The 141,669-nt window shown below is 41.4% G+C and overlaps 12 protein-coding genes across 19 annotated transcripts; 6 read left to right on the plus strand and 6 right to left on the minus strand.

Annotated features, from left to right (window-relative positions):
• Window positions 1-1,160: 1,160 nt before the first annotated feature.
• On the minus strand, window positions 1,161-8,702 carry ist1 (IST1 factor associated with ESCRT-III). The gene is made up of 10 exons (XM_076286801.1): window positions 8,618-8,702; window positions 7,573-7,683; window positions 7,301-7,481; window positions 7,097-7,184; window positions 6,886-6,969; window positions 6,674-6,784; window positions 6,106-6,303; window positions 5,890-6,000; window positions 5,224-5,269; window positions 1,161-3,432 (listed from the first exon to the last, which is right to left on the minus strand). Exons 2-10 carry the CDS (start codon window positions 7,658-7,660, stop codon window positions 3,266-3,268), a joined length of 1,074 nt encoding a protein of 357 aa, XP_076142916.1. The 5' UTR covers window positions 7,661-7,683; window positions 8,618-8,702; the 3' UTR covers window positions 1,161-3,265.
• A 6,315-nt stretch (window positions 8,703-15,017) lies between these two features.
• Window positions 15,018-19,527, plus strand: kcng4b (potassium voltage-gated channel, subfamily G, member 4b). Its single transcript, XM_076288045.1, has 3 exons — window positions 15,018-15,308; window positions 16,544-17,395; window positions 17,710-19,527. The coding sequence occupies exons 2-3, from the start codon at window positions 16,640-16,642 to the stop codon at window positions 18,607-18,609; spliced, it is 1,656 nt and encodes a 551-aa protein (XP_076144160.1). The 5' UTR covers window positions 15,018-15,308; window positions 16,544-16,639; the 3' UTR covers window positions 18,610-19,527.
• A 22,156-nt stretch (window positions 19,528-41,683) lies between these two features.
• Window positions 41,684-48,873, plus strand: nqo1 (NAD(P)H dehydrogenase, quinone 1). The gene is made up of 6 exons (XM_076286802.1): window positions 41,684-41,918; window positions 42,724-42,891; window positions 43,002-43,132; window positions 43,248-43,361; window positions 43,550-43,651; window positions 45,134-48,873. The coding sequence occupies exons 1-6, from the start codon at window positions 41,792-41,794 to the stop codon at window positions 45,470-45,472; spliced, it is 981 nt and encodes a 326-aa protein (XP_076142917.1). The 5' UTR covers window positions 41,684-41,791; the 3' UTR covers window positions 45,473-48,873.
• Window positions 48,874-49,157: 284 nt separating this feature from the next.
• Window positions 49,158-51,358, plus strand: LOC143125394 (gamma-aminobutyric acid receptor-associated protein-like 2). The gene is made up of 4 exons (XM_076286803.1): window positions 49,158-49,354; window positions 50,458-50,513; window positions 50,609-50,781; window positions 50,883-51,358. The coding sequence occupies exons 1-4, from the start codon at window positions 49,321-49,323 to the stop codon at window positions 50,971-50,973; spliced, it is 354 nt and encodes a 117-aa protein (XP_076142918.1). The 5' UTR covers window positions 49,158-49,320; the 3' UTR covers window positions 50,974-51,358.
• A 1,532-nt stretch (window positions 51,359-52,890) lies between these two features.
• kiaa0895l lies at window positions 52,891-59,099 on the plus strand. 2 transcript variants are annotated; one of them, XM_076286805.1, is made up of 7 exons: window positions 52,891-53,212; window positions 54,068-54,866; window positions 55,010-55,153; window positions 55,244-55,376; window positions 56,397-56,702; window positions 56,898-56,995; window positions 57,082-59,099. In XM_076286805.1, exons 2-7 carry the CDS (start codon window positions 54,105-54,107, stop codon window positions 57,241-57,243), a joined length of 1,605 nt encoding a protein of 534 aa, XP_076142920.1. In that variant the 5' UTR covers window positions 52,891-53,212; window positions 54,068-54,104; the 3' UTR covers window positions 57,244-59,099. The 2 variants fall into 2 exon arrangements, with proteins under 2 accessions (XP_076142920.1, XP_076142921.1); XM_076286806.1 differs by lacking the exon at window positions 55,010-55,153.
• A 755-nt stretch (window positions 59,100-59,854) lies between these two features.
• csnk2a2a (casein kinase 2, alpha prime polypeptide a) lies at window positions 59,855-68,837 on the minus strand. Its single transcript, XM_076286807.1, has 12 exons — window positions 67,622-68,837; window positions 66,398-66,509; window positions 66,173-66,274; window positions 65,919-65,969; window positions 65,766-65,825; window positions 65,517-65,600; window positions 64,928-65,038; window positions 64,679-64,780; window positions 64,460-64,560; window positions 60,961-61,109; window positions 60,673-60,753; window positions 59,855-60,555 (listed from the first exon to the last, which is right to left on the minus strand). The coding sequence occupies exons 1-11, from the start codon at window positions 67,723-67,725 to the stop codon at window positions 60,680-60,682; spliced, it is 1,050 nt and encodes a 349-aa protein (XP_076142922.1). The 5' UTR covers window positions 67,726-68,837; the 3' UTR covers window positions 59,855-60,555; window positions 60,673-60,679.
• Window positions 68,838-69,939: 1,102 nt separating this feature from the next.
• On the minus strand, window positions 69,940-74,733 carry znf319a (zinc finger protein 319a). The gene is made up of 3 exons (XM_076286804.1): window positions 74,655-74,733; window positions 74,409-74,553; window positions 69,940-73,648 (listed from the first exon to the last, which is right to left on the minus strand). Exon 3 carries the CDS (start codon window positions 73,455-73,457, stop codon window positions 71,667-71,669), a length of 1,791 nt encoding a protein of 596 aa, XP_076142919.1. The 5' UTR covers window positions 73,458-73,648; window positions 74,409-74,553; window positions 74,655-74,733; the 3' UTR covers window positions 69,940-71,666.
• Window positions 74,734-75,289: 556 nt separating this feature from the next.
• Window positions 75,290-82,023, minus strand: jph3a (junctophilin 3a). 5 transcript variants are annotated; one of them, XM_076288050.1, is made up of 7 exons: window positions 81,428-82,023; window positions 79,073-79,838; window positions 78,783-78,907; window positions 78,058-78,463; window positions 77,740-77,793; window positions 77,133-77,547; window positions 75,290-76,876 (listed from the first exon to the last, which is right to left on the minus strand). In XM_076288050.1, exons 1-7 carry the CDS (start codon window positions 81,807-81,809, stop codon window positions 76,796-76,798), a joined length of 2,229 nt encoding a protein of 742 aa, XP_076144165.1. In that variant the 5' UTR covers window positions 81,810-82,023; the 3' UTR covers window positions 75,290-76,795. The 5 variants fall into 5 exon arrangements, with proteins under 5 accessions (XP_076144165.1, XP_076144164.1, XP_076144163.1 ...); XM_076288049.1 differs by lacking the exon at window positions 77,740-77,793 and having other exon boundaries at window positions 77,983-78,463; XM_076288048.1 differs by having other exon boundaries at window positions 77,133-77,334; window positions 77,404-78,463.
• A 1,870-nt stretch (window positions 82,024-83,893) lies between these two features.
• LOC143125399 (26S proteasome non-ATPase regulatory subunit 13-like) lies at window positions 83,894-93,229 on the minus strand. The gene is made up of 13 exons (XM_076286809.1): window positions 92,904-93,229; window positions 92,334-92,412; window positions 92,188-92,222; window positions 92,034-92,089; window positions 91,902-91,945; window positions 91,354-91,440; window positions 91,097-91,268; window positions 90,794-90,873; window positions 90,567-90,692; window positions 86,936-86,998; window positions 86,771-86,851; window positions 86,560-86,676; window positions 83,894-84,220 (listed from the first exon to the last, which is right to left on the minus strand). The coding sequence occupies exons 1-13, from the start codon at window positions 93,002-93,004 to the stop codon at window positions 84,125-84,127; spliced, it is 1,137 nt and encodes a 378-aa protein (XP_076142924.1). The 5' UTR covers window positions 93,005-93,229; the 3' UTR covers window positions 83,894-84,124.
• Window positions 93,230-93,517: 288 nt separating this feature from the next.
• On the plus strand, window positions 93,518-98,593 carry sirt3 (sirtuin 3). Of its 3 annotated transcripts, XM_076286810.1 has the most exons (9): window positions 93,518-93,579; window positions 93,679-93,776; window positions 93,971-94,070; window positions 94,152-94,322; window positions 94,486-94,718; window positions 94,898-94,998; window positions 95,091-95,252; window positions 95,843-96,055; window positions 97,726-98,593. In XM_076286810.1, exons 2-8 carry the CDS (start codon window positions 93,698-93,700, stop codon window positions 96,053-96,055), a joined length of 1,059 nt encoding a protein of 352 aa, XP_076142925.1. In that variant the 5' UTR covers window positions 93,518-93,579; window positions 93,679-93,697; the 3' UTR covers window positions 97,726-98,593. The 3 variants fall into 3 exon arrangements, with proteins under 3 accessions (XP_076142925.1, XP_076142926.1, XP_076142927.1); XM_076286811.1 differs by lacking the exon at window positions 95,843-96,055 and having other exon boundaries at window positions 93,530-93,776; XM_076286812.1 differs by lacking the exons at window positions 93,518-93,579; window positions 93,679-93,776; window positions 93,971-94,070 and having other exon boundaries at window positions 94,234-94,322; window positions 94,470-94,718.
• Window positions 98,594-99,788: 1,195 nt separating this feature from the next.
• Window positions 99,789-107,100, minus strand: drd4b (dopamine receptor D4b). Its single transcript, XM_076288051.1, has 4 exons — window positions 106,357-107,100; window positions 105,734-105,846; window positions 104,955-105,616; window positions 99,789-101,660 (listed from the first exon to the last, which is right to left on the minus strand). Exons 1-4 carry the CDS (start codon window positions 106,597-106,599, stop codon window positions 101,458-101,460), a joined length of 1,221 nt encoding a protein of 406 aa, XP_076144166.1. The 5' UTR covers window positions 106,600-107,100; the 3' UTR covers window positions 99,789-101,457.
• Window positions 107,101-130,665: 23,565 nt separating this feature from the next.
• cdhr5a (cadherin-related family member 5a) lies at window positions 130,666-136,697 on the plus strand. The gene is given in 15 exon segments (XM_076287986.1): window positions 130,666-130,779; window positions 131,837-131,942; window positions 132,389-132,564; window positions 132,956-133,018; window positions 133,112-133,201; window positions 133,329-133,408; window positions 133,457-133,607; window positions 133,685-133,870; window positions 133,980-134,070; window positions 134,156-134,253; window positions 134,454-134,660; window positions 134,834-134,947; window positions 135,091-135,157; window positions 135,534-135,691; window positions 136,092-136,697. Coding segments are annotated over 15 exon segments (2,307 nt in total).
• Window positions 136,698-141,669: the final 4,972 nt, after the last annotated feature.

Here is a 141,669-nt window from a genome sequence, read left to right on the forward strand (position 1 = left end):
TCCCTTGTGATTATGTAGGCTACAAATGTAGACTGAAGGGTAAAGCATAGCCTACTGAAAAAAACTAAGCTGGAGATTTGGAGTTGTCAAAGGATGTTTTGCAATTATTTCACTGGTCCGGCCCACTTGAGATCAGATGGGCTGTATGTGGCCCCTGAACCAAAATGAGTTTGACACCCCTGGACTAAACCGCCGCTTCGCTGCGCGGCGGTCATAATTATTGGAATACTTTCCACCATATAAAAATTTAATTAGTGTTAAAAGATTAAAAGCACAGAATCAAACAAAGCTCAAGTTAATTCATTTGCGATGGTATAGCTGTGTCCGAATATCAAAGGGATCCTGAAAACGCTCTGGTAGCACGTGACACTTTGAGAATAAGGTTGAAGCTTAATTTCCCTGTGAAGCCCAAGCTCGTCACCACTTCTCTGCTAGATGGAAACGGGAAGCTGAAAGAACAGTAATTCACCTGGGCATTCTAGAATTATGGGTGGTCTGACCTGACATCACAGAAAGTGTCGTGGCTGTACAGAATCCCTCCTGACAGACTGATTAAAGAGAATATTTTATTCTGTGGGGTTGGTAAAGGATATCGCTACGGCTGTAATTCGGCCGTAGGTACAGGTTCATTGTACTCCTTCACTTCATGGAGTTGTGTGCCACTTGTAGCCATGAAACAAATGCAAGCCTGCCATCTACTGGCCATATTCAGATGGTGCCTACACCTCTTCACAAAAACAGGTATATCCAAGGCACTCATGTTTTTTTAATTAAAACGCTTTATTAATTCGGCTAGTTCATTAAACACCGCCAACATGTTTCGGCCAAACATGACCTCTCTCTCTTCTGCCCTGAAGGCCATATTTGGCCGAAACATGTTGGCGGTGTTTTTATCGGTTCAATAATGAACTAGCCTAATTAATAAAGCTGTATATTTAAAAAAATTTAAGAGTACTTCAAGTGATAAGTGAGTTTGCCCTTTTGAGGAACGTCGCAGCCCTCCTGCCCTGTGTCTTTAAGCGGTAGGCTACCTAAAGATAATTTTAAAACTCAAAACTGTATTTGACTCATTCTCACTTTCTTGCATCACATCAGTACATTCAAATGTTACATATTCAAATAGATTTTGTACCATTAACAGTGAGGAAAATCAGGCATCATCTTGGAAATGGGTCTTTATTAAACCATTGTTTTGGTTACAGGAGAGCTTTCTTAAAATGAGAGATTATGAATGAAGACAAAAAATAATAGCCATTCCTACATTTTCTAAGACTTCATAAAATTATTCCCGACAAAACTGACAGGAATTTTCTGTACAATAGTGTTTAATATAATCGTGTAGGAACATGGTAGTTAACATTGCAAAAGGGTCGATTTTCCTAAATGATCTTCAATAGGCTATACGATACAAAGCAGTGAAACCGGAAGTTGTAACTGCACTTTTTCTGACGTTACCCAGTCTCTCACACAAACAAAAAATGGAGTGCTGTGAAAAAAGAAAGTGTTTCAGTAGTCTTGATGCGTTATGGTGTAGCTTTTTAATCGTACCACCAGATGAGACAGTAATTTGTCACTACAGGTTGAACAGAAACAGCAAGGCCACTGTATACGTATAAGTATAAAGGATGCAAACTAAGGCAAAGTCTTGGCCTGGGTGAATATCCATAATGCACCATCTCAGAGTAGGATTGCAAAATCAGAGATTGGTTCGACCGGTTTTAGGCCACAAACTCAACCCAGACCTGCGGTCTCAGTCTGTTTTGACTGCTTAATGAATAAAATCTTGATAAAAGTCACAAGCACGGTGCCTCACATCTACTGACTGAGGAAAATGGACATGCTTGCCGACAAGATGAACACAGCTCATACACACAGAGAAGTCAGCTTAAACACCGGCTGGGAGGAGCCTTTAGTTAAAACACTAACAAAGGAGAAACACTCAACAAAAAACGTCCAACTCTGTGTCCTAAGAAATTAATTATCTGGTAAGTGTCACTTAAAACCATCATCTAACTCACTACATCGTGGGTGAAACATGGCACAAACACAAAACAGTGATGCAAAATTTTCTGTTACTTTGGATATTCTGAGAACTGTGCCAGACAATGTCTAAACGGAGGGTTAAAATCAATTATTACACAGCACCATCTTGTCCATCTGACTCTTTATAGGATATAACAATCAACATTCACCATCACCATTGTGCAACAAACAATGTTCTGTAATGCACTGGAAGTGCAAAACATGGAGTATATTAAATAGGCTATATGACAGGAAAGCTTGGTTTCCTTAAAAAAAAAACAAAAAAAAACATGGATAGCAAACCAATAAGAACACATTAGAAAATAAAACAAGACCTCAGTGATGTAACTTTTTGTATTAATTATACATTTCCATGATGCCGATTCCCTCTGCTCTCTGACACCTATGATTGCCCTTTGCCCCTCATTTTTAGTGACTGCTTTATTTCAGCTTGTAACCACTTGGCAAGAGAGAGAATTCTGCCAACAGACTACTGGGTCTGTGCACCGCTGCTGACAGAGATCAGGCAGTACTGGGCACAAGTTCAACAAATGCCACCAATCAGATCCTGTCAGACAGGTTCTTCTTGTCTGATATTTTTACGTAACCTTTTGGGCGTGGCGTCCAAATGCGCTGATCTACTAGGCATTCAAGAATGCAAATTTGGACCATTAAGCAGAATGCTTGAAGCATTGCATTTCTGGACACTATTCAGATTGTTAACTGGAGGAAAACATTCACCATTTCCTTAGAGGGGATGGAATGGCAACATGGGAATATCCATGCATGCTGCATTATCTAAATTACAGATGCAGAACATTTATGTCAAAAAGGCCATACTGTATGTTCAAAGTGCTTCTGTAAAAACAGTTTATATATGCAGACTTAGAAACGGCTTGGTTAAGTATAAAGTGTAGCTGTAGATATACAATTTACTTCCTGACAGTCTAAATTCACAGATACCCTTGGTCAGTCAAATCCTTCAATTTGCATTTCGAAAGAGAAAAGATATATGAACCTTCACCAGAAATACACGGGAACGACGCCAAAGAGTGCTTGGATGAGGTATGTCTACACCCAGACCTGTGGATAGAGGACAGTGAGGAACATTGGGATCCGCAGATGAAGGTTTTCAGAAGGGGAACTGACCAGTTTTTTGTTTGTTAAATTGTGATTTGTGTTGTCTTGATGGCTGCGGTAACTCTGATTCGAGTGGAGTCACAGGGACACAAGGGTCTGGCGTTTAGGTCTTCTTCTTAAGCTCCTCAAAGCGGCGGGTCAGGTCATCAAAGTCGATGTCGTCTGAGGCGGCAGTGTTCCCGCCGAACGAGGTGGCTGGGAGTGTGTCAGGGACAGAGGGCAGCTCTGGGAGGGCGTTGTTGTCGTAGATCTGAGTTGAGGGGCTTGGCCCTACAGAGAAACAAAGACAATGAGAAATGAGTAAATGATGACTGACCAGTTACAAAACCTTGTAGCCTACAATGCTCAAAATTTAGAAAACAATTAGTCAAAGAGCCATACTAAAAATAAAAATAATATAAATAAACAAAAGAAATATATTTTGAGGCTTTGCTTTTATTCAGATAGGGCAGTGAAGAGTAGGACTGAAAGTTTAATCGAAATGTAATCAATATCCCGATTTGAACTAATGCAATTAGCAAATCGCAAAGGCTGTAATTATTTGACTGTGTCCCAATGGTCAATTATGTAATTTAATTTCATGTGATCCTTGACAGAAAGTTGTGCTCATCAATCAGAGGTAGCCTGCTCAACACGCTAAGTAATCAGGTATAACCTAGCCTGGGTGAACCCAGATGAAGCTTTCCCTCTGGAAAGGATCTCATTGACGCACGTTTTATGACTTCCAGGGGCATAACCACCAGTGAGATTAAAATTGTTCATTGAACTGGGGCAAACACATTTTTCTTGTAAAGGTTTTAAATGCAGTTGTTGACTCAATTCAAAAGAAAATACACATTCTTGAGTTTTTGGTGATTCTGAAACAGATGTCAATGGACTCCTTTCCAGATTGATCTGCAGAGCAAATTCAGCTTTGCTAACAGGTTCGTCTAGGTTCACCCAGGCAAGGTGTAGCCCACTATGCCAAATTCGTTTGTATCCAACGCATGGATCCGCTAGCGACTCCAAACTTGTTTTTGCGCCAGAGCCGTATAGGACGATTATGGAGGGTATGTTGCGGAACCATCTGAAAAGAGATGATGTACAAGCCCATGTTCCCTTCACTGATTCATTGTGCTCATTTCACATGACGATGGCCATGCGCTGCTTTTCAAGAAGGAAAACATTTAGCCTACATTTATTCATTTGACGACTACAGTGAATGGCAATGGATTAATAGCCTATGCAACTTAATTCAAAGACACTGTATACAGTTATTATATACTGTAAATGTGTATGTGTACACATCCCTCTTGATCATAAGAAGCACTGTGTAATGTTATAATGTCCATCACATGAGGTAGGCTATTTTGTTTGTTTGTTTGCTTATTCCTGTAAGTAGCGTGAGAGCTGTCCATTACACCCAGGCAGTAAACTTGGCAAACATTACACAATTAGATATTTTCCCCAAATCAGACGGCTGGGGTGGGATCAGGAAATGACCTCAGTGCACGGGTCATGAAACGGGTCAGACTCGAACCCGGGCCCCCTGGGCACTTGGGCCCAAATGACATGCGGACGCTGCAGCTGCTTGCACCACAGCTCCCCCGAAAATCAACACACAATATTCATATGCAAGATTAGATGTGTACTAAGCTTATTGCAAAGGTTAAATCAACACACAATATTCATATGCAAGATTAGATGTGTACTAAGCCATTTTTTACAGTCTATGGTACTAAGCTTATTGCAAAGGTTAAATCAACACACAATATTCATATGCAAGATTAGATGTGTACTAAGCCATTTTTTACAGTCTATGGTACTAAGCTTACTGCAAAGGTTAAATCAACATACGATATTCATATGCAAGATTAGATGTGTACTAAGCTTATTGCAAAGGATACACAATTTCACATCTGCTTTTGAGATTGAGTGAACAAACTTACTTACGATGGAACAAATGTTATCACAGCTCACATATTGTGATTACATTGAATAATGGTACCTACAACAACCTGTGGTTTGAACCACCCTTCCTACAGTCAATAACAAAACCAGAAAGAGTTGAAAGACACTGACCTGTAGCCTGGGGAAGATCAGAGGGTTTGATAGACAATTCATCAATCTTCACAGGGACACACAGGAAAGAGCATAAAGTTGTATTAGTGTTTGCTCAAATCTTCCTAATCTCATACCCTAAGTCCCCATATGATAAACACACAGATGACTGAGGAGTTAGTGAGTTATAGACGGTGTGCATTTGTTGGTTGATTAGCTCAGTGCAATGCAGAGCAGCCTGCTTGCATCTGGAGAAAAGGTGAAAATGGGTGTTCTTCTCAAAGGCTCAACTAAGGCTTGCAGTGGTGTGTCAAGGCCAATGAAAAGAGTGGTTAGTGATTAGTGTTCTTGTTAACAGAGAGACTTTAAAAAAAAAAGTTATTAGCAACACTACCATCCTGCCATGTTCTTACTGTAGTTACCCACTATGCCTACAGGATTCACTCTTAAGTTGTACATCCTGCATCTAAGCCATCAATTATCGCATGCCCATAACCCAAGTGCTTCTTTCACTTCTTTCAAAAATACAATTTTCACAGGCATTCCCTGAGGTGAGGTGTAGGATCAGATAGCCCAAAGCAAGAAATCAAGCTAAGGGGGTATATAAACAGCTCTTCCCTGAGAGTTGAGATGGTGGACTCCATCTGGCAGGTGGAATGGGGAGGGGTGGGGAACTCGTTCACTTACAGACTCGTAGGTGGGGGGGCAGCTGGGCAGCTGTGGGGGCTGCCCTCCAATTCCTGGAGCCTGGAAGTTACTAAAGCCATCATAGGTACCAACAGGACCATTAAAGGGCTCCTATGGGAGAGGGTGGAGAGATATAAGAACTCCCAAACACAACAAATGGTGTTTGTGTACATGGTATCAACAGCGTATTATCACAAAGAAATAGGCTGGTCTTACAGCTCCTTTGGGAGGTGGGTAGCTGAACGCAGAGGGCATGGGCATGGGCATTGGCATGTGCATAGCACCAGGGGGCACTGTGTATCCGCCGCCACCACCACCACCTCCTCCTCCACTGCCGCCACCTCCGAAGCCACCCTTCTTGAAGTCGCTGTCAACGTCAATAAGGTCAGCCTCCTCGCCCGGCGTCACCTCGGGCTACACGCAAATGGGTAAGAGAAAAGGTGGCGTAAGAAACTTATTATGCTTTGGGGCATTAGAAGGATAGTTGCTAAGGAGCTGGGCTAGCTAGCATGCAGTAGCCTGAAAATTTGTGGGTTCGATTAAAGAGGGTTCAACAGGAGGCTTCCACCGCTGTGCCCTTGAGCAAGGCACTTAACACCGAGTTGCTCTGGGGACAATGGTCCTTGTAATATAATTGACATTATGTACATCGCTTTAGATAAAATAATCTGCTAAATGAATAAATATAATGTAAATGTTTCAACATTTAAAGCAAGTGTGGCATTTTAACTGTGCCACTGTAGAACAGAGTAGCTGAGTAGAGTAGGGAGTAGCTGGTCCTCACCCTGACCATGGCATCAGGTTCATATGGGACATTGTAGTTCTTGGCGATCTCTATGAGGTAGCGCTCCACAAGGATCTTTGGTGGGGCCTCTACACTCAGTTTATGCATGAGCTTTAATGGAAAAGGGAGGAAGGATACAGAGTGATCATTTAACAACAGCAGACATATAAAACAAAAACAAAAAACTAGCATCTATAGCCTACTTTTCTTACCCGGTCATTGACTGTCCCAATCTGGTTTGTTCTGCAGAGCTTACCATACTCTTTGCTGTATTTTGCACAAAGCTGGTCAGACACCTGGTGTTAAAAAGACCACACAATTTGAACAGAACCATTAACAGAGCCACAAACATATGTTGTTAAGCCAATAGAAATAAAACACTTCTACTGTATTTATTATAACTAAACTGTTATCTGTACTCACAATTTTGAGCTCTGAGACTTCTGACTGCAGCCGAGGAGCAGCCCAGATGAGAGTGGACACAGCCTCCTGCAGGCCAGGGTCCAGCTCTCTGAGGTGGGAGAGATGGACATGATCAGTCCCTGATGACCAACCAAATGACTATACAGTATACACAGGTCAAAAAATATTCATGGATTAGTTGAATATCGATGTAAGTCAACTTACTTCATTGACTGAATGAGGCCAAAGCGGGCTAACAGTAGGTCACAGTATAGCTCCAAGATCTCCATGGCTTCCACCAGGTAGTCCTCTCTGATGATGTGCTCGACGCGGATTCGGGCTCGCTCATCTTTGCCTGCTGACAAGTAGTCTGCAATCTCCTTCCTAGCTTTCTGCGCCAATTCGGCTGTAGAAGGAGATGTTATGTTAGGTGGTATACAAATCAAATGGATACGGGTTTACTGCATTAATCATGACAGTGACAGTGTAACACCCACTTTTCTTTTTCTCCAGTAGTTTAAGGCGGTTGATGACGAGTCGGAGATTTACTCGAAGTCTCTCCGCTTTGAATCCACCACCAAGCATGATGGCTTGTGTGTTGACTTTGTCTAAAGATAAACATCGGAAACAAAGTCAAAGTGGCATAAAGGACACTGCTTAAAGGTAACGATAACGTCATGCGCTAAACGTTTCCTAGTGACTCAGAAAAAGTAAACACGCCCAAACGGGACATCGAAATGTCGCTTCACATCAAAACATTCTGCTGTGTCTTGCTAGCCACCCAACTTCTAAATCGTCAATTTTAAGTATTAGAAATGACAGTCAACTGTCAGTCTGATATAAAGTCAACAAGTGAACCATTCGGTCACTTCCGTGTTCAGCATGGGGATCCCCTACCTAGTTATAGACTGGCTAAGGAACTAGCTGGACTCGAGTGCGGCGCATTGAAAACAATCACCTACCTACCGATACCTATCCAACACAACAGCTAACCAAGTTACCAGAATAGTTACCAATTTCATACTTCCCACCACCTCCATTATATTTATATATATATATATATATATAAACACTGAAACGTTATAGTATGATTGTATTTATGTTTTAATTGTGAACTTCAATTTACCAAAACCATAGGCAAAACACAGCCTGTTACGTTACAATTTGAACGCTGTTTCCCTGCTAGTTTTGCTTGAGCTATTCTTGAGCTACAATTACCTAATAATGTTCAAACTGATCAGCAAATGTAACAATAGAACAAACTAACGTTAACATCCTACAGGTTGGATAACAAGCCATGACCTTCCCTATAATAACAGAAACGAGACGACGTGAATGATTTGCTTAATCATACCAAGCTATCAAATGTTAGCTACCCGTAAAAATAGCCACGCTAAGAAGCTTTTAACCAGAGGTAGTCTACACCTTTAAATCCTAGACACACAAACTACCACCATCACCAAATCATACTGTGATTAAAAACACGAAAATAAACAATTAAAACAACTGCCACCTGTCCATATTGCTTGGAAAGTTGGTTACCTTTGTGTTTCGGTTTAAAAGCAGGCAAACACAGCTTCCTGACAAGCTAAAATGATAACAACTGTAGAACTTCCGCGAAACGCAACGGTTTTACGTATTACGTTTTGCGTGACGCATAAGTTCCATAGAGTATCAGTACACCAAGTACATCTCTCTGGTAGGCTACGTACGGGCGTACCACAAACATAATAAGATACATTTTAATAGCCTAGGGGACGGGCTCTGGTAGGCATTGAGGGGAATAATCCTCAATAAATAAAATTATTCTAACGATTTATATTTTAACATGAATCACATCCATTCCCAGACTAGAAACATCATAGAAAATGTAGGCCTATGAGTTTTCGTAGCCTATAGCTCCGGGGTGTCAAACATACGGCCCGCGGGCCGGATGCGGCCCGCTAGATGGTTTAATCCGGCCCAGACTTGTAGAGAATACATTTCTGACGATGTCAAAAAAAAAATCTCTAGCCCATTCCTGTGAGGAGTTATGAATTTTCAAAAAAATAACCGAAATGCTCAATTCAGCCGCTAGGCGCAGCCAAAAAACAAAAAAAAAGTTCGGAGTTGACTGGTCCTGTGCTGTCAGTTTGGCTACATTGTCGGGAGAAAAGCAGGCGTTGCGACAAAATTCAGAGACAAAGTGCAGCCTGCAAACGGAGGACAAGATGTTTGGGCATTTTATTGTATTTTGCACCAGGAAGTGTTGTGTTGTAAAACACTAAACTTGGATCATGTTAAAGTGTGGTTGTGCAAACTGTAAATTTAATCAGGTCGCGAGGTCTGACTCACCGTCAGTTTGACTGTTTTCTTAGTGATAATGGCATTCTGTCTGGCTTACCATACCACGCTGTAGTAGGGTGGTTAAGCCGAGGTGCCGTACTCAAGGGTTTCTTTGAACTACGAGAGGAAATTGGACAGTTCTTGGAGAAAAAAGGCAGACCAGTAGCAATTTAAATGCCCGGAATGGGTGCAGGATCTGGCCTTTATGGTGGATAGCCTATTACACAGCACCGCCACCTAGCCTACAAAATTATTTGATCTGATGTAACCTAATCGTATCAGTTGATATTGCTCATGCACTGCTAACTTATGTTTGTTAAATTTATTTTATTTTTCATACATTTGCACATTTACATTTTTAAGGCAGGATGTTAACTTTCTTCATAGCTCCCACTTGAGTTTAGTGTGGTGAGTTGGTTCAGGTGCAGATGTAAAAATGTAGGCCTATCCACTCAACTATAAAAATAAACCAGTTGTTTATGAGTGAAATGCATTTTATTTCAATTTCATTGGCCTCTCTGAATAAATGTGTAATAATCTAATATATCCCTTGTGATTATGTAGGCTACAAATGTAGACTGAAGGGTAAAGCATAGCCTACTGAAAAAAACTAAGCTGGAGATTTGGAGTTGTCAAAGGATGTTTTGCAATTATTTCACTGGTCCGGCCCACTTGAGATCAGATGGGCTTTATGTGGCCCCTGAACCAAAATGAGTTTGACACCCCTGCTATAGCTGAATCAAAACAACTTGCTGGGCTTGTGGCACTGACCATGAAATTAGAGGATGCGGTAAGCCAACTAATGGGCCATGGACTTGCATAAAATTAGCCTGCCATTGTCCATTGAATCACATAACCTAGAATGTATGTGGCTTATGCAAGTCATTAAATAATAATGGGATTTCTCTCAAAACACAAATTGTGATTAGCCTACAATCTTCAAACTTCAAGCTAATGAAACTGCTGATTGCTCTCTGGTAAGGCCTAGGCTATTTGTTAGTGGAACCAGTATTAATTTATGCAATGGTTATTGTTTTTTTCCATGTTGTTTCATGGGAATTAGTGACATATTGTTTCATGGGAATTAGTTTTAGCATCAAATACATAGGCTACCACTTCAACTGCAAACGTGACGATGACCATATCCTATACCCTGATTGGCCACACTGATGATTGAAAGAAGTCTACAGGAAACCATAGCCTGGTTCACAAGTCTCACTATACATAGTTTAATTTCTTGAAGAGAGTCTGGGAAGTGGGTACTCACAATTGGGAAATGTTTCTAACCCTAACATCATAATTACGGACATAGACTTTGAATTAACTGAGCCTAACCAATCGCATTGATCAGGGATTCCTACTTTACTTATACCTCGCCTAACTTTTTCAAACTGATAATAATTTCCTGACTTTCAACCAAGGTTTATACTTTGATTTTGCAAATGTTCTTCGGGTATGAGGTTATTGAGATGGGGCTGTGGGAATGCATTTGTCTTCATTCTTCTTTATGATTAAAGTATGATCTGATTCTGATTCATTGGACTATTGGGCACTGCGTTTAGTACACATGTGTAATACAAATTTAATGTATGCATTTTCCCATTATCTAACTGCATTTGTTTTGTTGTTTGCAGATGTTGCACTACTGTTCACCACATCAAAACTATCTTCATCTCCCTCGTCACTGATTGGGCCTCTATTCCGGTGGCTGAGGGAAACTTAAACACATTGATAGGAGCCAGACTTGTCTCTCAGTGAAATAAAAATGAGCGAAGGTAGGCGGGTGGGGCCAGGCTAGGGAAATTAACCTTTTGTCATCACAATAAATGATTCTAATAGGTTGAAAGTAACCTTCAGGCTGATACAGTCTGTCAATTGGGCTGAAACTGTGTGCTGATACATGCTGACGGCTTGTGACAACTCTTAACTTCCTTGTCGTAAGAACTCGTCATGAACTGGGCGTCCTTTGACAAGATCGCTTCTCGTCAGACGAGTTTAGGGGGCGTGCCATTGCATCATTTTGTGTGACTTTTTTTTTCCTGACGATTTACTACTAATAAGACAATCACATTGGACAAATGGATCACACCATCAGAGGTGGTGCAAAGTTTAGCTGAATGACATGCAGACCCCATTTCCACCAACAGATGGAGACAAAGTCCTCATTGGAGAAAGCACATTTAAGGCCAGCTACAGTGCCTAATGTATTCACCCCCTTGGATATTTCCACTTTTACTGCTTTTATAAATCGAATCTTGATCCGTTTAATTTGACCTTTTTTAAACTCCCCTCTTTAATCCCCCTCCCCGTTGTCAACGTGAAAGCAGATTTCTACAAAGTAATGTTAATTAATTAATAAAAAATGTATAATGCAAAATAAGCGATTGTATAAATATTCATCCCCTTCAAGTCAGCATTTAGTAAATGCACCTTTGGCTGCGATCAAAGCATCGAGCCTGGGTGGATAGGTCTCAGTTAGGCTTGCACATCTTGCCATTTTACTCCATTTTCTTTGCAAAAGTGCCCAAGCTCTGTCAGGTTGGAAGGGTATCGGGTGTGAACAGCCCTTTTTAAGTCCTGCCACAGATTTTCTATAGGATTGATGTCTGGGCTTGACTCGGCCACTCCAGAACATTCACCTTGTTGTCTACCATTTCTGTAGTTTTCGATGTAGGCTTCGGCTCATTGTCTTGCTGGAAAGTAAATCTTGTCCCAAGTTGTAGTTCTCTTGCTGGATGAATCAGATTGTCCTCAGGATATCCACATTTGCTGAATTCATTTTACTTTTACCTTTACAAGCCCTCTGCGGCCTGTGGACATTTTATCTTCAGATTTTTCATGAAGCATATCGTTGACACTATCTCTGATCTCTCCAGACTTATAGTGCTGTAACTAGGATAGCTGCTGTATAGAACAAGGGTTGGCTCATTTAAATGTATGTGAATTTACATGCACAATGAAGAAATTGAAGAAAGCCTATTTTGGCTATTTTAAAGCCTATCTAGCTTAAAGGTGCTCTAAGCGATGCTGGGTAACATCACTTCTGTTGACTTTTAAACAAAACAGAGAGCTAGCTCGCTACTTCCTCCCCCTCCCTCCCGTGCTGCTCCCGTGCAATTGAAACTCTCCTAAACGCACATCTCGTCTGTGATTTGCTGGAATAGTTTGTTATGTTTTTATGAGCTAGGTTTGCCCAGGTTGTTTTTGTTGCAGATTTTGGAGCCTGGGCTGTCCACAGAGATTGTGTTTTTTTACAGTGTATTCAGGACACAGACAGCTAGTGGTTGGTTAGGTGATGTTTGCAGTAAGTGACATAAAATGTTTTAGCCTAAAAAACGTGTGGCATCGCTTATAGCACCTTTAAGTAACTTTAAAGAAAAACATGTCAACTTTCAGAGCATGGCCCTTTAAAGAAAAGTAAAATGGAGAAAAATTCAAATAAAACACACCTCAACCCTGCAGTGTTTTTTCCAGACCCCCTTCCTGTACATTCACAGCCAGGGTATAGGATTACTTTAAGATTTGTTTTCATTGTTACTTCCTTATATAATGACGGTTTAAATACATTTATATTTTTTCGCATAATAGATCCTGGACCACATACAGAAACTGGATTTGTTTTCTTGAATAAGACTGATAGAATATACATTTACCAAATGATGTTTTCTATATTGATTTTCAAACCAATCCAATTAACTTCTTTTGCAAACAAGACATCTATAATCAATCCAATTGCTTACAGAATGGGCAAGTAATGTACACTGACAATGTTATCCAAAAATACTTTCCTGAATACATGCAGTAGGCTTCTCACTCAGCTCATATTTTAAATAGACTAAACATTCATTGTTATCACTTCTTTTTTTGACATTACAATTTGTTAATGTTATTGATTTAAAAAGCTATTACTTGTTCTTTAGCATTTTCAATTTGTAGTTGTTGGTGGTGGGGAAGGTGTGGAGGGAGGTCGCAGCCCGATACATCTTCGTTTCTCTGTCAATGATGCAATTGAACCAATACAAATGTTTATTATTATTCTCTCTCTCTCTCTCTCTCTTTCTCTTTCTTTCTGATGGGCATGCTCTCCAACTCACTACCGTAGGAGAGTGAGCACATGTGATCTGTTGGGTTCATACAATATTAACAGAACAGAAAACCCAGTTAAAGCAGTCCTTGATTATAGTTTGACATTGATTTAAGACTAACAGAACCCTCGACACCTTGGATGTCAATAGTGATAGATTCAATTACAACTCTAAGCAGACAGGGCACATAGACAATCATTATTGTTATCCAATGAGTGTTCACATATTTGTCAAAGGAAGGGAAATGTAGGCTATTTAATACTATTTTATTTTCTTATTATTGTTTTCACAGATGGGGTTTTTTCTAAGGACAGGTAGTACACACAGCTCATCTACTCTTACATACAATGATGGCGGACTGATTATTGTTGATTTGTTCTGAGACTGAGATTAATCATGTAACAATTCTTCTCAGAATGATATATCTCCTCCTTTCACCTTTCCTGCCAGTAGGGGAATGGATAGTCAGATGGATAGATACTTTATTGATCCCCAAGGGGAAATTCAAGAAGTCGGTTTTGTATATTTAGTTGATGGGGTGTAACTAGACTCTTAGCTAGCCTGTGGCTTTGCTCTTGAAACCAGAGAGCACTCCGAGTTGGGGAGGGCTGGGGGGCAGAAGAAAGGCTAGATGAGATGTGTAAGCAGACCCTCATAGCACTTTAGCTGAGAACCTTCTCAGGTTTTCTAATACGTGACTGCCACATCCCATTACCGGTAACCCAAGTTGGAGGAAGAGGCCAGAGGATGTAAAGGAGGTTTGAACATGAAAAACAGCCATTAAAAAGTGATGGACTCCTGTCCCCATTCAATATTCAAGTGTATTTTTGCTTCACTGAACAAAAGTTTTACATGTTTTCTGAAATGATCTTTGCCTACGTACAGTATGTCTATACCACCACACATACCTTTTAATATGACAAGTAGAGGAAACCTACCCATCATCACCTACAGCAAAGTGAATGCATACATGCACACAGATCACTGTCAGATGAACGTCATGGATGGTATTTTAAGCAATACAGAGTCCATCCAGCAATGGCAACTTAAAAGACTGGTTGCTTCCCAGGAGCAAGCTGTTCAGATATTGTCATCTGTCTGGGAGATTACTTGTAATCCCTGGCTGATATGCATCAGGGATCAGGAGTCAAGTGATTACCATTCAGCTATTACAAAACGTAGTATACATCTGTTGCCAACACTTCACATGTGATACATGTAAATGCATAGTCAAAAAGATAGTTACTACTACAGTTTTCTTCTCTGAAATAATGTTTTATTACTGAAAGTCTAAGCTAAGCAAGGTGATTTGAATTTGTTGTCTTCATGTTTTGATTTTGTTGCCCCCCCCCCCCCCCCAAAAAAAAAAAACAAAAAAACATCTGTTATTTAACTACATGCTGAAATTATATTAAATTAAAAAAAGACAGCAATGTGTATCTGGATCACATGGCATCCTGTCCTACTGCTGCGCTCTCTCTCTCTCTCTCTCTCTCTCTCTCTCTCTCACACACACACACACACACACACACACACAATTCTCCAGATGACACATGCGGTAGTGGGTTTTTGGAGGACACGGGTGTTGGATAATCGGGTTTTTTTTTTTATTATCCCTGACCGTTTGGAATGCGCGATATGTCACTCTCTCTGACCCCGGGCAGGCAGAACCAATAACTTGGGGGATAGCCTACTGATGAAACAGGCAGATTAGTTTGCTTTGATCACCATGTAGTCTACGGACGGTGTAAACTGTCACACAAAACGATACGTGCGTTAACCTGCCCATCTCTGGAGGAGTGTTGTAGCCTTAACGCATTCGGGTAAGTTACTCATCTCTTTGCACCTTTTTCCTTTCTACTACTTTTAAATGTTGCTCATATTCGTCTGACCTTATTGTGTCATAGGAATCCCGAAAGTGTGAGACATTGTACATTGTTCATTGTTCTTTCCGGACATGCAAAGTAAACAGGCACATAATAGGTTCTCCTGAACGATCGACCACGTCTAAGCAGTGATTAAATAGTTTAAATATGTCATTTTTCACCTGGAGTGAACTGAGAGATATGTTGAGGGAATATCCCGTTAATTAACCCCATGCATTTTCAGGACAAAAGTTAAGCTACTATTCATCAAGGTCACGATGATTCGTTTGTGAAGTGGTGCCCCTAATTTGTTTAAAAAATGCAAGAACTTAAAATTTACACAATTCTGTTTCCCCAAAGAGACACGTGACGTGAGAAGGATGATTAAGCAAATATTTTCAAGGACAGCGCATAAAGTTTCTTTATGAACTTAAAACTAGCCTGCCAAAAAGCAACAGGGTTGGTATGCAGAAACCTTACCAACTGCTGAAATTCGGCCATTTGCTATAGGCGACATCCCACTTATTTTGAAAACATCTATCAGAAAGGATCAGACAGTAACAGATGTCATCCGAGATTCTGAATGATCAGGGATATTGCTTTACCATGCCATCAGAGAAGGCTGCCTTGTGTAAAACCATTATTGTTGAAAGCAAAATTTGAATATTGTACCTTGAATTGAAGACCATAGCGTTTTATAATTATCTAAGTGACATAAGTACTGCAATTGCATGATATGCATAACAGCTGAGGAAGCAAGGGATGGAGGCTTAGCTCTGGGGGATTGTAGCCCAGTTGTTTTTGTCTGTACCTAATAGGATGCTTTTGTTGTTGTTGTTTTGCTGCAATGATTTGGAAATGTTAGATGTTAGTTGTTGGAGAAACCATGTCTTGGGGCATGTGTTAAAACGGTCCTTGGCCCAGAACCCTTAGTTTGGATGCTGCTGCTGAAATAACCTGCTAAGAGAATTTCAAGTCCGCTATTGTATCTTTAAAGACATTCAGTAATGCTTTCCTGGTGTGTATTTGCCTTCATTTTATGGCAAAACATGTGTCAGTATTTTTGATTAAGAATTATTTTGGGTCTTAACATGTTTGAATCTCCAAGATCAATATGATTTCCCTTTATTGAGCTTTCACTTATCCTTCTGGTTGGTAAGAAGGATCTGTAATGTTTTTTTTCCATACTTCAGTGTTGTCTGCAAGGGCACGATCCTGTCTTGGTTTCCTAGTCCAGAGCACAGATCTAGATCTCATCTGACTGAGGAGACAATCCCTCCACCAGCACCATGCCCATTATCAGCAATGCCAACCGGGACTTCAGCAACCTCTCTGTCAGCACAGACGACAGCAGCCTCGACCGCTTCTTCACCGAGATCCCAGAGACCGAGAGTGTCAAAGGGGTCTACTACAAGCGGGCCCAGTTCCTCCGGGAGCCCGAGGCCCTTGGCAAAGTGGACCACGAGCAGCTGGCCCTGATCAACGTGGGGGGTGACCGCTACGCTTTCCCCTGGAGCACGCTGGACGAGTTCCCGCTGACGCGGCTGGGCCAGCTGCGCTTCTGCCGCAGCCTCAGCGACATCTGCCGCCTGTGCGACGACTACGACGAGGCGCGGCGCGAGTACTTCTTCGACCGCAGCTCGCCGGCGTTCCGCATCATCCTCAACTTCCTGGCGGCGGGGCGCCTGCGACTGCTCCGCGAGGCGTGCGTCATGTCGCTCTGGGACGAGCTCAACTACTGGGGAGTGGACCCGTGCAACATGGAACGCTGCTGCCGCCGCCGCATGATGACCCACGTCGAGGAGACGGCCGAGCGCAGGCGCCGCGACGAGGAACTGCGGCAGCGCCGACTGGCCCTGCTGCAGCGCCCCCTAGAGGAAAAGGGCTGCCGCAGGGTGATGACCATGCTGCGGGACATGGTGGAGAACCCAGAGTCGGGCTGGCTGGGCAAGGCCTTCGCCGTCTTCTCCGTGGTGATGATCACTGTGACCGTCATCAGCCTGTGCATCAGCACCATGCCTGACCTCAGAGAGGAGGAGAGGAGGGTGAGAGAAGCAGCTGTTTAGTTAGCACACTGCTGCTCACACACCATAATATGTGTCAGTGATTTTTGACTTTTTAAGCTTTTGCATCTCTGAGCCATGCCCACATCAAGTAACTATTAATAACACTAATGGAAAAGAGAAGCCTTGTTATATATATAATATTTGTCTATCAAGTTTGAATTAAAATACAAGAGCGGCCATCTAGTTGATGTCAAATAGCATTGATTAAAATGTTATTAATAGCAGGTTGTACTTCATGCTGTTCATGGCCTTGATGTTTTTAATGCCACCCTGTTTTTTTCTGTCTTGCATAGGGTGAGTGTTCTCAGAAATGTCAGCACATGTTTATAATAGAGACCATCTGTGTGGTCTGGTTCTCGCTCGAGTTTGTGCTCCGCTTCGTCCAAGCACGCAGCAAGCTGGCCTTTGCCCGCGGGCCGCTCAACATCATCGACGTTGTGGCCATCCTCCCGTACTACATCTCTCTGATTGTGGACGAGAGGGACAAGGCGGAGGACGAGGTGGTCAGCGGCGGGGGCGGCCATGGCTACCTGGACAAGCTGAGCTTCATCCTGCGCGTGCTGCGGGCGCTGCGCATCCTCTACGTGATGCGGCTGGCGCGCCACTCGCTGGGCCTGCAGACGCTGGGCCTGACCATGCAGCGGAGCACGCGGGAGTTCGGCCTGCTGCTGTGCTTCCTGTGCGTGGGCGTGGCACTCTTCTCGCCGCTCGTGCACCTGGCCGAGAGCGAGCTGGGCTCGGCGCCAACCACCTCCACGGCGGGCATGGGCGCCCAGAGCTTCACCAGCATCCCCGCCACCTACTGGTGGGCCATCATCTCCATGACGACGGTGGGCTACGGCGACATGGTGCCCAACAGCATCCCTGGCCAGCTAGTGGCGTTCAGCAGCATCGTCAGCGGCATCCTCATCATGGCCTTCCCCGCCACTTCCATCTTCCACCGTTTCTCCCGCTCCTACCAGGAGCTCAAGCATGAGCACGAGCTCATGTACAAGGCCGAGCTGAAGGAGGAGCGCATCGCCAACCTGGCGGCCCTAGCCTCCGAAGACACGCTGAGAGCGGGCGAGAGGCCTCTTCCGTTCCCGGAGCGGGTGTGTGAAGACCATGCTGTGGAGCACTGGGACAATGGGAAGGCCCCACATGAGTATCAGCCACTTACACCAAGCTCCGGAAATTGTTATTCTTACTTTTAATATACTCTGCCGTGTCTGTCACATTTTAGCATGTGATTTTATACATGTATGGCTTTGATGGAGATGTAGTTTGATGGACATTTGTTGATCAACAAATGAGAATACCAAGCTGACCTTTATCTGGATATTGATCTGACCCGTTTCACCCTTAAGGTCTTGTGTTTGAGTGCAGAAATACTGTATTAACATCGACAGCATGCATACTCGTACTTTAGTATTGTTTGGTATTTGCAGTATGCAAATTGTCCATTCTTACTTCCAATACTTCCATTATTGCTCTCCAACACTGATTGGTGGAAAGTAGTTTAAAATTGGTCCGTTTTTTGTTTTTATTGCTATTTCAGAATAATACACTTTGCATGTTTTTATTGCTTGTGTGTTTAAGAATATATTTTCTGAATACAATGTAATATAATATTCTGAATATAATGATTTCATATTATATAAAATTCAATTAACTGTGGAGGTGCGATGAGCACAATCAAAACAGGTAAAAAGCTTGAGGGTATTTTTTAGCTTGTGGACATTTCTTCCCTAGTTAAGTAAGCACAGTGTTTTCAGAGATTACATCATCACTGATTTAAACTGTTGCATAAAGACAACTGTGCTATTTTGAACATTTTAGCGCTGAATGAAAAATTGTGGTTATGAAAAAACAATTTAACCTTCAGACAATTTTAGAGTAGTGTGGAAAAGCTGAAATGTATTATATTGATACAGGTCTCTCTCCACTTCACATGTCAGACTGTGTCATAGCAACATGGAAAGATGCAGAGCCTTTAAGGTGCTTTTCCTCTCAAGGGCCTGCTCTATGGTAACTGAACGTGAAGCAGAGAAGGCCTCAGGTGTATCTGCACAGGAGCTTGTTTTTGAATTTTTGTTTTCTAAATAAATGTTTAGTGGGACACTTCTGTGAAACATAGCTTCTGTGTGTGTTCTTAATGTTTTGGATGATAATGTATCAGGGAACTCCAAAACAGTCTTTGATCAATATATTTGTAAAGAATATTTCTTCTGAGAGATGGGGTGGGATCGGGAAGTGACTGCGGGTCGGATTCAAATCTAGGTCATGGGTTGTACTGATTGCTGAGTGCTTACACCAAAGCACCCCCATGTAAACACAATGTTTTGTTTATGGAAAGTGTCGGTTTCAGTATCACAAGAGGTTGTTGGTATCTGTTTGAGCTCAACAGCCAATCAAACCACTTCCCTCCCTTCTGTGCTCTTGAAGCACTGTGTTGATTTGTCAGGATTGTGTATGGTCTGACAGAGCCAGGACAGGACACAGGAAGTGTATAAGAGGATGGGATGTCACCAAGGGCATAATAATATTTATATTTTACTTACAGATCAAAACTAAGGTGAGATGAAAAAGTAGTTTCATATCTGAGCTTGTTATAATAAATTGTAATTCTACCCTCTTATCTGGTGAGGCTTACCCTGTCTGTGCCTGCATTGGCATTTTAGGGTTGGGCTTTGAGTTCTCAATGATATCAGCATTAGGCCAATTGAAATGGCCAAGCATATCAAAGCTGTGCACATAGAGTCTGTTTACCTGTGTTTGCACATTAAACAATCCATCCATGTCAACCAGCAGGTAGGTGAAGTGCATATGGGCTGCAGAAAGGCCCTACCGCACAGAGGCCAGGCCCCCCAGTAAGTGAACTAAACTGACACAGGAATGAGAATTTAGAAGCTGCAGACAAAATACGGATGGATGAGAAAAGCAGAATAAAAAGAGTGAAACTGCCAAAATAGGATGCATTGACTTTATTGGAAATCATGGTTACATTGTCAGTAGTCCTTTGCTTTAATCATGTGCATTGGCACATTCACACTCCTGATCAGGAAAGGACCTTGAACTCCAACCACATTGTGTATAAAGATATACTCCCCTCTTGTTTTAGTAAATTGCGCATTTAATGGTAGAATGTTATGTAAAAGTATAAAGCCTAAATTCTTGTCCTTTTCCAGTTGCCTCAAGTAAAAAGAGTGAAAACAGTTAACAGGAGGACGTTTTAAACTGACTTTGAGACACATTTGTAAAAACAAAATTCTAGGGCATCATTGTTGAAATACAAAAAATTATTTCAGCCAAATTGTATGTTCTTCAAAATAATACAGGTAATGCTAGTATATAGCCATGGTTATGGTTATGGGATTTTGCAGACGCATTTGTCCAAAGCGAAACACAAATACAAAAACAACATAATATTTAAAAATTTAACAGGGAACAGATTAGAATGTTGGTCAAACTATAATAAGGAGAATAGCAATAATAATTAGCTATAATAAGCTATACTCTTAATATAATATATATAATAAACTATACTCTTCCAAAATTGATGCTACTTTGTCATATATGATGTGACATGCATTATATTGCACTGCATTTCATGGTAAATGTGAGGTAATGCTGACATATTTTAGTGTTCCAGGTATTTCCAAATGTGGAACATATCATATCGGTTTGTTCTTTCACATCACTGACTTCAGCATGTTAGAGGTATTTGCTTGACTCTAAAATACTATTGTGTGATTTGGATTTCAGATTATAAACGGATGCTACTTCTAAATCCATGGAAATGAATGGATTAGTCTTTCAAAATCATTGTTAGGGTTGTGTTTGTGGCTGTGACAACCCGATTGCTATCAAAATAAATGTGTTTGGCCAGTACAGCAGGTGGAGTCATTGAGTAAAGTTGGCTTGGCTTATCATAATGGCCACATTTAACTCACAGTATAGCTCATTTGCATTAAACTTTCCAGGCAATAATTGCTTGGAAAGTACAATGCAAATGAGATATGATGTACAGTAATAATGTAATGCACAGAACTACTTTTAAAAATCTATAAAAATAACAAACAAATAAATAAACAAACAAATAAAAAATAAAACAAATACATAGCACTGTTACTATACTCTGAATTTGCATAAAATGCAAACAACAAAAAATTGGTGTCTTGACTGCAACACAATAATGTGAAATCAAAATAAAAAAATACATTCAATACTGACTGAATCTCTGTCACAGAATATGTCCTAAGTTTACAAGGTACATTATAGCATATTATAACTAGTTGAATACAAGCCCAGAGACAGATGAAAGAATGCCATTCATCAAAAGTCATAAAGCCTAACTCAGCAGTTGGGGAACAACACAAGTGCATGCCACAGGAACAGGAAGAAAGCTTACTTCAAAATAGTATTGCCTCCGCTTGAAGGGACAACGTTTTCTTTTTAATACCATCTGAAATCGGTACACTGCGACAGAGTTGAGGCTTTTGTCCTCCAGTCCATCAATGATGCACCCCTTATACTTGCATTTAGCAAAATATATAATAGATGGAAACCTGTCTTGGTCTTTATCTTCTCTGAAAAAAAATATCAGGAAATTAATGCATTTTGATCCAGCTTACACACCAGGAAATCATCTATTATTAGCCCCAGGTGTAATTCTTACCTGTACAGCCAGGGGGAGATGGAGCGGTTGGCGTAGTCAGGGTAAGAGGGTACCAAATTTGGAGGGGCTGTCCCATGAAGCCAACCTTTCATCAAGTTATCCGCTCTTCTTGAAGTTATACATTTAATCTTTGAACTGGATGTCTTCACCCAATGCAGTAGAGCAAGAAGCACCAACAACTAGATGTAAAAAAGTCCAAGTGTGTAAATGTTTTCAGAATAAAGATTCAGTCAATATAAATATCAAAATGAGGTTATAAGTATAACTGTAAGTACAATTTTTCATGTATCACTACAAAGGCTCATCTCAAAACAAACAAAATCTCCAACCCACCCTTTTCATCTCAGGTGTTTGAATGGTGTGACGTAGCAACCCCCTGAGGATGGAGACCTAGCGGTACAGTGGTGTGGTGATTCTTATTGATGATTGTCTGTCCCATCTTGTCCTCCTTCCTTTACATTTATAGTGGCACAACCACCCTGGGGAAATCCAAGGAAACACTTCTGTCAAGGAAGCGGAAATCTCATTGGTCACCAAAAAAAAAAAAATCAGGTGAGCTCATCGAAAGCTGAGGCCAGGCTGAAATATTACAGCACCACCCTGACAGACAGACATGCAAATGACATGCAGGGGTGCAGCCAGAGAATCAGTGCACAAATAACACTGCAACTAAATATGAGAAACATCATTGTGAATTAATGATTTGTTTGATTTAATGTCTTATAGTTTATGCAATGCAAAATTTTCAGAAACACCTCCAACCTAGTCATATGCACTCTTTAATAATAAAGTAAGCAGGATTACTCAATGGAAGATTTTGTTTTATCTAATCTGTAAAACATTACAGATAACATTAAGGCCTTCAACACATTCACAAATTTCACTAACTGGTATCATATATTTGTTATTGTAAACATGTATTAAACTAACCTTTAAACTTCCTTACAGGACCTGTTTACTATTCATAAGGTGAGCATGATTCTCCACCCACCTGTTATGACGTATATATAGTTGGAGACTTAACTTAGAAATTCCCTCAGCATGAAGTCATTTGCTGAACAAGGGGAACTAGATAAACCAGCACTCGAGTAGTAAAAGTGTAGGACAAGCAATTAAGTGTAACAATAGCCCTTGTTTATCTTTAGGTACACTGAATAAAAAGGCAAACAATAGTGAAAAAAGCAAACAATAAAATGACGTTCAAAGTAAAGCAAATAGAATGCTTCAAGATAAATGTGATGCGAGTAAAACAGTCATTATTAGAGATAAAATCACAATGATTTGGTAGCACATGCATAACCTATCGGGGAATATATGTGCACTCTAGGATAACTGCAGAGAGGGACAAAATCAAACCACACATGTGCATACATTTCTCTTATTTGAGGTTCCAATCCAAGGTTAACTGAAGAAATTCAATAAAGCATAGATGAGAAATGGATGAACTTACTAACACACATTCAATGTACTTTTCTGCAACCACTTGCATTGTGAATGCATCATGTTAACGTCAATGAAAAGCAGAATGCAAACAAGAAGGGATTTTGTGTGATTGAGTGTGCATGTTTCATTTTGAGCAATGTCCCTAGTAACTGATTACACGGAGGTAGAAAAAAAGTAAAAAAAAAGAGCCTGAGTCCAAGCTCCACCCAAGGCCATCTGTGGGTAAGATAAAAGGCAGCAAGAGTTATTTTAAAACCAGACTGGCAGCAGAGAGTCTGGGATGCAGGGGCAGTACCTGAGTAAACTACAAACATTGACTGCAATGTGCATTCCCTCACATTGTTGACATAGAATGTTCTGTGAGGTATGCACTCTGTGACTTTTTGATAGAATTCTGAGAAATACAATTAGTGTGTTTTTATAAGGGGCCTTCCTGAACACATCTGATAAGAAAAGGAAGTACAGTTCACGTTTATCCAAGAGCATGTTTCTTGTATTTTGACACTTGGGTGAGAGGAAATGGGCATCCCCCTGCATCTGTGATATGCTTCTTTCTAACATTAGAGTGTTATTGTTAACATAAAGCAATGGGGACAAGCTGACTTTTTGGAGGCCTGCCTTTTAATGCACAGTCAGATGAACCCACTGATAACACTTGTTTACGAGACAATCAGACCTGGGAGGAAGGGATTCTGGTTTTGTACTGACAGGTGGTAAGGTGATGGAAACTGCTGTGCCACACCCCTCTCTTATCTACATGTTTTACTGTTTGGTCTTATAGGCCAGGGGTTCCCAAACTTTTCCACGACAAGGCCCCCTAAATACCACTAGGTTCTGGCCAAGGACCCCCTTGATGTGTTATTAAACCCATCGACAATACTACGCTAAATGTAAAAATACATTCAGTTAATCCTAATAATTATTTTAGCCACAAGCACTTCGCAATGGAGTATACAGTGTGTAAAAATTGCATTTGGGACTTTCTGCTATATGAGAGCTATCACTCTACAATTATTCCCAGTCATTATCATGGAAAATATAATATGCGACAAATGATTATAATGGCATTGTATAACAACCCTCATAGTAATAGGTATTTTACATTTTTCAAATGTATTTGTTTTTTTGCTTTTATTTTTCCTTCCAACTTGCTGTGGCCCTCCTGGCACCCCCCTGCGGCTCCAGCCCCCACTTTGAAAACCACTGTTATAGGCAACGCTGAACACTGCAGGCATTAGGACCTGTAGGGTCCTGTTTACCCTCAAACATTATTCTGCAATGTAGGAAGTAATGATGACATGAGGTGTGTTTCCTGCTTGCTCCTGATATGTTGCTGAGCTCACACACCTGCGACACACCCACTACTTTAGACACGCCACCTGAGGATGAGAAGGTTCTCGACTCTGAGAAGGTGAGAGGTTTACTTAAACAATGTAGGATGCACTTTTGCTCACTGCAGTGGAGTACACATTACTGTTGTCAAGATGGAAACAGTAAAGCTGAATAATTACAGTAACATTTTAAAATAAAATAAAAATCCACACAAATCAAGTTGTTACTCACACAAAATGCAACATATCTCCTGCAAAATAATACACAACATTCAAAATATTGTAAACACATCTTAAAAGCAAGCATTTGTCTCACATTGTAAACACTTTTGTCATAATGGATACATAATGTATACACTGTTGCTCAAAACCTAAAGCTCTTCTGTCTTTCATGAGCTTCTATATATATTTCAAGAGTGAACGTCAACTGCAGAGAGACTTTGAAATAAACACATTAAACATGTAAGCAATATTGATACCAAAAATCTTGATTTTTCCCAAATAATTTGCTGTTGTGAATACAGTCTTTTACAGCACACAAAAACAAAGCAAACTACAACAACCACCACATGTAGTTGGACAAAAACCAAACACACTTTTGAAAAGGCTGATTTTTCCAAAGACATTACTTTATTTGTGTGTGTGTGTGTGTGTGTGTTAGTGTGTGTCGGTAGAGGGGACAGTTGGGCGTGTATTCATAGACCTAGACCATTTCAACTGCAGAAACAAACGTGTGTTCCTAAGGCATTTCCAGCGGCACAGTAGCCTGGATACCAGACTCTCTGACTTTGCAGTACTTCGGAGTACTGTAGGGAAAAGAAATCGAGCAGAAGCGACATTCTAAAAGCTTAACGTGAAAAAGCTTAACATGGCTTAAGGTCGGAAAACAACGATCAATCATCACCAAATTTCTCATGGCCATTGTCCTCTCCAGAATAAGTCCCGCCGCCGTAACTTCCATATCCATCCAACTTCCGGGCGTCGATTGTCTATGGGAAATAACATGGCATTTCGAAATATCATACCGGTAAAACATCTGTAGGTAGCGAAGTTGAAAAAGCTGGTGGGCAGATTGACCTACACACTTCTGCCATCTAGTTTCCACTGGATTTTTTGATTGTCGGTGCCGTTTAAGTAGTATACTATAGACTATACTACTTAAACGGCACCGAAAATAAAAAAATCCAGTGGAAACTAGATGGCAGAAGTGTGTAGGCCAATCTGCCCAGCAGCTTTTTCTACTTTGTCACCTACAGAGTTTGACAGGTACGATCTTTCAAAACGCCATGTTATTTCCCATAGACAATCCACGCCCGGAAGTTGGATGGATACGGAAGTTAGGAGGCGGGACTTATTCTGGAGAGGTCTATATCTCAGACATCCCAAGTCTCCCGGAAGTTCTGGGAGTCTCCCGCATAAGCCTTCCACGAGCTACACGAGCTGAAACACGCCCTCATGACGTCAGTTCAAAGACGTGATAGGGCCATTTGGGAGGAATGTCCTCGTGACGATTTTGACGGGAGTGTCATGCTGCTTCCTTATGTTGGAATATGCGAAAATAAACAGAAATCAAAGGGATACCTTCTTATACGTGATTTCTGCAACAATGGTAGGCTAGCCTACTGAAAACGTTTGGATATTCTGTTATTTTCTGCTGTTGGTTAAATAGATAGACACACATATAGAGAAAACACTTGATATTGAATTTATGTGCTACAAAGCAGGCCTGTTAACTGTATGCCAACAGTGCTTTATTTAAACTACATCATAAGAATTTATTTCGTCAGTCATCATGCTCATTTTAATGAGTAAGAATGAAAGTTCTGCTGTGTTTATTAAAAACAAAATTCCGCGATATCTCCCGCGAGTCACGTCAGGCAGACTGTAGCCTGTCTGTCCGGGATGAGCTGCCCTCTGTTGTAGCTCCTCCCGGCTAGCCTCTGAAGATCACGTTTACGTAGAAAGCCAGACCAAGTCAGATCTGCCTCAAGTCGAACACGCCTACTATCTGTCTGCAGGCTAAGACTCCCGATATTTTAAGGTCATGTGACATGGTGTCACGGTGGTAAGTCCCTCCCGGGCTGACAGAATTTCTAACCAGCAAGCATTGCGTCCATCCCAGTATGCATTGTGTTCAACCCAGCATGCATCACATCAAGTCAGATCTGCACAGATCTGCCTCAAGTCGAACACGCCTATTGATAGCGGCTCCCTGACGCCCGCAAATTAGATAAAATCTCCCGGAATCTAGAGCGAGCGAGACGCGCACGCGAGAATTGCTCGTGCATCTGTGTAGCGCGCACACGACAGAGGGAGAGAGAGGGGTGGTGCGTGTGTGCCTGAGCGCATCCAAGAGAGAGAGCATCCTGATTGGCCTGTTTCACTAAATCAACCAATCAGTTTTCAGTGTAGGCGGGCTTTATATCTCTTAACTTAATCATTTCAGTGTATCCAGGAACAGGAGCGTCATGGCAGAGTTTTAAAAAAAGGAACATGCAAGACCCATTTCAAAGTGTACCCTTGTCTCATAATCATAAGAGTAACAAATAATGATAGGCCTAGTCTTGCACGCTGCACTGTTTGTAATAGTGACTTTAGCATTGCCCATGGCAGGTTAAATGATTGCAAAAAACATGTTGAGGTGAGTTTAACTAGTGTCAATTCATGTGCATATTATTCAGGCCTATACTAGATGGCTAGTTGACAAGGCTACATGAAAAGACCAAACTACCAAAATCTACATATTATTTTCACAATTTCTATCTATAAGCCTTCCTTATTTGGTGTAGACTACTGACTAGACATTATTGAACAAACATGTTTTAATATCAGATTAAAATCTGTATCTCAGCAGTATCTAAGTAGGCTAAAGTTTTGATTATTATTATTATTATTATTATTATTATTATTATGTATTTATTTATTTATTTTGGGGGGGCTTCGTGATATCTCCCTGAAATGACTTTTTGCAGGTTGGGATGTCTGATATCTTGTCATGAACACTTAAGCCTGTCGAACAACTAAACCGAAATCCAACGATTATAGAAGATATCTCACATTCATGTTTTCTTCTTCACTGGCGCCTATGGAGAGAAAAAGTCTACATTTTGTAGAGCATTACACTAAAGTCTGATTAATTTTAATTTCAACGTTTCTGCATTTGAAAGTTTCAACTGGAAATCCTCTAGGAACAGACTGAAAGGGTTTAGGCCTATACTTAGGCAATGATTGGATGGTGTTCAGTAAAGTAATGAGTGTTTGCACATGTGAGTAGTGAGTGTGAAGAAGTGTTGAATAAGTGTGGCATTTTGATAAGTTGTGTTTAAAAAACAAAATCAAGTAACTTCCTGATTTTTGTTTGTTAGGTAGAGTTGTGTGCATGTGTTGTGTTGTGTGGTGTTTTGCAAAAAGTGTTGTAAACATACCATTTAGAATCACTGAAAGTAGATCTGACATAATGACATAAGGGATAGACCACACTAAACGGATGTTTAAAGTAACAATAATTTATTAACAAAGTATTTCAATGAATCAGTAGGTGGGAAGTCAACCAAAAGTGTAGTGCATATCAGTATGTGTAAGTGTAGGGCAAAAAGGTAAGTGGGAACGGAGCGAGGGCTGCAGCTAGACTTTCAGCGTCAGGCCGGAGCAGCAGAATGAGAGAGTGAGTGGACTGGAAGGTGGTGATTTAAACCCCCTGCAATCAGCCCACCAATTAGCCTGGCACGGCCCACCACGACAATAATAATAATAATAATAATAATAATAACTAGATGTACCGCAGAGCGGTACAAAATATGACCGCCGCCCAGTCCAGCACATTTTTTCCACAAAAATAAATCACGCTGAAAGGCCTATATGATTCTAACTGTCTCACTAAATTGCATTATCCACACTCAATTCTCACTGGTATCTGCTAGACAACAAGTACAAAAACATGATTAGTGCATAGATTTCACATGTAAAATTCATTTTATACAACCCCACCTCCATCTTGCATGTTCATAATTCTGAGAAATTCTTGAATTGTGTGCATGTGTGTATGTGCATGTTTATGTTATGTGTACAGATCAAAACGAAAAACGACGGTTCCATGCTATCCATGTGGGGTTACATGTCCACCAAGTTTTGTGTACCCCGGTCTTTCAGTGTCCCGGGAATCCCTGTTGGTGTACGTCACTAAATGTACACATAAATTATTTTATTGTAAGGCCCCCCATGAACGAAAGTACACAAAACTTGGCATGCATTCGGAGGGTGTCATAATGATCCTACACTTTTATTTTCGTGCAGTTTTGACCTTGTCAGCCAGAGATATTGTGATGAAAACACCTGATTTTTTGCTTTTTAATTTTTAACTAGGTGGCGCTATACATGAAATAAGTGGTAATGGGATGGGTTGACATGCCCCCTTAAGACCAACATACATAAAAAAGGTGGACCTCCTAAACCCTATGGTTCTCGAGATATTCACAGAAAACTGTGGTTCCATGCTATCCATGTGGGGTTACATGCCCACCAAGTTTCGTGTACCCCGGTCTTTCAGTGTCCCGGGAATCATTGACGGAAATTTGGGCATGCGAAAAAGAAAAAAAAAGAAAAAAATTCTGACTAAACCTATATGACTGCCGCTTCGCTGCGCGGCGGTCATAATAATAAACTTTATTTGTATAGCACCTTTCATACACAGAATGCAGCTCAAAGTGCTTTACATTTGAAGCATGTAACACAATAGTCAGTCAGTCATTATCAACACAAAACTAGCCTGGAAAATCCAGACCCTGGTAATCTAGAAAGATTAAGGGTCTGGCCACGAACAATGTAATGGCCCAACTCGAGGGGCGGCACCAAGCATGCATTTGAAAATCTCACTGCACGCAACTGGATAACACTAGACCAATGTTTACTCTGAATGATTCCGGACTTTGACGCAATTGGACAACACTACGACCAATGTTTACTGACCTCCAAAGTTGCAGCGCTGTCGTCATCAGTTTAGCATGCCTCTGGCCCGCCTATATCAGATACGCCGATTTGATTGGTTCCCCGGGATGCAAGGGGTAAAAGTAACGTGCATCATTGCTCATTGCCAGAGTGTCTCGCAGAGACAATTCCATTGTGCTCTTGCGAGAACTCTGGATTTTCCAGGGTAAAACAAAACAGCATCAGTGGACAATACCAGCACGATCATCACCCACTCAGGGCCAAGCCAGGGAGAGATACACACTCAGCACAGCAAAGCCGGACGTGACAATATGAAATGATAGGACAATGCAGGAACCTGCAATCAAAGAAGGAAGCTTTATACAGTGCCCTCCACATTGGCACCCCTATAAAGTTGAGTAAAAAGAGGTGTATAAAACAAACATCTTTGGGCAATTTATCTTGATTTTGTGATTTTGTGTTGTTTTGATCTGGACATGTGATTTGGATCACTGACCTGCTGAATTATTCAATCATGACCCACTTTTAATGTCTTGACAATATCACAGAGCCTCCACCATAATTATCATTAGGCAATGGGTTCTTTTCAGTATAGTCATTCTTTTATGTTATGGTTATGGATTTGACAGATGCCTTTGTCCATAGCGACTTACAAATAAAAACAATACAATAGATCAAATTAACAGTAAACAGTTTTAACATGTTGCTAAGACTACATTAGAGCAATAATAAACAATAATGTCAATGCAATCAATAGCCTAATAAAAATAAACTAAATTAAAATATGTGTACATTTAGTGACTGTACTCTACGCATGCACACACACACGCAGTCATTAACACATGCAAACACACACATAAAGATACATGCACACACATACAGGCACACACACATACACACAAACACGTAAACACACACATAAAGATACAACATGCTGCATACTATATACAGCTGTTTCAAAAAAATAAAATAACAAATCAGTCCATTGTTAAAGTATTGTCTTTTCTCTGTTTCAATTATGACATTATTTTAACCTTTGCTAAATAAACAATTTGGTGACAAAAACAAACGTTCACTTAAACTAGGGAAAGAGGGTGGACTACCTAATTTCCCTCATTTCCTCATTACCTCATTTCTAAACCCTGGGGATTATTTTGCCCCAACATAGTGGGGTTATCTACATAGTCAGGTTCACTATATATTTTTGTGGGAATTTTGGGGGGATTTGATAAACTATACATTTTTGGAAAGGTTATTTTTCCTTTAATTTGTAATATCTCAGCTACTGAATGAGCTGGAATGTTGGAATTGTATAGTACTTGCTAAACCCACATTGTCAGGGTCAGGGAATCCAATGGTGCTAGTTGCAAAGCTACAAGACCTTATTAATCCATAGATGCAATAGCAATATCATTGTAATGAAAAGTTCTTAAAGGAATACGCCACCCCTAGGTGAAATTGGGTCTCTCCCCGCAGTCCCTAGAGTTGGATGAGTGAGCCAAAGCGTTTTTATAGCCGACCCAGCCATTGTCCTAATCTAGAAACGGCCCGGTTAGCTTTAGCTTAGCGTAGTCGCTGTAATCCGGCGCTGCCAGATAGCATGTCGTTGCAAAAGTGAATCAAATAACTCAAGATTTTTTATAATTATTTCTCGTAACCTGTACATTCACATCGAGTACAAATATCAATGCAAATTAACACGAAGGGATTTACTAGACCAATTTAGATTTGGAACTATTTTCGGGCATAGCACCGGCAAAGCACCGCTGCCAGGCGCAAAGACATCACGCAGCATCTGTAAACCCTCAACTTCCGGCAATACACCAGCGTGAGTACCAAGTTCTCTGCTACTAGGCTGGCTGACACTGACAGGTGGGCTTTCTCTAAGACTTCTAATGGCGATGAATATGGAAGATTACACGATAGACGAAGATGATGACTTCGACTACCAAGATCCAAGACCCTACCTTTTCGAACCTGAGTTCACTGAAGAGGAGTTGCGAGCTTTGGATCTGGGAAGAGAGGACGTTGCGACTGGTCAAGGCGAATCGGATGAGCGAACGAGAGCAAACACGAACTGGTGGTGTGAGTGTGGAGTGTGCCAACCCATGCCGACTGACAGGTAACGGTAAAAGGTAAAGTCGTCATATTGTCAATAGGGTGAAACGGCAGCCTAATGAAGTTATACAATAAAACTGGAAGCGACAATGTGAGTCGGACTAACGTTTCAGTTATAACGTTAGCAACGTATAACCTAAGGAAGGATATAAATTATACTTACAGGCATGGATGATGAACACTGTTTTGCCTCTGTATTGAAAATGGATGGGACGGCCGTATCCTTCAGATGTAACAGCATTTTTCACGTAGCATAGGCCTACTGCATTTTCTCTTCGTAGTCCTCCGGTTTGAAATGCTCCTCGCAAACACGATACTGATTGATTTTATCTACTGGAGTTGTTGCAGGAATGCCGAGGGCAGCAAGCCAAAGATTTCTTCGTTCCACTGGGTTTGGAATTCTGTGAAACATTATGTTCGTGTCCTCTGCTTGTTACCGCAGCCCTTCACACAGCAAGTAGCCATTTTTCCCCAGTAGATGTGAAACCAAAGTCCTTCGGTGAAACTAACTTCAAAATACTAACGCTGGTGTATTGCGTGAAGTTGAGGGTTTTCAGATGCTGCGTGATGTCTTTGCGCCTGGCAGCGGTGCTTTGCCGGTGCTATGCCCGAAAATAGTTCCAAATCTAAATTGGTCTAGTAAATCCCTTCGTGTTAATTTGCATTGATATTTGTACTCGATGTGAATGTACAGGTTACGAGAAATAATTATAAAAAATCTTGAGTTATTTGATTCACTTTTGCAACGACATGCTAGCTGGCAGCGCCGGATTACAGCGACTATGCTAAGCTAAAGCTAACCGGGCCGTTTCTAGATTAGGACAATGGCTGGGTCGGCTATAAAACGCTTTGGCTCACTCACCCAATTTCACCTAGGGGTGGCGTATTCCTTTAACATTTAATTAGTCAATGTTCCCAAAAAACATGTTTTTTATCATCCCATTGAAATACATCCACAATATGGGTAAAAAACACTGACAATAAAAAGTCAGTGGTGCCAAACATACTAGAAGGTCCACATAGGTAATTTGGTATGGGGTGATGTAAAATGTCAACCAAATTTCTGGCATATTTTCATACCACTGATACAAAAAAAAATCCCACTGTGCTCTATAAAAAGAACAGAAGAGTCATTTGTCAAGACTGCATGTGCACAACAGCTGACTGTCATACTTTAACACAAGGCTGAGGGACATTCAAATCAGTTGACGTCATATTCAAATGTATTACACATATACACACCATGGCGGTTGATGCTCTTTGGAAGAGAGGAAGCTCTGATAAAAATGGTAAATTATTAAATTAATATTATTAAGGTGTTATATTGTTGTTTGAAGGCAAATTTTATCCCAAAACCCAGATTAGACCAAACAGTAGAGTTCTGAGACATTGCAGCTGGCTTGGCTACATTTTACCAGTTCACTTTGTAGGAAGTTTAAAAAGGCTATTTCTCTGTGACTATTCTGTATGTTCATCTGCCTTGCTGTTTTATTTTGAATCTCCCCTGGTAGGGAAGACTATCAAATTGCTTTTAAAATTCAAATAAACATTAGCATAGCCAGGCTACTTTGTGTGTGGATCACTCTCAGCACCCATTCAATGGTAGACCATTGTCAGTCAATAGTGAAAGTAATTAACTGTGTATAACTGTTTTGTCATTGACTAAAACCAAGGAGAAGTTAGTTTGTAAGTAAGTATAAGTATATATATTATTTTGATCCCGTGAGGGAAATTTGGTCTGCATTTATCCCAATCCGTGAATTAGTGAAACACACTCAGCACACAGTGAACACACAGTGAGGTGAAGCACACACTAATCCCGGCGCAGTTAGCTGCCTGCAACAACAGCGGTGCTCGGGGAGCAGTGAGGGGTTAGGTGCCTTGCTCAAGGGCACTTCAGCTGTGCATACTGGTCGGGGTTCGAACCGGCAACCCTCCGGAGTCCGAAGCTCTAACCAGTAGGCTAGGAAGGAAGGGGGCCCACCAGGTCCACATCCACGTCGTCATGGTCGAATCTCCGCTCCCGCACCGGGAAATGCACCAAGGGTGCTTTGGTGTGGCAGTGAATTTTGGAACGCTGACACTCCACACAAGAGTCTGCCCAGTCCCGCACACCTTTCTTAACTTGTGCAATATGTGCAAATTTCCCTCACGGGATCAAAAGAGTATATATACTTATACAATTACAGGAGAACTTCATGGGTAGCCTACTGGGGGATAGAGGATACCTATGCCTTCCGACACTCATCACCTGTGGCTTACCCTGATTCCGATGCTGGAGCGCAAACAAGGTTTAACTTGGCCCACAGCAGAACCCGCAAAATAGAAATGACATTTGGGATTCTCAAGGAGTCTATGACCCACTCAATCTGTGACAAGGTAGGCTAGTTTAAGAAAAGATCATTCAAAGCAGTCAATATGTAATGTCTACTGAATTATTTCATATATTGTGCTTTTGACATTACAGTAATAGGCTATCCTAAACGCACGCATTTACACGGTAAAGGTCTCGTTCCTTGGCAGACGCTCAAGTATCGCTCTTTTTTGTTATTACAGCTCTCTCTTCCTCGTAAGCCTTGAGGAGAACCTGCTACTCCACCTTTGAAACGGTTTCACTCATGGTTTCGACTAATAGATGATGATGTCAAGTTCGCCATGAACGCGCACAACTCTAGGTTAACTAACACGGGGCTGATTGAACTAATTGGAAACCGGTGTTTTGGAACTGACAGCTCAGGTTTAGTGGCCACGGGTTCATACAACCTAGACGTTATGTTTTATCTCAGTGTTTGTTAAACCTCCTTTCTGGAATACCCCCCTGCACAGGCTGTTTAGCCTGTTTTAATTTCTAAGCATCTGTTGTGATTATCTAATCAAATGACACCCATGTTAACTTGAAACAGAGAAAGAAGATAGGAATGAAATGTGATTGATGAGAACGAATTTCACAAGACAAATTAGAACAAATTCTTCCGGTACAATATACTGTATTCTTCCCATGCTTAAATGTTGCATTTTTGACTGTAGATAGTTGTATGGTACAGCGGGGGAAAGTATTGAACATGTATACTTCCAATGAGACTATCTGCATGAAACTTTCACCAGACATTAGTATTAACTTAGGTAATCCACACATACAGTTATGAGTAAAAAAAATGGAATGACACAGGGGAAAAAGTATTAAACACGCTAAGAAAAAGTAGTAGAGTAATTATCCCTCCTATCTGCAAATTAATGTAAGCTGGGTTAGTACATATGGGCTACAAAAAGGTTTTTCGTTACCAAGGTGTCACACAAGAAACATTTCATGATGGGTAAAAGCAAAGAGCTCTCCCAAGACCTTTGCAACCTTATTGTTGCAAAACATATCAATGGAACTGGTTACAGATACATTTCAAAACTTCAGAATCATCCAGTAAGCAGTATTGGAGCCATAATCTCTAGTGGAAGGAACATCACTGCATCATCAACTGGCCATGGACAGGATCTCCTCGCAAGACTTCAGACCAGGAAGTCAGAAAGATAGTCAGAAGAGTAGTCCAAGAGCCAATGACCAGAGAAAGCTCCAAAAAGACTTGGAGGCAGCAGGTACAATTGTTACAGAGAAAATCATAGGTAAAGTACTCCACTGCCATGGCCTCTATGCACACTCACCCCGCATGACTCTATTACTGAAGAAAAACATGTCGAAGCTCGTTGAAAGTTTGCTACACAACATTTGGACAAATCTATGAAATACTGAGAGAATGTATTCTGGTCTGGCGAGAGTAAAATTTAACTCTTTGGATGTCATATTACACACCATATTGGGAGGAGAAAAGGCACTGTGCATCACCCTAAAATACCATACCAACAGTGAGGTTTGGAGATGTAGGCATCATGGTGTGGAGCTGTTTTTCATCTCTGGCAGACTTTATACAGTTGAAGGAATGATGAATGGAGTCATTTTGTTCCAGGAGAATCTTGCCACCCACCAGGATAATGAGGATGAGACATGGCTAGACCTTCCAGCAGGACAATGATCTAAAGCATTCAGCAAAGGAAACTCTCAATTGGTTTCAGAGAAAGAAAATCAAGGCCCTGACTTAAATCCAATTGAACAGTTTTGGAAGTTAACTAAAGATCAGGATTCACAAGAGGAACCCCTGGAGTATTTAAGAAATTTCAGTATAGGCGTGTTCAATACTTTTTTCCTGTGTCATTATACTTTATTACACATAACTCTACTTATGGACTTTAATGTTTAGTTTTTTTTATATGGGTGGATTATCTGAGTTAATACTAGTGATGTAGGACTCGAGACCGATTCCTGCTTTCTCTGACTCGTCTCGGACTCGTTCCTTCAAAGACTCGGTCTTGACTCGGTCTCGGACCACAGTGGGAGGAGAAGGACTCGTAATTTCAGACCGAGTCCTCGAGACCAACGCATTTTTTTTTGTAGGCTACATATAAAAAAAAACACACAACACATAATAACAATAATAATAAAATGCAATGTTGAAGCCAAGGGCATTATTTGAAAATGACATCCCATGGTACAATGCAAAGATACTGCCGTCAGAGCCGTTTATTTATCTCTATGGCTCTGCTGCCGGTGAGTGTCTGTAGGTCAGCATAGTCCATATTAAGACGTTAAGACTGCTCCTTTAAACAATTCCCAATCTAGTAGGCCTAACTGTTGATTATTAACTGGGGTGATATTAAATCATGAATATGAAAACTGATATGTTTTTATGGGCTTGGTCTCGCCTCGGTCCCGACTCCTAAAGGACTCGGTCTCGACTCGGACTTGCTCGGACTCGACTGTATTTGTAAACCAACAGACATGGTCTCGACCCTTCAAAGACTCGGTCTTGACTCGGACTCGGCATAGGCAGTCTCGTCCCCATCACTAGTTAATACTAATATCTGGTGAAAAGTTCATGCAAATAGACTCATTGGAAGTATACTTACTGAAAAAAAAGTTGACGTGTTCAATACTTATTTCACTCGCTGTATGTATTTGGCCTATGTTTCCGTATAGTATGCTACACCATAGGCTTTCTTGAAAATAAAACACCAACAATCCTTGATTACTTCCGCTTCAAGGTGCCATGTGTAATGTCCGGCAAAAAATCTATTCATACTCCACATTCCATAAAAGATGGGGGCAGTAGGCCTATATCTCAAGAAAGTGAGTTGGTCTACCCCATAGATATATACACTAGATGTCGCCTTCTGCTTCTCAGCATGCGTCAACACCGCCGCCATCTTTGTACAGGGATCTGAATCGCTAAACTAGTTCTCCTGTATGTCAGCGTTACCTATTTAGCGACGTTTGGCCATCCCCAGCGATAGAAAACCTTTTTAGCGATTAGCGACAAATTTGGGAACTTCTCACAATGATGGCAGATCGGCTTCTTTGTTGTTGAAACGTAAGAAAATCACCTTTCTCATGGCTTTGTCATTTATGAATTCAGCTACATCTCGTTTGCCCATGGCACTGACCCATGATTATAAAAGTAACGACTGGCGTAGCCTATGTAGTAGCAGAGGTAAATGTTCTACAGATCTACAGCAACTTCTGGTGAGATTACAACTTACATGAGTAAACGAGACGAGGGGTATGTGGCCTCAACCAGAGCCTGTCTACGAAGAGCCTGTTTACTTTCATTGTATCGAACCTGGTTGCAGTTTACTCATTGTTCCTCTAGGGGCCGCCGCTAGCTAGTGCAGAATGAATGGGAGTCTATGGGGCTAGACGGGTAAAATGTATCTTTATTATCGTCTTAAGCTTAGTTTTCTCTAGACTCAACCATAAAAACATGCCTGTCAGTTGGAACAACCCAAAAAACTAGATAATTGCTTGAGATTTTGACGATTTATGGTGATTTTATTTTCGCTAGATCTTTGCCCAGATTGACGCTAATGCATTATAGAGGAGTGGATCACTGAAGCAAGATGGCGTCTCGATTGACGCATTCGTTCCAATGAACAGCAGTAGTCAAGGCGACATCTAGTGTATATATCTATGGGTCTACCCTAGAGTAACAACCGAGAAACGTGTATTGCAGTTTGGCTGGCGGTTATGTTGCCCGCATACCGCCTCCCATGGCCGAAACTGGTATTATGACACCTGTCGGGCTGTGGCTAGTAATTTAGCATGCTAATTCAGGTTGATATCTCTGCAGCACTATACCTTGTAATTTTTTTAATGACATCATCGCCCTTATTTATTCTCATTGTTTTGATGCGTGTAGCTCATTTTTTTGATATTTTTACCTCAATTCTTACACATGGCACCTTTCAACCCTTTCTGAAAACACTTCACAGCCACTAACCATCACCATCCTCCGCAACCATGAGGATCTAATGGAAAACAATCTTTCGTCACCTTTTTGCTTCTTATTGTTTCCCAAGTGGCCGGCATCTCTCTGTCAATATTTGATTAATTCTGAAGCTATGTGTAGCTATTGTAACTGTGTAGCCTATGCAACACGACTGTTAGGCTAGCCTACACATACAGTACCACTCTGCCTTGCCTAGCCCAGTGTTTTTCAACCACTGTGTGCACACACTATTGTGCCGTGAGAGATCATCAGGTGTGCCGCAGAAAATTACCCAAATGTCACTCACTCAGGGGCGTAGATTTGCGTGGAGACCGAAGGACGTGTCCACACCAATGTCAGATTACGACTGAAATGTCCCCACCAATATTCAGGCTGAAGTGTGGGGGGGGGGGGGGTTGGGGGAAGCGCTCACATGCGCTACAAAGAGTTAAATACTTTCTCACTTTGCTGCGGATCATCTCGTACAGATCGTGTAATGTGCAGTAGCCTATAAGGGTAAATCGCGCTGATTTGAAGTTACCTATAATAACTACCAGTGAGCCGCAGGAGACGCTGCGCTTCAGCTTCACTTCATTACAAGGCATATGAAGTGCGTCCAAATTCATCCATTCTTCTCTGTTGAACTCCTCGAGTAGGCTACTCATCACACATGTGTCACATGAAAGAGCCTTTTCTCAGCTTTTAAACGGAGCTATAGCCACTATTTGCTGTGATAAACAGTTCGCGAGAAAAATTTACTTCAAGAGATTTAATAATTATTCTCTGTGCCCATCTCCACATCCATTCGTCTCGGTGGAATATCTTAGGCCTACACACTCTTCACGCAACACATGACAACCCATATATCAGAATAAACAGCAGACCTTACCGAACACAAAGGTGTAAAGCATTCCCGTGTATAGTTAGCTGTTCCAGAGTAATCCTAAATTGTAGAAAAATTCAACATGTTCTTTCGGCTTTAAGCATTTCTTAAAACTGAGCTGTGCTTACATCGCCTAGATATCTGTAAATAGGCCTATTAGAGAATATACAGGCAGCTTATGGTTAAGAGTTGTCAATGTAGCCTTAATGATTCTTTTCACAAAATGCTAAGCATGCATGTATTTAAGTTTCTTAAAACTGAGCTGTGCTTAAATGGGTCAATGCATGATTTCATAACAGACCAAATAGAAAATAAATGTTAAATATAGCCTACATATGTATACATATAAAATCAGATTATGTGCTACACAGTATAGATCGATCAAGTTGGACAGTAGCACATTTTAATCATGGGTAGTTGGACAGTAGCACATTTTAATCATTTTATATCTATAGTGGCTGGTGAAAGAGTTGAGTGGCTTTTCCTTTTTTTTTTCCGGGGGAATTAGTGGGTAGTGTCCCCACCAAAGCTCAGACCAAACCTACGCCCTTGCACTCACTGGTCCAGAAAAGCAACTGTTGCATCAAAGAATTTAGAACCACATGCTCTCATTGATTGTATGATTGCACTATTTGTGGTATGCAGGCATTGTACAACGGGGGCCCCATAGAATTCACAGAATCATCACATATCCAGTTCAAAACAACAATTAAATTAGATATAGTCACCTACAAATGACAGAGGGCGCTTGTTTTATTGAGCAGGTCTTGCATAGAAGCCATAATAAGGCCATCTGTGTATTATTTGAAATTTTAGGCTATGGTATGTTTATTTTTTCTTCACACAGGATGTTAGTGTGCCGTGGGACATTTTAAGTGACAAAAGTGTGCCGTGGCACAAAAAAGGTTGAAAAACACTGGCCTAGCCTACCACTCTGCCTACCACCCCAGTTGTAAACAAACGGTGACGTGACATTGTGACATAGATGCAAAGGCTACTGCTTGCTGGTGCTCCCACTTTTTTAGTAGCCTACATTAATTTCCACCCTCTGTTTCCAATTTAATATACACCATTTTGCTGGTTTTACTAATAGGTAGGCTAATGTGCAAATTGGATTATCGCTTGATGGAAAACAGAACGACTTCGAAGTATATGGCTCGACACCCAAACTTAAATCAGGTCGGAAGCAGGCCTAGTCATGTAATTTCTCTTTGAACTGTTTGATCTTACTCCACTCTCTTCCATTCAGTAGGCCTAGCCTAAGTGATTACTAAAAAATAGCTTTAGATTAACAAAATAACAGCCTGGTTGGATGTAATATGGTATTTAAAACGGGTCTGTAAAGCTACAGCCATGTTTTCGAGAACTGAATTGCTTGGAAGAGCAGAAGAAATGCTACATTATTCTTTGAAAAAGTATTAAGATCAGATGCACAACAATATTGAGATTGTACTAACTATAATATTGTCTGAGGCACTCCATTTAAATGTATTGCTCAACACTGCTATTGGTTTGGCTTTAACCAAATATTGTATTATAACCTTGACTCTGCCCACTTCTTGCATCTGACTCACTCTGCCACTCCCACTTGGGGCCTAAATGTAAAATGGTAATGGCGCCACCTGCTGGTATCAAATATACAAACCAGAAGACATTCTTATACAGAAAACTTGTGAGCTCTTATCCTCAGCACTTACAAAGTTCAAGAAAAGGTACACTGGACAGAGTGATTGGATGCCTCTCCTTTCAGGAAGAAAATCACCTATATTAAACCTATGAACAATTACACCACAGTCAATAGGCAGTTTTTGCTGCAAACTTTAGAGCTAGTCTATATTAAAACAAAAATTGGAACAGGCATTCACAAAAAGTTTTAAAAGTTTTTTTTGTTTTAACAATATAAAATAACTGATTATCTTGTTGGTAGACTGAATTTAATGACATGTCTGTCTTATATTGCGGCTGAGTTAGCAATTATTGTAGTATTGCAGTTTGTAGTAGTGCATTTAATTTAATTTCAATGCATTTTATTTTAACAGATTAAATAAAAGTCAAAAAAAGACCATTGAAGATTAATTAATTTATCCATAATATTATTTATTTGCAATTATTTTGAATTATAGAAATGTCTGGTTAAAATAATTGTAAAATTACATAGATATATAGTGCTTTGCACATCAGTTCTGAAAAACTGTTTTGCTGGGCAAAGGACCAATAGGGAAGTGTACATTAAATATTGTTCTCCTGCCTGTCCCGGTCCCGCCTGGCCCAGCGTGACAGAACTGTACCGATGACATTCCTCCTTATCAGTCTCAGTCTAAGCTTGCTCAGGCAAAGCCTTTGTGTGGAATGAACCATTGCAGGTACAGCAGGTGTCTAGGTCACGTCTATGGGTCAGGGCAATAACACCTTCCCTATAGAAATGCATTTGTCAAGTCGTACCAACACACTTTTGCAGACTAGATTTGGTTTGTACTTCACACACAATCTAGTAATCTAGTAATGTGCTGATCACTAGGGAATATTTTTTTTTTCAGTTAAACCCAAACCCCCAATTAGAAAAGTGGAATGTCCAATGTGTGGAACATTTGGAACGTGTAGTTAGACCTGTCCTGTGGCTCTCCTGTTACTCTCCTGTGCATTATCAAGTGAACCGGCATCAACCATATCTATATCAGACTTCCTTTCACAATGCTTCTCACGCAAGTCGGTACCAGGGGCTGTATAAGAGCTGTTACCACAGCACTCAGGCATTCCCTCAGAGTGGCCAGTCGAGATTGCAGGATTACTGTAGCCTGTTCCGGAAAACACACAATGGGTGAGTCTGCCTTAAGTACAACAGGGACTTCCTGTGTTTTTTTGTTGTTAAGTACCAGGTTATAAATGCATTTCAAATGTTTTCTTTTTTACTTTAATTCTATTCTATAATTAACTATTCATGCATTATTCATTGATAATGCATTAACCGGGTTTAATCCAATCCAAATCACTGCTTGAATTTGTGCACGGTGCTATGTCTTAATAGCTCATGCCAATTTCACTTTTTTCCTCCTCTTACTGTTTTTTTATACTAGTTTACTGCTGGTAAAGTGATTTATACAATAGTTCACAAGTTAGGATTGTCTGTAGGGTTGTCTTTCTCTTAAGTGTACACTTCATTACTGTTTCTCTTAAGTGTACACTTCATTACTGTTCTAAGGAAAGATAGTTTCTTCAAAAGCAGCATCAGATATCTTCCAAAAAATCACATAATCTCACATCAGTGTTCCGTGACTGCGCTCTTCTCTGAGGATAATGTTGATGTACCTCTAACTGCTTTGGATACTCTGGAGGGGAATCCTATGCACAGATGTTTCCCATGCACTACTGCTGTTATATCCATGATATAAATCATGAACATTTTCTACTTCATATTGTTATTACACCTATAACAAGATGTCTTTAGCTGCATATCTATTTAAATCATGCTAATCATGTCTATCAAAACTGCAAAAATAGTGGCATTGTTACATGTGCACTAGAATTTATCCATAGAATGGACAAGTTCTTGTTTTTTTTTTTTTTTTGTCCCCCCCCCCTTTCTTTTGCCTTACTCACACTGTTCCTATGTGTGTGTATTACAGCTGCCAAGACTGTCTTGATAGTTTATGCACATCAGAGCCCCACTTCGTTCAACTCCGCTGCTCGTAAAGTCGCTGAAGAAGCACTAAAGGAGCAGGGCTGCAAAGTCCTTGTCTCAGACCTGTATGCCATGGACTTCCAGGCCTCTGCAACCAGAAAGGATATCTCAGGTAGACACCATTCTAATTCATTATTGGCTAGATATGTAGGTAGCACACTATACTGAGATTACATAATTTGAATCTCTTGTTAAGATGTATGCTATCTGATACTGAGCCAGGTGATCTGAAGGAACCAGAGAACTTCAAGTATGGAGATGAAGCGATGGCTGCTTGGCAGGAGGGTCGACTCTCTAAAGACATTACAGAAGAGCAACGCAAGGTGGAAGAGGCAGAGTTGATCATCTTTCAGGTTTGCTCTCTCTCTCTTGCTTTTTCAGGTGCATATATTGGTATCTACACTAAAAGGACAACACTATATAGCAGTAGTTATTTGACCTGTCTACTGATTCCATGTGTCTTCACAGTTTCCTCTCTATTGGTTCAGTGTCCCTGCCATCATGAAAGGTTGGATGGACAGAGTTTTGTCACAAGGATTTGCCTTTTCACTCCAAAACATGTACGACAATGGCATTTTTAAGGTACTTGTTGTGAAAGTTTTTAGATATTTCAGGTATTTTAGCCCCTAGGTTGATGAGGTCTGTTTGGGCAAGTGAAGTGATACTATCTTTAAAAACTTGATTGCTTGACTGTTTGTCTTATGAAAGGGTGTTCTTGATTTGCAAATGATAAAGATCTAACCTGTTGGTGCGATAACATGTTTTTCAAGGACAAGAAGGCTGTGTTGTCTATTACCACCGGGGCCATGGAATCTATGTTTTTCTCTGATGGCATTAGTGGGGACATAAATGTAACACTGTGGCCATTGCAGGTCAGTATTTATTCAAGTTCCATATTGCTGCAGAAATTCCCCTTTAAACATGATTTACAGTTTCATTAGATCTCTGTAACCAAACGGAAATAAGTTTAAACACATCAGTGGATATCGCCTTAGACTGTGTACTTTAAGTCACCGTGGTCTTAGGACAAAATATGGTAAGACAAAAAAGTCGATAAGGCAACAAAGATAATCTGTAAATGTCATGAAGACACTGAAGCTTTTGCCATAAGTGTTGACAGCACAGTTGTGATTGAGGACAATATCTGAAACAATAATATGACAAATTATGGCAGTATATCCACGATATTCTATAATATAATATAATTTTTTGATCCCGTGAGGGAAATTTGGTCTCTGCATTTATCCCAATCTGTGAATTAGTGAAACACACTTAGCACACAGTGAACACACAGTGAGGTGAAACACACACTAATCCCGGCGCAGTGAGCTGCCTGCAACAACAGCGGCGTTCGGGGACTAGTGAGGGGTTAGGTGCCTTGCTCAAGGGCACTTCAGACTACTGGTCGGGGTTTGAACCGGCAACCCTCCGGTTACAAGTCCGAAGCGCTAACCAGTAGGCCACGGTTGCCCCTTAGGCCAATAGGTGTCACCATGACACCTCAGTATTCAGAGATACGTTTTTCTATTACATTATGTGCTTACATGATTGCAAAAGGGTTCTCCAATGTTTTCTCAGTTAGCCTTTTAAAATTATATCAGACTAGTAAACAAAATGGTTGCTGATAATGGACAATGATAATGGACAATGGTTGCTGATAATGGACAATGTAGATATTGCATTAAAGATCAGCCATTTCTTTCTACAGCAGTCAAGAACCCTTTTGCAATTATGTAAGCACATATTGTAATCTGAAAACTGCTGCCCTGATTAAAAAACAATGCAACTGATCTCAGCTGGTATTCTTTCTATAATGGAGTGGAATGGAAATTTCTAAGTAACCCCAAACTTTTGACCGGTAGTGTACTGTATTCTAAGTCATGTAAAAGCAAACTTTAAAATTTTTCTGTCAGTCATAGAATATCCATATAGAGTGCAGAATTGTCAATATTTCGAAATACGGTAAACATAAGTTGACGCATATAATTAGCCTGCTGAGACTACACTAAGTTATAATGTGTATAAACAGGAAGATGAAAACCAGATGGATTTCCGGTTTAAGGAATAAGGTGGATAGTCTACACTGCAATATTATACTGTTTATACTGCACCACCTGTCCATACTGTAGATCACATTGCACTTTTTTCTTATTTTTTTGCATTTCTGGTTAGACGCAAACTGCATTTCGTTGTCTCTGTATTTGTACTCTGCACAATGACAATAAAGTTGAATCTAATTTAATCTGAATCTATATGACAGTATGACCTAGAAAGTTGCATGATATGTGTGTCGTAGGCCTACCTGCCAGATAACCATAGGCTGTCATGTCTTTGTCTCTATTATATGCTTCCAGAATGGAGTCCTTCACTTCTGTGGATTTCAAGTTCTTCAACCGCAGATCTTCTGGAGCATTGCACATACACCCCCCAACATAAGGACAGTCTTGTTGGATGCTTGGAGAGCAAGACTGAAGGGGATATGGGAAGAGAAGCCGCTGTCCTTCGCATCCTGTGCTCTCTTCGATCTTAGCTTTCAAGGAGGGTTTCGCCTGACCTCTGAGGCTAAGGAAAAACTTAGCGTTGCACCTTATGGCATCACAACAGGGCAACACATGGGCAAACCGCTTCCTCCTAATAACCAGACCAAATCAGAGAATGAGGCTGCAAAAAAAATATCCGATATTCTGACATAATATGACAATTAGACAGAGCATATTTGTAAGCCTAAATAATAACATGAATACAACAAACTATTGATGATTCTCTCACATACACCTATGTGTGTGTGTGTGTGTGTGTGTGTGGGCTGTAACGATATGTGTATCGAAACCAAAATCACGACACTCACATCCACGACCCTGTGTCGCGGTGTGAGAAGGCAGTATTGCGACACACCCCTCCAGTGTTTCCGGTAGCACTTGGCCGCCTGAACAACACACGTCTCCGGTACGTTGTCCAAAAAAAAAAAATCAGAATTTCATAGCTCTAGTAGCTTTCACTGAAGAGCTATGCGTGCAACCTTACCATATAGAAGTACCTTAAACCCCCTCTCCTTGCCCCACTCTCCCCACTCTCTCTCTCTCTCTCTCTCTCTCTCTCAATGGATACACCCAGTGGCGATTCTAGACATTTTTAACAAGGGTGGTACTAGTGAGGCACTGATTAATTCAAGGGTGGCATGAGGCAAAACATCCAGATAAACAGAAACAGGCTCAAGATGTGAAATTAGCACAAATACATTAGGGAAACCAGATGCAAACACCATACTCATAAATTGAAGGACAAAAAAACACAAATACCTTACTCTCACATAAAATGTCTTTGTATTTAAATAAAATGTAATACAAACATATTAAAGTTAATTATCTCTAAGTTGTCTTTCACTGGGCTATGCTGTTCTAAAACAAATTCCATCATGGGGACATTAAAATATAATAAATTTTATTATATTACTGTAAATGAAGATACAAAATATACTCATCCAAGACATTTCCCCCACTCTATGGCCATCTATTTTTGTAGCTGTTACAATAATTTGACCTGCTTTTTTGTCTATTTGTTTATTTTCTCAAGAAACTTGAGGTTGGTATGAAGGAGTGTATTGTGTATGTGAGCAATTTCATCTTCCTGAATCTCAATATTATGATCACAACAAGTCTGGGCAAATTATTAATAACATTTTCACGTGGGGTAACTTGTTGCAGGGCAACCATAACCGGTTCCATGTCTTCCAATTAGATGATTAATCATCAGATTAATCATCAGATCATCAGATTAATCATCACTTTAAAGGGACACCAGGCAAGCCTGATGCTTTTTCTCTACGAAACTCGAAAATCTCGCTCGGTCTGAAGCTCTTTTTTTTTCTTTGCATCTTCCGTCAAGGGTTTTCGCTGCTTCTTCGCCGGCTCTGCCATTATACACACGTTTGCAACAATCGCTAGCGTTTCGTTAGCCTCCCTCTGTGCTGTGGATGCAGGATGGAAACTGAAACTGCTTCGGTCGCCGGGTACGATACACTGAACTTGCAAGCGGGATATTCTAACTACAGGCAGTAGGGGCGGGCGAGAGAGTCTTCATTCGCCCTGTAATGAGTCATTTAACCATATACCGACTTACGAAGATGAGTAATTAACACGAAAACGTTGCCTGGTGTCCCTTTAAAGTTCTCAAGAAACTTGAGGTTGGTATGAAGGAGTGTATTGTGGATGTGAGACATTGTGCACGTTGCACATGGTGCAACTTCTTGCAGGGCAACCACATAACCGGTACCATGTGTTTGAATTGGATGACTTCCATGTGTTTGAATTGGATGACTTAAGTTCTCAAGAAACTTATCTGCCTGAATCTCAATATGCTGATCACAAGAACTCTGGGCAAATTACAAGTCAGCACCAGTTCTGCATTCATTGTTTTGCAATTTTATAATCACATCACCAAAAGTAGGTTATTGGTTTTACCAAAAGAATTTGGCGCTATTTTTAAACTACAAACCTATAAAGTATTTTGATACAAAATATGATGCCATTTTTTTTCCAACTAAATAAAATAAAAATGACAACCTACTATTTTGTATTTTACATACATGTATCAGACATACTGCCTATCCCTGGCTGTTGGCTGCAGCAACTCAAGCTAGGTAGTACTGATTGTTTTGTGTTTGTTTTGTGTTTATGTTAGTTTTGATCCAATTTGACAGCTTTGCTATGTTGCCCACCCAAAATTTCTACCAGCCCACCCAAATATAGTAGCCTAGCCTAGGTTAGAACCAGCCCTGCCCTGCATGGAGACATATTTTACGATAATAATGGAAAAACAATTAGCAAAACTTTAGGTTTTTGTTAATGGAATCTCCCGACCCTCATTCATCTATTTGCGCAACAGCCCACATTCTGCCTTCAATCCAGCGAGACAAGTGAAATGTCATCGTCATAGGCACCATATTTAGGCTACCTCTGTTAAGCCTACACAAAGTTGCGTATTAAGGAGTATTTCCTGATCGGGGAAACCTTGCGTTCCGCAGTTCAATTGTGCCGCAGGCCAATAAAGGCAAGCGTGTTTGCCACTTACATTTCTGACGTCTGACACTTCACGCTGCTGCAAGTGCATCAAGAAAGGTCCCGCCTTACACCATGTTAATGGCCAATCATAGACTAGGATTTGGGGTGGCACCTGGGGTGGCCAATCGAATCTCAAGGGTGGCCTGTGCCACCTGGAGCCACCCATCTGGCTCCGCCCCTGGACACACCCCTCAGCATGCACATTTAATCCAATTAAAACATTCACAATCGTGAAAGCTTTCGCATAGAAGACAACTAGCTAAATTGTTATTAGATCCGCTAAGCATCATTAGCACGCAGGGGCGTAGCACAATCCTGATGGGCCCCCATGTCTCCCCCTCATGCATATATTCCAGACTTTTCAAGGGCCCTCTCCCCCTTGGGGCCCTGGTAATCAGTCCCACTTTTACCCCCAGTTCAACGCCACTGTTAGCACAAATTTGTTTAAAACTTTTGCATTCAAGTTGACTGATCATCTTAATACCAATGTATTCCAAGACTCAAAAGGGCCTGTCCCAAGGAGAACAAGTATTACCTTTTCCAGTCCAACCAGTAGACCATGATAAGCTAGCCAACTAGGCTAGGCCTACTTTATTTACAATATTTCCAGGCTTCAACCAGAGCTGCTGACAGTTGAAGCTGTAATAATAGTACCTAGGCTATAATCTGCATAATGTGCGCTGTCATGAATATCAGAAATTCAGTATTTTCTAAGTTTATATCAGTTGTTTATATATCAATATAATTCATATTATATAATATAAGGCTATGTATATTTAGTGTTCAAATCAGTCCAATTTATACATGTTTTGAAACATTGTAATCCTCTAGTGTTCCAAATTATTGAAATGTTATTTAATATTGTTACAGCCCTATGTGTGTGTGTGTGTGTGTGTGTGTGTGTGTGTGTGTGTGTGTGTGTGTGCGCGTGTCTTTTTAAAATATCACTAAAGTTTATATTGTGTCCCTTTACTATCTAACATTGCATGCAATACCTCTGGTTAAATGAGTAATAAAGGATGAGCAGCATTTGATATTCATTTGTCACTGAACACCTATTTATTCAAATATTGTCATATAACATGGTTAGCCTGTACTCACTGCAATTGGTTAGGTGGTGATTGCTGACCACTTGTCGACGATGTTGACTCATTTTGCATAAATGACTGTTTTGGTGAACAGTAATAAATAAAGAGTGGTTTTAGACTACATTTATTGCTTAGATTTAATCCTTAACCACGTAGTTTTAAGGTTTACATAATGCGTCTGAAGAAACGCCCTCCTACTTTGGGAGAATGGTATGCTCCTATTATGACGTATCATTCTGGGTTGAACTGTATCAAGGAGGCCTGTTTTGCTACCTTGTTTATGTCGACGTTCTTACTTTGTATCGAGTGAAGTAATACTAGCTCTTATTTAGGCCTACGGGAATTTACTTTTTTTTTATCTGAATATCGCGTCATAGAGGGAAAGCAGCAAAAATGAAATGGATGTTTAAAGAGGATCATTCTCTTGGTGAGCTCTGCACTAAATTATATTATGATTGTTCATATAGGCTACATTTCTGAAATATACGATTTGGGCTGCAGCCTATATAGCCAACATGTTAACAAATCAATCAGAATTTGGAATTGGCAAGCAGTTTACGAGTGGGTTTCTAGACCTTGACAGAACATCTGACTGTTCCTCCGTGAACTCTGGCTAACTGTAGCCTAATAGCATTCGGCCAGATAGATAGTTGGGGTTACATTATAATGTTACATAGCGTGTTATTAGCGCCGTGCGCAAATTGAGTTTTTTTGAGTCAGATGCCTATAACAAATGTAAGATTATAAGTGCGAGTCTGGTGTTGACAAAACACACGCGTGACGCGAAAGGAACATAACCTTTCAACTCTGATAGCCTAAACGAATGTTGTTTTGCTTGTAAGAGCACTCAGTTTTGCAGCCCTTATATAGGCTGTCATATCAGTGTGAAGTGTAATAGCATAGGCCTAATTTAAAATGTCAGTCGACTCCAGTTTTCTACTTCGAGTTCATTCAGAGGTTGAAATAAAAATGAAAACGATAGCAGCACTGTGTTTAAACTAGGTTACTTTCAATTTGATAATGTCACCATGTTTTGACTGCACGTAATCTTCTATATTTTGGAGGTCATTCCTCAAGTAGGCACAGGCCTTCAACTAACGCTTAAGTCTTATGATCATCCCATCCCATAAACAGTTTCTCAACTTTTAAAACGCTAAGTCATCATGTTGGCAACAACTTGCTACAGGCCTATCACATTGCCCTACAACAACAAACCTCAGTTTGGTTTGTCAGGCTAATCAGGCTTGTCAGTAGTATGCCTTAGAGCTGCAGAGGAAGAGTGGTGTTTAGTTTTAAGACAAGTTTTGTTATTTTAGAACCAGTTAATCAAACTTAAGACAACCTCTATCAGTTGTATTAGCTTTGGCCATATTCATACTGTCAATTCTGATCAAATACACAAGACCCTACTCAGACCTGGAGTCGTTGTGATACAATAACAAGTCAGCACTACTTTTAGTTCAGATGTGCGTTTTCCCACAGGACCAGGTCTCTTATAACCTGCTGCCATTACTCTCTGTCTTTCCATAGAACATCGATGTGTAGAGTCAGCCAAAATTCGCAACAAATACCCAGACAGGGTTCCAGTGAGTATAAGGCCTACCCATTCTGGTACAAATAATTTTTTCTTGTATCTCCTCCACCATTTTGTGTGTTAAATGTCCCGTACCCTGTTTTTCAGGTAATAGTCGAAAAAGTATCAGGATCACAAATAGTGGATATTGATAAACGGAAGTACCTGGTTCCCTCGGACATCACCGTGGCTCAATTCATGTGGATCATTCGAAAACGAATCCAGCTGCCATCAGAAAAAGCCATTTTCTTGTTTGTTGACAAGACGGTGCCTCAGTCCAGGTCAGACCTCAGTCTACACCAAAATAGCTAAAATAAAAGTTTGTTTGAAATTGTTGATAAGTATGAAATCATTTGACAATCTATGTTGTGTTTTCTTTCAGCATAACAATGGGACAGCTGTACGAGAAGGAGAAAGACGAGGATGGTTTTTTATACGTGGCTTATAGCGGCGAGAACACTTTTGGCTTTTAAAACACCTTGACTACCCCTACAGACTCCCCCATCACCCCTTCCTCCAACTCAATAATGATAAGCAAATGTGTTATGCGAAAAGGATGACACAATGGTGACCATAAAGATAGAGAATGTGGATGCACCAGTTATTGCTGCCTCGTTTGTGTGTTTTGAATTTGTGCACATTGACATTCTGTTATGTAGAGGTTTGAAAGAAGAGTGTTTTGTTTGTGTGTGTAAATAATTTGTATTTTTGGTTGGAAGTGCTTTTTATGTCTCATCAATGATGTAAAAATATTTTGTTTGATATTTTGTGGTCTTCATTTACTATAATATTTAACAACAAAATATTTTATCTATAATGAATATATATATATCCAACCAATAAAGATCTGTCAGATTATGTTCATCTATTGCTGTGGTCAGACTTCTGAACTGGAAATAACTACTCTTAGCAGCCCCGGTAAACATAAAGGTGCATTTAAAAATTTAGAATATCATGGAAAAGTGAAAAAAAAAACTTTCATAATCTAGATCCATTACACATAAAGTGAAATATTTCAAGCCTTTTTTGATTTAATTTTGATCATAATTGATAATTTGATCTTAATTATGGTTTACAGCTCATGGAAATCAAAAATTCAGTATCTCGGAATATTAGAATAACGTATTTAAAACAGAGATGTCGACCTGAGAAGAGCTCTAATCAGCTAATTGTGTCAAAACAATTTCTTAAGCCTTTAATCTCTCAGTCTGGGCAGGACAATTGACTTTTCCCATGATATTCAAATTGTTTGAGATGCACCTGTAAGAGAACAGTTCCCTTCAAAGTGCAGAGTATCTGTTGTGTTGTTCTGGGTAGCCCTTCTTTAAAATGTAGCCTACACCTAATGTGAACTAGAATCTTTATCCATCAAACACAGGGAGAAGGATTTTTTCTTGGTGTAGCTAAAAAAACGAGGTGCAGTATAGGCCTAGTTATTAAAAGATCAAATAAAGAATAAATACATAAAATTGACTTTGAAATTGAACACAAGCAGACAACAGGTAAGTGCATGCTAATGCAACAATTAAGATCAAGATAAATCACTCATAGGCCTATAGGTTGCAGCAACAACTAACTGTGCAGAAATTAAAAATATACGTCTACTTAAATATGTTTAAGTAATAATCAGGGTTCCCACTCTAAATTAAATGTAAAATTCCATGACTGAATTTCCATGACTTACTATATAATGAATGGTACAATATACCGACCAATGATTGCAGAGCAACCGCATATAGCGTTCAAGAATCATGAATGAATGGGCATTGAATAAACAAGTTGGGCTACTGAAGCAAGCAGTAAAGCTAATGACCAGATATACACCAATTTTGTGTGGAAATATATTTGTATTAATATATTTTGGCAAGTCAGCTTTAAACTTCCAAAATTCCCTGATATTACATGACTTTGCACCAGAAAAATTCCCTGACTTTCCATGTCTGGAATAGACCTTCCAAAATTCCATGATATTCCAAAAAATGCCATGACCCGTAGGAACCCTGAATAATATAAAAGTGCAAAAGACAGGTCTGAGTGATGAATGTTAATTTAAGGTGTTCCTGATCCTGACCCTTGTGGCCTGAGGGAAAAAAACTCCTTCTCAGTCTCAGTCCTGTTTCCTGAAGAAAGGAAAGGAGAAGTGGATTTCAAAGATTTTCCTGATTGATGGCCATCTCAACAGACTCATTTCTGTCACATGTATCTGTGACGAAAAATAGAATCATGTGATGTTGTCAGAATCAGACTTCATGATCTGATTCACAGTGCAAGTACTTGAAATATGATAGGCTTTTCAAGCAGGCTACTCTGTTAACGGACAGATACGTGGCTTTGTGAGGTAGACTATTAAAGTAGGCTAGTCTTTGAATGAAACGGGGCCGCCGGCAAATATATTTTAAAACATGAATTAGGCCTTTAAGGTCTGTGTGTCGGTGAAATTGAGCGTGCATACGCAGCAAACGTTTCTGCGCAATAGGTCATTTTGCTGCGCCGGGCCGCACTACGCGTCACTTTCCAACAACGTATTCCCGTATTCGGATGCCTACCGCCTACCATAGACGCCTATCGTAAATGTACCGTTAGCTGCCAAATATTCAGCGGATCCATCCACCGGAAGTCTAACCACCATTTGTACAGAAGACCAGGCAATAGTAATGGGACACTATGAATGAACACACACATCGAGTCGCTCATTTTCGAGAACGCTGCATAGTAAGTAATTGCTTTCTTCTACATGGGCGTTATAAACATTGATTCCAACCTATTTTGGTTAGTTTTACAACCTGATACTCACGTCATATACGAGAGCATTGGCTACTTCAATTGTTGCTTAGACAGGAGCCTTCATTCGAGGAGACGTTCCTCATTGTTCACCTAAATCTCCAACTAATTGAATTAATCCTGTATTTAATGGAATTTGGAACTTGTTACATAGGGACAAAATCATATAAATGCAGTGTCGGCCTACACAGGCAGCGTTGTCAAAGGGCTATAGCCTACTCTTTGATGTTGCTGGCTAGCTGTTTGGTAATTTGAAATTCTACATTGCTTACCTCGCCCTTTTCACATCAACCGCGTGGGTCATACACATCATGACATAGATTGTTGCTTGTTTAGGCTCATATGTATGCATAATGAAAACAATGTTGCTTGTAGTGTAAATGCAACAGTTTGTATTCGGTTGCATGCAGTTATAAACTCTGATACAAATGTAGCCAACGGAGTCGACAAGTGTCACGTTGACATGGATACAGGCAAACTGTATGCTGACCAAATACACCTTGAATACACGCACGGTTTGAAAATATAAAGCCTCATTTCGGTAGTTCTGGATTTAGAAACAGTTCAATATAACTATAGGCTAACTACAAGGTGTAGCCTACAGCACACAGTAAAATGTTTAGATATTTTTTGTAGATAGATATTTAGATTAGGATTTCTTAATGTGCTAAACAGACTGGCTTGTTGTCATGTCAATGTTTTACATTTACTTCAGATACAAATAATGGCCGACTTTTGCTGTTTTAAGAGACAATCCGATGGACTAATACAACTCCCCCTTTTCAGGTGTGCAGCATCCACTACATGAGCTGTTGATGTTGCAATGGTGCTGGACCTGGGTGATAATTGCATGGAGCAGACAGAGGGCATGGGTGCAGTCAGGAACAGCACCGATGGGATAGGTCCTGAGGCCCAGCCTGACAGAGCCAAACCCGTCAGGACCCGAGCTAGAACCAGCAGCATCGGCCAGAGGGACCGTCTCTCCCACAATGGGCTGCAGCCCAAGGCTTGCTCCGGTGCGGGCATCTCCACAGACACAGACCACAAGGCCGCTGCCGGGGAAACTGTGGTTCGTCGGGGCACAGGGGAAGTCGCGCAGGCAACGGGTCGGAGAGCTAGTGGGCGGAGGCCCCTGAGTCTGGAAGTCACCCCACAACGGCTGAGGACCAGCCAGACCACGGAGAGGAAGATCCTGCAGCCACCATGGCGGAGTGGAGCCCCCTCTCCGCCCATGCGCAGCCTAACAAGCCCCAGCCTGGGGCCAGAGGGGGGCTGGATGCGCCGCAGCGAAAGCACCTGCACCATGAATGCCAGCGTGACCCCGAGGCCCAGCAAGGGGCGCATTCGCTCAGCCACCTCCCTGCCCCATATTGCCAAGCTAGGCAGCCTCAAACCAATGCCCCCAGCCCCCTCACCCAGGGTGCCCTGTCTGCTGGTGGCCCTGCGGCCGATCAATCTGGAGCAGGAGCGCCAGACTTTTTTTGAGTCAGACTACCAGTACGAGCCTCAGTTTGAGTATGTTTCACCAGAACCAGTGAGCGTCCTGGAAAAGTACAAGGAAGGTTCTGGTCTTTTCCTTTCCCAGGTGCGTTGCATCGAATATCAACATGATAATTAACTAAAGGGCTAAACAGGAGAAGAGAACAAAAAAAAATGTAGTGCATGTGTCCTTGTTTGAGAAAAAATGCTATCAGGTGATTTTTATAATTAACTGTCCTTCTATTACAGGCTATAGGCATCATGGATTGTGTTCTGAGGAAGTTTGGCACATATGAGAACTTTGAAGAAATCACAGGGGGAAGTGTGCTTCCTAAAAGCCGCGTGTGGGCATCGGCACGCAAATACTTGCAAAAGGAGGGCTGTGTGGGAGAGGTGGATGTTTGTTTTTGTTTGTATTTTTGCGTTTAGATGTTTCTTTTTGTAGTTTTCTCCTGTGACCTTAGGTGTTCTGTGTCCCTCTAGGTGGTGGTGTGCCTCTCTGATGAGCTGCTGTCCCAAGCAGTGATGATGGTGGAGCGCTGTCGACCAACACTGACCATCAACCTGCAGGGAGCTCGTCAGCATTGGCTAGAGGGAATGCTCAGGCATGAGATTGGTATGCTACGGCCTATGATCAAAAATCACTTTATGTCAGTAATAACAGTGTAATTATTCAACTATTTCATTGTTGGCCATCGCCATGCCACCAGAACCTGGTCAGAGGCCCTTTCCGAAACTAGTTATTTCGCCCACTCTCTAGCCCCTTGCACTCCGTTTGCGCATTCAGGAGGAGGATCTGGCTTATTATTAAGGGCTATCCAAAACTAATTACTGTTAAGTGGTAGAATGTTATAAACCCTCCAATGCCGAGCGAACACCAATAGTGACTTGTCGAGGGTGTGTGTCAATTAATGTGGCACGTCACGGAGGATGTTTTATACCCCGAGTACCCCTGTAAACAAATCCACGGTTCCGTCAAAACCTGTTTATGCTAGGGAGAGTGAAGTTCGTCCCAAAACTGAGTGCGGTATTATACCCTACGAGCTAATCAAGGGAGCTTGATTTAGCTGTGAGGGTGATTCCCACCCTAGTGCACTCCGTAAGGGGGAGTGGGTAGGTACTAGTTTCGGAAAGGCCCATACTCTTGCAATATAGAATACATACAGTATATATCCTCATAGAGAATATTGCAAGAAGACCATGTCAAATGTATTATTGTAGTTTTCATTGGTAAACCAATATAATTCACCCAATCTTAAGGCAAAGAAAGAAATATGGTGACAAGGCATTATTTGAAAGGGATCATCAATTGCAGTTGCTCAGATTCATTAAGGGGGAAATGTAGTGAAGTTCTATACTGTTACATAGTAATACCCAGTGTGAATTTCTCCAAATATGGATCTCAGTCCCTGTGAATGCTTACTAGTAGACGGGATATGTTTGAGCTTTATCCCCCTTAATCTGCTTAAGCCATCCTTTAATTCCAGAAAAGTTATTGCAGTAAATTAGTGCAAGTGTGGTATATATCCCCGGGTCTTTGTGCCATTCAGAGTATTAATGGTCTGTTGGAGGTGTTAAGATGGGTTCACTTCTAGGTCTTATTTATGCTTGGTACAATACGGATTATCTTTGTTAGGCACTCACTACTTGCGAGGTGTGAACAACAATCTCCAGCCTTGGAGTAGTGCCGCGGGCAGGAAGAAGTTTGGCCTGAAGCCTGCCAACCCCACCGAGGAGGGCCTTGCCAGTTTACACAGCGTGTTGCTAAGGAAACAGCCCTACCTGTGGCGTGCCGCTCTGCTCTACTACACGGTGCACCACGCTGCCAACATGAGCTTCAGTCAGCTCTTCAGCCACATAGCCCGCTTCGTCCAGGACCCCGCAGTGCGCTGGGAGTACTGCATCCGTGCCAAGAGGGGACAAACTGATACCTCCAAACCAGGTCTGTGAACATGCCGTATGTTAGGTTAGCATCCAGTTCATTTGCAAAAAGGCAACATTTGATTTAGTGAATATACCATTAGTGATTACAGGAATTGAAGCCATACCTTGTTTAAATGAACTGAGCCATTTAAAAAATAGTTTACCCAGATGAAAGGTCAATTTAAGTCTTAACATGTGTTTTTGGTTTGTACAGGCTGCTTCAGTAAGGATCAGGTATATCTTGATGGAATCCTCAGGATTTTGCGACACAGGAGAAACATTGACTTCAAGATGTTGACCTCTCTTGGCAAGGTCAGGTCCTCTGTGAATTACGGTATCCTGACGGTACTATGCTGGCCTTGATCTGATTGCTGATGCTTTTTTAAATGTCTTCACAGGTATCTTATGAGGACGTGGAGAGGCTCCGACATATGGCAGTCCTCCACAGGACCAGAATTCCTCACTTTATGCAGGATGAGGTGCGGTACCTTCAACACCTCGACTATATTGTTGAAGTCAACGAGCTGGATGATGCAGAGCTCCAAAATCTCGTACCTTAGGTCTTTTTCCAAGGCCTCAGAACCATGGACTGTTGGTGATGACAGGGGCCAAGGTTTTTACAGAGGACCAGGATGCCTGGAACGGGGCCATTGACAAATATCTACATCTTCACTATACACATACTATGATATCATAGATGTCATCAGAAGTAGCCTATTGGTTTCTGACTTACAGAGACCTACATGGCATAATCATATACCACTATATCATCATGTTTACCAACACCGTTGCAAGAAAAAGTTTCTAAAACCTTCACAATTACCTATCCTACTGTATTCTTAATCAGACTGTTTATTACTGCATTTTAAATGAAAGATATATCATGGATAAAATCCTGGTGTGTCCAAAGGGTCCAGAAACTTTTTCTTACAATGATAATCTTAAACTCTCTTTAGGGTCATATCATTATCATATTACAGAGATAGTATTCCATAGCCAATCCATTTACTATAATTATGAGGGAACTATGATTAGCCTTACTTAAGATAAATGCACAACCTACTGGGCAAAGCCATCAGCAGTTTTTATAATTGTCCATTTCTTAGATATTCCATATATCTAAATGGCACATAATAACAATGGAGTAAATTTAAGAACAAGTGTAGAGAACACAATGCAACTTATGTCCTCTATGAATTATTCAATTTGATTTTAAATGAGAATTCTTGAGGCCCATAACTAAAAAGGAGTTAGAATCATATCACTACCGTTAAGTCACATATCAACTGGTGGCCTTGTATTTGGGTCAGTATACATCTTGTGTTGTATGAAAGCATGCCAATGTTGAACTAACATTAGTAATCATTCATCTGTCAGATGGACCTTGTGCATATCTAAAGCAAGTTGGTATAAAAAAAAAAAGTGACTGAGCACACCCTTCGCTGAACTCCTTTTCATGTACTCTCAAAGGCACTGCATTTAATGTATCTCCTAAAATGCCTGTCACGATATTGCTACTGCTTTGTCAACATTTCAAGATACTCATGTTCTACATATTTATGCAACTATTTATTTTATATTTATTTTCCGTGTGTACTTTGAAAACGAATGTTACTGGTATTAGCTTTATATCTCCATTTTGAAGGAGTACATTGTTTCAAGCCTTAGTATTGTGAACAGCACTAAAGGGCACCAAGGATGACTCTTCATGACTAAAATTTAAATTTATTTTGCCACATATAAAAGACGTGGCAGATGTTATCAAGATTGTCTCAAACACCAACAAGTGCCATTGACTTGTGTCTCCTCGTGATATTTACAGTATACTGTAGCAGCAGCTGTACAGGGCAGCCTTTTATATGTATTGTACACTGAGTACAGTGTTCTGACCTCTTTCAAGGCATTAGATTTTACTTGATTCTGACTGTGCCGTGCACACCTATCTAGTATGCTGAAAGATAATCGAGAAAGAAAAAAAAAACGGGACCGTTTACTTCTCAAGAGCAACCTTGGTGGACTTTAACATTGGCATATACATGTACGTAGGTTGACTGTGACTCATCCAAGCAAGCCTGTTACTGCTGCAGCTAGGTGCAAAAACAGCTAAAAAAGCAAGTGCTTTCCATAGCTCCCTCATGGCTGTGATTTTGTTTTAGCTTATTTGTTTTTTGTAGTACCTGTTTGTAAATTGAAGCGTACTGGGCTCAGGGGTAGAGAGCAAAATATCGTGTCGTGTGCCTTAGGAAGGCGCAGGGCTTATTATGTAGTGGCCACATTTGTTTAAGTGCACACAGACTTGTAAACACTTCTCTGTACCATCATGTTACACACTGCACGAATATTGCACATTTTGTGTTTGATGTGATTAAACTGGAAATTCCAGTGTATTTATTAAAATACTACAACCAATTTGTCACCACCAGCCCAGAGTCCCCTCATTCAAAGATGTAACTAGAGTACACTTTCATACACTAGATATTTTGTTTTGGAGACCCAGTAGATTTCAGCCATCACATGTAAACACAATGGAATCTTTCTGGAATTTACTGAAACGGTGCATGGTATGTTCTGTCATTTCACCAGACTCTCATTACACATGTATTTGGTATTGAACAACTTTTTTTCCCCAGATTTTATTAGAGCACAATTTCAATTACTAGACCGACGAACTAAAATGAATGCAACTTGTTTACGTTTGCTGCAACACTCCCACTGGATACCAAACCAATCCGAAACAGCAAGTCAACAAAATAAGAGAATGTGCATGTTCACCTTGCAGTATTTTGCTTTTGTTAAGCTAGTATGTTTTAACAATACAGAAAAACGAGATATTTGACACTAAAAAGAGATAGGTCACATTCTCAGACTTTTAGGCAAAGGTAGAAATTGTTAATGCACACTTGCAAGACAAAATGAAACCACTGCAAGGTAGACATGTTTTTGGAGCCAAAAACAAGGTTTTACAAGGTTTCTTTCCCCTGGTAACATGATTACCATATAAATACATAGTTATAGACATTTCATCAATAGTGTGACAAACATTACATAATGCACTTTAATATACTTCTTAAACATCATATATATGCAATGTCATTTTGGAGGCTTCTGTTGCTGTATAAATAATGGCATCCCTGCACTATAGTAATGTAATGAGGACATACATACAACAAATAAAATAAAATTTATTTATTCTCATTGATAGTAATTCTCAATCCAACCATAGCAGAAAAAAAAAATTCTCCATGCCACTCAACACTACAGCTTCGGATTCTGACCTCATATCAGCAGGTGAGAACCTCGTCCAGCAAAAACCCCATTGGCACTGCTAGGACCGATCCCTCTTGAGATACGCAGACCCAATGCAAGGGGGGAAAGAGCAGGCATTCTTTCCTCCGGTGTCTGCCAAGCTTATTTTAAAACTGGGAGGGAGGGGGGAGGAAACAAAAAGAGGGGAGCGCAGGTGGGATGGGGTTCAGTGTGTTCTTTTACAAAACGTTTTTTTTTTTCTCTTCTTCTCTAACTAAAAATAAAAGGAGTGGTTGGAGAAGGAGGGGGAACTACTGTTGGTTGTACTGTTCCTGTTGGGGGTCTAGAGCAGCGGGTAAACAGTGTGGGTTTGTTTGTCTGTGTGTGTGTGTGTGCGTGTGTGTGTGTGTGTATAGAAGAGACGATTTGCCAGTGTATGCACATGTATTTTTGTGTGTCTTTGTTCGTTCTGTACATGTCCGTGTGCTGGATGACATTTTTGTTTTTTTTGTTCCAGTAAAACTGTCCTCCTGAGGGGCAGAGAACTCTGCCACCAAAAAAGTTTCAAGAGTTGAGGTAAAAACAAAAAAAGACGAAAAAAGAATCATAATAAACTGGGGTGTTTCCTGGGAAGAGAAAAGAAAGAGATACGCCAAACCATCTGGTGAGTATTGAAAACGAATACACAGCAAGAGAAAATAGAGAAAGACAGAAACCTGATGAAGCAACAGAAATGGTGATACCTGCTCATCATGTTGCGTTGGAGCCGCTTATTGCAAGAGTGCTGTCTGTGTTGGAGAGAGACTGTCCCTTCAGCACAGGATCTGTTGGGAGAGACCAGAGGTCACAAAGGCTCACACTGCACTACACTGAGGTAATGTGGTAAATACACAGATCATCCACCCATCGATGGATTAATCAATCCATCTCTCTCTCATATATATAGATATATATATATATATATATGAGAAACGCAGACAGGGAACAAAGGACAGACAGGGTTACTATTAGATAGGATGACCGAGTCTTACAGAAGTAAGGGTGCTCCATGGCTTCGGCAGCGGTCAGCCTCTGCTGATGGTCATAGCGCAGAAGCTTGTCCAAAAGGTCGAGGGCCTCTGGGCTCACCAGGTGCTGGTTCTCCGGCTGAACAAACTGCTCCCAGCGCTTACGTGTCTGCCTGCACAAGAGCCACCAAAACGCAACAGAGCAGCGACCCGTTAAGCTTCACCAACCAAACCATCTCATGGGGAAAATACTCAACCACATCAAAGTGAATGTGTGAAATGATGCTTAAGGCTCCGAAGAATGTCCTTATACACTAATATTAAATATATAATATATATATATATATATATATATATATATATATTTATATTAGGGCTGTCAAAATAACTGATTCATTTTGATTAATTAATTTGAGAAAAAAATAACTGATTAAAAAAATTAGTGCAGATTAATCGATTCCGTATGACCTTTGACCCCGAGCAGTTCTAGTCAGTAAAAATTAGACTGTAAAATGAAGGAGAGAGAAGAAAACGTGCTGCCTGGATCATTGATTGGAACATTTACTTTTAAAAAACGGCCTGATGGTGTTGATAAAAAATAAAGTGTTGAAAATAAAGTCCCCTGCAATGTCTGCAGAAAGGAATTTGCATATCACCGGAGTTAATCAACTCTATAGTCACACATCAATGCAAAGAAATAAGTGTTGACATTACGGGGAGTGTTTATTTTCATTGTATCCCCTAGGTTATATCTGTGGCCTGAAATGCCTTGTATGTGAAAAAAAAACTTCTTCCCGAAGCACTTTTGAATATTATTTCCTCAGCATATTAGGTCATATCATAGATTATTATGGCAATTATTTGAACAGTGAAAATAACTAGATGTACCGCCGAGCGGTACAAAATATGACCGCCGCCAAGTCCAGCACATTTTTTCCACAAAAATAAATCACGCTGAAAGGCCTATATGATTCTAACTGTCTCACTAAATTGCATTATCCACACTCAATTCTCACTGGTATCTGCTAGACAACAAGTACCAAAACATGATTAGTTCATAGATTTCACATGTAAAATTCATTTTATACAACCCCACCCCCATCTTGCCTGTTCATAATTCTGAGAAATTCTTGAATTGTGTGCATGTGTGCGTGTACATGTTTATGTTTATGTGCGTGGGTGTGTGTGTATGTGTGTGTGTGTGTGTGCGTGCTTGTGTGTTTACCTGCGTATGTGTGTTTGTGCATGTGCATGCATGCGTACATATGTCTACTGTGTGAGTATGTGTCATACGTATGATTACTGTGAATGTATGTGTGTGCGTGTGTATCTGTTTATGCACATGTGTGCACATGGAATGGGTTAACGTGACCCCTGGAGGCAAACATACGGAAAATATTGGTCATCCTAGGCCCTACGGTTCTCAAGATATTCACAGAAAACTGTGTCTGCCCTACCCTCCTTTCGGGGGGTCCAGTACAGCGGGGGGGCTACAGATCAAAACGAAAAACGATGGTTCCATGCTATCCATGTGGGGTTACATGCCCACCAAGTTTCGTGTACCCCGGTCTTTCAGTGTCCCGGGAATCCTTGTTGGTGTACGGTCACTAAATGTACACATATATTATTTTATTGTAAGGCCTCCCATGAACGAAAGTTCACAAAACTTGGCATGCATTCAGAGGATGTCATAATGATCCTACACTTTCAATTTCGTGCAGTTTTGACCATGTCAGCCAGAGATATTGTGATGAAAACACCTCATTTTTTGCTTTTTAATTTTTAACTAGGTGGCGCTATACATGAAATAAGTGGTAATGGGATGGGTTGACATGCCCCCTTAAGACCAACATACAAAAAAAAGGTGGACCTCCTAGGCCCTACGGTTCTCGAGATATTCACAGAAAACTGTCTCCGGCCACCTACAGGCCAGTTGGTGTATAGTAACAAATTTATTTATTGTGTGGCCCCCCATGAACGGATTTCCACGAAACTTGGCGTGCATTCAGAGGGTGTCATAATGATCCTACACTTCCAATTTCGTGCAGTTTTGACTATATTAGGTCACAGATACCTGCGATTACAACACCTCATTTTTACTTTTTTGTGTTTAACTAGGTGGCGCTATACATGAAATGAGTGGTTATGGAATGGGTTGACATGGCCCCTTGAGATCAACATAAAAAAAAAAAATGGTCCTCCTAAACCTTACGGTTCTCGAGATATTCACAGAAAACTGTGTCTGCCCTACCCTCCTTTCGGGGGGTGCAGTCCAGCGGGGGGGCTACAGATCAAAACGAAAAACGATGGTTCCATGCTATCCATGTGGGGTTACATGCCCACCAAGTTTCGTGTACCCCGGTCTTTCAGTGTCCCGGGAATCCTTGTTGGTGTACGGTCACTAAATGTACACATATATTATTTTATTGTAAGGCCCCCCATGAACGAAAGTTCACAAAACTTGGCATGCATTCAGAGGATGTCATAATGATCCTACACTTTCAATTTCGTGCAGTTTTGACCATGTCAGCCAGAGATATTGTGATGAAAACACCTCATTTTTTGCTTTTTAATTTTTAACTAGGTGGCGCTATACATGAAATAAGTGGTAATGGGGTGGGTTGACATGCCCCCTTAAGACCAACATACAAAAAAAAGGTGGACCTCCTAGGCCCTACGGTTCTCGAGATATTCACAGAAAACTGTCTCCGGCCACCTACAGGCCAGTTGGTGTATAGTAACAAATTAATTTATTGTGTGGCCCCCCATGAACGGATTTCCACGAAACTTGGCGTGCATTCAGAGGGTGTCATAATGATCTTACACTTCCAATTTCGTGCAGTTTTGACTATGTTAGGTCACAGATACCTGCGATTACAACACCTCATTTTTACTTTTTTGTGTTTAACTAGGTGGCGCTATACATGAAATGAGTGGTTATGGAATGGGTTGACATGGCCCCTTGAGATCAACATTAAAAAAAAAATGGTCCTCCTAAACCTTACGGTTCTCGAGATATTCACAGAAAACTGTGTCTGGCCTACCCTCCTTTCGGGGGGTGCAGTCCAGTGGGGGGGCTACAGATCAAAACGAAAAACGATGGTTCCATGCTATCCATGTGGGGTTACATGCCCATTAAGTTTCATCTACCCCGGTCTTTCAGTGTCCCTGGAATCCTTGACGGAAATTTGGACATGCGAAAAAAAAAAAAAAGAAAAAAAAAAAAATGACTAAACCTATATGACCGCCGCTTCGCTACGCGGCGGTCATCATTATAAAAGAGTCTTTGAACTTTAATGTCACTAATGCTGATTATTCAATGATTAATTTGAATTTAAATATTTAAAATACTTTCACAGCAAAAATTATATATGCGATTAATTTAGATTAATTAATCACAGAGTATGTAATTAATTAGATTCATTTTTTTTAATCGATTGACAGCCCTAATATATATATATATATATATATATATTTATACTCATGAGGCTCTTCCCAACAATTCAGCCCAAAGGATACTCACTGGCCCAGTAGGTCCTTGAAACGGGTGTCCAGTTCAATGTGGTACTTTTGCAGGTAGTCATAGAGCTCCTCTGTTCCCAGGACCTTGGCTATACGGACAAGCTGCAAGAACAATGGCCCAGTGAAGCTAAACATGACACATTCCTCACATAACACAAGCCTCTGGGTGTGGAGGCTAAATGCCTCCCCTCAGCTCGTCGGAGATAGCAAAGACAAATACCTGGTCATAGTTATCTTGTCCGTGGAAAAAGGGCTCCTTCTGGAATATCATACTGGCCAGCATGCAGCCCAGGCTCCACATGTCCAGACTGTAGTCGTACATCTGTAAAGAGGAAAGCCAGATAACACTGGAGTAAGACAACACTGTCAGACAAACAATGCACTTATAATCAAATGGACACAACGACTACATGAATCTAAATGGATCAGCAATTGGCTGGAAGAGAGACACAGATAGAGGCTAGTTCACCTGATAGTCCACCAGCAGCTCTGGTCCCTTGTACGACCTGGATGCCACTCTGACATTGTACTCCTGAGCAGGGTGGTAGAACTCTGCCAGCCCCCAGTCAATGAGACGCAACTGTTGCCAACACACACACACACACACACACACACACGCACACACACACACACACACACACAGAATAAGATGACAGCAAGATGAACATATTGCCACACTAAGCCAGAGCAATAACAATAGGGAACACAGTGAATGTGGCGCCCTGACCATCTGGTATGTCAGGGCATTTTTATGCTTTCTGAGGTTTTCTGAGGAAAAACAATAGTTATGAATAGAATAAAATATAATACATTTGCTAAATAATACAACACAAGAATGAATGAACATGAGAGTGAGGTCATTTCTTGTTTCAGTGGCACTGTTACTGTTTGTAAGTGTTTAAACTGTAAACGGTTTAAGCAGATCAAATACCCAACACAGAGATCTGATACTACATGGGGACAATTGCAATACCAAGGTGTCTCTTCACAGTGGAAATGGGGATATTCTCTTATACGAATTAGCAGACACTAATGATTTTAGAGAAAACACTAGGTACCTTTCTCATTTGGTGGTCTATCATCACATTGTGTGGCTTGACATCCCTATGCATGATCCCCATGCTGTGACAGTAGTCCAGAGCCTGTCAGAAACACACACACACACACACACACACACACACACACACACACACACACACACGCATACGCACACGCACACACACACACGCACACACACGCTGTGGTCACAATGTGCTGGATTGGATGTAAAAACAAGTGTAGCATTTGAAGTCTTGCAGTCTAATCACCTTGAGCAGCTCATACAGGTAGAAACGTATATCAAAATCTGTTAGCCTCTGGTACAGGTCCTACAAAGACAAAAGGCAATTATTAACCATTAAGAACACTGACTTCTCTGGATTGATTCGATAGATTCGGTCGTCCATTAAAAAAGCCTTTACCTTAAAATCTGTGTTATTAATGCACTCAAAGACAAGTGCTGGTGTCCTCGACTGTAGAAAGAAGACATACATTTACAAGGGTTGTCATAGATCGCAACTTTTCATACTGCAGTCTTAGTGGTGGCCTCAAATGAGTTAAAACGAATGGAATTGCACAAACAGCTGACTCCACTTACAATGCATTGTGAAATATAACCATTTGCTACTTATTTCAGCTAGGAAGCTTAGGACAGACAATGTGTAAGAGTGCATACCACTGGATCCTTCACTGTGTCCACCAGACGAATTATGTTGGTGCCTCCTTTCAGATTTTCTAGGATTTTGATCTCACGTTTGATCTTCTTCTTCTTCACAGGCTGAGGGTGTTTAAATAGTCAGTTATACACAGGAGGTAATGAGGTAAATGCAGCAGACAGTCAAGAACATGGTCACCCATGTTAATAAGCAGTGATTGCTGCAAACAGTCATTAGGGCTTTACCTTGAGGATTTTGACAACCACCCTTTCATTGCTGTTGACGTTGATGGCTTCAAAAACTTCGCTGTACTTCCCTCTGCCCAGTTTACGTACAAGCTGATAGTCATCCTGGTTGCTGAATGTCACAAGAACAATAAATACATCATATTAACGTCAACAGCATCATCTCACCAGGCAACACCCTGAGGAAAAAAAGGCACCTCAATCACATCCAATGGCCTAAATATCAGTATAGGTATATTGGTCCAACAATAAAGCGGTACCAAAACCTATTCTACATCATTAGCTGTGAAAAACAAATCAAGCTACAAGCCAACTCATCCAGTTAGAGCTAACTCCTACTTGCACATATTTCACTGACATCCTAGAGGCTCCACTGTCTGTCCATCAACATCTTTGAGCTTGTGACAGTGTTGTTATATTATATTATATTATATTATATATATATATATATATATATATATATATATCTGAGGTCAGGCTCAGTGAGAATTTATCATCTGGAATGTCCCAGTGATGCAGCCTGTGGTGTTCAATGAGATTAGATTATAGGCATGTTTCCTTTAACATATGGTTTTAACCAATAAATCCTCAAATGTTGAAGTTCAAAAGGATCAGCAGGTTTCAGATATAAGAAAAATATGCCTTTGACAACTGGGTCTCCCCCTGCTTTTATCTATGCATTAATAAACTTTGCTAGAACTTTCTATATGAGATGTCAATGAAAGATGTGTGTCTTACTATAGTAGGTCGCAAACAGCAACAGTAACTGAAATGCACAGAATTCAAAATATCACTGTCAGTCAAAATAAATCTGATTTGGGCATTTAATCACGCCTTGCTTGCAATTACCCGTGAGGGAAAGGTGCAACTGGCATACCGTTAATTAACGTGATGTTATGTGATGGTGGGTAGTAATCATTTGAGGCGTGGCTTTGGAAAAAGCCTCTGCTGACCACTCGCTGCTGTATGATTGATGGAGAGGGAAGGGGAGTGGGGGAAGCTTCACTTACAGTATTCACTGCTGACAGTATTCAGCCATAGCCCATGTTGTAGGCTTACTGTTTAGCCATCTATTGAGGGAATATAGGATGCATTTTGGCACATCACTAGATGATTATGAATGTCCATGATCCCTATCCGTCAATCACATCTAATCCGATTGACATTCTGATTTCAACAAGCCACCAGAGCACTGATGGCATAACCAAAAGACTGAATTCTTACCTCCAGCTTGGGACGTGAGCTTCATAGTCCCAGTACTCTTTGCTCTTCAGCTTGTTGACATCGGCATACACCCGTGCTTTGCTACCGGCCGCTGGACCGGGCATGGCGGGTTTCAACAATCGATCTGTCCGAGACCCCCCTACCGCAAGACTCTTATCTATAAACCGAACAGCAGAACACCTACACTCCGGCGTCCGGACCTTAGCTGCTTCAGAGTAGGAGTTTCTCCTCACGACAAATTTCGTCCGTGGTTGGTGGCTGAACAGTGCTGGCCACCGCAAACTCTCATTAGAGCTAGCAGTGCGGATTGTCAGTACAACGATGAGCGAGTGTCCAAGCTTGCTGAACAGGCTGTTTGGCGGAATATGGAGAGCCAGTTTAAACGACGCGTCGGTGTAAGAGGGAAATAACGTTAATAAGATGAGGTAGAAGTAAAATATATTGTGCAGCAGGGATTCAATCGCAAATAAACTGTTTATCCTGTGAAAAATAATAAATAACTGGAGAATAGCCACAATGTGTGGGCAACGGAGTTATTTTCTGGTTTCCACGTATAACCTATACTAGCTTTACTAGCTAGCTAACTACATTAGTCAGAGACCCGCGATCCAGTGTAGGGGAATGCAAACGGAAGAGACTGGTTTGCGGGCACTGTAGACCTTAGCTAGGAGTCGTAAGGCCCGTTGCAACTAAATTAAAACGAACCTGTCAAGCTAACTCACCAAAAGACTAAATAAAATACGATATAATGCAAATCAAATAAACATTAATTACAAAGCATACTGACCGCACATATTGTCCATTGTGTCAGGATCGTCCATTCACAGACGAGCAATAACGTTAAAACAAAATAGTGTAGAATAGCTTTTCGATCACAGGCTAACGGTAGCTAGCTAACTGGCCCTGTGTTTTAAGGTAATGTTAGCTACGTACAAAGTCTTTCGCACGAAATACACCGATTCACGCCCAAAACACCAATTCCCTAACGGCGTGCTCAACTCTGCCAGGGGAACCCCTGGTATCGCTAAAATGAAGGGGTGTGGGGATCCCCTTATTGGAATCCCCTTCGGTTCATTCTTCAGTGCTACGAGTGTTTGCGGGGACAGCGTTAGCTAGTCAGCTAACTAAATCAGTGAGAGACTGGAACCAATATGTCCATGGAACCAGCAGCCAGCGTCATCAGACAGATTTTTGGTTCCGGGTCTCAAAACGGCGAAATCCGTCGGGTCTACTGACTGATTAATTGAGTTTATAGGTGTACAACGAATTAATATGGCCCAAAATAGTATTTATTACAAAAATAACTAACGTGTAATATGTAGCCTTCTGCAACTGAAAATGAACTCGATGTGAACTTTATTACGAACCAGAGTCTTGTCACTTTGACACACCCACATTCCGTGACCAAGGCTACGCTACACAATTTTATCACGTCGCAAAACTGCTTTAGCCTACATAGGCTATGTAATACAACAATAATGTTGTATTGTGTTTTGCACTGATGCTGTACAATATGAGTCTGATAATCTGCATATGTCTATTGTTGTGAATGTTAGCAACTACTGCTCTAGAAGCAATTCAACACTTAAATTTAACAATCACTGCAACCATATGCAAACTCTGTTCTGTTCAGTCTCCGGATGCATCTTAACTAGGCTTTAATTTGCATGTGTCCTCGTTAATGGATAGACATACATTGATTTGGTGTTTCCACGTGATAAATCAGCATATCACAGTTCTTCATCGCATCATTGCTTTTACTGTCAATGATCATTGCTACTGTGGCTAGTGTGTCCTGGATCAATAACGTGTAGGCTTTACTAAGATGTATTGCGCATGCTTCATTTTAAGGCCGAGCTGATCGTTTAAGAATTAGGTTAGGCTATCTGTTGAAAACAGACAGTAAAAGAAAGGTTGAACCCCCAATTGTACATTTTCTTTTGGTATATTATCTCCTAATGAAGGAAAGTTAAGGCAACTGGAAGTGAGTAGATATGTCCTCATTCAGCAGGAATCTGTCTAGCCCACACTAAACTGGAATTTGGTAAGGCTTATTATTAACAACAGCTTGTCAAGTAAGCAGAGATCTGGTAACATGTGAGATTCACAATGACCCACAATTTTTGATTGATTTCCAGCCACACTGACAAGAATAGCCTCAAACAATTTCACTCATTTAATAAACTTAAATATTAAAAAAGCCTATTCAAATATAGCCTACTGTTTGCTCTGAATAGATAAAGTTTGCCCTGATAAGATAGGCCTTAGTATAGGCTACTAATCGAATTAAACTGATGTTCAAGCTCAAAGTAGAAGAATTTATATTTACATGAAAAATGTTTTTATTTTTAAGTGCTAAGTACTTGTTGATGGTTACATACAGTATATTGAAGATCACTTATACATTTCACTCACGTTACATGGCTACACAGTTTTCGAGAAAGTTAGAAAAGCTGTAACACGATGTTATGAAATCAAGTACGACCATGCTAGAGATTCCAATACTAGTGTTCGAGTGGCAACGGGTCACATACAATCCTTTGGCTTAAGCTCAGTCCCTAATAACTCAAAGCTCCTTTTACTCACAATCATTTATACATGTTCAGTCAGCTTATGAAAAAAATCTTCTTTTTTTCTCCTTTTTTAAACACATTACTAGACAGAAACACAAATATTGTCATTATACTCAAAAGAAAATCACAATCATTTCTGAGCAGAGAGACAAGAACTACAGAAACATAAGCACTGTTACAAGTTAAAAAAATTAAAAAAAAGTTTGAGCAGTCGCCCCACTTGTATGCTTGCACACTTCAAGTATGCTTTTTCTATAAGATGCCTCATGAATAGAGGGTACTCAGTAACATGTCTAAAGCTGTAAGTAGACCTGCATTTAAAGACTGGTAGGAGGAAGAAACTATAGGGGCGGCAGAGATGATCCATGATGAGCTGAGAGAAAGAGAGAGCGTAAAGTCATGCTTAACATTTTCACATGAGAGAAAAAACAAACATAGAGAGCAGAAATTAAGTTTGCACAGTTCACAGCTGATATAACACAGATACTATGCAAATTCTACCACTGTCTGTGAAAGTTGTTATAACACATCTATTTACAGACATTTTGACAATAACCCAGTTACTGCAGAACAGATGTGCTTATTTTATTCTGTCCTGGTTGGTTTGTCCAAGTGGCTTCAAATTTGCCACAAATAATCCCTTCTCAAAATTCAACAGGTACAAGGTGTCAAACATACCTATATGTGGTCCAATAAGTGAAACAGCAAAAACTGTTGAAGGGACAAACTGCTGAGTCAGTACTAAGTGAGTCAGTACTAAGTATCATATTTAACAATACTTGGTGATGGAATACATTTAAGCACTTCCTTAAGCAACATGAACAATTTACAGGCATTTTTGGATGAATGTCTTTTGCCTTTAGACTAGTATCAATGATCAGGTGAGGACACCTCTTCATACATGTATTGTACATTCGTGCAAAGATATCCATTGGTTTTGGGGATAGCATCATAGCACTGGATAGGTTACATGAAATAAACGCATCTTCACTTGTATCACAATGAAAGGACACTGATGTCATTGTTCACAGGTAAAAAATAAGTCAACAATATATGATGAATACGATAAAATACATAAGTGCTTTCTGTGTTCATGGCACTTGAAGATTCCGTTGCCCATATGTTCAACCTTCAGAATTTGGATAAGAGGCCAAGAAGTACTACACATGTCACAGGAGATTACAGATAGTATGGCTGTCACACTGACAGCACAGTATGAGAAATGATTTTCTGCAATTCCAACAAAGTCTTACAGTTTGTGCTTAAGATATTTCCTTTGTGAAGAAACAACCAAAAAGGAGGAGGCAGGCATAAAAGTTGGCCTGTTAGAAGTGCATAAGACAAGAATATCGTATAATGAGGCAGTGTGTGAATACATGGCCGATGTAACACTGTAATTCTAACTATCAAGGAAGTAAAGGTGCTACGTAAGTTTATGGGTTCATTTATTCGAAGACCAGTGTATGCAGCCGTTACTGTATGCAGGGGGCCACAGGGTAGCCCCCACCTTCCGCAGTGTGCTGGACAGTGTGCTCCTGGAGTGCGCACAGGTCTCCGAAGCGCTCGCCACACCACACGCATTTGAACTGGGCCTCTCTGGAGTGGACGCTGCCGTGCTTGGCTAGGTGCTCGCGCTGCTTGAAGCCCTTGTCGCAGGTCGGGCATTTGAAGGGCTTCTCGCCCGTGTGGACGCGCCTGTGACGCTGCATCTCCGAGGAGTACTTGAAGCGCTTCTCGCAGTCGGAGCACTTGAGCGGCTTTTCGCGGGCCGGGTCGCAGTGGTGCTGCACGAACTCCGAGGACGACACGAAGCGGCGATCGCAGAGCGAGCACTTGAGCGGCTTCTCCGTGCAGTGCGCGTTGTTCTGGTGGCGCTGAAGCGTCGAGGACTTCTTGTAGCCTTTGCCGCACACGTCGCACTTGTAGGGCTTCTCGGACGACGAGGCAGCCACGCCACACTTGTGCTTCAGCAACTCGCCCGACTGGCTGAAGCCCTTCTGACAGGCGGCGCACTTGAACAGGCTTTCGATGCCGTGCACGTGCTGGTGGTAGAGCAGGTGGGACGGCTGCAGGAAGCCCTTGTCGCAGAGGTTGCACTTGAACGGCCGGTCGGCGGGGTTCTTGTGCGTGCGGCGGTGACGGACCAGGGCGTACTGCTGCTTGAAGCTCATCTGACACTCCTCGCACTGAAACGGCCGGTCCTCCGAGTGGGTGCGCTCGTGCTGGCGCAGGTCAGACTGGCGCTTGAAGCCCTTGTCACACGAGCTGCAGCGGAACGGGCGGTCCCCGGCAGGCTGGCATTGGTGGTGCAGCAGCTCGGACGACTCCTTGAAGTGCATCTCGCACAGGTTGCACTTGAACAGGTGCTCACCGGAGTGGGAATACATGTGACGCACCAGGTGGGAGCGGTGCTTGAAGGTCTTCTCGCACACGGCACACTTGTAGGGGCGCTCGGAGCTGTGCGTGCGCTGGTGGTGCTGCAGGTGGGAGGCCTGGCTGAAGCTCTTGTCGCAAATGGTGCACTTGAAGGGCTTCTCGCCGGTGTGCACGCGTTCATGGCGTGAAAGTTCAGACAGGTGACGGAAGCTCTTGTGGCACACGGAGCATTTGTAAGGTCGGTGAGGAGTGGAGCCGTCATATGTGGAGGTGGACGATCCTTCACCGGTGTTGGCGGAGGACGAGGAACCGGGGTTCCCCGAGGAGCCTGGGCGGTACGTCTTCTCACAGATGGAGCACTTCATGGGGTTGCTCCCGGTGTGTTCCGTGTGGTGCTGCGCCAGCGAGGTGAGCAGCGAAAACCCCATCTTGCACACGCCACACACAAACGGCTTCTGCTCCACCTGAACACACTGGTGCTCAAGGAGATCGGTAGCCTGCTGGAAGATCTTCATGCACTGGGTGCACTGGAAGGAGCGATCCTGATTCACCATGCACTGGTGCTCGTGCGGGTTGGCCAGGTGCGAGATGTCGTGCCCGCAGGCGCCACACTTGTGGCTGCCCTCGCTGCCCACCTGCAGGGAGGGCTGCTGAGCTGGCACCGGGTGTGGCTGGGAGTGTTGGCTGTGTGGAGGCGGTGCCAGGGTAGGGTCTGGCTGCAGGACTATCCCGTAGACGGCGCTCCCCAGCGGGTTCTCTGCCCCGTGGGGGAGAGTGTGCACCACTGGGGGAGGCACTACAGCGTGCTGCTGCCAGGCCTCCGACATCCTGCCGCTGCGCACGTATGGATTCAGTTTTGAAGATGAGAGAGGTGGACCGTGGATCATGAAAGTTGTCCCTGATGGGGGAGAGTGAGGACCAGGCCACCCGCAGAGCAACCTAAAGTGTGACTGTCCAAGTGCACTGTGGTGTCAAAGCCACCTGTTTTATTTTTGGTACACCAACACCATGTGTAATTAATGTTAGGAACAAGATGTTCCACTAGTGCAGGTTGTGTCCTTCTTTACAGGCAAAACCCCTGTGAGGAAAAGGAAAGGTATAGGCTACTAAAACATGATGTCTAATGTATAGCAAAATGTCTTGTTTATTTTAAAAAATAAAGTGTACAATTGATTAATATTCAACCTGGCAATGGGGTGCTAAATGCACCCGTTTGTATTACAGAAATTGCACATGCCCATAAAACCAAGTTTCACTACAGACTGTATGTCCAAATTTGCATGAATAATTAAATCACTGGACTAATTAACGGCAATTTTTTTTATTTTTAAGCGGCATGGCAACAATTTGGCAGCTGTTCTTGCCAAACAGTCGAACTAGCCTACCTGGTTCTAAAAGCGGCAAGCCTTATGCTCAGTGGCATATTTTCATCTTAAGACAAACAATAGTGTCACCTTTTCGCCATGCATTCGCTCGAATACGTTTTACGAAGAAACAAATCATAACGTTGGTGTGCTAATGTTAACCAATGTCGAGACAAACCTAGGGTGCTGGCATAACCGCTAAATTTCATTCAAATACAAGACGCTTGTCTGTTTTTGATGTTATTATGTGACCAGGTTACTGAAGCTTGACCAATTAGCCTACAAGTATTAAGATTGGTTTCTCGAAAGCAAACTGATGAGGCAAACTATGGACACAACTGCACTGTATAGCCAAAAAAACAGCCATATACGTCATTTTTTTCATTCGCTGCACAGCAAGCTAGATACATTGTTTCGTCAGTTGCAGGAATGTCTAGGTGGATTCAATAAATAGTTATTGTTACGATTGCCTACCTCTATCTCGCCGTTCGATGAACCATGGTAATTCGGTGAAATAGGATGTAAGTGGGCAAACACTATTTCTCCGAGGGCTTGCGGCCCTGATGGTGATTCGAATCCGTGGACCTGCCCCCGAACACGGCCACCCTGTATTCAGAATCTCAAAAAAATAATGCATTGCATTTTAGATACATATCTTCATATCGCAACGTTATATCGCCATGCATTTCTATTGAAATGGCTGTCCATAAATTACTGTACCTTCAAAGACGGGAATACTAGGGAGAATATTGTGCAAGTTTGCAGACGACGAGACGAGAGTCCATTGTGAATGCACTCACCGGAAACAGAACAGTGCCAGTTAACACATTCTTGAGATATTAAAATTACAGAACTACAATAGATCACTCGTAAAGATGAAGTAATAAAACAGGATTTTTGTGACGTACAGTATTCTGTCATATTAAATGCATCCGTTAGTCATGTCTGTTTCCAATACGTCCCATTTGGGCTACTCCGGTTTTTGTGCAAAAATGATGGATGGAATTAGGGATACGTCTCGTTATTATCAACCACTGTCTTACAGTAGGTAGCCTAATTATCCCAAATAATTATCCTAGATTTGTTCCCCAAATGCACTTGGCTGATATGCAGGTTGTTTTGCCGCCAAATTCCATTGCATTGGGAACCAGGAGAGAGAACACTAGGCTATAGGCTATTGTTATATCAGTTAAGATAACTAATATTAATATATCCTACAGGGCCGACACAACTGTGGGCTATTGATGTGTTAAAACCGTTAAGTAGGTTATCTTACAGAGACTGGATGCATTAAAGTGTCAGCACAGGTCATGTGACAAATGAGAGACACATTAACTTCAAACATATTTATTAATTTTCCACATAACTTGGAAACAACCTCATAAATCATTGAGTAAGAAAAGGCATGCTTTGGCATGCAATGATTTCACAACATGATGATGTCACTGGGTGAGTAGTATAAAATATACAGTAGCAGTTTTATCATTCAGTAACTCAGATAATTTCAGTCAGGTTCCACTGAGAAACGTAAGCTGGCATTTTTACACTGTTGTCCCTATTGTCGCCTATTTTGCTGGATAGAGAGACAGGCAGAAATTCACACAGAGTAACACCAGAAGAAAACAGGCTTAACAAACATGCTGTAAAAATCTCCTCAGGCTCATCAGATTTAATAAGCCATCTCTAAAGTAAACAGCTTTTTCTAGTTTTATCAGTTCAAATATGTATTGGGATAGAGACAGATCGTTCCATGCCCCAGCCTATGACCTCAGAATGCCACCTAAACAAAGCCTGCTTGCTGGGATGATTTTTCAAGTAAAAAAGGCACTCAGCATTTTCAAAGATGTCTTGCAAACTGTTAAAAGATGCTAACTGTTGAGTAATATATAATATATTTTTTTAAAGCAGTGGTCATAAGATAACAGTCTCAAACTTTACAGAGCGTGAGCCAGAATACTCCACCAGCAATGTTCCGATGTGTGTGTGTGAGAGATGTAGGATGGTGAGGTGGTGAGGTGTGTTTTTAGGGAGACTGGGTATCCAGTGCGAGGATGTGGGGAGGGTGTGTTGGGGCAGGAAGATATAGTGTCCACGGTGCGCCAGTGTTAGCTGTGAAGTGAGTACAACAACATGTTTTGATGAGCTTGTGCTGACACATCATAATATCGATGATGACCCAGGGATTGTGTTGGGTGTGAACATAATGGATGTGCACTCACCCAAATACAACATACATCTATACATTTTTTTCCCTTAGCAATGCAGAGTATGACGATGAAGCCCTTTCAGATACAGTAGATCATACTTCTTACACTTAATAAAATTGGTGGTGTTGTTTTGCATGTGGTATGTGGAGATATGGGGAAGCTATGGGTTCATGTAGTCTTGGCCTGGCTAAACAAAATCCTGTGCTATTTGCCCATGACCAGCTTACATGCGCTACAACGTCTTTGTACAGGGGACCATCTCACTACACTATTCTATCTTGCTGCTCAGCAGGCCTGAATCTCCTCTCAAAATATATAATGAATTTAAATAAATAAATACAAATAAATAAAACATTTCATTAAGAGAGTTAAAAGTTCAAATGAATAAGGTATAGGTCTCATATTTTAAAAACTAAATGTCCGTAGTTATCGCAAAGCTTAAACAATACCTTACATGGGCCTTTATATTGAGCTGAGAGGAAAACAAAGTTAGAATACTAAAACTAATGGAACGGTGACAGAAATACTTAAATACATCGGTGAGGATGTAGCACTTAGCCAATATGAATTTTGTCCAAAAAGTGGACTTAAACTAAAATAATGTGCAATTTATGATGGCAATGCTTATATCATTAATGCAGGCCATACATGATGTTAAATGAAGAAATGGATGAATAAAATGGCGACCCCGATGTTGAGTAAAATCACCATGACCACTAGAATGGAGCTGGAACCCTGCAAACAGAAAAGAGAGCATTTCGTCATTTACTCATGAAGTTCAAACCAACAGTTAACAGAAATTAAGTTGTTCATAAATGAACTGTATTTACGTCTATTAGTAGTATTGCAAGTTGACACATTATAGGTCGCTATAACGGGACTATGCATAAACAATTTGGACACATATAGGGTTTTATACAGGACTATGGATAACAATAATACGGATAAAAATGTCATATACTGAGTGAAAGGACTTTGTTCTCATACTTACTGAGTTTGATTTGATCAGGTTTAGATGCTCCCCCTCGTGTTCCAGTGTGATGGGGGATGATGTGAGGGGTGGGGAGAGGGTGACGTCCCTGTGCAGCGGCCACTCCTCCAGGTCCACCCCTACATTCAGGCTGTCCAGCATTTGTACCGAGTCCATGGACCCTTCTCTGGCCGAGAGACCCCAGTCTTTGCTTTCATGGTTCCTCAGCCTCAGTCTCTGTGAGTTGTGCCCTTTGGGACCCGCACACTCGTTGCCTGAGCCCAAGTGTTGCTGGGGGAAGGACTCTTGGGGCTGAAGCCTCATCTCCACCCTGTAGTCATCCACCCTTTCCTCGTCTTGCTCCAGCAGGTGGGAGCGGGAGGGGCTCCACTGGGTGGCGGTGTTCTCGGCGGCCCAGCCCACGGGGGAGCACTCCCTATCCGGCTCGATGGGCTTGAAGTCAGACAAGGCGGGTTTGCCCACGACGTGATTGGACGTCGGCTGGCTCGGTTTGTGATTGGAGTAGACGTGGTCATGGGGTTTGCGATAGGAGGAGGGTGCATGCTGCTCTCGAGGGTTGTAATTGGAAGGGATGTGATCTTTTGGCTTGTGTTGTGTGGATATGTACTCCTTTGGCTTGTGATTGGAAGAAGCGTGCTCGTGGTTCTTGTGATTGGGCAGACTGTGCCCCAGAGCCTTGTGATTGGAATAGATGTGCACCTGTGGTTTGGAAGAGTCACGCTCACAGGACTTGTGGTTGGAAGAGGAGTTTTCCCACTCCCGATGGTTAGGCGCCGAGTACTGTCTGGAGCGGTGGTTCGACGGTGCATGCTTCCAGGGCTTCTGGGTGGAGGGCTTGTGTTCCCACAACTTCTCGGAGGGGGAGTGCTCGATGGGCTTGTGATTGAAGGAGACGTTCTCCCGTGACTTGTGATTGGCGTTGGTCTGCTCGTGGCCGTTCATGTGACCCAGCTCGGCCTCCTCCAGCAGGGACGGCGTGGTCGAGCGACTGCTCTCCCCCTTGCTCCCCCTCCGGGTGGGATACATGTCGGCCGACCAGCCGTTCCCTCCGCCACCCCTCAGGTGGTCCACGCCCCCCCTCCCCTCCACCAGGACCTGGATCTCGGCGCCTCCCTGCTCGTCCACGGCGCCCTGGCGCATGAAGCAGGCGTTGCGGGCGCGGTTCGACGGCGGGCTGCAGGGCGGCGACGACGGGCTGCTCAGCACGGGGCTCCGATCCGGCGTCAGGACGGGAGGCGTGGTGTCCGGCGTGCAGAGCTCCGGGCTGTCCGTGCCGGTCGACATCACCTCTATGTCCTTCTCCTTCCTCTCCTGCCGCCTGCACTCCAGCCCTGCGCACAGAGGCGAATGAGAAGGAGGGATGTTAGGTCAGAAAGCTACAATACAGCTTATGGAGGACAATGGAGACTTATGAGCCAATTAAGCATTACTCCGACACCCATGGGCTGACGTTATTGAGAGGAAGGAGCTACTCAGCCCCTCAAACCAGAGCTTTGTACACATGATATTACTGACATTCTGTGGATGCATTTAATCAATTTGCAAATCATACATTCAATTACAACTATGTACATGACATGCATTAAACATTGCCCCTTTGTAACTTGCCAAATTTCTGCCTTTCTGTAATACACATAAAAATGAACTGACCATTCCCATAGTGATTAAAGGAGGGGGAGAGTTCTTTGGCAATGACCCTGGCTAGACGGCATTCCTCCAGGGCTCTCTGTGCAACACCCTCGGCAGCCTCTGCTTTTCCTCTGGCATGGCTCATTCTGAAAAGACAAAACAATCAACAAATGTTTAAGTGCTATGTACATGCGGTCAGAATCTCAAAATCAAGTGGGGAGTTATTATTGTTCTTGTGTGTGTGTGTGTACAGAAGCAACAATGTGAATCATGTATCATGACACACTGTATATAGTTTGTGAGGCCTATACCTGGACAGTGCTATTTCAGCCTTCTGCTTGGCGATGTCTGCAGCCTTCTCTGCGGCCTCCACAGCACGGTCCACCTTCTCCCGGATCTTGCTGGCGCGCAGTGGGATGAGGTTCTTCCTCTTGCCACTTACCAGTGCGTTCTGCTTGTACTTCCCCTCCTCCTTGGTGCCGTCGGGGAAGGTGGTGCAGCCATAGCCGTGACGTTTGTTGGCCAGCCACTCCCCTTCGTACCGCAGGCCGTCAGAGCGCCTGCACACCCCCCAGCCCGTCCGCCAGTCGTTCCTCCACTCGCCGGCATAGATCTCCGTCACCGTGGCGTCCACGCTGTTGCCCAGCTCGACCTCGCCCAGGCTGACGTTGGAGTTGATGTCGGAGGCGGCCGAGCTGACGGTGCTCATGCCGGCCTCGCTGCAGAAGGAGCTCTGCTTGCTCAGCTGGCTGGCCAGGGAGCTCTTGGACTCCGAGCGGCGCAGCTTCAGGCCGCTCAGGATGGACTGACGGAAGCGGCCCTTCCTTTTCCGCTGCCGCTCGGCGTCGCCGTGAGCGGACAGCACGAAGCCGCCGCGCCCGACGGGGCTCCCCGCAGACCCGCCCACCCCACCAGCGCTGCCGTCCTCCTGCGACGGCCCCTCGCTGTGCTCCGAGCGCAGGGAGTTTATGGAGGTGCGCAGAGGGGAGAGAATGACAGCCGCCATGCCATAAGGCACACTTTGTCGAACTCCGTATCCGTGACGCATCCCCCCCAGCCACTGGCCTTGGTACGTTCCTAGGAAGGAAAATAGTTTTCAAGAGGGAAAATAAACTGTAGTTAAACAGAAAAAAAATTCTCAAAAGCATACCAGATTCAACAAGCATTCAGTTATTGGAGACTGTAGTTGCAGACGTTTCAGCCATTGGTTGTGTTATTAAACTGAAGGTTTTGGATTTTGGGACATTGTATAGCCGTTTTATGGTTGCAAGTTGTTAGGCCTACTCAATTCCAGGGGTATTACTCAATTTCGATCATTTTGTCCCTAGTAAAAGATTTGGACCCAAATTGGTCTAAAAATAGGGACCGGGTTGAAAAATTCTTACGTTTCCAAAGTCTGTGGCCATAGAAAGTTTTTTTTTACTAAGAATGAAATATAACACATACATTTTTAATTTAGGCTAGACATAAATATAATAAACTCGTTAAATTATCTGCCATTTATTGCGTTCTAATTGCCTGTTTTCTACGTATTTTAGCAGCATTCCACACACGCAAATGAATGAACACGCACACGCTGTAGCCACTATTGAACAGTTCCGGCATCTAATTATCAAATTGACCCATGAACTGTCCTAGGTCCTGAAATTGAGGGAGGCACGTGGAATCACCATGGGAAGCGCCGATGTGTTGTAGACCTACTAATCGATCAGCGCAGTGATGAATAGGACATCCGAAATAAATAATCGAAATGAGTGCAAGTCTCCCAATTAGGCAAACATATGGGCCGTGGAGTAGAATGTTTTTTGTGGCGTTTTTAAAAAACATATTTGCCGTGCGCAAAATCAGTGTTTTGTAGTTAGTATCAGGCGTTTCCTCCAAAATCGAGTTGCGTTTAAGGGGGTTATGAATCAGCACGGCAAAGAAATGAGGACTTGTTTCCGACACATATCCCACGGCCGGTGCTTCTCTTCATCGGCTAATGTAAAAAACCCTCCTCTCCGACAATAATTATCAAACAACCATGGCAGCACTTAAGTCAGCAAAAGACACATATTGCCACACGACCAATCAGAGCTCAGAACAGCATTCTCTGGTGACACGATGACCTGCCTGCTGTCTCTAGGTTTCCATGGCAATTTACTGTACAGAGGCGTCTTCAGACCAATGCAGAGAAGCCGAGTAAGCTGATATGGTGGAAGGGTAAGATCCATTTTAGTCCAAGTTGGACAGGCATCTTATCACAGTCTCCCTGCATGCAGCACCGTTAGTCATTATATAAGGCCATACATGTAGAAAGCCTTTTGCTGCCAAAAGGTATACCTATAGTAGGCTTATTCATGAACAGACTGCAGTCTTATATAATTGCAAAAAGCAGTTCCAGATGTGTGTAATTCCTTATGTCACTTTGCCTACAGTGACCCCAACAGTGAACTACAGTGATGCTTGCCTCACATCGATACAGACATTGACATGCCCTAAGGTTATGGGGTCTTTTCAGCGCTAAGCTTGCTCCACCTATGTGTCTCCCTACTCTGCAGCAATACAAGATAATATAGATGCTACTAAAAGACAGAGATTGAATTAAAGGCATCCCCATCAATTCAGTTTAGTCTGAATGAGGAGAAATGAGCAGAAAAGGTGTTTACTAAGGGGTTCATACTCACCTCCATCAGAGTATGTCTCAGTGCCATATCCATCTTGTAAACCATTGCTCCAGGTCCCCTCATACTTAGCTCCGCTGCTTGTGCTCTCCAGCTGCCCGTAGCGGCCTTTAAATCCTTGTGTCCACTCGCCCCTGTACTCCCACCGGCCTTTGCTCTCCACACCGATGCCGTGGCGCTTGCCTTGTGCCCATGTGCCTTGGTAACTGTTCCCGCTGGGCCAGGTGTACACCCCCAGGACCTCGAAGCCATGGCTCCAGGCCCCGGCATACTCCCCCTGGCCCTGGGGCCCCGTGCAGACCCCCCGCCCGTGGGCCTTACCCTGTTCCCACCCTCCACAGTACGACCCCCCATCATCAAAGTCAAACCTGCCTCCAGTGGACATGCATGAAACAGGTTTTGGCAAATCCTCAGAATGTCAAGGAAAACAGGTACTAATCAATAAAAGGTAGGCGTGGGGATAATGTGGTCGAGGTGAGGTTAATTTTTTGCTCCTTTTCGGGGAAAGGCGTAGCTTTAAAAAAAACAAACAAAAAAAAAAAACAATAAAAAATACAAAAAGAAAAAAATACGAAATTAGGAAAGAACTGTCTCAGATAAATCTGATGTAGAAAACTTCTCAGAGCATGTTCATTATTGTCGTCTCCTCCTGGCTCCCTGAAAGAGAGGTAGGGCCTACTGTAACAGCGCTGCTGCTTCCGTCATTGGGCCCCTCCACCCGTGGGCATGCTGATCGTGAGCTTCTCGATCCCTCTCCACTCCACAGTCCCTCGGCCCCGCACCGCTCCGCTCTCCCTTGCTCTCGTTCTCTTTCTCTTTCGCTCTTCTCCGTTGCTCTCTCTCTCTCTCTCTCGCTTGCACGCGTTGTGGAGATCTGTAGGCAAACAAGGCCTGTTTTTTTCCACAGCCTGAGATCCACACAGCAGCACTGATATGCTCAATCAGACATTACATCGCCCCCCTCGGCGTGCCGCACCGGCACACAAAAATGGAGAGATACAGGGGAAAGAATTGCACCGCACCAGGCATTTAAAAAAATCTATATATCAATAGAGGTATATTTGTTATGAATATGTAGCATGCAGTGAAAAATAGGATCGGAGGCCAGCTCTGTGTACAAACCTTTACATCCAGGTCTGGAGCAGTGTTCCTTCCCTTGCTTTGCTTTTTTTCTGCCTTCCTCTCTCCTTCCTCTCCAAGCTCCTGCTGCGATATGGAGCTGAAGCCTTTTCCCTTAGAAGATGCTGTGCCGGAGTCACAAATATCACCAATATTCCTCTCTTCAGCCTTTTGTATCTTCCCCTATAGGGTTTTGTATATCCCAATCTTTGTATTTAACCCATATCCATCCTAGCCATATGATGCTCAGTGTCTAGATTCTGCTCAACACAGAACTGTTCCACCCCAGCCAATACCCCTCCCCCACACATGCTGCCTCTTAAAGAGATAGAAACTGAACCACTGGAAGCACAGTTTGTATTTGAGCTCCACTGCGTCCCTGTGGGTATATGCTGCTTTTCCTAATTACGTAGCCTAATTTCTTCTCCTTCCTCTCTGGTTTAAAAAGAAAAAGAGATTGCAAAAATATGAGGGCAGGTATCAGGATTCTTTTGTTTATTTGATGCATTAAATCAGTCATTCTAAGCCCACTTTGGGGATGCATTGCTTTTTTCATTGTGGATTGTTTTTGTAAATAGAATATTGCAATTTGTTTATTGCTTTTCCTTTGTATTTGGAACACATCAAGGGAAAAAGCCTTGCAGTGTTTTCCATAAATCAGTAAATTTAGCTTCTGTATTTGTTTTTGATATTTACCCAGATATCATACTTTGTGATATCGTTTTACTTAAGGATTTTTTTTTAAATTATTATTTCATCTTATTTTAAAAATGGCTCTTTTCACATGGGTATTGAATTGATGCTCATTGAGCTCAATGCAAATCAAACCAGCTAATAGGCTAACTGAAATAACACCCATGCCAATCTCTAGGTATGGTGAAGGGTATGTGATGATGTGGGGCTATTTTAATTCCAAAGGCCAAGGTAACTTTATCAGGATGCACAGTATTCTGGATCCATGAAATAACTGGACTTTAAAAATAAAAATCTGCCTGTCTGTATGGGAATTTAACATAGGGGTGTCAATACTTATGACCCCTGTATTTTAAGGAAGAACATTTATTTATTTATGATACATTATTCATTCACTAAGAAAATTGGTGTCCTTAAAGGTTAGATATTTCCTAATTCTTCACTTAAGGCATTAAGATCAATTTCCAAGATGATTTTATATTCCTCTTTTCAGTCAACTTTAGCATGGGTGCCAACACTTTTGGCCATCACTGTATCTATCTATCTATCTAATATTTGAAACCTTTGAAAAGTAATGTAACATATACTGCCATGGTTATCTGGCAGCATTGCCAATAGTTAATAGTAAAGGAAGCGAATAAAAGAATTGAGAGGAAATCTATTTCATATAACTTTTATTTGAGGTTTTAGGTTTTATCTTACAAGTCATTGGCAACATTGAACATTGCATGCACAGAACAAAAATGTTAAATGGACCATTCACAGACAAAAGCAAGAAATGGCAATGTATTAATCTGGAATGAATGCCATTTCCTCCTGCACACTGCTGTAAAACGTGTAATACAAGTGCAAGAAATGTCAACCCATTTTGTTTGCAGTGACGGATGTCTACGTGAGAATGTCGTGAGCCTGATGCTCCACCAACACCGCCATGTTCTTCACATCTCCACACCAGCTCTCCAGACGCTCGTGCATGCCCTTTATCTGCAAATATAACAGCCACATTTACACATCACATCTTGACTCACCATTTACAGTAAAGTCAAGGCCATGCAGACATTGTTGTTTATTGTTATTAGTATTATTATTATTATGATTATTATTATTATTATTATTATTATTATTGTCTACCCTGGAAATACTGAATGGTACATCTCTGCCAAGATCTGGTCTCATTCTGGGGTTCATTTCAACTATTCCTACATATATACTGTATATTCAGTGGATAATGATAAAAAGAAAAAAGGTTATGTACATCTTACATTTCTGACTTCTCATTTGAGAATAAGTAACCGCAATTTCTTTCTTTACGGCAAAATCTATATAGCATTACAAGTAGGGCACAAAATTACATATGCCTCTATGGAGAAAAAAGTAGCAATATACCTATTGTAATTTATATTAATCTTTAGAAATCTTTTTCTTAATGTAATGGAAAGCAGAATATGTTGTAAATTCATTCACGGAAAAATTATAAATTTGGCTGATAATTGTACATAATTAACATACAGGGCCCACATTTTTGAAAAGAATCTCCGTTAGATAACGGGAGTGCATGCGCACTGGATGCAAGGTGTGGTCAGGCACACAGAGTGGGCAGAGCCAGGCTAAAGTTAATTACGGTAATAGAAGATTTGGTTAAAGCCGACCAATAGGGTTAAACAGGTCTAATCACATCCGCTTATCGAGTGATAACATTGATTTTGACAGCAATTCAGCTATCGTCAACTAAAATACAGTTAACCTGCATTTTAAATTCGGTTTTATCGTCTTTGACATTGTTGTTTTGTACAAAAGCATGAAAAGAAAACAGAAGAAAAAAAAAAATAAAAAAAATAAATCAACCTTCAACATTTGAGTATCCAACTAAATCAGTGGTCCAAACATATAACAATGTTTAAATATAACCTATACACCTACATATGGTTATTTATCATTATTTTTACTGTGTTTGTGTTCAAATCAGCGTTATTACTTGACAAGCTGATGTGATGACACCTGTTTTCCGGTGTAGCCTTCTGATGTTTGGCATAAACACTATAACAGTGTTGAGCAATACCATTAAATGTAATGCATCTTACAGTAGCCTTTAAAATGTCAATATTGCTGCATGTCAGACTGGTTTTACTAGGAATATATAGCATTTATTCTGCTGTTCCAAACAATTAAATTCACAAGTACATGGTTGTAGCTTTTCAGACCTGTTTTAAATGCCATACTACATACATTTGAGTCACGTTGAATCACACATTTGCAGCCTCAGAGCATTAGCAAGAGTCTATGGAAAAGATAGGCCTACATGTAGGCATAGTGCTTAAATTAATCCTGAAATATTAAATATATAAAATATTAAAAATATTTAGAAAAAGAGGGCAGCTGCATTTTCTATGGAAATAAAATATTTTCAATTGAATCCCATTAGGGCTATTTTGATTATGCCAAAAAAATGACCATAGGCTTAGGAGTTTGTCTCGATAGTCCTACTATTGTAATATTCTATTCTTGTCTGGCATTGGTATTAATTGGAAAGACGTGCAAAAAGAGATGAATGAATTAACCGACAACACTGCAAGTTTTGATACACAGGAAGATTGGTTTGTCTACTTTAACATTTTGATGTTTGTAGCCCAAACTGCCACTTTGTATCATATGTGTTGGCCACGCATTGAAATACTATATCACCATCTACGGATAGACCATGGTTGAAAATAATGTAGTCTACTTGATGTAGTCTATTTATGCATAGTCTAGAGTGGACAAATAGTTTGGAGAGAAATTACATATGCATACCTGATTTAAGTTTGGGTGTCATACACTTTAAGGTCGTTCCATTTTTCAGCAACTTGGATAAGAAATTTGTTTGCACATTGCTAGATATACTATCAAAATGGTATATCCTATATTACAGGGGGTGAATATAAGCTACTAATAAAGCAGGATCAGTAGTGAGGAGTAGCCTACATGATAAGACTGGTCTAGGTTGCGTTCTCATGAACTTGAACTGTTGAACAATGTCACGCATGAAGTTGAAATCAGAGCGCATAGTTTGAATAGTTAAATGAAACCTCTCTGAACTCCAAATATCAACTCAAGGATGGCAGAATGTCCCATTCTTATCGTAAAGGGATGTTATTAACATTTTTTATACAATAAATAGATCAGAATTTAACACTGGTTTGTGCTGGCATGTGATTGGTGTATTCAAATTCACTACGGCAGAGGTCTCGCCCTGCCTTAACGTAGCTTTCCTCCCAGAGATTATGTTATTAAACTCGGGCCCTCAACCTTAGGGGGAAAAACAATCCAGAGTTTACAGTTCTTACCTGATTCAGATCAAGGACTCTTGGCTGAACCCACGTCATCTGAACTTTTTGGTCTACCTCATCTATATTGCCTTTAATCAGTCCAACTGATAAAGCTTTCATCACCAGCAATTCAACCTGAGATCAAACACAAAAATGCATTATTTGAATCTAAAACACAAATCATTCCATTGATAACAATAACAAGTGGAAGTATTACTCAGCCATTTACTTCGTTTACTGGGAGTTTAGCACTCTGGGCAATCTCCTGAAAGGTGAGCTGTCGATTATTGGCTGGACGGGTAAAGGTCATCTGTGTCAGAGCAAAAAATGAATAATGGGTCATTTTGGGGTCATAAAAAAGCATTTTTTTTTCCTTTTTAAGAAATTTGTTTACCTCCATCACACAAAGCAGTTGGATTTTCTGCATCAGCTTGGCTTCATGGGTTGCAAGGTCGGGCTGGAACAACCAGAAATTCCATTTTCTTTTAACTTTCAGAGGAGACTTTTAACAGGAATCTTTTAGTATGTTCAAACACACATATCTATGATGTACATAACATAATAGGAAAAAGCCACCTAAAAGATTACATAGAATAGATGAACAGAGTATTTTACCTTGTTCTCTGATGTTAACATAAAAGATATGCAAAGGTCTTTCAAAAACACTTAGATACTATTTTACAAGCCCATTTACAACCCTATAATTAGGCTGGGGAATAAAATGGCCCATTTTAGCAAATATCTAGAACCCCCTCATGCTTATCTAGCACCCACATCAATAACTAAGTGAGCTTTACGCATACCGTTCACAATAGGCTCCAGCAACGTCTACCTGAATCTTTAACTGGGAGTGATAATGTAACATGTGGAGGGAGGTAGTGATCAGAGGGATGGTTTGCGTCACAATATGTATTTGTGACAAAGTCTGTCTTTGTTCAGATCAGCCCATTTTTTTTTTGTCATTTCAAAGTCTGAGATTTGCATATGAAGAAGGAAACATGCCATGCACCAAAGTCTCCTTATTCAACCAAGCAAAGGTAAAAGTGGTATTCTAGTGTTTCCCATACATTGACTTATTTGTGGCGGCCCACCACAATATCAACACTGACCACCACACAATGATTTTCGTGATTAAATCCAGGTAGCATCATAACCACGTTGTGCAAATTTGTCCAAAACACCCCCCGTCACCTACCACCACAAATATAATTTAATTCTGTGGGAAACACTGTTTTCCATTCTATTTCATCTTCAAGTTGTAAAGGGGGAACATTTGGCCTATCACATACAGTGAGCCCCTAGTGGTCAGATTGTAGTAAAAACTAGATGTACCGCAGAGCGGTAAAAAATATGACCGCCGCCCAGTCCAGCACATTTTTTCCACAAAAATAAATCACGCTGAAAGGCCTATATGATTCTAACTGTCTCACTAAATTGCATTAGCCACACTCAATTCTCACTGGTATCTGCTAGACAACAAGTACCAAAACATGATTAGTTCATAGATTTCACATGTAAAATTCATTTTATACAACCCCACCCCCATCTTGCCTGTTCATAATTCTGAGAAATTCTTGAATTGTGTGCATGTGTGCGTGTACACATTTATGTTTATGTGTGTGTGTGTGTGTGTGTGTGTGTGTGTGTGTGCGTGCTTGTGTGTTTGCCTGCGTATGTGTGTTTGTGCATGTGCATGAATGCGTACATATGTCTACTGTGTGAGTATGTGTCATACGTATGATTACTGTGAATGTATGTGTGTGCGTGTGTATCTGTTTATGCACATGTGTGCACATGGAATGGGTTAACATGACCCCTGGAGGCAAACATACAGAAAAAATTGGTCATCCTAGGCCCTACGGTTCTCAAGATATTCACAGAAAACTCTGTCTGCCCTACCCTCCTTTCGGGGGGTCCAGTACAGCAGGGGGGTTACAGATCAAAACGAAAAACGATGGTTCCATGCTATCCATGTGGGGTTACATGGCCACCAAGTTTCGTCTACCCCGGTCTTTCAGTGTCCCGGGAATCCTTAACGGAAATTTGGACATGCGAAAAAAAAAAAAAAAAAAAAAAAATCTGACTAAACCTTCGCTGCGCGGCGGTCATAATTATACTTCCAAAACAAGACATTGCTTGCATTGCTTGACATGCCCCCTTAAGACCAACATACAAAAAAAAGGTGGACCTCCTAGGCCCTACGGTTCTCGAGATATTCACAGAAAACTGTCTCCGGCCACCTACAGGCCAGTTGGTGTAGTAACATAAATTAATTTATTGTGTGGCCCCCCATGAACGGAATTTCACGAAACTTGGCGTGCATTCAGAGGGTGTCATAATGATCCTACACTACTACACCAATTCCGTGCAGTTTTGACTATGTTAGGTCAGAGATACCTGCGATTACAACACCTCATTTTTACTTTTTTGTGTTTAACTAGGTGGCGCTATACATGAAATGAGTGGTTATGGAATGGGTTGACATGGCCCCTTGAGATCAACATACAAAAAAAAAAATGGTCCTCCTAAACCAGGGATGGGCAAACTACGGCCCGCGGGCCGGATCCGGCCCGCCAAGCACTTTCATCCGGCCCGCCGAGCATTTCATTTAGGCTAGTTATCAGGCTGCTCGCTATTTTTTTCCTGCGATAGACGTTGGTTAGCTTTACTGCAAACTGCTTTTCACTCTCCTTAGATAACGTTTACAATGTCAATGTCAAAACATCATGTTAAATAGAGATAACATCATGTTAAACTAATTTAACTCTTAGTTATCTCCTTTGCAGCAGATCTAACGTGAACATATGCAATCCATTTAATTGGGAAAGCGTCTGCACTCACGAGAGGGAGAGAGAGCCGCAGGTTCCAGCTGGCTTGTGATTGTTGATAATTGATATCTCCTCCTTATAAGAAAGTTTTAAAAGGAAATCATGAAGGCAACAGTAGTTCCCACTACTGACCATTTAAAAACTGTGAGAGGGCCCAGCCGTAGGTACAGCACTAGCCATAGTGGAGCAGGCAGAAGATCATTGAGAAATAAACGTGAATTAAAGCGACTGTCTTAAAGCGATAGTGTACAATTTATACATTTGTTTAACAGCATAAAATTAGCAGTATTTTTAAAACAAATTAGCACTATTTTAAAACAAATACTTTTCATACTAAATTATAGGCTATAAAAAATGTATTTTTTTAGGCGTGTGTCGTCGGGGGGAGGGGGGGGGGGTTGTGTGGCCCGCCGGCCAATTTTCAAAACCCAATGTGGCCCTTGAGCCAAAAAGTTTGCCCACCCCTGTCCTAAACCTTACGGTTCTCGAGATATTCACAGAAAACTGTGTCTGCCCTACCCTCCAGCGGGGGGGCTACAGATCAAAACGAAAAACTATGGTTCCATGCTATCCATATGGGGTTACATGCCCACCAAGTTTCGTCTACCCCGGTCTTTCAGTGTCCCGGGAATCCTTAACGGAAATTTGGACATGCGAAAAAAAATAAAATCTGACTAAACCTATATGACCGCCGCTTCGCTGCACTGCGGTCATAATTATACTTCCAAAACAAGACATTGCTTGCAAGTATACAAATACATTTACATTATACATTTCAATTTCTGAGTTTACTTAATGATTTTGCACTGCTGGTTTCTATTCTCCCTGAGATTAAACCAGGACACAAATGTTTCGGCTTGCCTGCAGCCTATTACAGCTTGGCTTGCATACTTGAATTAAGCGTACCATGGTTGATGCTCCTGCCATCAGCCAATCAGTGTGTTCCCCATGTAATTTCCCAGTGTTTCTATCGAGATGACTCATGTGACATTTGCAGCTGAAATTACTGGCTCAAATTATGTTTCCTAGTAATGTCCCCATGGGGAAACTTTGGCAATACACATCATTGTTGTTTTCCTGTTGTTTATACCATCTGCGCAACACCCATAAAAAAAAGCCAAAGCAAATCAAAGCTCTCTCAAGCAATAATCTCAAAACAGTGAGGAAAAGAAAACAGAGGGCCATATCAGACGTCACCTGTTGGCCCCATGCTGATTTCAGTGCCTGGAACTTCTCGACATTGCCTCCATTGAAGGCATAGAGGGTGTCGATCAGCCACTGCTTGTCTGTGTTTCTCAGAGTCTCCAGTACAGGGTGCATGAGCTAGACACAGATAATGATAAACAGTGAATAGGACAGCTTCCTAAATGATGTAGTAAAGGGTATGGTAAAGGGTGAACGTTTAGGATGTGAAAAGCACTTACAAGTTCACCAAAGTTGTAAACACCTTCTCCTAAAAGTCCTGCAAGGCCCAGGGTGAATGCCCTCTCTTGTTTCTCGGTCTCTAAAATAGCAGAACATTATAAATATGTGATTACACATTCAAACCTCTGGTAAAGGCAATCACATAACCTGATATACAGTGTATGTATTTATCAGGTTAATATTCACTTACCACACTTGTTTCATTACCTCATAATGTACAGACATGAATGAGACTGTTAAGCCTAAACTATTATGGTGTGGTTATTATGGACTTTGGAGCAAATCTCAGAAATAAACATTACCTGGAATGTCTTTAATATCCACACAACCCAAGTATCGTAAAGCATCTCTGTAGTAGAGGGCGTGGTTCCCAACAAAGCGATAGTACTTGCTAGATAAATCATAGAAGCGCCCATGAACTGAAGTAACACCTGCCAAATTATTCAGAGTCTCCTCCACTTCCTCAACAAGCTTCTGTAAAGTTAGCAACAAAGGGCACTCTGGTAAGACAGAATCACTTCATTAGAATCACACCAAATATAACTAAATGTCTGCGTACCTTTGTGGCAGGAAGATCATTGATTTCTAGTTTAAGGCTTCCGATGGAGGTCTTGCAGAGTATTAATGCCTCATCATTGCTCTTCACCTAATAAAGCAACCAAGAGACCAAAAAGTACAATGGCATGTATTAGGGCAGTGCGAATTAATCGATTAATCATGATTATGACTTCCATGAGAACATAATCTAAATATAATGATTCATTTGCTACATTTAGTTTTGATAACAATTATTTTCTTTTGTCTTGAGTTGTCATGTGCATTATCTTTTTGCAAGTATTTGTTTCTGTTGGATTATATTTCAAATGAAATTTAAAAATGTAAAAATGTTAAGTTCTGAATATAGATGATGGTTCCAAAATCACTGATTAATCATGTTTAATAATCGTGATCTCAATATTGAACAAAATAATTGTGATAATGATTGTTGTCATAATCGAACAGCCCTAGCATGTATTGCATGTTGCTTTGTCAATTCTCCATTTTCAGTGGGCCTGCCCTGGACTTTCTTCCATGCCAATGGCATTCTTTAGGCTACTAAAATAGTACCTTTTCTTTTGTCTTCTCAAGGAATGTTATGGCATCTTTAGGATCTGAACAAAAAGTATAATATTTTGTTATTATAACATCCAAGTCTTTCATTTGGCTACATGGGTGTTGCAGTAAATATTAAATAATTACCTGATATTGGTCTAACAACATACAGAATTATTTCCATTAAGGAGAGTGGATTGATTCTGTATAGATTCAAAATAAATCAGAGAGGATGGTTAAGAAAATGGCAAATACGTTAAATTTCAGCAATTATGGAAAATTGATTAAGAGATTGTTTTACCTGTGGTCAAAGTCACTCAAGAAGTTCTCATAGAGCTACAAAAGTGAAAAAAGCAAGTCAAATACCAATGGAACACTACACCCAGAGTAGCAAAGTGTAAGCTTAGTAGCCTAACGTTACATCAGTGTCGATTCTCGTGCGTTTACCTGAATTAGGCCATCACCCGTGCTAAAACAGGGGTCTTTCACAAAGTCGGTCAATTTCAGGGTCAACTGGTGCCACAACCTGAAAAACCGTTCAAAAGTTCAACATCTGACAGCAAACCATACATGACTATATGAATAACAGTGAGATGTGCACATAGAAACATAACTAAGACAAAAAAGGGGAGCTATTACCAAGAACAGTTATAATCATAACTTCACATATAATTTCAGAGAGGTTTAAAGCGGCTCTTTGATACTTTTTTTGCATTGCTGCAGTCAGATTGTAGACAGTCGTGACCAGCTAACATTATTCCCTTACAGACTAGTTGGGGACAGGTGAACATATGACCCGTGAACTGGTGAATGTTTCCACGCAACATTCGACTGAAGTTAGCTGCTACTTGTAAGGTGTGCTGAGTCTCGCTGAGGTAAATCTACTCTTTAGCCCAAGCTAGCTACTCGGTGTTAGCTAACTGACATTTCCAAGTGTTAGGTAGCTAGAAGTGCTAGTAGCTACCATGGTAAGCTCATCAGCACGGATAGATAGATAAAATAACGCCGAAGCCTCACTTTTTATTATATAGGTCCTCCAGTGAGTGCCATTCAGCCGCCATTTCGGGGGTTGAACTGATGCTCTGTTGTTGGTTGAGGTACCCTGCAACATCTTTCATCTTGAAAGCTAATCTAACAGAAAGAACACTAACTGAAAGGCTTCGCTACCAACAGGCTAACCAATTAGCTACCTGCTTTGGGTAGTTTTGCAGATCAAGTCTAAATTTGAGTGTTAATTTTGTTCGTTCTACATATGACTCTCTCAGCATTAATTCCACTGAATTTCTCTTTTTTCACTTGTGGTCCCTGTGGTTGTTTGTTCCCCTCATATAAACTCTGCTAGCAACTCATGGCAGATGACGTCAGATAACGTACCACGTAATACGTAATATTTGAGCCAAATATTTTTTAGTTTTTCTTTGGTATCTGACCTTTTAAGAAAAAGTGATAAACTTTACGTATTGTATTCTAGATATGTTATGTTTTAATTAATTTATCTCTTATTAACAACTTGCAATCAGAGATTTTGATCGATATTCGTGATGATGTGTTTTTTCTTACCTTATTTTATGAACTTTACGGTCACCAACGTCAACGACGAGCGCCCAATCATACGTTGTTTATTCCTTGCGCATTGTCCAGCATGTCCTCTTCGGCTTTGGGCCTCTGTGTACAGGCTTTGCTAGCTTAAAGAGTAGGCTAGCTACTGACAACTGCTCAATACTGATATTTCTTGTACATTCCTGTTCTGTTTAGATGTGACCTATGCGACTTGTGTCTTATACTTATACAGAATATACTGCACTTTCCTCATGGCCTCCCCTGCAGTTCTACAGTACAGGTTGTATTTTTATCAACGCATAATAATAAGGACATGCTGCACAGTCAAAGGTTAGTGTTTCTTTTCAGGTCCAATTACATTACAGTTAGGTTAGCTAGCAATGTTTCTTTGTTGACGTTTAGTTCTAATACTGATTAAACGACATGCTGGATATTGAATATGAAGTTCATATTCAAGTATCCTTCATTAGTTCCAATTTCATATGAAGCCATTAATGTGGAAGATCATGCTCCCATCTTTTCAGAACATCAACCAACGCACCTGAGTTATACACGAAGGAAATACAGTTGGTGTGTCACTCAACAAGAACGAAAAGCCATCTCTTCAAATGCTATGCATTGCTGGTAAGCGATGCTGGTAAGATGTAGTGCAATGTTACACTTAATCAGACCTGAAAATTAAGCTTTGCTCTATTTTAACATCAGGAGAAGCTTTTTCAATGGCCAGTCTCGAGGAATATTTGGGAAAAGTGGTGGGAGCTCCAAACAGCAAACTCTTGAGGACATTGCAAAGGGCATCAAAGAACAGGAATACAAGAGGGTTGTGGTGATGGCAGGAGCAGGGATCAGCACACCCAGTGGCATTCCAGATTTCAGGTCTGCACACACACCTGCATCCATGCCAAACCTCTCTCTAACATTTTGCTGCGAGATTAATATTTATTAAAAAAAATATCAGAACATTATATATTCCCTTGAACCTGGACTAGAGTAAACAGTCCCAAATTGAAATTTGCATTGTAGTTTTTCTCATTTACAGATCTCCTGGCAGTGGTCTTTATGACAACCTTCAGCAGTACAACCTACCTTATGCAGAGGCTATTTTCGAAATCAACTACTTCCACCACAACCCCAAGCCCTTCTTTGCTCTGGCCAAAGAGTTGTACCCAGGAAACTATCAACCCAACCTGACCCACTATTTTGTTCGTCTTCTTCATGACAAGGGACAGTTATTAAGGATGTACACCCAGAACATTGATGGATTAGAGCGAAGTAAGTCTCATTCTGCAAGTTGTCATTGCTTGTTTCCAGGACACAAAATGCACTTTAATATTAATATATAAATTGTTTGTGTGTATTTCCATAATGTGTAATAAATAAATAAGTTGTTTGTGTGTATTTCCATAGCGTATAATAAATACATAATTTGTGTGTATTTGCATTGATACAAGTTGCAGGCATTCCTCCCAACATGCTGGTTGAGGCACATGGAACATTTGCCACTGCCACCTGCACTGCATGCAGAAGGGATTATAAAGGAGAAGAACTGTATGTAAGTGACTCTTTTTATATATATTTCTGTCATACAGAAGAGTCAAAGAAGTGTTTTGTTTACTATTGAATCACGTGTGTCTAATTGAACAGGCAGATGTGATGAAAGGAGCCATCCCGAAGTGCCCCACCTGCAAGGGGGTGATAAAGCCTGATATTGTGTTCTTTGGGGAAGAGCTTCCCCAGTACTTCTTCATGTACCTCAAAGACTTTCCTATGGCTGATCTGCTTATCATAATGGGTACTTCCCTGGAGGTAAGCTGATGCAGAGTTTATGCCGAGTTTAGCTGATGCTGATGCAGTCATCACTGTTTCATTAGAGAAATCCGGTGATTTTTCACATAGATCTCAGTTTTTCAAGGTCACTAAGTACTGTCGGTACAAAAAAACCCTGAAAACAAACGGTTTTACCTAACTCTAGAAGCTAAAGCATCCAGGCAGCTACAGTGCTACACTCTGGGGGCATGTTTGTGAGCCTTCATGTTCATGCCCCCAGAGTGAAGCGCTGTAGCTGCCTGGCTTCTTTAACTGTTGGAACTAGCAACTCGAGGTAGATAAAACCGATTGTTTTCATGAGTTTTTTTCCTACTGACCGTACTCAGTGACTTCGAAACAGAGATCTATGTGAAAAATCAGCAGACTGCCCCTTTAAGGATAGATCAGGATATTGTTTTTTTTTTCAACCAGTTCCCATCATAATAGCCTTGAGTATATGGGGCATAGGGTGTGTAAGCAAACGTTCAGAGAACGTTTCTTTTACATATACTAGCCAGTTACCAACATGATTGTGGACCCCACAAATTCTGAATAGACCTGGTACAAACCTGCATTTCTATGACCTGCAGGTGGAGCCATTTGCCAGCCTGACAGGTGCGGTGCGGGGCTCAGTGCCACGCCTGCTGGTCAATCGGGACCTGGTGGGTCCCTTTGCATGGGGATCCCCACGGCCCAATGATGTGGCGGAACTTGGGGATGTGGTTAGTGGGGTGTCAAAGCTGGCGGATGCTGTGGGCTGGACAGAAGAGCTGAAAGCCCTCATTGCTGCTGAGACGAAATAGGTGGGCAATTTAAGTGTTCATGAGCAACATTCCCTCACTCTCTCTCACACACACACACACACACACATAAACAAAAAAGGTGATGCTTATGTTAACAACTGTCAATATAAATCTTTTTAGCCTTTCGCCGAGTATGATATACCACTGAGAAAACCTTATTTAAGTATCATAGATTTACTAAATTACCTAAGAATAACAAACTGATGATGAACAAGGCTATTTTTGAGCGATGTTCCTGAGTATTGTTGTTTGGGCACATTCCCGTTAATATTGGGTAACATTTTCTTCTAGAGAACTGTAATCATCAGTAGGCATATTGTAATGATCATCAAATCAGAACACATGGGACCAGTTATGTGGTTGCCCAGCAACATTGCTCAAAAAGCTGCCCCATATATCATCACCTTCCTCTGATGATAATGGTTGACAGGTCAGAGGTCAGAGTAATACATAGGTTTAATGATTTCACATCACATCTATGACAAATATAGACGATCATCACTGTGGTTACATTTTGCCCTGCAGTATAAATACATAAATTATCCATGTGTCCATGTGAAGTTTGGCATTCTCTCACAAAACACAACAGGCCCAAATGCCACTGATTGGCAACAAGGCTGGCAGCATGAAAAGTATGCCGTGCAGTACCTAGATCTAATTTAATTTTGTTAATTGCTAAAGCATTTTGCTAATTTCTTAGAAGCAAGATTTAAAGCACAAGCATGGGAGGGTCAGCAGATCAGTGCTGGAAAGTGTCTATAAAGATTCACGTCCAATATAGTTTTCCATGAATCCTCTAGATCAGGGGTTCCCAAACTTTTCCACGACAAGGCCCCCCAAATACCACTAGGTTCTGGCCAAGGACCCCCTTAATGTGTTATTAACCCCATTGACAATACTACGGCAAATGTAAAAATACATTAAGCTAATCCTAATAATTATTTTAGCCACAAGCACTTCGCGATAGAGCATACAGTGTGTAAAAATTGTATTTGGGGCTTTCTGCTATATGAGAGCTATCGCTCTAGTATTATTCAGTCATTATCATGGAAAATATAATGTCCAGATATGCGACACAATATTATAATGACATTGTATAACAACCCTCATAGTAATAGGTATATTTAAAATTTTCAAATGTATTTATTTGTTCCTTTTATTTTTCCTTCCAACTTGCTGAGGCACCCCCTCGCGGCCCCCATTTTGAAAACCACTGCTCTAGATCATTCCATGTCAGGCATTTCCAGTTGAGATAGGAACTTGGTTATTTTCTCCATTGTAGAACAATTACTGAGTTCTGTGTGAACATTGATAAGGTATGGTTGAATTATTGTGATTGGCTGAGGAATGACTTCATAGCCACATGCACTAATTACTCAACACATATTTATGCTTGATGGCACTTAAATGAGTAAATATAAGTTTCCTCCGCCTGTCTCACTGTGTGGTTACTGTGAAACCAATTCACGGTGATCGTTATGCTTTCAAATGAAGGTTCAATGTGTGCTGTAAGAAAAGGAGGGACACATTTCCTTCAAATTTGCAAAAGTAGTAAAAAAATAAATAAATCTTCCTTTTCCTTCCTTTTTTTCACAGGTTGGTAAGAATAGGCACCACTACTGAAATCTCAAATACAAATGGTCTGTTTTGTTTTTGTTTTCTCTATAAAGGAGAATGAAGAATGAGATGCCTGGTGTTTCTGTCTCTGCCAACCAGTAGGCACCAGCCTAAACTCAGGATCCAATCACATGGTCTGTTTAACTGTAATATGCACACTACTGCACATCTGGGGATAGGGTAGAATTATCTTTTTCTATACTCTTCTTTGTATCTGTCTATATTGTGGTGGAATGCAATGTTCTTGGGATGATATGAAGGCTCACCTTAGCTAATAGCTAATCTAAATATTTCTCATGGAGCTAGGCATGCTAGCTCATGGCACTCTTCCATGCACATATTTTGGAATGTTGGTTTGTGATTTAAGAAGCTTTGAAAGTATTTATGAGCATACTTATGAGCATGCTCTAGTAAGTAAGTTTGAGGACTGCGAGGTGCAGCTCCCTATGAAAGTCCTTCTACCACCAATAGTGAATGAAGGAAGATGCTTTCATTGTGGCTTGGAGTAGCCTACTTAGAGATTGTGCTGATCATTTCATTACCATGTTTATGAGATGTATTTATTTATTTATGTTGAATTTCCTACATAATTTTAAGGTGCTAATGGTTTTTATAAATAAAATACTCCTTCAAAAAGGGTTCAAGATGCTCTTCATAAAGACACATTTCCCCCTTCAAACTTCTGTCTGTGTCCTGTGAATAATTTATTTTGCACAAATATGGTGTTGCACCAGAGCAATACTGGAGATCTGTTTGGGTGATGTAGCCTCTTGCCTTGTTGTCGTTATGCCCTGAAAAAGTGTGATGCAGCGTCTTGGCAGGCTTTGCGTTTACTTTATTGCACATTTTCACAAACATTGTAATACTGGAGGATGGAGGACATTCCAGGCTTGCCAAACAAATAAAAACTCATCTATTTTGGTCGTTTGCTTATGTAATTTGTAACGCAGGAGATGTGGAGATAACTTTGAGCACTCGTTTAGGAGAAATTGCTCTGCTCGGTCATAAAACCTCAGCAAGGCAAAGCTGACCCTTTTAGCCGCAGGACCTTGTGCTTGTCATGTCCACAGTGAGGAGCTGGAAAATAGCACTGTGGAGACGATGCACTGCGATTTCTCACATAACCCACTTTGTGCCAAGCAAGGAATTGGTGAAACTCAAACGAGAAATGATGCATGATGAGGACCCAAGTGTAACAAACTGGATTTGACCCACAGCCTATATTGCAGAGTACATGAGGCTTTTATCCAGAGTGTATACATATCCATTTGAATACAAAAGGTGTGCCAGTGATTTTTATGGCAGGGTGAGGTGACCTGTTATATGTTTGTTTTTTTCATAGTGGTTTCAACATTTTAACAAATTGTTTGAGTTGATAGTAAGTCACACCTGAAAAAAGAATACTTGACGAATCAAACATTCAAATCAAATCCACATTTTCATTCTGCCGTTGACAGGGCCTCTCCAATGATTGGGTGAGAGTGAATGAGGGACAGTTGGCTAAAATGCAGAAAGTTATTTAGTTTGACATGAGAGCTGACTCACAAAAAAAATATTGTGGGCTTCCATGGTATGGGATCTAGGCCTAATGCAGCTCTCAATCACAGAATTACACTTAATGTTCTTGGTATGACAATGTATAAACCTAATATTTTTGCCCTAACCTAACTGAAGCCTTAAATGTCTTACAGTATCAGCTTTTAGTCTGGGAGTGAGATAAGAGAATTCAGTTACAGTTCACCCATTGTTTAAGGTCAGAAGCAGTTCAAGGACATGGGGCATAGCCAGCAGTGAAATTAAACTTAAATTGGTACATTGAACTCTTAACAAATCCTTTCAGAAATACAGCAAAGACATCTTTATTGTAAACAAAGGTTTTAAATGCATTTTTTCTCAGTTCCATGAAAACACATCCATGTTGTTTAACACTGATACCTTCAGCACAGCCATTAATTGTGTTGAACCACGCTAACTGTACTCCTCTGTCAGTCATCATACAAAGCTCAACCCATGTTGGATAAGCAGTTGTGATTCCTGAGTTTTTGGTGATTCGGAAATTGGCATGAATGGGAAGGTCTTCAGACGGACCTGCAGAGCCAATTCAAATGTGCTGGTTCATTTGGGTTCACCCAGGCTACATCAGTTTAATTATCTAGGCAGAAAGAGACAGATGTTTTTATCTATAGACAGAATGAGAGATGAACTTTTAAACAGCGTTTGCCTCTCATTTCATGCTATAGTCTTTACATTACATGGACTTATGTGGCTGACTGAGACAGCACCCAGTCCCTAGTCTACAGCACATTTGGGTGAGGCATTGCGTAGGATGCAGAAGCACTGGACCCCACTGGATTCACCTTCACATGCATTTTGAAATTCATCTATTTCATCTATTATTCAATTGAGAAAAGGAATGAGGAGCAAAAACTTTTGGCAGGCTCTCTCAAGCAGTCATTAAGAAGTGCACTTTCAACATATTAACCCAGTGGGCATAATTACACTCAGCATTTCTGTCTCAGAGTAGTTAAATGAACGTTATTCTTTCAGTTGGCCCGCTATGGTTCTTTTTTCCAACCCTGCAAATTCAAGCTTTGATAAAAGACCGCTTTAGAGCCTATCTTAGAGGTTTTGTTGAATATCGGTCTTGCTATCTGCAAATCAAAATCTTCTATTTCTTCTGCCCCTTTTATTCCAAACTTCAATGCTCAAACAAGGTCTCTGTCTCTCATACCATCCAGTTATTAGTCACAGTTCATTGAGACATTGCCCCCCCGAATGTATTGTATGAAATTGATGAAAGGAATGTTCTAACATGGAAAAAACAAGTGTTGGATTTATGGTCCAATTTATTAAACCATTCCATGGCACTGAATGAATAAATAAATAATTCAGGTCATATTTGTGTCTTCCTAAAGATGTGTTTTGCAATGTAAGGTTTATGAAACAACAATTAAAAATAACAACTTCATTTTGTTTTCATGGCATTTCTCAGAGGAGCTTAATCAAGTACAGGCTTGTTTACTGTTTCCATTGTCCAAGAACTGGCTGAGAGAGATATGAATTGCTGCTTTCTCCTACAGTTAATTATGTGACAAACTGAAGCATACTTCAGACTTTACAAAGACCAGGCTGGTGATGGCAATGCATAATAGATTATATGATGTTTTTTCATATGAGCAGTTGAATACTGAATATTATAGCAACATCCTATAGTCTATGGTGTTTTATCTGTACTGTGAATACTTAAAATATTTAAAAAATCTTTCAGGTTTGGGAACAGCAGGAGGATAGACTGAAGAATCAAATCGTGTTCTTACAGCGTAACTAAAAAATCACTATGAATCCTTACTTATGTATGGTGTCCAGCATCCTTGTGTTTGCAACACTTTTCTGGTGCATTTTCTTGTTCCGAGGGGAAAACATCATTTAATGGATAGTTTTCCACATAAAACGTGGACGAGAGAGAACAATAGGCACCTTTAACAAACAAACTTACATTCTGCTGTCACAGACATAAAAAAATAGTAGCAAAGGTAGAATGGGTGATAGACCTGTACAAAAACATATGAACTGAATAATTATCACATCATACAGCACTTGGCCCACAGTGGCCCATAGTATCACATAATGCAGTCACTTCATTTCAAGAATCCAATGTGCCGTACAAAAAACAAAGGAACAGAATAATCATCACACAGTAGTTGAAGATCTGGCCCACAGTACCACATCACGCACGTTACTTCATTTCAAGGATACGGCCACATTTGCGCCGTTCGTTTTTCAATTCACCAACAGGTGAGCACAAACTTGCGGAAGAACTTCCTGAACTCTGTGTTGAACACCGTGTAGATGATGGGGTTGAGAGCGCTGTTGACGTACCCCAGCCAGGTGACAATGCTCATCAGATAGGGGGAGATATCACAGGACTCACACGTGGCCCTGGTCGTGTGCACGACGAAGAAGGGCGTCCAGCAGAACAGGAACGCACCTGTACACCAGTCAGGGACGGGACAACAGGTGTAAATGCTGGAGGGCAATTCCATGGAAAAGTATGTTTTTTGTAACATCTATAACGCCAATACAATGTGTTGGTATGGTATGATGTGAATGATTACATGAAATTTGAGCATTTGCTATTTTTGGCTGAAGAATGTACATGAGAAAAAATGCACAAAAAATGAATGTTATCATTCACATCATACCAAGGCAAGGCATTTCACTGGATGTGACAAAAAGTCAATTTTCCATGGAATTGCCCTGGACAGGTTACAGGTACCAGATTTTGACATCTTTCTCAGATTGACATTGTTCTTCCAAACGACCCACATACTGTTTGTAAAAAGAAAGACTGACTGAGTAAAAATGAGGTGGTAGTAGACATATGGACATGGTAGACATATTAGGATATCAGGCATTTAAAGGGTCACAGTCTAAGGCACTACCGCTGCTCATGTGACCACGTGCCACATTCCGACTCAGACACAGCAAGCTCATCACCTGAGACCTGTTAGTACCTAATGAGATAGCGAGGAGAACGAATGAACACCCAAGCAGAGGTGCTGCCCAAGAGATTATCATGAATAAGGAACGCTATTCTCTTTTAAAGATCTCATTTTTCCTTGAATAGATAACTTGGCAGTTGGGAGTGTGTGGCTACCCTGTCCTCATTCAGCATGAGCTAATGAGGCAACACTTTCTTCCTGCTCTTCCTTAACAACAGCAAAGTGTTATACAAGCCAGCCTCTATAGTCAGAGAATTGTTTGCACAAGCTACCACATTTATTGTGTTTGATGTAGAGCATAACAGCTCATATGTGGACAGTTAGGGTTTTTATTTGGCTATAATGTTAATTGCTATGCATCAACTTAATGTCGTGTTCACTGTTATATCATGGCATGTTACATTTTTTATGATGTCCAGGGTGCACCTTGAAGATATTGCTGGTGCTATGAAACTCCAGGCATCTACTCCACTTAAATATTCTGTTGGAACAAGCTCTTAAAATAAGCATGAGCACACTGGGCACTGAATGACAGAGTGAATGTGACATGGAAGTTGGCATTTTAAGGACAAATGATATGACAACATCCTCTTTCAACCCAACAACCGTTAGACTAGTCTAAACCGAGTGTTAAGTAGTTTTCTGATGATCCGTTAAGCTGTTACTGATCACTGTCTACTAGTGGACAATGATACTTTCAGTGTGATACTTTCTGTGACACCATAATACTTTCACTGGATTTCACATGAGTGTCAGCTTTGTTACTTCTGCCTCTTAATAAGTATCAATATTGAATCACCACAGGGCACACAATTACGTTTTTTGTAAGAAAAATAACATTCAGAAATGTTACGGAGGTCAATTCTGTAATATAAATTCAAAATTGAGTGATAATTCCCTTAAATTAAACTGAAAAGTTAAAGTAACCCCCAAGCTTTGAAACGTCTGAAAGTGTAAAATTAGATTACAAGACTATACAAAGATTATGTGGTAATTGGATTTAAAGATTAAGACTATAGTTAGCTATGTGTTCGGGTATTAGGACAAATGTGAGTGTCAGTGTTGTGTGTCACTTGTGCACTTGTGTTCACACTCTTGTCAATCTTTGGTTCTGCGCGTTTGGTTCCCTGCCTGACCTTATGGCACCCAGGCTCACTCCAGGTTATTGTTTTTTTCCAGGTTATTGTCCAGGTTATTGTTAGGTTTACAGTGGTGCATAGATCTTTCACCTTTTACCATTTACCATGAGCTATTTCTTTAGGAAAGTAAGGTAGTGGAGAGGAATAACTTTTCTCGAAAGGAGAGTTACTATTGATATTGAATTCAAAATGAGCTATGAATGAATATACTCCTTTTCACAGGCAGTCTAGTGTGTCCACACATATAGTCTCGATTCAACCTGCTGAATCTCTTTCTGTTTACCATGGACAGACCCAGAGCAGGGGGTGTGTGCATCATAGTGAACAATAAGTGGTGTGATAGTAGGAATGTCAAGTACTGTCAAGACACTGTTCACCTGACCTGGAATTCATCACAGTCAAATGCAGACCCTTTGCCCTAAAGAGAGTAGTGAGATCAGCTGAACGTACCACCAGGAGTGCACTACCCAACCTAGAGGAACTATACATCATGAGAGTAAAGCCCAGAGTAAAGAACCTCTTCTCTGCCCAATAACACCCACCAACGTAATAACTTCCCACCAACATAATAAACTACCAACGTAATAAAAATCTGCACAAAATCAGCACGTTTTAAAGGTAATAATCCTGCCAACGTAATAATAACCCACCAACGTAATAACTGTTGCCTACTGCCAACGTAATAACCCAATTTCCCACCAAAAGGAAGTTATTACGTTGGTGGGAAGGTTAAAAAAATATTGCATTAACTTCCCACCAATGTAATAAATCACTAATTTAGTAATAATATATCTGTTTTATCAGTTGTTAGAGTATAGTTGTCAATAATTGTCACCATCTAAACGATCTCATGACCATAAAACTTTATATCCCCCCCCATTAAGTAGAGAGGGTGAGGGGAATGGGGGGTTGGCTGTTGCCTCCGGGTTTCTTTTTGTGAGGGTCTCCAAGTACCGCTAATAAGTGTCGTTATACAATGTTCAGGTCCAAGTGCCAAGTTACAGGAACATAAAAAAGAACCAATTTTGACCTCATGCTACGTCTACCTCTGTCATACCTCTGTATTTTTCAAAACTGTATGCGGCCCTGGTTGCCTCGGCGACCATTAGGTTTTTTTTTAATTTATTAACAAAACATAATGTCAGAAAAGTAGAAACACTGTAGCTTTACTGCTTGGCCCCCAGTTAGACAAGGCAGAAACACAATGGGTGCATTCACATCTGCTTGGCCCCCAGTAAAAAGGTGATGAAAAAAACTAAAGGTAGAAAGACAATGATATTCTATGTAGTAATCTGCTTCTTCTCTTCCTATTTATTTCCTTATTTATTTACACATTGCACAGCCATGGAGACAGTGGACAAAGCATTCCACGGTATATATTCTGTATAATTGTACGTGACCAGTAAATTTGAATTAAATTTAATTTAATTATAGTCTCAGTCTAGTGTGTCCACATATATAGTCTCAATCCACATATATAATATCGAGTCTCAATTAAAAATCCCACCTGTTCCATAGTATAGAGACCATACTTGCAATGATGCCTGAAGCCAACCGACTTCTTTTAACAACCTAACTTCTTAATCTAAAAACTAGTAACTACTAACTAACAACCTCATGAGTAAATCAGTCTTTACTCACCTACAATCACCGGCAGCACCTTCATTGCTTTCCGCTCACGCCCGTTCAGTTTGGCCCCCTTCTTCTTCCTGCGCGGCGAGGGGCTGTACGTGACGTCCGGGTATGACACTGTCTGAATGACACTGTCCCTGTACTTAATGGGCAGCGGGAACTCTGGGGTTGTGGACTCGTCGTTGTCCTCCATCCTCGCCTGGGCCAGGTCCTTCTCAATGACCCGGGGCAGGCGTGGCGGTTGCAGTGGCTGAGGCTGAGACTGAGACTGAGGCTGAGGCTCCTGCTTCTGCAGCTGTGCGGCCGAAAGGGAGGGCTGCTGGGCAGCCGCCAGGGCCGCGGGCGTCTGTAGGGTCCGGCAGGCCTGGATGCTCTTGAGCAGCCGGGCCTTGCGGGCTTCCTCCCACTGGCGCAGGCCGTAGAACATGCGGCAGTAGAGCAGCAGCATGATGGGGCAGGGGATGAAGAAGGAACAGACGGACGAGTAGACCACGTAGTTGTCGTCCTCCAGCTTGCACTCCGACGTGTCGCGGTCAGGGATGTTGTTTATTCCAAAGAGAATGGGGGAGGCCACAGCAAAGGCCAGTAACCAGGTGCCGGAGAGAAGAATGATCTGCCTGTTGTCAACATGTTTGCGGTTGTAATGCAGAGGAACTGCAACAGCAATGAACCTGCCAAATGAAAAGTAGAAGGTGTTGTAAACAGACACATTGTAACTTATGGTAGTGGAGGACAGAAATGTTTAAACACAAATGTGTGTGTGTGTGTGTGTGTGTTGAAATCCCTACCTGTCAACACTGATGGCACACAAGTTGAATATGGAAGCTGTACACAGCATTACATCCATTGCCATCAGCCCATCACAAACAATCATGTTCAAGGACCAACTCCCACCCTGAAACTAAGAGGAGCATTAAGTAACTCAATCAACTCAACACATCAGACCAACAGACCAACCAATGCATCAGGCACCTGCTTTCCTATCTTATTTCTGAAATGTGTGAAATGTGCAAAACAGAGAAAATGATTTAACTCCTTTGTAAGCCTAGCCAACAGTAAAAGTTGCAATTTGAAAGAGCCAGTAGCCAGTACCAAAACAATTCCCAAGTTATATGATCTTAAATTAGCCATCTTCCAATGAAATAAAGGACCATAAACGTCACTGGTTTAATGGCATGGACGGGTTACAGTAGAAATAGATTTAGCATATGACGTCTGTCCCACGGTTACTTGACCCAGTGAGATACTTGAGCCAGTGCCAAGCTACTGATCCTTTCATGGTGTCATCTCCAGAGATCTGAAAGCCATTCCCTTAATCGAAAGGTTGTTTCATTTAGAGCTGAAATCTACAGAAAGCCATGTAGAATTCGGTCGATTGGTTACTGTTGTCTAACATTTTAAGGATGCTTACCTCAGAATAAACATACAGTGGCAAAACCAGCACAGCCAGCATCAAGTCTGCAACAGCCAAACTGACAATAAAGTAGTTTGTTGTAGTTTTTAAAGCCTTTTCCGTGTAAACACTAAGGCACACAAGAGTGTTTCCACAAATAATGACGATTATTAACAGTATTCCAAATACAAGAACAGGGAAGTTGTAGTAAACGGTAGCATGCTGCGTGGAGCAGTTAGAATGTGTAACGTTAGTGAGCATCGCTGTTCTCTCCCTCGTATGGACCGATGACCAAAAAAAAAGCTTTCATCCAAGATGCGAAACAAGATGATCGAGTAGTGAGGTCTCATCGATGTCTTATACGGCCCTGGTGCCTGTTTTGAATGTTTACTATTTGAAGTCTATTATGTTCTTCGAGGAAAGTCCAAAGACAGCCACCAAGATCTGCCACCAGAAGCGCGTATCCGCATTGGCACCTTGGAACAATTAAGGGACCCACTGATATTTGTTAGAATGTAAAATATCAGTGAGTCATGTCAGAGTCATATCAGGGAATAAACGATTAACTTGGTTGAAGTTTAAATCGGTAGCTGTGCGGTGTCCTGACTGAAAATGCCAGAGACCAATATTCCGAAACCGTTTCGCGCATTGTCAACTCAGTTGTCCACAGTTTCCTTGAGAGCGATCTTGGTCCACAGTGCAATAGCACAGCATTATGATCATCAGAGTCCAACAGAGAGGCATATTCCGCCTTCGAGGTGTTCTCCCGGTGCTGCTGAACTGAAGTGTTTGGCCACTAGTCCAGCGCCAGCTGAGCGCTTCTAAGATATTAATCTCTCCATTACGTACGGCATTAGGCTGCAAGCCTGGGCTTTACGTGGGTCCGTTTGTCGCTCGAAAAGTAAACAATAATGCGCATAGTAGTCTATGAAAGATCACGCTACTGGCTATTGCTGTGATGATTGTTACATGCAAAAGAAATACATTTGAATCAATAATTACCATAATTCCCAAGTTTAAACTGGATGGATGCTATTCTTTTGGTCGTAATGGCAATGGCAAAGGAAATGATAAATTGATGTACATTTTTTGATTAACCCAGTAGCCTACAACTTAGGGTCAGGTGGGAAAAAAAACTTGTCCCAGCTGTTTGTTCCATGGGTTAGTACGCTAATTTATTGAGTCTGATATTTCAAACACCTCTGGGCCCGGTTCCCCGACAACGATGGATACATGCACTTGCGACTGTGTGTGTGCACTTACCACTGTGCGTGCTGTCTGCGCAATAGTATTTTGGGATGTCACTGAAGAAAACGTTTGAAGGTGAGGAAGAGTTTGAGTAAGAAAGTGAGGAAATGTGTAGCCAATAGGCCTAATTAACATAGGCGTATAGACTTTGATGCAGCACAGGCTAAACCACGAGGGTGATTCCTGTTTTGGATTAAATTTTTGTCCCGTAATTTCCTTACTCTTATTCTTTAATATAATTGGACAAATATTTATAACAAATCAATTGCATTATGTGTTTAGGTGTTTTGTATTGTTTTAACATAGATAAATGACTTGTTTTACGTCTCTTTAAGGCACTTTAAGGTAACCACAGGTATGTCTGACTGACAGGGTCAAAACGGCTCAAAATTGGAGGTGCAGGATCATTATGACATCCTCTGAATGCATGCCAAGTTTCGTGAAATTCCGTTCATGGGGGCCCATACAATAAATTGATTTATGTGTAAATTTAGTGTACACCAACTGGCCTGTAAAGGTCCGGACAGTTTTCTGTAAATATCTCAAGACCTGTAGGGCCTAGGATGACCAATTGTTTTGTATGTTGACCTCCAGAGGCCATGTCAACCCATCCCAAAAATTAAAAAAAGCAAATACGAAGCATTGTAATCGCAGGTATCTTTGGCTGACAGGTTCAAAACTGCACAGAAGTGTGTAGGATCATTATGACACCCTCTAAATGCACGGCAAGCAGAATTCCATTCATGGTGGCCCATACAATAAATAAATAAATAAATAGATAGATAGATAGATAGATATGTGTGTACATTTAGTCACTGTGAGGGAGAGCTGGACCCAAACACACAACACCAATTACCGACTGAGACTGAGGGGGAGACAGAGGGGTTTAAATACACAGGGGTTAACTGGGCCGCACACACACACACACATAAACACACACACACACACACACACATAAAGACACATGCACACACAGTAGACATGTAGGCATACGTACGCAGAAGAAACGCTCTGATGAGTAGTCTGGATCACTTGTAGATTTATGAGTGTTTCCACAACGTTCTTAAGCAACAACTTGGGACTTCAGAGGAACTTTATGACCTACTGAGGCTTACGATGCTTTCGGGGGAACCGGGCCCTGGTCCTCAGCCTTTTGCAATGAAAGCCTTTCAGACAGACATTCTGGCTATCTCATCTAGGCCTACCCAACAACCTTTAAATTACTCTACATTACCTTTGTGATGAAATTTGACATTTAGTATCAAACTATAGCATAAATTATGTTTTTTTTCTCCAGATTGCAACGCAAAAACTGGACATGTTATATCACCCACAATCAGGAGGCTCTTTCGACTCAATGCTAATAATAATAATAATAATAATAATATAATAATAAGCTTGATTTGTATAGCACCTTTCATACACAGAATGCAGATCAAAGTGCTTTACATATGAAACATTTAACACAATAATAGAGAAGAAAATATAATACATTTGAGGCTAATGCAGCAATTTATTGCAGTAGTATATAGGCTTTGCTAACAAATGCCTACATAACCCTTACTGGCTAGGGAAGCAAGAAGAGGCCATTTGAGATCACTCTGCTCCTTAGGCTGCACAGGCACAGTAACTGTCAGACACGCATCTGCTTGGGCCCTCATTTGAATTGTATTAGTCCCCATGTTGCTGGAGAAGCCAACAGATGCTCCCCCAGCCATGCTGCCTGGGGCGAGAGGGGGACACGTGTCAAAAGCTAATTCCTGATAGAAATGTAATCACATTCATGCCCAGGGTATGACCAGAGCAGTTTGCAGAGCATCTTGCAGAAGTGCATAAAGAGGTTTTACAATTACTTTTTCTTACAATGAAATGTTCTTTCACCCCTTATGTGGCATAACTTGCATCACCGGAATGGAAGCAGAATTGAAATATTGAGTCGTATGAGTTAAGGCGAGTTGCTTAACATAGTATATGCTTGTATTGTTGCCTAGACAGACATACATGTCAAATGTGCAGCCTTACAGTTTCTGTGCTGGACAGACAACAATTAATTGAGCACCGCATCCCTCTTACAGCTCATCCTCACCTCACCACTGATCTACACCTCTAAGTCTGCTGTCCAAAGAAAACAGCAGCACCCTCCCAATCTCCCACGCCATTAACCATGATCCCATCATCACATTACAGCTGCAGGCAGCAGCACTGAAAACACGATGGAACCTGTGAACTCCACATTTATTGGATTTGGCACGACCTGGACAATCTGGGATTACCCTCTATCAGGCGTAATCAGCGGAATGGACTGAGCTGCACCATGCCTACAGGACAGCACAAACCCTGAGGAAATATTTTTAAAATATTTTTTAAGTTTGGAAATAACAACCGCTAATTTTCATGACTGCTAAAAGACAAGCCTCTGATAACTGTCTGTGCTTCATGTTTTTTTTTAAAAATGTTTTTAATGAAAGCCAAATATGCAGGAAACATTTTTGGACCCAGCAGGTTTCTGAGCTAACTGGCCATTACTATTTGTTCAATGAAGTGCCTATGCGAGTCACATTAGTCTATGCCTCATTGGGTCTGATAATCCAGAATAATTAACATTTGTCTGCTGCTTGATGTTGTACTCAGAGTGTACACTGTGAGTAACAGGACACAGTTTACAGCACTGTTTACACAGTTAATCCTGCATAGAGCCTAGGCAGGTAATGCCCAAATGTGCTTACAGAGACTCCAACTAATGTTGTTTTTACACGAAAATTATCAGAAAAAAACTGAGGATGCAGTTTAATGGAAACAATCCAAATTTGCTCATCTAACACAAATTGGAGACACACAAAAACCTGTACATTTACATGTATTCATTTAAAGGATGTTTTTATCCAGAAACTAACCAAATGAAAAGATTACCATTCAAGGTACATTGCAAAAGAGACTTTAGGGAACAATAAATACTACTTTATCGTCACTACCAGATGATGAGAGTGAAGAAGTTTAATTACTAGTCCAAGTGTAGTCAGAAAAGGTAGTGGAACAAGGAGAAGGGGATGGAGAGGAGGGGAGAAGCAAAGTTCAAAGTTCATGGTAAGAGCCTGTTAGTTGTGTTGGGTTGTTAGATGGGTTAGGTACTCTGGGAGGAATCGGGTCTGTTAGTTGTGTTGGGTTGTTAGATGGGTTAGGTACTCTGGGAGGAATTGGGTCTGTTAGTTGTGTTGGGTTGTTAGATGGGTTAGGTACTCTGGGAGGAATTGGGTCTTCGAGAGCTTCTTGAAGATAGAGAGGGACGCCCCTGTTCTGGTAGCACTTGGTTGTTCCACCAACAGGGGACTGCACATGAAAAAAGTCTGGATTGCTGTATGTGTAAGCGGGGAAGCAGTTCCACACAACGTTCCTTTAGAGGAGTGTAACAGCTGGGGGGTAACATAGGCCTTTATGAGAGCATTTAAGTAAGTGGGAGCAGACCCAGTAATCACTTTGTAGGCGAGCATTAGTGACTTGAATTTGATGTGGGCGGCTAAGGGTAGAGCCAGTGGAGCTCAATGAACAATGGGTTATCGTGCCCTTTTTGGTTGATTGAAAACCAGATGTGTTAGTTAGATAGATAGATAGATAGATAGATAGATAGATACTTTATTGATCCCCAGGGGAAATTCAAGGTCTCAGTAGCATACAGACAAGTTAACACGTTCTGGACCATCTGTGGTAGTTTCACTGCACGAACCAGGAGGCCCATTAAGACGGCGTTACAGTGGTCGAGGCCAGAGATAACAGTGCTCTGTATCGAGAGTTGGGTGGCGTGTTGGGTCAGGTATGGCCTGATTTTTCTTATATAGAAGAGTGGAAAACGGTACTACTGGGCAACAGAGAAGGTCAGCTGGTCATTGATTATGACATTCAAGTTTCTCACAACCTTGATGGGAGGATAAGGAGTCAATTTTGATGTTGATGATGTGATGCTTAGTGCGGTTAAGTTTGGGGTGACATTCTTTCATCCATATAGAGACAATCCGAGATCCATGCCAAGACCGTGGAGTTGTCAGCCGGAAATGACAGATAAAGTTGGGTGTCATCTGATATGACATAGAAAGCGAATAATCGGGCCCAGTACAGTGGTGTCCACGGTGTGAGTGAGATGTGGATGTTTGTCCTAGACAACAGGGGGGGGGGGCAGCCGTGGCCTATACTGGTTAGCGCTTCGGACTTGTAACCGGAGGGTTGCAAGTTCGAACCACGACCAGGAGGAACGGCTGAAGTGCCCTTAAGCAAGGCACCTAACCCCTCACTGCTCCCCGAGCCCCGCTGTAGCAGGCAGCTCACTGCGTCGGGATTAGTGTGTGCTTCACCTCAATGGGTGTACACTGTGTGCTGAGTGTGTTTCACTAATTCACGGATTGGAATAAATGCAGAGACCAAATTTCCCTCACGGTATCAAAAGAGTATAGACTTACTAACAGAGTTGTTTCAGTGGCGTGGCCACTTTTAAAGCCAGATTGGTTAGGATAAAGGAGGTCATTCTGTGAGAAGAATCCTGTGACTTGTTAGGAAACTGCGCTTTTGGGACTTGATATCCATTTGATATCTTCAATGAACAAATACAACCAAATGGTCATCAAATGCAGCCCATAGCCTGTAAGTAAGGGACCGTTCGTTATTTATAAACGGGGTCACCGGAGGAAAATAGGGGAGGGTCATGTCTTTTTATTCTTTGTTGAGGGGAGGGTCACCTAACTTTTTTTGTCTAGGAGGGGGGGTCACCCATCTTTTGTATTAGGCTAATGAAAACTGCAAAAAATCCAAGTGGCTTGTTTGATTGTTGATTTCTGTCGCCATATAACGTTCTCTTTCGTTCCATAGCTCTGTCAATATTGAACAATGAAAATAAGGGAGATTTCCCGGGTTTCTCACGCAAAATACGGAAAATGTCAACATCCGTCCCCATTAACGTTGGAAGGGTTGGAGCAACAAAGTAGCCTACTTTATTCACGCCTAACAGCCTATATCCATTTGGTCAACTTTATCCAGCCCTAAAAAAGCAAACTTTGGTTTACTTGTAGTTTACCGTGTACCCTAGCCTAACTTTAAACAGTGTGCATGCTTATAAAGCACACTTGTGCTTCATTCATCCACACATCCAGCTCCTAACGTTTTGACAAGCATCTCTACCAATTGACCTTGTTCCTGCCCATCTCTAGCTTTGCTGTCTCCATCCTTTCTGTTTTTGTTGTTTGCAAAAAAAAATATAGTAGGCCCTATTTATTGGTAACCAGCAACAAGTGCAATTTGTTAATCGCTGTCATTCTCTCTCCTGCCAACAAAAATGTGTTACGTTCCAAGTAGCGTAATACTGCTTCATAAAGCAGAATACAGAATACAAATACATTGGTCATATAAATAGCCAGTTTATGGTCTACAGTGTAGGCTAGAGTTGGTAAGTTATGGTAGGCCAACTTGGAGTGAATATACAGGGGGGTTTCTTTGGCTCTTAGCCTGGCAGGTGCGCACGTAGACATAGCCTACGGCCGAACACTGCAAGCGCCAATGAATCGTGCTCTCACAACAACCACGTCGTTAACTTAAATAGGCCTGCTGTAGGTTAACATCACTCTGAGCAGTGGCGGTTTTAGGTACGGGCGAACCGGGCGGTCGCCCGGGGCGGCATCTTGTAGGGGGCGGCACGAGCGCTTAAAAAAAAAAAATAAATAATAATAATAATAATAATAATAATAAACGTCGCAAAACGATTTTCTATTATCCATCACTTGTGTGAGGAATTAGGAAATTGGCGCCCCTGTTGCTCAGAAGGTAGGCCTAGGCTACTGCACTGCACTGTGCAGAGGAAGGGGCGAAGGGAGGGGTTTGCGGGGGACAGTTCACCTCTGGGTCTCCTTAATGAAACGGGAAAGGGGGGATGAATGGGGATCCACTGTATAGTAGCCTATAACAGTCTATTAGTGGGCTAAAATCAGTCACACCTTGACTTTCTTCCAAACAACGCACATCTCATAATGTTATGAATGCAGACCTATGATTCCTGCACATTTAATTAACTGTGTGAAATGGCAATGCTGTAAGCAGTATTTTGCCATCTCATTGTTTGCCATCTGCTTGTTTGTGCAGAATTGCCTGTTGTTGCTTTAAAAATGACATTTAAAATGTCTCAATAAAAAAATGACTGTTCGGTCCCTGTGGTTATTTGTGAAATTGTGCAAACGGTCTTTTCAAGTCATTTGAGAAGGAAGGAGTAGCAAGCTCCCAAATTGACGCTCGTCTGAGAAATTGAGTTTTGGATAATGTTCAGCTTCGGCAGCTTTACAATGACTGAGGAAGCCTAGAGACGAGTCCATAGCAACAAGTTCATGTGTTGAATTTGTTATTACCCAGTGTGCTTTGTTGAATGGTCTCAATGTTTTATTGTTTTATTTCATGTGAATACTTACTAGAGGAGTAAATTATTTCAAGTAGGCTAATGCAGTTGCAGGAAGTGTGCATTTAGTTTCTATGCTTATTGTGTTTCCACAACAATGTTAGTGAGTAAATCTACAGAAATGGCCACCATCTTGGTGAAGTGTGATGTAGATCAGAAAGCAGAGGGTGAGTTTAGAATTATTGCTTAAGTCGATTTCATAGTGCTCGCTAGGTATCAACGATTGGCTGGGGAGGGTCATGTCTTTTTTGAAAAGACTGCTGGAGGGTCGATGAAAATTTTCTTGCAGGCAGGGGAGGGTCATGCAACTTTTGATTGAATCACTCAAAATCCCTCCGGTGACCCCGTTTATAAATAACGAACGGTCCCTAAAGTCAAGAGGAAATGACAACACAATTTTATCGAGAATTCCCATCGGGATACAGGCTAAGGATTTGCTCAAAGAGGTGTGTGACTTAAGAGTCTGATGTCTTTAGCCTAGAGATTCCAGACCCTAGTAATCTAGAAAGATTAAGGGTCTGGCCACGAATAATGTAATGGCCTAACTCGAGGGGCGGCACCAAGCGTGCATTTGAAAATCTCACTGCACACAATTGGATAAAACAATACGACCAATGTTTACTGACTGATTCCGGACTTCGACGCAATTGGATAACACTACGACTATCATCTTTTTAGCTCGCCTCTGGCCCGCCTATATCAGATACACCGATGTGATTGGCTCCCCGTGATACAAGTGGCAAAAGTAACGTGCATCATTACTCATTGCCAAAGTGTCTCGCAGAGACAATTCAAATTGTGCTCTTGTGAGAACTCTGGATTTTCCAGGGTATGATGTCTTGCCAATTGGCTTTGATGGCTCAACCATGATACCAACCATGACAATGCAAACATGTAAGTGGTGAAGGTATATCCTCTGTAAGGGTTTAAACTTTTATGAAATAGCCACGTTTTGGTTCATGAAAAGCTAAGGTTATTAGGTTGGTAAATAATTTGCACAATATGTGGGCATAGGAAACATGAACTCTGAATAATGGTAAATACCAAGTAATGGGTTTAGTTGAGATAACAGATATATACTTTACCGGTTAAATAAAAAAAAACTATGCTGACGAATAATTTCCTCGAGATCATCAACTCGGCATTTCCCTTGCTCTCTTCCATTGTCTTGGCCTCTGGGTCAGAACAAGAGCAGCCAACTTGCTTCCCTAATTACAGTAATAGACGCAACACTGGCATAGGATTCCTCTTGTCAGAAGCGTTTAAAAAATATGAATGGATAGCTCTGACAGTCTTTGCGGGATAAGACCCAGCCTAACCCTGTTCCATTCAGCCTGGCACTCGACAATCCCTTGCGATCTTCATTTGGTCTTTTCACTGTATTGTGTGACTGCCTCGAGCATATTCACTGTTTAGATAATTTTCACTCATGTGCGTCGAAGAGCAATTAGACTTTCCTCATGTTGACAGGCATGGCACAGAGAAGAACAATGTACATACGAGGCTGTGTGTTTCTTCCACATGACTTGGTTTTCATCTGGGATATAGTGATCATTTAATACCATGGGTAGTTTGGCTTTAAAACAGACGGATAGGAGCAGGCTCTACACATTTTATGATTTGCTATTTGTTAGAGTGCTGGAATTGAACTTGTGACTAGTAATGGAAAAACAAGACTCCCCTTTGCATAAACTGTTTCTTTTATTAGAGTGTCTGGAGGAATAATTTAATGCAACAAACAACCTTTTCTTGTTTTCTGTTTGATTTTAATGTTTTTTAGCCATATCACAGTGTTGCTCTCCTGTAATCTCTGTAGTGTACACCTTTGCAGGGACTGTGGCAGTCTGTGAACATTAAATGTGTGTGCGCACACACATCACACTTTTGTCAGCACTTTCACAGCCCATCTGTGTGTGATGTGCTCTCTGTAAATCTATCTATCAGAGTTCTACGAATTCTAAGCCTTTTCCATTAGGTCTTATGTCTGATCCTTGCAACACCAGAGTCATAGGTTCAGTTCTCATAGATTTACAGTAAGTGTGATTTGGCTATCTTCCTTGTGCATTTTGGATAAACAGAAATAAAAACAATAAAACTCTGAACCATCTAGAACACCTCAGTATAGTATCAATGGCATGTTTCTCAGATGTTGCCCATAACTACAATCTAGTCCACTTAGCTTGCATCTAAACAAAATTACTGGAGACAAAAAAAAAAAGTTTGTGTATACTGAGTCTTTATGTTATGCTAGTGATGCGGCAAATCACATGACATGTAACCCAATTGTGTCTTCCTGAATATAGAGCAAGCCTATGCACTATTCATGACCCCCCCCCCCCCCACACACACACACACCTCCTCCTCCCCACACCTCTCACACATTCGCATACCCCTCCATCACCACCACCAGGAACAGAAAATGCAAAGTGCAATATCACAGGATCACAAAAAGCTCGCTCCTGAATAGTCTCTCTCATCCTCAGCATCCTGTATAAATAGGAGAGCAAACAGGTAGCACATTTCTTTGCTGGGACTTTTGTGTGTTTGGTTGCATCACACAGCTGCATGGATCACACATGTGAAATACAGTTTACGCGTGATTAGGCGACAGCTGTTCAAACATTGCCCTAGACTCAAACACACACACTCACACACATTCACATCATGTGTGGAAAACAGAGGAACAATCCTAACCCTAGGAACAGAGACAAGATAGTGTGCAGTGTGTGTGCTGTGAGCACTTCTCCTGAGCTAGGCTACTTGTAAAGTTCAAGTCAGTGTTAAGTACTGAGAAGGGGCAGCCTGTGAGTTGGCAACACACAGAATCTCACTGAGCATTAAGCAGCTTGGAATTATAGGCTGGTCAGTGAGGAGTATTAACCTGGGCTGTAAAGGCCTCTTCATTGTTTTCAAACTGTGGACTATGGTCACTGCTGTGCCTGACGTCACAGTCACAGCTGTTTTCAGATTATTATTATTATTTTATTTATTTATTTTTTTGTCAGTGTAAAACATTCTTTGACGACACACATATTGCATCAAAGGGAGGTCATCAAGACAAACACTAGAGGGCGCCTTGTTAGTGTTACAGTTTTTTCTGAATGCTTACTGTAAACTCTAACCGTGATTCTAATAGCACGATTTCTAAAACTATTAATACGTATAGCAAAACTCACTAAGTTTGGAAAACTAAAAGCACAAACACTGCTTTGCACTCAGTTTGCAGTTTTGTAACACACATTTTGCACAACTTTAGGTACATCCACTGCACAGCACTCTTTTTGCGGAACTGTAAAAACAACTCACTGCTTTACACTCAATTTCCAAATGATCAACACACTCCTAGCAAAACTATACACATGTATGCCTATTATCAGTGTTGGGGAAGTTACTTTAAAAAAGTAGTGTTTGTTCGTTACTTGTTACTTCTCAAAAAAGTAACACGTTACTTTACTTAGTTACCCTCTATGGAAAGTAACTTTTTATGTTACTCATTACTTTTATGTTACTTTTATGTTGCTCGACTTTGGGCAGAACCCAATATCTGTTCCTAAATGTGTAGGCCTACATAAAGTTCTACTATGGAGGACATAACAGGTATTTCTTTTGTGCTCTTTATTATAAAAAATGCCACAAACAGAGCACTTGACTAGAAAACATTGGGCTTATAGGCTTCAACACCACCACTAAAGCCCTATGAAACAATATCAAATAACATAGCCTCGATACATCTTTGGCATATACAGCGGGGAAAATAAGTATTGAACACGTCAACATTTTTTTCAGTAAGTACTTCCAATGAGGCTATTTGCATGAAATTTTCACCAGACATTAGTATTAACTCAGATAATCCACCCATATAAAAAAATCCAAACATTAAAGTCCATAGGTAGAGTTATGTGCAATAAAGTGGAATGACACAGGAAAAAAGTATTGAACACGCCTGCTGAAATTTCTTAAATACTTTGTGGAAAAGCCTTTATTCGTAATGACAGCTTTAAGGCATTTCCTGTATGATGAAACTAATCAGTATTCTGGTGTGAGTTTGGCCCATTCTTTTAAACAGATAGTCCTTTAATATTGAAGATTTCAGGGGTCCCTGTTGTGAATCCTGATCTTTAGTTAACTTCCAAAACTGTTCAATTGAATTAAAGTCAGGGCCTTGATTTCCTTTCTCTGAAACCAATTGAGAGTTTCCTTTGCTGAATGGTTTGGATCATTGTCCTGCTGGAAGGTCTAGCCATGTCTTATACTCATCATCCTGGTGGATGTAAAGATTCTTCCGGAACAAAATGACTCCATTCATCATTCCTTCAACTGTATGAAGTCTGCTAGTACCATGAGATGAAAAACAGCCCACACCATGATGCCACCACCTCCAAACCTCACTGTTGGTAGGGTATTTTTAGGGTGATCCACAGTGCCATTTCTCCTCCAAATATGGTGTGTAGTATGACATCCGAAAAACATTTTTAACCAGAATACATTCTCTCAGTATTTCATAGGATTGTTCAAATGTTGTGTAGCAAACTTTCAACGAGCTTTGACATGTTTTTCTTCAGCAATAGAGTCATGTGGGATGAGCGTGCATAGAGGCCATGGCGGTGGAGTCCATTACCTATGATTTTCTCTGTAACAATTGTACCTGCTGCCTCCAAATCGTTCTGGAGCTTTCTCAGAGTGGTCCTTGTAGTAGAGGTCCTGGGAAAGATTTGTATGCACTTCATTTAGCGGAGAATATCTCAACTGTTATAAACTAATATGACCCCATTGAACAACGTGGGATGTGTACCAAAATCGCTACCCGGGACGAAAGTTCTGAAAATTACCACAATAGGTGACACTATTATCACATTATAGGTGAATGGGACTTTTTTTTTCCTTAATAGATATTCTCATAAACTACCAGTTTAATCTTCATATTAAGAGAAATACTTTTTGTATTACACTTTGTCTTAAAAATAAAATAAAATATGCAAATTAGCCAATATCTCATTAAATATGCGTACATAAACCCTAGCCTAGGTGTTCCCATGCTGCCTTGCGCGCGATTTGATTCACGCTGCTAAGGCAGCCTGGAAACTACCGCCCTAATTTTTGCCTCAGATAGGGAACCAATCACAGAACAGGGGGGAAAGCAAGACGATGATGAGCTATGCACAGACGCATTTGATAGACATCCGTGGCACCCAATAAACGGATCTGGACATTTTTTTCAAATACGAGAAAATGAACGTTTGGTTTCCAGACCACGTCTCATTGAGAAGTGGTGGCGCTAGCCAGGCTACATAAACCCTTGAAGCTATAGATTTTCTGAGGTGATCACAATGACCATGATTGTAAGGTCATAGTGTAAGCATTCTTATTTGATATAAAGAAAATGGCTAAAAACAGTCAACCAATTGCATAGCCTACAACTAGCAACAAACAGGAATTTCCAGTTATTTATTAACCTAAACTTTAAAAGCTTACATTTCCTATCTGTTCTTAATATTGCTGTCATCACCACAACTTTTTTTTTCAACAAAAGTTTACTTGGCAGCCATAGTGACCTGAGATCATAGCAGAGCACATGGCTGTCAAGCAAGATGACTTGTGAGATCAAGAAAAGTAAGGAAATCTACTCTTTATTCTTTGTGTTGCTGTGTACACTTATTACATGTCATTATCATATGAGTTGTAATTTTGTGTATTTAAATAATTATAATTAATTTGTATCAGTTTTAGATGCTCATTGAGCTCAATGCAAATCAAACCAGCTAATAGGCTAACTGAAATAACACCATGCCAATCTCTAGGTATGGTGAAGGGTATGTGATGATGTGGGGCTATTTTAATTCCAAAGGCCAAGGTAACTTTATCAGGATGCACAGTATTCTGGATCCATGAAATAACTGGCCTTTAAAAATACAAATCTGCCTGTCTCTATGGGAATTTAACATAGGGGTGGCAATACTTATGACCCCTGTATTTTAAGGAAAAACATTTATTTATTTATGATACATTATTCATTCACTAAGAAAATTGGTGTCCTTAAAGATATTTCCTCATTTTTCACTTAAGGCATTAAGATCAATTTCCAAAAGATGATTTTATATTCCTCTTTTCAGTCAACTTTAGCATGGGTGTCAACACTTTTGACCATCACTGTAACAGAGAGTGCAATACAAATGGTGGAAACATTCTTGGTTAAATGTCTCAAACCATCAACAGACATGGAGACATTTGACAACCTGCGCATTGCTCCGTTTGATAGTCATGCCCTTAAGATGGACTTTGAGAGGACCGCTTGAACCTCAACTAATGCAAGAAAACATATACCTATAGCCCAGTGTTTCTCAAAGTGTGGTCTGGGGACCACTGGTGGTCTGCAAGCTATCCCAAGTGGTCCGCGAGCAGACGTGGTAAAATATAATATAGATGAGTTGTTTGCAATATTGAACCAACTTGTATGTAAATCCAACAATTCTGCAACACTTTCTATGTAAGATATGCCAGTTTAAATTGTATGAATCCTCTGACACAATAAGCAAAGTGTAAAGACAATAAGCAAGGTGGTTCAGTGAGAAGGCCTATTGTGTAGGCTAATATAGGCTACTGTTGAAGTAGGTCTCATCTTTTTTTTAGCTAGGTGGTCCGTGCGTTTCTTTTTTATTGGTTAAGTGGTCCTTCGTCTGAAAAAAGTTTGAGAAACACTGCTATAGCCTAGCATATTATCAACAGCAACTTTGGGTCCAAGCACCATTTACAGACGCCACCTCGATCTTAAATGCAGATGCTTATGGTTTTGTAAGAAAGGGGAGTTTATTAGTCCCTGAGATTGTAATCTCAAAACCTGAAGGTTTACCAGATCCCTGCTTGTGTGGCATGTGCACACAAGAATGGCTGTCCCTGTCAGCTGGTATCCATTGCTGCAAGTACTGCAAATGTAAGGGAGGCAATAGTTGTAAAAATCCTATCACTGAATGAGTTCTCATTATAATCCCCATACCTGGACTCTGTTGAGAAAAAGTTGAAAGTTTTACCTTGCAACACAGGGAATAAACCTGTTGTTCTGTATGTTTCACTTTAAGTTAACATTCCAATGATAATAGCATAGTTATATTACATTTCTACAGCTACATTACATTGGTAACATCTACAGAAACACAATTAAGAAGTATCAAACCAGAATTCTTACACCACATGGTAATTGAATAACATTGTGATCACCTTAGAAAATATGTAGCTTGAAGAGTTTATGTATGCATATTTAATGAGATATTGGCTAATTTGCATATTTTATTTTATTTTTAAGACAAAGTGTAATACAAAAAGTATTTCTCTTAATATGAAGATTAAACTGGTAGAAGTTTATGAGAATATCTATAAAGGGGAAAAAAAGTCCCATTCGCCTATAATGTGATAATAGTGTCACCTATTGTGGTCATTTTCAGGACTTTCGTCCCCGGTAGCGATTTTGGCACACATCCCACGTTGTTCAATGGGGTCATATTAGTCTATAACAGTTGAGATATTCTCCGCTAAATGAAGTGCATACAAATCTTTCCCAGGACCTAGACTATTGGCTCTTAGGCTACACTTCTGACTATCCTTCTGACTTCCTGGTCAGAAATCTTGCAAGGAGATCCTGTGCATGGCCAGTTGATGATGTAGTGATGTTCCTTCCACTTGCAGATAATGGCTCCAATACTGCTTGCTGGATGATTCTGAAGTTTTGAAGTGCATCTATAACCAGTTCCATTAATATGTTTTGCAACAATAAGGTTGCAAAGATCTTGGGAGAGCTCTTTGCTTTTACCCATCATGAAATGTTTCTTGTGTGACACCTTGCTAACAAAAACCTTTTTATAGCCCACCAGTATGTACTAACCCAGCTTATATCAATTTGTACAGATAGGATCATTTCTCTAACTACTTATAGATTCCAGTTTGTTCCTTGCCATGCGTTTGTGTGCTTTTTCTTAGCGTGTTCAATACTTTTTCCCTGTGCCATTCCACTTTTTTACTCATAACACTACTTTTAGACATTAATGTTTGGATTTTTATATATGTGTGGATTACCTAAGTTAATACTAATGTCCGGTGAAAATTTCATGCGAATAGCCTCACTGGAAGAATACTTACTGAAAAAAATGTTGACGTGTTCAATACTTATTTTCCCCGCTGTAGGTGAATACAAAATATATGAGGGCTAACGGCTCCCACACACAGCTGCGTGCTTCGCGTTGCTGGAGACGCATCCCATTCACTTTACATGGGCTCACGTGATCCGTTGCCGAACTGAATTGTGGGTCCGTCGCGTCGCGTTTCTCCCGCCGCTCGCGTTGAGGAGTTCAGCTGTTGCTGCACCGACAGACGGCACCGGCCAATCAAGCCAATCTACGGACGGCACCAACCAATCACATTATGGTTTTACTTCAAGTCATTTGCATAGCTACCGTCGGGAACACCCACTGGCATGCATTGACGGAACGCAGCTGTGTGTGGGAGCCGTTACTTTATAGCCTTATACTCTTTCATTAAACAGGCGCTCCTCCGAAATTTGGTGCAAAGCTAGTGCAAATCGTATCAATAGGCTGGCAGTTGAGTTAACCGCAGTGGACAAAATCAGGGCACAGTGTAAGCTACAACTAACACTCAAAATCCTCCCCTTAGTTTCAACGAGTTTGAAGTAATGTGAATACCTCCATCCCTCAGAAGTTAGCGTTGGCTGCGTCTCGCTCGCTATGAATGCTCTTCATTGCCACCAGCCTCTGTCACGTACCGTGTGGAGCTATGATTGCACTTCATGCTACCAGCCTCTGTCACGTAGGCTGCCGCGTGGAGCTCGTGCCTATTGTGCAAGCGCGCAGCTGAGAAAGCAGTGTCGCTGTCAAATCTGTCCCTGGGAAAAGTAACATTGCGCCGATATGAAAAAGGAACTACGTTACGTTACCAAATTTTCAGTAGTAGCGCATTACACTACTTTTTACTCGAAAACGTAGTTACGTTACTGTAACTCGTTACTTTGTAACGCGTTACACACAACACTGCCTATTATTTACACTATTTTGTCAACTCTCTGGCACACTTTCTCATGTGAAAACTGTTTTAGATAATTACTTCACTTTGCAATCAGCCTAAGCACTATAAATAAGCCACAGGTAATGTACAATGGGTACAATGGAGTGAGCAGGAAGAGTGAGAAGAGTAAAAATTAGAGGAGGCCGAAGAATAGGACGTGGAGGTAAAGAAGTAGAAGGAAGAGGAGGAGGAAGAGGACACGGAGGTGAAGAAGCGAGAGGGAGAGGACGGCAAGGACAAGGAGGTGAAGTTAGAGGAAGAGGACAAGTGTCAGGATCTGGACTAAACTGATGATTTTGTGCCACCCTGGTGGCCATTTTGTGTCATGTCATCCACTCCACAGCACTATTGTAAGGGACCGTTCGTTATTTATAAACGGGGTCACCGGAGGGATTTTGAGTGATTCAATCAAAAGTTGCATGACCCTCCCCTGCCTGCAAGAAAATTTTCATCGACCCTCCAGCAGTCTTTTCAAAAAAGACATGACCCTCCCCAGCCAATCGTTGATACCTAGCGAGCACTATGAAATCGACTTACGCAATAATTCTAAACTCACCCTCTGCTTTCTGATCTACATCACACTTCACCAAGATGGTGGCCATTTCTGTAGATTTACTCACTAACATTGTTGTGGAAACACAATAAGCATAGAAACTAAATGCACACTTCCTGCAACTGCATTAGCCTACTTGAAATAATTTACTCCTCTAGTAAGTATTCACATGAAATAAAACAATAAAACATTGAGACCATTCAACAAAGCACACTGGGTAATAACAAATTCAACACATGAACTTGTTGCTATGGACTCGTCTCTAGGCTTCCTCAGTCATTGTAAAGCTGCCGAAGCTGAACATTATCCAAAACTCAATTTCTCAGACGAGCGTCAATTTGGGAGCTTGCTACTCCTTCCTTCTCAAATGACTTGAAAAGACCGTTTGCACAATTTCACAAATAATCACAGGGACCGAAAAATACCTAACATGCCAACTTTTTCCGGGTTTAGGCCTATCATTTTAACTTTTCCCCGCTGTCTTGCCGTTTTAATATTTTCCCGTAGAATATCCCATATTACTGTAATACTCTCATAACATTAGTCCTGCATTCTGGCCTGTCTCTGTGTTGTCCTGTTGTTACCCCTTGCCCTTCCAGAGAAACAGATGTATTCAAATCATCGTTTTGCTTGCTTGAATGCGAACTCAGAGTGATGTTAACCTACAGCAGGCCTATTTAAGTTAACGACGTGGTTGTTGTGAGAGCACGATTCATTGGCGCTTGCAGTGTTCGGCCGTAGGCTATGTCTACGTGCGCACCTGCCAGGCTAAGAGCCAAAGAAACCCCCCTGTATATTCTCTCAAAGTTGGCCTACCATAACTTACCAACTCTAGCCTACACTGTAGACCATAAACTGGCTATTTATATGACTGTAACGATTTGATAACAAACCACACAGTTGTCCAATCAAAAGGTTTATTCACTGGGAACGAGAGCCGGGACACAAATCAAATAAAGACGCTAACATTACACTTATAACTTAGGAGAATAACGACATAAACCCCCCAAATGTTCACTCTCGTATCCCAGGATCCCCTGCGCGGGAGAACGCGAACACTGTCTTTTTGCGCCGACGTTACATGACCAATGTATTTGTATTCTGTATTCTGCTTTATGAAGCAGTATTACGCACTGCTACTTGGAACGTAACACATTTTTGTTGGCAGGAGAGAGAATGACAGCGATAAACAAATTGCACTTGTTGCTGGTTACCAATAAATAGGGCCTACTATATATTTTTTTGCAAACAACAAAAACAGAAAGGATGGAGACAGCAAAGCTAGAGATGGGCAGGAACAAGGTCAATTGGTAGAGATGCTTGTCAAAACGTTAGGAGCTGGATGTGTGGATGAATGAAGCACAAGTGTGCTTTATACGCATGCACACTGTTTAAAGTTAGGCTAGGGTACACGGTAAACTACAAGTAAACCAAAGTTAGCTTTTTTAGGGCTGGATAAAGTTGACCAAATGGATATAGGCTGTTAGGCGTGAATAAAGTAGGCTACTTTGTTGCTCCAACCCTTCCAACGTTAATGGGGACGGATGTTGACATTTTCCGTATTTTGCGTGAGAAACCCGGGAAATCTCCCTTATTTTCATTGTTCAATATTGACAGAGCTATGGAACGAAAGAGAACGTTATATGGCGACAGAAATCAACAATCAAACAAGCCACTTGGATTTTTTGCAGTTTTCATTAGCCTAATACAAAAGATGGGTGACCCCCCCTCCTAGACAAAAAAAGTTAGGTGACCCTCCCCTCAACAAAGAATAAAAAGACATGACCCTCCCCTATTTTCCTCCGGTGACCCCGTTTATAAATAACGAACGGTCCCTAAAGCAGAAGAGCCTGATCAGCTGGAGACTTCGCTCACTGCCTTGCACAACAGACAGACTGAGGAAGTCATTTGTCCCCAGGGCCATTGAACTAACTATTCAATGCTTCACAGTGTAGGCTACAACTAACACTCACATTCCTCCCCTTAGTTTCAACGAGTTCGAATTAATGTGAATACCTCAATCCCTCACAAGTTAGCGTTGGCTGCGTCTCGCTCGGTATGATTGCTCTTCATTGCCACCACCCTCTGTCACGTACCGTGTGGAGCTATGATAGCACTTCATGCTACCAGCCTCTGTCATATAGGCTGCCTTGTGGAGCTATTGCACAAGCGCGCAGCTGAGAAAGCAGCGACGCTGTCAAATCTGTCTCTGGGAAAAGTAACGTTGTGCCGATATGAAAAGGGAACTACGTTACATTACCAAATTTTCAGTAGTAGCGCATTGCACTACTTTTTACTCGAAAAAGTAGTTACGGTACTGTAACTCGTTACTTTGTAATGCGTTACACACAACACTGGCTACTGAGACCTTCAATTTCCCCTTGGGGATCAATAAAGTATCTATCTATCTATCTATCTATCTATCTATCTATTGTCCTGTGTTTGTTTTTGCCTGTTCCCCATGTGCTTTGTGTTTACCTGCCTGTCACCTGTCTTTGTCTCCGCCCCATCTCCTTATTTGGTCTGTGCTTCCTGTCTTGTTAGTTTTCCCTCCGTTTCTGCTTCCACACCTGTTCCCCGTTACTGTCTCGTTGGTCTCGTCCAGTCCTGTCTTTCTGTTAATTGGTCTGTGTATTTCTACCCCCCTGTTTCTCTGTCCTTTGTCAGATCATCTCTCTGTTTTGTCCGTGTCCGGTCTAATTTCTCCATGGAGGAGCTAAAACAAGTGGAGTACACCCTCAGTAGTCTTAACTCCGAGCTCGTAAAGTCCACTGACTTCGAGCGCCGGCGTTCCATTTGTGATGGAAAGGACCAATAAACTCTACCTTTATATGGCTCTGGAAAGGACCAATAAACTCTACCTTTATATGGCTCTGGAAAGGACCAATAAACTCTACCTTTATATGGCTCTGGAAAGGACCATTAAACTCTACCTTTATATGGCTCTGGAAAGGACCAATAAACTCTACCTTTATATGGCTCTAGAAAGGACCATTAAACTCTACCTTTATATGGCTCTGGAAAGGACCATTTCCTCAAAGCCCTGGCTACTGAAGGTTCCAGGAATGGCTACCCTGGCCAACCAGCTCTCAGGTCTGGGTAAGAGCTTTCAGTCCCTCTTTGTTCCCTCCGGTAATCCAGTTTTTGAGGCTGCTAGTCTCCCGCCTGAACCCACCCCTGCAGCCCATTGCCAGGGGCTTAGGGTGGGCCTGCTGCGCCTTCAGCCGGCCGCTTTAAGTCCAGAACCCCAGCCTCAGGAGTTCCAGTTCCCCCCTGAACTCACTCATTAAGGTCCCTGAGGCTCCCTCCAGGAGGAGACGTGGTGCCAAGCGTCGGCCAACCTGATCATCCGACACCATGCCTCCTGTGCCCAGCCCAGAGGCGCCTGCTCCTGTGCCCGCAGCCCAGTCGCCCAACGCCGAGCCCCCCCCCCCCCCCCCTTCTCTGTCCCCGTTTACCTTGTGTTGTCTGTTCCCGTCACCGTCACCGTGCCCGTCTCTGTCTTTGTCTGTGTTTTGCCTGTTCCCCATGTGCTTTGTGTTTACCTGCCTGTCACCTGTCTTTGTCTCCGCCCCATCTCCTTATTTGGTCTGTGCTTCCTGTCTTGTTAGTTTTCCCTCCGTTTCTGCTTCCACACCTGTTCCCCGTTATTGTCTTGGTCTCATCCAGTCCTGTCTTTTTTGTTAATTGGTCTGTGTATTTCTACCCCCCCTGTTTCTCTGTCCTTTGTCGGATCATCTCTGTTGTCTACTCTAAGTCCTGTGTGTATGTGTGTGTCAAGTTTGTAGTTAAAATAAAGTGTGTTTCCTTTCTGAACGAGTCTTGCGCGTGGGTCCAATCTTCAGTACCCTGACGAGGGGGGGGGGGAAGGGTAAGAAGAGTAAAACAGAATTACTAATGACATCAGAGCTACAATAGTGGACCATGTAATGGACCATGTAATCAACATGGAATGACCCTGAGGGAAGCTGGCCTACGGGTTCAGCCTAACTTGAGCTGAAATGTTAGGGCTGCTTTGCTCCGCAACTGGTTTACAGAACACCCACTCTTCACTGTACTGGTTTCCAGATCACCCACTCTTCACTGTACTTATCCTCCCCTCATACTCTCCATTCCTGAATCTAACTGAAGAGTTCTTCTCTGCCTGATGCTGGAAGGTCTATGAGCATCATCCCCATCCATGCATAACCCTTTTACAGGCAATGGAGGAGGCATGTGGGGATGTTGACCAGGCATCATGTCAGGCCTGGATACGGCATTCCAGAAGTTATTTTCCCCGGTGCCTTGGACTAGAGGACATTGCATGTGATGTAGACAAACTTTTGAGAGACAGACGACAGGATGTAGACTTTTTTTTTTTTTTTTTTTGTCTCAGTGAAATTGCTATTTTGTGTTTTGACATGGAAAAACACACTTGTGTTTGCTTTGCTGTGTGTAAATAAACACCAATACTTGAAGTTTGGATCCAGTATGTTTACAGAACTATGACAAAAGTATGACCTCAAACATGTTGTGCACAGAGAAAGCAAAAGCCAGATGTGTGTAGTTGGCGCATTGTGTGCTTATTACCTTTTTTCTTGATGGCTTTGACCTGCTTAAGGGAACTGGGATCCACTTCATGAACACTTTCTTTGCACAGCAGTAGTCATCTCTTGCGAATGTGTTCACATATTTTCATTGGGGTTCACACATTTCTCACACTCTCTTTCAAAACGGTTAACACATGGGGTTTTCAAAAACCCCAAACTCTATTGGTTTTCCCGTGCTAAACAAAAGGAACACATCTTTTCACAGGCAGTATAGATTCCTTGCATAAGTCTGAATCTCTACACCTGTGTGATACTCCTTTGCACAATTCTTCAATCAGCAGTCATTCATTATACATAAGAGATGTCTGTTTTGTGTTGCTAAGTATGGATCTAATGCACATTTAGACAAAGTACTGTATTGCCTATTTTGTGAAGAAAACAATACAAAAGGTGTTTACTCTAGGTCTGTTTCGATGAAAAATTACAAGTTGTAGTTCAATGAAATTTGTCTTCGGTGTTTACTGTAGGTCTTACTTGTCAATGACCATTACATCTTGGGAGGAATGAATAAATTATTTTTTATTCAGTACATTTTGTCTTTTCAGTTTTTTCTGATACCAGAAAAATGAGAGAAGTGGAACAGACATAGCAAAGTGTGTAATGATTGATTGAAATCACACAGTGATTTGACAACAGGATGTGTTGTGTGAAGGCAAGATTTGCTTTTGCTGCATGTTTTAAGTGTTTTGCATGCAACGTGTCATTTTGGCCAGAGATCTTTTGTTCAGACATGGGTGTTAACTGTTTTGAGAATGTGATGTCAGAGTTGACACAAGCATCAAAGCGATCAAGAAAAACTGTAATGTGATGGCTTGTGTTTACTATTTGATACGGAAACACCATTTTTACGAAGGTGTGAAGAGTTAAGCGAGGTTTTTTAGCTTTTGCAAGAGAACAATGTTTTGCTGATTTGGTGAAAGGTTTTCTTATTTGTGTGTAGAGTTTTGCAAAAATAGCCAATAGTTACAAAAAATGTGCTTAAGCAATCAGAAAAAACTGTAAATGAGCTTTTATGAATAACAAAAACAAAATCCTTAAATCCATGGATAATGGTCAAATCCCTTATGAGGCAATAAATAAGAGGATGCTAAATTTTAGAATAAAACTTTCAGTTTAGGGGAAAAGGAGGCCTACATCAGATTGTATAGGTTTGCTGTAATATGGGTTGCACATGGACAAGAGTTCACAAAATAAACACATTTAAACTTTTCTCTCATTTAAACTTTTCTCTAGACACCTGACTCAGTAGAACATTATGGGCAATTTAAATATCAATAACCTTTAAGTCTTGAGTTTGCTCAAGCTGTTCTATCAGAATAATATCAGAATCCTTGTAATCATTTTAAACATGTAGAAATCGATTCACTCTAAAGTATGTTTCACAAATGTTTGGAAATTCTACCCCCTGCTGGTCATAAGTGCTCATAACAACCTGTTCTCGTCATGCTGTAGGCCTACTGTACCTCCATGCTTGTCACATGGGTAGAGGTTTTTGTCACCCCATTCTAAAAACAGCCATTCATGATGTTTACTTATACAACAGGGTAACAGTTATTGAACAAAAATAAAAACTTTAATTTATATTTCAGATTTGTGCAATGTTTTTTTTTTTAAATAAAAAAAATAAGGATAATATGCGCACATCCAAAGCTTTTCAAGTGCCAGACAGTACAAGTTAAAAAGAAAAGAAGGTCTAAACACTGTGACTCCACATAATATGTCTTTTTATTTTCTAAACGTTTCAATTCTCTCAGGCCTGAAGAGATCGTCCCGGAGGTTTGAAAAGTTACCCACTACGTAAAAATGACATATTTTGTGAAGTCAGTCACAGTGTGCAGATCTTCCTTTCTGTTTAAGACTCTTACAATAAGACACCAATGAGAAATCAATACTAAATAGTATGATGCTCTAGTCTAGACACTATTGAGCCACAGAATAAGGCTTCTTGCAGAAGGGTACTAGCGGCTCCTATACAAATGCATGACATTAGCACGCATGTATGTGGCTGCACAATGTGTCTGCTTCATGTAGTACTGTGTCCCCTTGTTCCCACACTGAGTCTGTGTTTATGTGTGTCTGACTGTGTGTGCACGTGTGTGTGTGTGTGTGTGTGTGTGTGGAGAGAGAGAGAGAGAGAGAGAGAGAGAGAGAGAGAGAGAGAGAGAAGGGGGGATGGGCAGAGGCAGAGGGAGGAACCATGAGGCTGTACTTGTCTCGATATACTGTACTTATATACTTATAGCACCCGAGCAGCTTCACTCCAAGGCAGTCCTGATGGACAGAGAGGCACGGAAGAAGATTGGGAGGCACCGACCCGGCCACAGGCATGCTGGGATAACAAAGGATTCTGTGTCTCTGTGCAAACTGGCCTGTGGACACACTCCTGTGGGGAAGAAGATCCACCAGGCCAAACAGGCGTGTTAGCTGAAGGCTGACTCCAGTTACCCATGGGCAAAAGGCTGACTCTCCAGGTACCCATGGGCAATAGGCTGACTCTCCAGGTACCCATGGGCAAAAGGCTGACTCTCCAGGTACCCATGGGCAAAAGGCTGACTCTCCAGGTACCCATGGGCAAAAGTATTTCCGTGTTCTCCTCAGCACAGATGAAACTTGGGTTGACACACTAGCTTTCCGTCACGGGATCAAAAGAGTATATATACTTATACTTAGTTTTCAACACGCCAGCATGTGGTCTTAATGTCTCATAAATCAGCAATTGAACATTACAGCATATAATAGTTAATCTCGGCATTACAGCCAAATATACAATGTCAATGTTTCTCATTTGTAATGCAGACACCTGTATCACCTGTGGGAATGAGTTGTCCATTGTTGTGAGATGACATCATCACATAGGGACCAGGGAGAGATATTAATAAAACAACAAATCAAACAAGTGGGCTTGTGGGATATTTATTCTATGACTAATTCTTTCATAACCATCCCAACGGTCCCAGGGAGCCCACTAGCAGATGGGCTGGAAACGATCTGGGCTGATTTGAACAAAGAAACCACTTTCGCTTATACCTGGGACTGTGTACAGTTTTTACACGCATGAAGTGACCTGCAAACACAAGTCAACAATCAATGTCCACAGGCGGAAAAAGACAAACCAGGTATCTGGGCAAGGGTTCATTTGCACATTGTGTATTATATAACCCCTCCCCCTCAGTTTGAGGAAAATAAAGATATTACAATAATTCAGAGGGCCTCTCTGTAGGGCTGCAGAACCAGTAGGATATGAAAACAGCTTCCTGCAGTTGTGACATTTCAAGCTTTATCAGAGGAAGACATTTTTACACAGCAAAACCACAAGAAATCCTTCAAATGATGCAGCCGAAGTGGGCACATTCCTCCCAAAGTTCCTTTGTAAGTGGAACTGGGCACTAATGCAGAATGACCCCTCAAAAACAGATGCAAGTATTTTAGTAGGAGGGAGCAGAGCTGTCCACTGCTGGCAAGCTCTTTAGGCAATATATGACCGTAAGATGAAGTCACAAACATTGCGACTGGAATCAACTCCCACTCATGAGGGAACACAGTCAGTGCTTTATGTGGAGAAGTACCAGCTGGTACCACGGCCTCCCCGTCCTCCATACTTTCATTTGTGTGGATCAGATTATTGGGGACATGGAACAGCACAAATATTACGGCAAATCGCTAAATGGCCTCCTCTGCTGCCTCCTAACAGTCTGCCTTCACAAACTTAGCCAGTCGCAAAAACGTAAGTACAGCTTTGACCAACACTTCTTGTTGTTGACATGTAGCTGAGCTTTTGTGATCTGTCCTTTTCCTACCCCCACTGTGCATGTAGTGTGGTGTGGTCAGCGCAACACACATGAATGATATTTTATGTTTAATATATATAGGTAGAGGCATTGTATTGATGCTAAGCTCCATGTCTTAATATGTATCTTAAGATTATGTCATAATGGGATTCCAAACTTTCTGGAAATTAGAAACACTTAAAAAAAATGATGTTAGACATATAACAGATATTGCCATGACATGTATCAGATATTGCCATGACATACATCTGCTCAACGTTAGGAAAAAAAAACCTCTGAGGCCTATGAATTTAAACTTTTTCAGGGCTGATGAAATGAAGATTACTGTTGATGACTATTTTCACCCACTACGTAAACTTTGCTGTGTTCTTTATTGCCCTAGTGTGCACGGTCCCCCCAGAGCCTGTGTCCATCAGAGAGAACAGCACAGTCGACACTTTCATCGCCACGGTCAACACCACGGAGCGGGATATCACGCTGACACTCATGGACAACCCAGAGGAAGCTTTTGAACTGCGAGGGACAGACCTTATGGCCAAGAAAGGATTAGATTTTGAGGTAGAACTGATTTACTTTTAACAATGTTTGATGGTGTCGTTGCTTATGTTGTTGCTACAGTGGTTATACAGGGGGCAAATTGTGCTAAAGGAAAATGTAAGCTTACAAAATATTGGATATGAGTAACCAATAAAAATTAACACAAGGTTTATCTTTTATGGTTTGTCTAACTTTGTTGGTTATATATTCTTTTTGATTGTGTAAAAGTGTAAAAGCCTGTGTGAAGTCATGTACAGCTCTCCACTCCACAGTCTTATCGTTTGATGCCCATGTCAATAAAATATATTGTTATTAAATTATAAAATGTAAAATGTATGATTTAGGAGTTTGGGTTGGGTTTTCATGTGAGATAGGCGTATGTTTCCACAACTGTGTTCCACAACTCTTTCAGGCTCTGCTTAGTGAAGATGCACTTACAGTCAGGATCAAATGCAACAAAACTGGCTTCAAAGCAGTAAGTTTAGTTCATTCCCACACACATATTGTAACAGACGCAGGACGACATGCTAATAACCAGTATTATTATGGCATTTCTTTCCTTCAACAGGTTACCCTACCTCTTATAGTACAAGTAGAAAACATCAATGATAATCCTCCAACCTTTGCCAAGGATGAATATGTTTTAGAGATTGATGAGGTGAGTATGTGAAATTGTCTTAATCACTGTAGCGCTGTGTGTAGTTAAAATATGTATCTGCTTTTATGAATAAATATTATAGCGAATAAATAACTACTAAACCTTGACTTTCATAACTCTCTCACAGTTGATGCCAATAAATTCCAGTATTGGACTTATTGAAGCTTCAGATCTTGATTCAGATCTACTGTATTACACTTTGGATCCGTCCACGGTAAACATAATGATTATCTGGTCTTAGTCACAGTATGTTAGTGCTACTGGTATCACAGATTAACAAGGTAATACATGTATTTTACAGAGCAAATATTTCAGACTGCAAACAGAGAACTACCCAAAGATCTTGGTGCAAAAGATCGTGGAATATGATGTCATCCAGAAGATGACACTGATTTTATACGTCCAGGTACATGCATGGCAATCTTCATGTGTAGTATGGCAAATTATATCTACTGTCAATTAATTTGTTTCTCATCGAAACAGGACACACCCATTCCTACAGAACCTGGTGAACCGTCTTTTACAGCCACAACCACCATCTCAGTCAATGTGCGGGACATTGATAACCGCCCGCCTTGGTTCCAACCATGCACTAAGGCAACAATCGGCATTGCAAAACTGTGTTATAGCTCAGGATACAAGGGCAGAGTAAACTTAACTGAAAAACAAGTACGTCTTTACATTAATTATACATTTAAGACATACATTCACTTTCATTGTGACTGGGAATAGCAGTAGGTTTAAGAGGTAGTGGTATAATTGGTTCCTTTTTTCCAAGGAAGGTCCTTTACCGTTGCAACCAGGACCAATATATGCGAAAGATGGAGATAAAAACAGAAATGAGCAGATCAGTTACAAAATTCTAAAAGGTAAAAAAATAAATAACTAAACCTGCCATAAAGCCTGTCCACTTGATGGCTACTGCAATGATAAGTGTCTTACTTTTCCCGACAGGAAATGAGGACAGCATATTTCAAATTGATGAGAACACTGGAAACATAACAATGCTGAAGGCTGCTGACATCACTGGCCCAATTACCTTGACAGTTCTGGTAAATTCTTTGCTTTAGCTGTCAAATCAATGTCAGGCATTATAAAAATGATATTCAAACCACTTCATTACTTCAGGACAGTCCACTGTCATTAAAATAACTAACCACTTGAAAGCACCATTGGCTGGTGATGCTGACAGAGAGCCAATGGACAGTGGTGGTTTGATAATGCTGTGGCGTTATATGTCGTTAATGCACAGGCCTCACAAGTGACCAATAGAGATCAGTTTGCCATCACCTCCGTCACCATTGAGGTGATGAAGAAGAGTCGGAATCCGCCGAGGTTTGAGAAGGAGCGGTTTGAGGCCTTCGTCTACACTACCTCCGGGCCAGAGAACATGGTGATGAGGGACAGGGCATCCAACAGACCCTTTAGAGTTAGAGCACGCGATGAGGATTTCGCAACTGTAAGCATAAGTAGATATCAGTTGTAATACCGCTCCCCCCCCAAACGTTTGCCCATTGTTGTGCTGTGAATGTGTTGGTTACACAACAAATGTCATACAGAAATCAAAACAAAACTATACACTTTTTGTGTTTTTGTGTTTCTGTTGATTGATGTTGACTCTGTCTGTTTGAGGGTATGAATCCTGACATACGATATGAGGTCCAGTACAGCAGCTATGTCAACGTGACCACAGATGGTTTTGTTCTCCTGAAGAAGGCAGTGAAAACAGACTCCTTTGCTCTGCAGGCAAGTGAGGAGTCTGACAGAGAACCCCCATGCATAACAAAAACAATGAAAAATCCAAAAACATTGTGAAACAATCTGCCAAAAAAGTTCCGTCCTCTGGTACTCTGATTTATTTATCTGCCCATCTGTTTGGCGTTTCTCAGATCCGTGCGGTGGACATCTCTACCGGGGAGTCAGGGACGGCTGCCCTGTCTGTACAAGTCATACCTGGTGAGATTTTTTTTTAAAGTATATTTTTTGGGCTTTTTGCCTTTATTCCGACAGGACAGTGAAGATAGAGAGGAAGTGAGTGGGAGAGAGAGATGGGATAGGATCGGGATATGACCGCAGGTCGGATTCGAACCTGGGTCCCCGTGGGCACTTGGACCCGTACATGGTACGGGCGCTGTAGCCTATTGTGCCACAGCACCCCCCCCACCCCCCATACATGGTGAGATTAATCTGACCACTATTCAAAGAGAAAACAAGGTCAACATAAGGGCTTCATCTCTGTCAGAACACACTCACACACTCAATAACTCTCAGAAACGCAAAGCTCTAATTTTGATGGTACTGACATTTTTGTCTTGTTGGTTGTCTGCGGAAGTGCCGGGTGTCCAGTCACCGTCTGAAGGCTACAGGGCAGGAGACATGGCGTTGCTGGGCTTTGTCATGGCGGCGCTGCTGGTGATGTGCCTTATCGTCATCGGATTCCTCATCTCGCGCCTGAGAAAAGGGAACGCCAATGCGCTCAAGTTATCAGAGGTCAGCATCTTCTCATCCCAACTCTGTGAGTGAAGTTCTAGAATAATCACCCACTTTAACAGGCAGAACCCTTTAGACAGCCATCTGATTAAAGAGATTGAAGTCTGCAATGATTCAAGATAAAAATGTAAAATCACTGAGAAAGGGAATATGGTCTCCCAGTAGTCTAGGCAAAGTAGCGTTTTACGACAGAATTTAACATATTTCCTAAACTAGATTTCTTAGGACTCCTCATTCTGGACACCTCATAGAAATGATCTAAGCTGCAAAAGATTATTTTACAATTAGTTCTATTTTTGGCTCCAAAATGAGTTACTTTGCCTGGACTACAGGCTATCAAATGTTTTATCAGTAACACCGTGTTCACAGTGATGCAAAAAAATCTGTTCCATATGTGCAGTGCCTAGATCCATGCCTCAAGCTCACCCAGCCCAGAAGGCGACCCCGGGACAGCATGCAGTTCACCAATGACGGCTTCATGAACGAAGGGGGAGGAGACGCCAATAGAGGGCTTCCACCCAGGAGACACGTGGGCCCAGACCGCAGGCCGGACTCCATAAAGACTGCCCGGGCCCGAGCAATGATCCGCGAGCGGCAGAAACCACCATGCAGCACCTGTGGCCATCGCGTCCAGGCCAACCACGTCCACAACAGCGGCCCCCCTGCTCAAGCCAAGGCCCGGCCAGCCGCGGGGGAGGGAGCGGAGCAGGTGAGGTCCATCCTCACCAAGGAGAAGAAGAGGGACGAGCGGCTGAAAAGCGTCTGGTTCAAGGAGAGCGCCGACACCTCTGAGATCCAGGTGGAGATCATCCCGGACAACATAGGCCTCAAGCCTGAGCAGGACCCGGACGACCCGGACGCAGACTCAGTGCACTCCGCTGCACCTGTGGAGAGCGAGATGGAGCTTGGAGACCTCACTGCTATGATCACGCAAGATCTGGGAGGCCCAGGGACCTCTGTTTCTGATAACAAGGAGGACGAGAATGGAGACAAACCTGACCAGTAGTGGATGCTGATTTACAGACACTCCAGTTAAAATATGACCCAAATGGGAAAAAGTTTACAGGAGACACACAGAAACAGATGCTCTCCACTCATAGTAGGTTGGTAACGATTCCCACTTTGGCTTCTAGGGAACTCTCTGTCCAATGTTGCAAGTCTCTTTCTGCTTTTCCAAAACTGGTTGAATGCGTCAGATAACTCTTCAAATGGTTCAGGTTAGATTGATCAGGTCTTTTTTCAGCTAATCATGGTCCAAGAAAAGTGGGAATGAAGGCCTGCTCATTCCCCATGTGATACTCTTGTCTTGTCTCTACTGTGGGAGGTTTACGTGGCTTCTTAAAGGACAGGTTCGGTATTTTACACTTAAAGCCCTGTTTTCAGATAGTTTATGATTAAATAGAACGTTTAAGATTGAAATTTGGACACATGCTGCTGTCCTGAGAATTTTCGGTTTCTGTGGTAGCGCCCCCCCTCCTCCACAACGCTGCATAGGTGCACTGGAACAATCCTTCCTAAAACGCATTAAACTTTTGTTTACAAAGACGTGAAACTCACCGAGTGGTCAGGGGTGTTCACTGATATGCTCACACAAAAATCGCTGCAAAAGATTCTTTCCAACAGGTTTTATCGTAGTTTTTGTCCAACTCCATTGACTTGTATTGGATGTGCTGTGAGGTACGGTATTACGGAAACGGATATGGGGTTGTTTGTATTCTTTCTGTAGTCTTATGCAGTCGCGGTATCGTAGGCTACTACGCTATCCAAATTATTGTCACATCCAACCATGGCTAATGCTAAAATGTCTTGGAACTTGCACGATGTGAATGATAGCCTACGTGAATCATTACGTTTTCATCATGAAAGTTCCACAGCCAAAAAAATAGTAAACGTACAAAATCATGTAGCCAAATTATTCATGTAGGCTAGGATTAGTGTTAGGCTTATGGACATAACAAATAAGTTCTTACCCCAAGTTCTTCCAACTCTGTTGTCCCAGGAGGTAATGTGGGAACCGCTGTATTTCTCAGGCGAAAGAGCTTTTTGGGCGATTTCTTTCGACCAACGAAGTTCAGTGAAATGCAGACCGCAGAGACACGGTGATCAGCTTTCTGCAGATTCTCAACAGATGTGCTCACATCCAACCCCAGAAATTCCAGCCACAACTTTAGCCTTTCTGGATCGTTGAAAGGAAGTCTGTGACAACCTTTTTTGCTACGAATTTTCCCGCAACTCGGAACTGCACAAAATCGCCTCATTTTTAGCTGTCTGCAAAATACTTCAAGACAGCGATCTTCTGCTTCTTCTGTGTATTCAATGAAATGCCAGTGGTTTGCTTGTAATTGGCAAGACGGTGTAAGGTGCATTATCGCCACCAACTGCGCTGGAGTGTCTATTATTCAAGCTCTCAACGGAAGAATGTACGGGTGTGAGGCGGGAAAAATAGCTCCACAGTTTTACAACGCATGGTAAACACCTGTTGGAAAGAATCTTTTGCAGCGATTTTTGTGTGAGCATATCAGCGAACACCCCTGACCACTCGATGAGTTTCACGTCTTTGTAAACGAAAGTTTAATGCGTTTTAGGAAGGATTGTTCCAGTGCACCTATGCAGCTTTCTGGAGGGGGGGCGCTACCACAGAAACCGAAAATTCTGAGGACAGCAGCATGTGTCCAAATTTCAATCTTAAACGTTCTATTTAATCATAAACTATCTGAAAACAGGGCTTTAAGTGTAAAATACCGAACCTGTCCTTTAATTCAGCATTTTCGGCCAGGTATGACAGAGCAAAGTGAGGCCAGAAACATGCAAGAAACATATGGGACCGGGCTCTAGTGCATGGATTAAGCCTAATCCTACACTAACACTTATTTTCAATGAAGATTTTCATTGAAGTTCTCTTTTAGTCTAGGCCTAAATTTAATCCATGTGCAGGAAACCAGTCCATGAAAGCAAAAGATGGGAGATGATCTGAAAGGTAAAGGTAACTTATATGTGTACAGTTTATTTGTAATTGATATGGCACTTAATTGGCAATGTATTTTTGTGCACTTTTTGACCATTCTATGCAAAAGTGTTTTAGGGTTAGGTACAGTGACAGTGTTTTTCAGCCAATATGTTCCACTTTACTATTTAATAATGTGTTTATTTATTGTAATCATTTATTGATGGTTTGGTTTGGTGTTTAGGTCATCTTTAGCTGTAAGCTGATACTTTTCTTCTCACCATTCAGAGCTGAGAGCCCCCTTAGGAAGGGAGTTAGTGGACATGGTAAGGAGTTGTGCCATTACCAGAGTATGAATTCCACACCAAACAAGTTAATATGTGAACAAAATTTTAAGAATGGCCTGAATGGATTTGATTTCCTAGGACATATTTGTGTTATGTTTCAAAGCATTGTTAATTGATTTGCCATTTTGGAATGTATTTGACACATACTACTCTAATGCATCTACCAAGTCATCTCAGTTTTATGGACATATTTTGATACTTCAACTTGATAACCTTACTAAGCACATATTAAGCATTGGTTTTGTGTGTATTGTGTGTTTGTATTTTGTTCTTAAGGAATGTTACAGAAAGAATAACTTAATAAATTATTTTGAAATCAGGAACATATTTTGTTTCGCAGTAACTTTTTATTATAATGAAATGTAAGCACTCTATAGTGCATTTGCCCATTATAGTGCCAAAACATACACCAAAGATAGCCAAATCTTACTTCATTTGGGTGTTCCTGCACTGTAAAAATACCCTGTTAAAGTAGATTTCATTACTGAGCTTGAAAGAGTCATGAATCATCACTGTTTGAAATGTCAAGCTTATGTGCATGAATCAATGCACAAATGATTAAAACATGTCTTGGCCAAGATTCTTCATATTAAAAAATGATCAGAAGTCTTTGGGAGAAAGTAGAGAAATTGCTAACTTTGTCAAAGCTCTGATCAAATGTCCTTGCTGTATCCTTCTGAGGTCTGCTGTCACCACTCAGACTCCACTCATTTCTCTGCATCTTCTTCTACTAGTCCGATGAGATTAAACAGAAATTATTTTTCAGTGTCCTCACAGGGACTGTGTTGTTTTTGTTACCTCACAACTGATAAAATGGCAGCTTGACAATTACCTGCATGTGAACAATTACTGATGAGCAAATTTGCTCTGATGAGTTTTAGTGGAAAACTCCATGAGAGATGGACCCCATATCACAGGCAATGCCCTGTGGATCTGCTCTGTAAAACGGTTCAAAGGCACCCATCCAAATGCTGCATGTTTGTTGTTTCAGATATACAGTGGAACCGGAAAGTTTTGAGACCCTTTGAAGTTTCCCACATTTTGTTATGTTTCAGACTCATCTTAAAATGGATTTTTTTGCTCCAATAATCAACACAACAGGTGTTTCTAAAAAAGTAAAAAATAAAAAATAAAATACTGAAATATCCCATTTACATAAGTATTCAGACCCTCACCAGACCCTCACCAGATTCACCTGTGCCTAAATGAATTCATTGAACATTATTAGAAAAGGCAAATATCTGTCTATATAAGGTCTTATTATTTATTATGAATTTACAAAACACTCCACACCTGTGTAACTTGAAAGGGTCTGAAAAAGTTCTGGTTTAAGTTTTCTTAAGCGCATATAATGCTTTTCTTCAGGCCTGTTTTAGAACGCCGGTCATTATTGGGAAAATAAGTCCCTTCAGGGCGAAGCAGGACCCTTCCGCTGGCTCGCCGGGGTCCGGTTCGTCCTGTCGGGACTTATTTTCCCAATAATCACCGGCGTTCTATACATTATCCCTTAGATAATGTATAGTGACACGGGTGGAGCAGCCGTGGCCCACTGGTTAGCACTCTGGACTTGTAACCGGAGGGTTGCCAGTTCGAGCCCCGACCAGTGGGAACAGCTGAAGTGCCCTTGAGCAAGACACCTAACCCCTCACTGCTCCCCGAGCGCAGCTGTTGTAGCAGGCAGCTCACTGCGCCGGGATTAGTGTGTGCTTCACCTCACTGTGTGCTGAGTGTGTTTCACTAATTCACGGATTGGGACTAAAGAGACTAAATTTCCCTCACGGGATCAAAAAAAAGAGTGTATATAAAAAAAAGATATTATTGGGGGTGGGCTCTCTGGTAGCCCCCTGTCAGTGTTGGGCCCTTCGAATTGCCCCCCGGGCCCCTGCCGCTCCCTTATGTTAGAATGTGCGAAAATGTACAAAAAATGAAGGGATATGTGATATCTGCAGCAATGGTAGGCTACATTTATGGAAGCATATACTCTGCTGCCATGACAGGATGACTTCAGGGGAGAAAAGAACAGCTGGTCAGTGAGATATTCTGAGGACTCCTTCCTAATGCTAAAGTCACATGCCAGACACCTATTTCATGCAACCAAAGCCTCCAGGTTGTGTTTGAAAAGCGTTAACAAGAAATGTGCTTTGAATATTGAAAGCATTTTTGGTGTCTTTTCCTTTCCGTAGGCATTCAGTTATGGAAATGAGAAGTATTCTTGTAAAATACTTTGCACTACAGTGTTTTCATGCATGTGTTATGGTATGACCGTTTAAACATATAAGCCTATGGCCATGATTGAAATGACTGCCAACCATACTAAATTTACAGGAATATACTTGACTCAATGCCATTATAAGATTTCTCTATTATGAACAAATAATAATAAAAATATTTAAGCCTTCTTGCCCTACACTGATGCAAGCCACATTAGTAATATTTTCTCTACATTCTTAAAACAAATGTGTGTGTTGTTTTTAACACATCTCTTTGTCCAGACAGAGTTTGTGTTGAAAATAACACAACTTGCATTGTTTTTAACACCTTTATGTGTCCAGATAGGGACAACACATTTGTTTTAACAGTGTATGCTTCAGGCTGGGGATTCTACTAGACCACATCACAGCAGACAGGTACTGGCAAGCTATTTGATCATAGTTGAGTCATCATCTCAAATATGTGCTAACTGCTAA

The sequence above is a fragment of the Alosa pseudoharengus genome, unplaced genomic scaffold (genome assembly GCF_046254945.1).
Source record: "Alosa pseudoharengus isolate Yale_2024_CS ecotype anadromous, Long Island Sound unplaced genomic scaffold, YU_APseudo_1.1 YU_APseudo_1.1_scf_16, whole genome shotgun sequence".
In the NCBI taxonomy this organism is placed as follows: Eukaryota; Metazoa; Chordata; class Actinopteri; order Clupeiformes; family Clupeidae; genus Alosa; species Alosa pseudoharengus.

What these genes read in the sequence shown, in the direction of transcription:
- ist1 (XM_076286801.1), bottom strand. Translation starts at nt 7,660, where the DNA reads ATGCTTGGTGGTGGATTCAAAGCGGAGAGACTTCGAGTAAATCTCCGA. An exon ending in TTGGGACAGTCAATGACCGG is followed by an intron (nt 6,785 to 6,885) that starts GTAAGAAAAGTA and finishes TTTCCATTAAAG; the next exon opens with CTCATGCATAAACTGAGTGT. An exon ending in TGATCTTCCCCAGGCTACAG is followed by an intron (nt 3,433 to 5,223) that starts GTCAGTGTCTTT and finishes GTTTCTCTGTAG; the next exon opens with GGCCAAGCCCCTCAACTCAG.
- kcng4b (XM_076288045.1), top strand. Translation starts at nt 16,640, where the DNA reads ATGCCCATTATCAGCAATGCCAACCGGGACTTCAGCAACCTCTCTGTC. An exon ending in TCAGAGAGGAGGAGAGGAGG is followed by an intron (nt 17,396 to 17,709) that starts GTGAGAGAAGCA and finishes TGTCTTGCATAG; the next exon opens with GGTGAGTGTTCTCAGAAATG.
- nqo1 (XM_076286802.1), top strand. Translation starts at nt 41,792, where the DNA reads ATGCTTCTCACGCAAGTCGGTACCAGGGGCTGTATAAGAGCTGTTACC. An exon ending in AACCAGAAAGGATATCTCAG is followed by an intron (nt 42,892 to 43,001) that starts GTAGACACCATT and finishes ATACTGAGCCAG; the next exon opens with GTGATCTGAAGGAACCAGAG. An exon ending in ACGACAATGGCATTTTTAAG is followed by an intron (nt 43,362 to 43,549) that starts GTACTTGTTGTG and finishes ATGTTTTTCAAG; the next exon opens with GACAAGAAGGCTGTGTTGTC.
- LOC143125394 (XM_076286803.1), top strand. Translation starts at nt 49,321, where the DNA reads ATGAAATGGATGTTTAAAGAGGATCATTCTCTTG. An exon ending in AATACCCAGACAGGGTTCCA is followed by an intron (nt 50,514 to 50,608) that starts GTGAGTATAAGG and finishes CCTGTTTTTCAG; the next exon opens with GTAATAGTCGAAAAAGTATC. An exon ending in AAGACGGTGCCTCAGTCCAG is followed by an intron (nt 50,782 to 50,882) that starts GTCAGACCTCAG and finishes GTTTTCTTTCAG; the next exon opens with CATAACAATGGGACAGCTGT.
- kiaa0895l (XM_076286805.1), top strand. Translation starts at nt 54,105, where the DNA reads ATGGTGCTGGACCTGGGTGATAATTGCATGGAGCAGACAGAGGGCATG. An exon ending in AATGCTCAGGCATGAGATTG is followed by an intron (nt 55,377 to 56,396) that starts GTATGCTACGGC and finishes TATCTTTGTTAG; the next exon opens with GCACTCACTACTTGCGAGGT. An exon ending in TGTTGACCTCTCTTGGCAAG is followed by an intron (nt 56,996 to 57,081) that starts GTCAGGTCCTCT and finishes ATGTCTTCACAG; the next exon opens with GTATCTTATGAGGACGTGGA.
- csnk2a2a (XM_076286807.1), bottom strand. Translation starts at nt 67,725, where the DNA reads ATGCCCGGTCCAGCGGCCGGTAGCAAAGCACGGGTGTATGCCGATGTC. An exon ending in TGGTTGTCAAAATCCTCAAG is followed by an intron (nt 66,275 to 66,397) that starts GTAAAGCCCTAA and finishes AAACACCCTCAG; the next exon opens with CCTGTGAAGAAGAAGAAGAT. An exon ending in TTCAAGGACCTACTGGGCCA is followed by an intron (nt 61,110 to 64,459) that starts GTGAGTATCCTT and finishes GCTCTTGTGCAG; the next exon opens with GCAGACACGTAAGCGCTGGG.
- znf319a (XM_076286804.1), bottom strand. Translation starts at nt 73,457, where the DNA reads ATGATCCACGGTCCACCTCTCTCATCTTCAAAACTGAATCCATACGTG.
- jph3a (XM_076288047.1), bottom strand. Translation starts at nt 81,809, where the DNA reads ATGTCCACTGGAGGCAGGTTTGACTTTGATGATGGGGGGTCGTACTGT. An exon ending in TGAGACATACTCTGATGGAG is followed by an intron (nt 79,839 to 81,427) that starts GTGAGTATGAAC and finishes TTTCCTTCCTAG; the next exon opens with GAACGTACCAAGGCCAGTGG. An exon ending in GCTGAAATAGCACTGTCCAG is followed by an intron (nt 78,908 to 79,072) that starts GTATAGGCCTCA and finishes TTGTCTTTTCAG; the next exon opens with AATGAGCCATGCCAGAGGAA.
- LOC143125399 (XM_076286809.1), bottom strand. Translation starts at nt 93,004, where the DNA reads ATGAAAGATGTTGCAGGGTACCTCAACCAACAACAGAGCATCAGTTCA. An exon ending in TTGAGAAGACAAAAGAAAAG is followed by an intron (nt 91,441 to 91,901) that starts GTACTATTTTAG and finishes TTGCTTTATTAG; the next exon opens with GTGAAGAGCAATGATGAGGC. An exon ending in TTTACAACTTTGGTGAACTT is followed by an intron (nt 90,693 to 90,793) that starts GTAAGTGCTTTT and finishes ATCTGTGTCTAG; the next exon opens with CTCATGCACCCTGTACTGGA.
- sirt3 (XM_076286810.1), top strand. Translation starts at nt 93,698, where the DNA reads ATGGCCTCCCCTGCAGTTCTACAGTACAGGTTGTATTTTTATCAACGC. An exon ending in ATAAAGGAGAAGAACTGTAT is followed by an intron (nt 94,999 to 95,090) that starts GTAAGTGACTCT and finishes CTAATTGAACAG; the next exon opens with GCAGATGTGATGAAAGGAGC. An exon ending in TAATGGGTACTTCCCTGGAG is followed by an intron (nt 95,253 to 95,842) that starts GTAAGCTGATGC and finishes TATGACCTGCAG; the next exon opens with GTGGAGCCATTTGCCAGCCT.
- drd4b (XM_076288051.1), bottom strand. Translation starts at nt 106,599, where the DNA reads ATGCTCACTAACGTTACACATTCTAACTGCTCCACGCAGCATGCTACC. An exon ending in CACTGTATGTTTATTCTGAG is followed by an intron (nt 105,847 to 106,356) that starts GTAAGCATCCTT and finishes TGCTCCTCTTAG; the next exon opens with TTTCAGGGTGGGAGTTGGTC. An exon ending in GGTGCTGCCGGTGATTGTAG is followed by an intron (nt 101,661 to 104,954) that starts GTGAGTAAAGAC and finishes ACTGGTGTACAG; the next exon opens with GTGCGTTCCTGTTCTGCTGG.